The sequence below is a fragment of the Talpa europaea genome (genome assembly GCF_964194135.1).
Source record: "Talpa europaea genome assembly, chromosome: 4".
NCBI lineage: Eukaryota > Metazoa > Chordata > Mammalia > Eulipotyphla > Talpidae > Talpa > Talpa europaea.
In genome coordinates, this window is record NC_140070.1 from 4,938,336 (window position 1) to 5,082,514 (window position 144,179).

The following is a 144,179-nucleotide window of genomic DNA, read 5'->3' on the forward strand; positions in this document are numbered from 1 at the left end:
AAATAAATCATCTATATGCTCATTTTAAAAATGTATCTGGAGATGCATTGTAATAAGCAGAGACAATTATAATTCGGTTCTAACATCAGTGAGTTATTGAATAAAAGAAACCATTAAAACCATTTACCATTAAAACCAATTGACAGTATTGGAAACTTCAAGAAGTGCTCACCCATTACAGAAAGATGATCTAGATACAGGCCGAGGCCTAATCGTTCCTGAAGCTCGTGTCCTGAGTGACCCGAGCAAGTCACTCATGTGCTAGGTCCACCCCGGCAACCTCGGTCTAGACCCAAGACCTCACGGATAATTCCCCATGACCCAGTGACTCAAGAGGAAAACAGTTCAAGCCAGACTGACAGAGGGCTGTGTGCCATATGCCAGCACCAGACCAGGGAGGACGGCTGTGCCTGCCAGCTGCATCGGGGACAGCCTGGGCATGGAGGGAGGGGAGCCCTCCTGCAGGCTGCTTGTCCCTGTGAGGAGATCATCTGGAGTGAGGCCCCCGTTGACCCAGGGTGTGTGCCTAAGGCTGGCCATATGGCCAGGGGCTACGCCATGGTTTAAACACACACACGCATACACGTGCGTACGTATACATGCACACACGTGTATATGTAGTAGTAATCTCATTTGATTAAAATACATACTTTTGTGTGCACACTGTTGTAAAATTGAAACTAGCTATGCCGTAATATTACCATTATGACTGGTCTTTAATTTCTTCTATTTTCCTAGAATTTTTTAAATGGCATATTATTTTCATCAATAGGAGCAACGTTAAGTTTTATTTTAAAAGGACGCCTCCCAAGGCTTGGCATCGGAGGCCACACTGAGCAAGACTCTGGAGCTGATTTTGCTCCAAGTCTACCTCCATCCCCGCCTGGCCAGTCTATGGGCAGCTTGCCCCCGAGCCCGGGGACCGTGGCCTGGCGGGCTCCACCCCAAAGATAGCACATCCTGACCTTCCCAGTCCAGGCCGTCGTGCAACTAGGACACAAAGTGAGAGGCTTTCTGTTGATGGAAAAGCCCAGGCGGCAGCCTGGTGACACCCAGACATGGAGACTTCGGGGTGTGTGGCTGGTGTTTGATGCATAACCCCGCTGTTTATTTTCCACGTGGCTTTGGACCACCGCTGACCTCCAAATCCATATTTCCCCTTCTGGAAAAGGACAGGATGCCCATAGTTGCATGTCCTTAGAGTGTGATCAAAATAATTCAAGTGTGAGTTCAGTGGGACATCAAGACCGGCTCTGGGCAGGCGGCCCTGGGCACTGGCAGGCACACGCACGCGGTAGGGAGCATGGCCAAGCAGGGTTCCGAGAGGCCCCAGGGGAGTCCATGTAGACTCCGCCCTTCTCCCTGGGAAGCCCTGATTCCTCGGTAGGTTACGCCCAGATATGGGTGAGAACAAATCTCCAGTTACCCCTAACACTCCAAAGTGTTTACAGATTTTTTTTTTATTTTATGTATTTTTTACATCATTTTTCATTTCTGCACAATGTATACATTTTCATCTTGGTTATAGTCCCCATACAGTTCCCATCCAGCTTATTTTGACCCTACTCCCTTCTCCCGCCCTCCCCCACTATAAACTCTGGTTTATAGTTGCTTGTTGCTTGTTTTAGGGTCAGGAAGAGCACAGTGCGGGTTTTCTGATCCAGCAGACCGGGTGAAGGAGGAGTCAGAGTCCTGGACCCCTCAGTGGTTTTTGCAGGCTTTTATAGGGGTTTACCAGGTACACAGCAGGCAGGGGGGCAAATCTTCACTCTATCTGGGCTCTCCGGCCTTCTCTGCTTCTCTCTCGGCTTCTGCTGCTGCTTTCTCGGCTTCTCTCTCGGCTTCTGCTGCTGCTTTCTCGGCTTCTCTTTCAGCTTCTACTTGGCGTCCCTGTGATGCTGCCCTTAAAAGCCCAGGTGAATCCCATCTACCTAGGCCCACACCCTACTCCAGATGCCGCCATCAGGCATGCATTCAGGACCGCAGGGTTCCCTCATCTATCCTAATGGTGGGAGGGCAGAAAAGCCAGATACTTTTACCTTACCCACTTGTTGATTCTGATTTTTACTTTATTATAATTAGTCTTTTTCCTGGTCCCTTATTGAGGTTTTCTAGATTCCTGCTATGAGTGAGACCATCCGGTATTTTTCTTTTTCTTTCTGGCTTATTTCGCTGAGCATGATCCCTTCAGCTCCATCGAGGTTGCTGCAGATTGCATGAGTTTCCAGATTGTCAAAATTAGGAAGCAAGCTCCAAGCAAGCTTCCAACGCAGGAAGCGCTCCACGTGCCTCTTGTTTTCCTATTTGGGAAAGGCTTAATTTGAGAAAGATGCATTGGAGCCTGCCCCTGAGGGTGACGCCTGAGGGCAGTGAGAGAGGGGCTTGCATTTATAGAGGGGCTCTTCTTCACCCTGTGGGTCCACCCTCTCCCCCTCATCACAGGGCGGGGACCCCATGGGCAGGGCAGGTAGCCCCACGGTGGCCCTGGGTGGGTGCACATCTCCCCAACGTCTCAGCGTGGGTGAGTCAGGTGCGCTAGGAGTGCTTCCTAGACAGACCAACAGCTGTGTGCTTCACAGGTAGGCAGGTCTGGATTTGTAGTGAGGACTCAATCTTGTTAGCTTTGACCTTGAGTTAGGACAAGGTACTCCCTTGAATCTTAGGTCCGACGTCGATGAAATCAGGGTGATGGATTTCTCTTGAAGGGCATCACCTCTAACCTGGAGCATGCCGAGCACACCACTAGAGGGATAAAGAAAGTTCAAGTATTATGAAGTTCACTTTCCCCAAGGTGTCTTGGAGACTCTGGAATTTTCTAGGGTGTTGTGTAGGCTTTCCGGATGATTTTAAGGCACTGAGGGATAAAGCAAGTAGGAAATAAAATCCACCACAGCTCTTATCTCCAAACTAGAATGGATCACAGGAGGCTCAGGCAGGAGCAAGACAGACATGGCCGCGGCCATTCTCTGCCCATCGGGGTCCCCTCGCATTCCCATGTGACGTCCAGAGTTGTAGCAGCCGGAGTATCTCCAGCCCACCCAAAGCCGTTCTGCCTTCTGCACCAGTTGTGGTTCCTGAAATGTGGGGCCAGTTATTTCATAAAATGAGGTTCACTGGGCAATCTTCACACCCTCTGAGCCCTTTGGAAAAGAAAGGAAAAGATGGGTGTGTGTGTGTGAGGCGGTGTGTGTGAGGGGTATGTGTGTGAGGGAGAGAGGCAGAGGGTGAGGGGCAGGAAAAGGGAGGGAGAACGGAGGGAGAAAGAGGCATGGAAGGAGAGCGAGCCCACGAGCATGATTCTTTCTTGTTGGTTTCCCCGATGTAATCTATTACATCTGGGACTGACAGTCTTACCGAAACATCTGGGACTCATCAGTGCCTTCTGCTGCACCAGCGAAGAGATGATTTCTGGATATTAATCTAACATGGGGGCACTGGCTAAACCTACCAAAGGGAACAGCAGGCTTTTCTTATTTATTGTGCCAGATGAGAGAAGTTAGGGATTTGTGGGTGTGTTTTCATTGTCGTGTCAAGGTGGGCATCCTCGGGGCTCTCCCGATGCAGAGCAGGCCCAGCCCCATCTGTTCCCGGGAAGACTCCTACTGCGGCAAACACGCTTCTGGTCTGGGGCATCCACTCCAGAGAAGAGGTCAGCTTTCAAGGACTTTGGGCACAGGTCAGCTGGAATAAAAACTAAGCTGCATTTTCTAGACTTAGTCACTAACCGTTGGAAAAGAGTCACCTATTGGGCAGGTTGACAATCAGTTAACCTCCAGGAAAACAAGTTGTTTCAGATAGAAAAGCCTGGAAGGGATAACGAATATACCTCCCGTTTGATCGCATCTGTCTCAACAGGTCTTGGAAAATTTTGAAATTATATCAGGGATGCCTTGATTTCCTTTCTAAGGAAGGAAGTTGCACATTCAGAAGGCCTCTAGGGATGTGGCCGATCTCATGCATAAGTAGGTGACGAATAACAAGAAACGACATCAGCATAATTACCAGGAACAATAGTCTTTGTTCCTTGTGTAGCTGGAAAAGATGGTTTTAAGTCAAGAAACAGTTGAAAGATTACATCGGTCTTTTCGATGACTTTAAAAAATGAAATATTTATAGGAGTTTTGAAAAACCATCATTTATTTCTTGCCAAGAATTTCACTTGATGGTTACTTTAAATTCGGAATAAAGATCTCCAGCTTTTATGTGTTAAAAACTGTAACTGTTTATTGGGGGCAAGGGACCAAAACTTTTTATTTTATTGAAGCTTATGACATATACTCACTTATTAGCCTTTAACAGTGAAACCCGAGCATTTCTTTCCAGTTCTACAATTCAGTGAGAATCTAAACATTTTCCCCCAGTATTCTTTTATTACAGACAATTTCTGGTTCAATGGAAGTGCAGGGCATTACAAGACAACACTCAAAATACTGGGGAGAAATATTTTTTAAACTATTTATCATTCTGTGGGGTTTTCATTTTCTGCTGACTGTTATAACTTGAGAACAGAGGGCCTCACTCTGGCTGGGGGGAGTGAGAAGAAAGCTATTTATGAATAGTTTGTGATTTGCAGCAGCTGCTCCTAACTATATATCATCCTTTTTTCTGATAACCACACTTGCACAAAAAGCGCCCATTAATAAGCTGGTGCATTCCAAACTAACTGTAGCAGCACTGTTACCTTGAAAGAAAGACGTCAAATAAAAGGCTCCTCCAGACTTAAGAATCCTTGAGTTTCTTGATTACAGGAGAATAATAAATCTGAAGACCTGTTGCATCTTGGGAATCTTACGTTACCAACAGAGAGAAGACTGTCCAGCAGCTTCTATGCAACTTTCTTTCTGTGCTCAAAGGGAAGACATCGTCTAAGAAAGGTTGCATGCTCTGGGGAATTAGAAATGCTTTCATTCAACACATCCGAAGAGGACCAGGATACCTGAATTGTATTGTAAATGTCTCCCTGTGGCACTGGAGACCAAATTGTACTGGCACTGTGCTTGAGTACTTGAAACTGAGAAAATGGAAACAATTTTGGATTGGAATATGTTGTTGCTGGCCAGCAGATGAAAAAGGTATAAAAGCAACATAGTCACTGTGTCTCAAAATATTTATCCTCCAAAAGAACTAACTCAGTTTCCCCTGGTGTCTTCTAGAGGCACAAAACTCAAGAAACCCTTTATCGTAGTATCGTTTCATAAAACTTAATTCAGAGATGTGCCATAGCTGACCTGCTAAAGCCTCTACAACAGGCAGAATAACTGTAGATCGGAAACTTGAACCCAACCCTGAAATCCAAATGGGAGAAGAATGAACTCAGTTGCAAAAGCTCCCATATGAAAGTGACCTTTAAATAATGTATTAGAAAGTAATTGTATGATAAATGTTGCAGGAAGCTTGCGAAGGGTCAGCTGACAATGTGCTACCAAAGTCTTCAATGTACCTGTAGCTTCTGAGTAGCAATTCTAATTCCAGGAAACATTCAGATTTCTTCAAGGATGTTCATTGTGGCCTGAAAATTCAACAGCAGAAACATGTTTAAGCCAGTGTCCGCGCATGAGGAACAGAGGGGAAGAGATTCAAGGAAAGAACCTCCATCTTGCTATCGAGAGCCATGCACAGAAGGATAGTTAAAGTCCTGAGAAATGATTCTGAACACGATGGGAAAAGCAGGTTACGAAACAGTTCGAACTGTATGGTAGCAATTTTGTTTAAACACATAAAAACGTGAAGAGGAAATAGGACATATTGAAACACTTGGGATCATCTTTGGATGATATGATGAGGCTGATTCTTGGTGATTCTTTTCTACTTTCCTGTAATTTTCTGATTTCCTGTAATAAACATACTTTACTCTTTAATAAAACAATTATCAATGTTAATATCAGTGGGACCTAAAACCAGAGAGTCCAGTGTTTTCCTGTTCCCCACCTATGAACAGCCCCCCTCCTATTTGTCTAAAATGCCCCCCATTGTCTGTAGGTGTGAACACAGGGATGCCTGTTAAATCTCCTGGTACACACAGTAGTCATCAGGATAAGGGGTCAGCAGTTCAAAGACCTGTAGAGATGGTTTCAGATTTCGATTAGTAGTAGAAGGCTATTCTGACTTGACTCAAAATTGTTATTTTTAAAGCTACAGATACATTCCTTTTGCTTTGTTTTAAAAATACTGATAATAACGCTCCCCTGCGATTACTGATAAAAATGCCCAGTTAAAAATACGTCAGTACCGCAGCCATATGATTTCACTTAGATGTGCCTTGAAAGAATGGATCTCTAGTTCCTAGGCCTTTTCTTTAGCTATCCAAACTTTAAAATGAGAGGAAATGAGTGCCAGGTGACTATTGCAGATCTGCCACCCTGTCAAAGAACATCCCACACCACCATCCCCCACCCGGCGCCTGCACCCCCCACCCCTTGGCACATGCACGCGTTCATTTACCGCTCGATAAAACACGAAGTGTGTCCACGGAAAATATACAAAGATGTATTTCCCCTTTTCCTTTTAATGCAGATAAAATTTAAAGATGCACGAGCTGCCTCTCTCAAGAAGCTCACTATCAGCCAATAGGCCAGAAAGACACACAGACCGACAGACAGGGCTTTCCTCAGCCTCCACCACATTGAACCTGGGCGTTGGGACAATTTGCTGGCGAGGCTGATGGCACCGCGCTGTGGGCCAGCCTGTTCTCCTGTTGGGCAGAAACCACAGTGCGAAAACCGCCTTCAACAAGGCCATGGAGCCTTCTTCACCATGTCACCTAAGCGCCAGAGAAGGTCGCTGTGCCATTCAAAACAATTGTCTCCCATATATTTTTGATGAGCGTGAGTGACTGCTGCATCTCTCCCAGACTTATCCTCATCCTGTTCTCGTCTTCCTTTCTGTCTACACTTCTATTGTCCATCCGTCCATCCATCTGTCCAGCCACCCATTTATCACCCACCTGTCTACACATCTCTGTCTGTCTGGGTGTATCATCCGCTATCCGCCCATCATCTATCATCTATTTTACCTAACCTGAGTTTCCTGAAGTTATTTGTGAATAGAACCCCCCGTTTCATTTTCCAGCGTCGCCACAATTCCTGCTACAAAATGAGTTTGTCCGAGTTGGGACACTTTGGGGGAATAGATGAAAAATGTTACCAAGAAAGCAGAATCAAGGACTTGTTTTAAAAGTGTGTGACAGGGCAGGAGGAGAGAAACGAGCACATTAAAATGAAAAATTGGCTTTAGTCAAAATCACAGATGCAGAAAGAGAAGGGACTAGAGTTTGGAGGGAGAAATGACAAGAAACAGAAAGAAAAACATATGGCTGAGATGGGGGAAACCAAAATCAAGCGAGAAAGTAAATTTCTTGTTATACTTATGTGGAAAGTTCGCATAAACAATAGTCTGCTGTCTTTAGATTTAAGATAGGGCTAAAAGGAAACACACTGTGACCGTGTCATAAATACTCCGACCACTTTGGGGAACCCTCCCCCCAAGTCCTGCAGCACACACAGCCTCTCACCTCCCCCACAGAAGGATGCAGCACATCCTGCTGAGCACAGAGGCCTCAGCACACTCACCTGTGGTGTCTCTGCGCCTCACCGGGCCGCCTCCCCGGGGCACCCCACTCTGATGGCTGGGTGTCTCTTGAGATGGGGAAGCCGCACCAGGCGAAGGAGCAGCCACAGCTGGCGAGCGCATCACCAGAAGGCTTCTCAGAGGAGCGAGGACGCAACATTTCTGAAATCCTACTTGGGCATCACAGAGTCCACTCCTTGCAGAGCTGAGGCTACGAAGCTCGCCGGCTCTCACGGGCCATGGAGGAGGAACCACAGGGCAGGGCCCAGCAGAAACCCAGCCCATAGTGAACAGCAGCGTCCATTGTTGGGCTGAGGTCATGCTCTTGGGCAGGGGTCTGGAGGCCTGACTTTCAGGCAGAAAGTGAGAACACGGACCTAGAAACAATGAAGGTTGTCCTGGAAGGGGGCAGAGAGGTCGGGCGGGTGTGGAGCGCAGCCCTTGGGAACAGAAGGCATGTGATCCCGGCCCCACAATAGGGTTATCATTCAGAAGGGCAGGAGTGGAAGCGGGGAAGGAAGCAGGGGCTTAGCAGACATATGGCAAAGGGCCATGAAGCCCACATATCACTCTCCTGCCCGGCACTGACAGCGCGACATAAGGAAAGACGCACAGTAAGTAATATCAAGACTGGCCTCTCCCTCTGAACCTGGAAACAATCTTTAGAACAACCCTATTAGTATGTTTGTGGTCTTCATTGTTCTGCCCATTACTAGTCACCTACTTAGGCTAAGTTCAGAAACATGCATTTTTTCACTTTCATGTCATATGAACATGTCATATGAAACATGACCTATCTATTTAAGATTTGTTGACCTGGCACTATCTTGTCAACAATGACAGGTCATGTGAGGCCATGTGGCAGAGCAGAGACACTGACACTTGCAATCCGGTGGGATGAAAAAAATGGAGACATGTTACATTTGCAGAAGGTATCAAGAATGAGATTTTAATGCTAGAGCCAAATAGCTGTCAACTTTAAAGAAAGTGCCGCTCAGGGGAGAAACTTTTCCCCACAAAATAGGTTATTGTAAAGAAAGATGGTTGCTGGCTTGAAGCACAGATATGAAAAGGCATAAATGTAATTTATCAAGATAAATTCGCAACACATCATTAAAAGGGCCACACCGAAGTCAAACAATAGTCTTGTGCATAACAGCTCCTTTTGTTTCTTTGGCATATGCAGACAAGACTGAGGTCTTTTGTCTGTTGCAATTGCCAGCAATCTGTCTGTCTATCTACCCATCTATCTATACCTGTCATCTGCCTATCATCTATCACTTGTCTATCATTTATCTACCATCTATCTATCTATCTCTTTATCTACCTATTTGAATGTTACTAGTGACTTATGAGAATTCTGATGACTCAACTGGTGGTAGATTTCTATACAAGTATTGGAGAATAAGGGTTCTTAATGCAAAGGTGAGTCCAGTGAGACAGAGGGGAGAGAGTGGATGATTGCCAACAATGACAATCATCACTGTCCGGAGTGACGGGGCCCAAAGATAGAGGGTAAGGCAACAGAAAGACAAAATGTAAACTACTTCCAATCACTTGCAGTATCCATAATAGAGACCAGCATGTGTCTAAACATTAATAGACAAGAAAGCATCGAAACCAACCAAACAACAAAAATTCTTGGTTTTGTGTGGAGAAAAGAATAAAGTAAAAAAACCCAAGGTAACAACAACGACAAAGAAGCAGTGCTAACCCATAAAGAGAAACGAAAGCGATGTGAGGACGGTGGTCTGGGAGGAATGTGTTTGACAGAATTTGGGGGCTCTGACCCATCTGCATGGTCACCCAGACACGCCCATGTTGGCCGGAGGTAAGAACATTCACTGTCATGGAGACCAGCCCCACAGACCTGGCCCTGAATGGCAGGCAGGAAATCATGCTCCCCGGAACTCCAGTGGTTCAGTTTGTCCTTTGAATTTCACCTTTGGCCTGACCCCACTTAGCGCATGTTGCCTCTCCTCCCCGCTCTAACACACACTTCTACTACAATTCTTCTAAGGGGATTCACCGAAGCACCCTACTCAGCCTGTCTGATGCAGATGCCCTGCTTCACCTTGAAATGCCTGCGCATGCTCTGTGAGTGCTCCCCACGCACTGTTCCTCCATGTGTGACATGATTAACTGTTCGCTATGCAGGAAAAGTCTGGAGCGACGGGGCCCGAACAGGGGAAAGAGCTCCAATCTGAGTATTCCCACAGCAGGGTTAGGATTTCACAGTGAAATAAATTATTAAAGTCAGGTGAATAACTTCTTTTTATTCAGTGGCTCTCGGTTTCACAGCTGTAACAGCACAGGAGGCAAATATTGAGGACTTGGCTTGGATTTTCTTTATGGAGGAAAAAAAATCCCGCCATTCTAAACTCTTAAAAATAAGTTGGAACCATATCGTTGCCTTTGGAAGGTAAGGATTTTTATGAACTGTGACCATTCTCTGAAAGGAGCAAGCGTCCTGCTTGCCTTCTGCCTTCGTCTTAAGTCACCTGGTTTCCTCCACAGGCCAAGGTCTAGAGAGTCTTCTGAAAGCAGCAGACAGGTACCTTCCTTTCGTGCTGGAGCTAAAACTCACAATAGGCCTCCAGCATTCTTGTTCTTTCCAGCTTCAAGCTTAAAGAATGAAGTGTCTGCAGATTGAGAGACTTTAAAATGATATCGACAAACTTGAACAAGGAAATTACTTGTCCCCCAGAGACATTCCAGGGCTCTGCATGCTGGTCCCCGTGACACTGTCATTTTCCACACTGGGCATCTGCTCCGGATCAGATGGATCCACACTGGGCATCTGCTCCGGATCATTGCCTGGATCAGAAAAATCAGCCTCCACTCACTATAGCACCGCATTGTTTTTAAATAAAAAAAGTCATTTCCTCTTTTCAATGAAATTATTCGTTGGATAGCAAACCAACCCCTTTCAGTTTAACAAGTGGAATCCAGTCTCCAAGGACAAAGATTTGCCACCATTAAGGAGAGTCAAACAAACACCTGAAAACTACATCTTATAAACCAACGTGACTTCCACCCAAAAAGGGTAAAAGTAACAGATTCTGAAGACTAAGACATGGAGAGACTCTAGACTTGTGCAAGCACCCCATTCTAGACTTGTGCAAGCACCCCACTGCAGTGAGCAGCTTCTGAGCGTTACTGGGGGGAGGAGGGGTCGCATTCCTTTTGGGGAAGAAGTTGTGATATGAATGCTCACAAAACACAACTCCCAAGCCCACATTATTTTATACTTTCATAGAGGAAATTGAACTCTGTCTACCCCTCAGGCTCATTGGGTTTAAATTTGAATAGCTAGCTAAAAATGCGATTTTCCCAGCCTTCCTGGAAGCAGCTTTTGGTGAGAAATTTCCACGTTTAGCTGTTTTATTGCAAAACCTCTAATAACGATTGCACAATAAAAAGTTGTTATGAAATCATGTTAATGGAGGAGAGAAATAAATTGATCTCATGGACTGCCTCTCAAGTACCAAAAAGAAATCCACTTAGACGTATAACCAAATGTTATTTAATATCTTAAAAAGTAACACAATCCAAAATGGATATTTCACACAACACTACATAAACAACATGAACACAATATTACCGTATGGAGGGACTTTCAAATATAGACTTACAAAGATCCCTGTGCTTTTTTCTTTTAAGTTATTTTACTAAGCATGACAAGTAATCATCATTTACAATGTGGTATACTCACACGATAAAAACCATGTTACAAATGTGCTGTTATAAATCAGTAACATTAGGGAAGACATTTCATGAACTGTAATTATTTCATATGAAATACTATACAATATAAACAGAACATCCATCTTGGATGACCTTTACAGCAACCAGAGACCAAGTAATTTAAATTTTTTTTTCAGTGCAAACACATTTTATTCAAGGCAGTCTCGGCTGCAAAACTCCTTTCTAACATACAGTAAATCCCACTTGCACTTCTTAATTCATTTACCCTAATGCAATAGTCACATTCAGTCACTCAGAGAAAGATACCTGCAGAATTATGATCCCTTTAAACTTAACGTTGAGATTTAATTCTCTTCTAGAAAGTAGTGTCTACGCCAACTACTCTAAGGACCTTAATTTGTCGCTGTCGATACTTACAGGAAGGTGACCCTAGGGCACAATACCACACACCGGTTTGTCCTTCCAATGTGGAAAACGTGGCAGTGTACTGGTATCGGGGGGGCACGGGAAGGAGGCGGGCAGGGAGGTCCTCGGAGGAACGTACTTCATGATCAATTTCCCGTGTCTGCGGAGACTGACACTGGAGATCTCGGATCTCAAATTTGGCGCTTCTTTTCAGTGGGAGCATCGAATGGGGGCAGGGGGCAGAGGGTGTGTGCCAAGGTCAGCCTTAAGGACCAGGAGATAGGCAGGGGATGTGGACCAGCCAAGCTTCTAGCCTTCTATTTGCTTCCAGAGTCTTAGCTGCCTCACTTGGGGAACACCCCCCTCCCCGAGTGACAGGGTGCATTCACATTGGGAGCCAACGAGGCTCGATAACAGCCCTGTAACTGATAACAGACAATCGAACGAAGAAGACTAAGTGCCCCTTGAGCCTTACAGAATTCAGAACCTTGCAAATCAGCAACTGTAAGTCATAGGATGAGTGTAAAAAGACAGGATTGTGTTGGAGGAGCAATCACTGGAGAATCTCTCTCTGGGCGGCTGCTGCGAAAGACACAGGGATTAGCTCAGTTAGGGAGCTGCCGATGTGCGATGCGAACACACCAGGAGTTTAATGACGTGCTCCTATATGCGTGTGTGTATATATATATATATATATATATATACACATATATATATATATATATATATATATATATATATATCTCATTGATGAAATGTCTCCTAAATAAAAATCTACAGGCAAATATTGGGTGGCTCCTTAACACCATGAAGACTCCTGGGAGTGTGGAGAGACAGCTGATTCTTCTATCTTGCTTGGCCAAGATCAGCCTGACAGTCATCTCTTTCCTGGTCACATTACACTAACGCAAAGCCAGCCGATGTTTTCTGAGGTGTCTGCATTCAACTTTCCTGTGCTCTAGTTTCCCCGAGCCCCAAACACTTGCAGTAAGTGACTTGGGAAGAGCAGGGGCCTGGGTGTCTGGGCAATGGGTGGGTCCGTAAGCACTGGGGAGGGGTGGGGGGAGCAAAGGGTCATTTCTGCCGGGGTTCCACTGTCTCCTGACAGCAGGGCTGCCGAGCTGGTTCTGGGACTGGCCTGTGGCAACAGAAAAGGTTCCCCTGGAAGCTCTTGCATCTCAAAGTTTGAGACAACATTTAAAGCTAGCTAGCTCCCTGGGAAGTCCAGACTCTTCGAAGTCGGGCTCAACCTATTGTACCTAATTTCTGTGGTGCTAAGGAGCACTATGAAAGGTACTTAAAATTTTTGATTCAGATTTCTGTGTCAGCACCTTTCCACTGCCAGGAGCAGCCATATTCCTGAAAGATGGTGTTTTAGCACAGGAATTCGAGAAGCCCAAGATGGAGCTGTAAACAGGGTGTGTGGGGACCACCTGGGCGGCCATGGCGTCGGGTGGCTGGCTCACCTCCCGTCAGGCAGTCCACGCCTGGAGACGTGCTGAGGTCTGAACTTTTTCAATGAAAATGGACAAAAGTGTCAAGTTGCATTTGTTTTCTTTGACTTTATTAGCACACATCAGAAAAATAGCATTGTATTTCGTGATTTCCATGATGCTCTATCAAACAGATAGAAAATAGATCGATAGCTGCCACTGTTTCTGGGTAACGTGGAGTCGCTCCTCCTGTTTGTTACGGGGCCTGCTTTCGTAACGGGTTGTGAATCTGAGCACTTGGGAAGCACTTTGAGATCCCAAAGGACCTTGCAAAGTCAGTATTGGTAGCAGTTGGGTTTTTGAATCAAGCCCCACTACTGCCCATGTTACCAACGGTGAGATTTTTCCAACCATGGTCACGATGGCATTGTGAGCAAGACGCTTATCACTTACAAGCTTTATTTTTCAAGCACACCTGGTGGTTTACCCTAGGGAGAATTTTACCAAGCCGCGCTTCCGTTTTCATTGAATAGGGTTTTGTGTTTTTTCCCCCTCCCCGGGGTAACGATGAGATAATTGAAATTGACATTTTAGAAATGCTGGTTGGGTGATGAAAAAGGGAGGTTTGGGAACAGCTGGTGTTCAGATCCTCATTACTCCAGATTAACTCTCACTTTCTGCTTCCTGAACTTGGGCTTGGCCACAGCAGAGAAGCAGTCATTTGGTATTTTTATCCAGCTAGTCCCTTTCGGCTCTTCTCTGGAAGGCACCTCCCCTTTTCCTATGCTCATTAAGGTCCCCTGAGAAATGCAAAATCTGTAAAATGCAATACAAGTGATTTAGCAGAAGTTGCAAATACACAGCCCAGCTCTCAATCAAAACGGAGCTGGGGCCACCTCAGCCCCAGCAGCAAGTGCGTGAAGGCAGAGGCCCAGGCGCTTCCAAGCTACAGTCCCAATGTCTGTGTGTCCTCAGCTCCTGAAAACCTAAAATTCAAACCAAGATTTTCATTGGGGTCAACCGCTTGCTAAATTACGTTTACCCACTTTCGGCCAGTGAGAACTTTCAGCGGGAAGGCTGGGAGGGGTAAGAGGGGGGGACATGAAATTTCAGCTTCCTTCCATTCGGAACAAAATCAAGTACGCTTTGGTGGGGACGAGAGGAGAGACAGGTTTACATCAGAACATGAAATCATGCGTCAAAGGAAACTATGGCAATGCAAAAGTCTCGAGTCCGCACAGGCTACCACCGACACACACGCGCGCACGCACACTCACACATACGCACACACAACACAGTGGCCTGATGTTTAAAGGCTTCCACTTTGCTTTTCTGAACAATACACTTGAACGCACTGCTGTGGCTTCATCACATTTATGGAGGTAGTTATATGTAAAAATAAAAATTACCATAAAGTAATATGCTGTATCATAATAATACATACGTGTGCAAAATGCCGACAGATGGGTTGACCCTTTGGAGTTGAAAGCTACACAGAGATTCAACCAGATTCAGTTTTACAAGCCCTTCTGCTGATAAATGGAGACAGGTCTGGAGCCCGGTACCCAGAGCTATCTATCCTCTCCCCGGGAGGAAAGGCGGCTGGGAAGCTTGCAGAGGGCCTGCGCCTTCACCAGGTGTGACCTTCTTAGATCACCTTGGTTCTGCTTCCCGCCACCACGTCTCCCCCTATTCAGGAATCCCCATTCGGTTGAGATGGGGACTCTTCTACCTAGAACTCCGCTCACCAGGAATCCTCCATAAAGTCTACCACTAGGGAGTTATTTATTTTTTCTTATCATCGTGCACCCCGTAGCATCAGGCAGAGTTTACACATTTTATTTGTCTTCTGTAAACCTATGTCTTGTGAACTACTGATAAATTCATATTTTAAAGCTTCTCTTAAAGGTAACGCTTCCCTATCCTGTTCACACAGCATTTGATCATTGTAATGGCTACTTTCAGAGAATCAACTGGGTGGAGGCTGATGGATCGTTTCAAGGGCTATATTATGTATGAACTGATAGAAGGATTAATGCTTGAGAATGGGGCAGGGTGGAGGGGGATTTAGACCGAAAATTTAACTCCCCAAGTAAACGGTCTACATAGATAGTTTACGAGCTGCATGGCCCTTCCTTCTGGACATATTTAAGCAAGAAACAAATAGTGCATTTTGGAGCAGTCGAGGCATGCCTGGGAATTAAGGCATGAGACTGGAAGCCACTGACTAAAGCATTTTCAGGACATGGGGGTTTACCACGTAGAGCGCTTACGTTTCACTGTAAGCACCAAAAAAGGAATCTTCATTACACTTGACGAGTCCAGTTTGACCCAATACAACTTCCAAATATCTGAAAAAGCAGGAGGAAGTATCACAATGTTTGGAGAATTAGGTCAACTATGTAGATGACTGATTGAACCTAAACTGAAGCAGACGTGTTTTTGCACATTTGATGCCAATGGATGAACTCGGAGATGAAAACATTTTGGATTTATTTTGGGATGGACATTCTATGGCATATGGCTCCAAGCATGACACACCACTAAACTAAATAAAATGACATCAGACCTTGGACTGGGGTCGTATGCAACCTTTTTGTAAATAATTGTCCATTTTCTATAGGTTTATTCCACTGTTCTCATTAAAAAAAAAATAATATGGGAACGATGAGATAGCTCTTTCCTGTGAGGTTGAATGGAGCTAATTATTTGTAATCCCTTTGCTGCTGAGAGTTTTCTTTGTATTCAACAGACATTATAAACCAAAGTAAAATGTTAAGAAATCATTTTGAAATCAGTTGGGCTAATAACTATACATCCACCTAAAAATGCCTCCTGAAATTGGTTACAAAGTATCTGTAAACATTACTCTGGCATAGTTCATGTATGCATAATTGTTATTTTGATAAATTTTAGGGGAGTACAAGTTAGGATTATACCATACTTGCTGACTGAGCATATTCTGTTGTTAATTACATGGGCACACATATATTTCTAATCAAAAATTCTTTTAAAGTTTTCTCTATAGATATCTCCCCAGGAATAAAAGGCCTGAAGTTCAACTCTCCCTAAATTTGCTCTTTCCTATAACCACTAAAAATTATTTCCCATAGCCTAATTTAGGCATTCTATTTAAAACTACATAAAATAGATTTATGTCCTTCCATTAGAAAGAATAACATCCGCAGGCCATACTCTTCATTTGTATCACAAAGAACATTTTGCTTTTAAACAAACTAATTATCATATCTATTAGGGTAAGATAGGATCTTCATAAGTATTACAAGGAGGAAACTATCTTCCTTAAATATTTGACTCACACCTTTTCCAAGTCCTCATTACCTCTTCCATCACTTAGGGCCACGGCCGGCCAGGCTGGGTATTCCCTTCTCTGTCCACTTCAGATTCAAAGGCCTATATTCCTGTTTGTGATTATGGGAGGTTAGAAATCAGACAAGCATCTGTTACACTTAAAAGCAAAATCCTGAAAACAAACACTCCCAAGATTTCAATGAGGACCCTTCTGACACACTCCCACGGGCTCCTGCAAAATCACAAAAACTCACAGTGAAAAATGACTGGTGCAAAAACCACGGACACACAAAGGCCTGGGGTCCTTTCTGCTCGGTTTGGCATTGATCTCCCTCAAGGTGGACCCTCGCATTTGACATTTTGGGGTGGCTTAGGTGTTTTTGTTTTCCTTTTGTTTTGTTTTGGGGGGGAAGTGTCAAGGATCAGTTCTGCGGCACCATTTGCCCACAGACTGGGAGCAACACGCATCTGTGGCATTTGAAAATGGAATTGGCAACTGCATGACATTGAAAATGCATATCACACTGACAGTGTCTAGACTTCCCTATGTGTGCTCAGTTACAATTAGTGAAGCACAAGTGTACAGATCACCCTACTGCTAGTCTGTTGCTACAGAGCCATAAATGTGAAAAGCAATACTCTGAACTCAAGATTTTTGTTGTGTTTTTTGTTTTTGTTTTTGTTTTTTTTTTTTTGTTTTGTTTTTGCCCTAGCTTACTTAGCAGCACAGTTTAAGTCAACACAAAAACTGTGATCGAGATGCTTGTCTTTCCAAAGATGTAAACATCAGTCCCAGTGTCGTAAACTTGGCTGTAGCGCGCGAGACAGGAGATCCGAGGCCGCGGGACGTCACACACTAGTCACAGAAGCTTGCAAGCAGCTGGAAGGTTTCTGTGGTTTCTCAGCTTCGTTGGTGGGGGGGTCCGTGCTGGCTCGGAAGTTGAAGGCCGGGCCGGCTCCTCCGTGGGCCGGGCTCAAGGCAGGGTTCTGACGACGGTTACTTTCAACAATGCTTGACGTGTTGGAAGCCAGGCTCTCCCTAGTGCTAAAAGAGTAAAAAGGTTTTGTTTTGTTTCGTTTTGAACATAAATAATTACAGATCGAGCCCCAGAGGAAGAGCAAATGATGTAGTTAATGGATTTCCTCTGTTGGCTCATAATGTCATATATACCATCTTATACTGATTATTCACACATGTTCCTCTGCCGTGCACTCCCCAAAGTGGTCACGAGACATCTCACAAGAGCAGCGAGCTGAAAAAAGGGGTTGTCTACAGCAAAAGGCACTTCCCCTTCCCCTCCTGTTCAAGGAGACTGCTCCGGACTTCGAGATCTATCACATTCATTGGCTAAACGAATTTGCAAATACACATAGGGAATTTCTTCAGTCCAGGCTGGAAATGCATGGGTATAACTGTGTTTGAACAAACTCAATCATTCAATCCTAACATTCTGTTTTTATTCTCGATTAGCAGATTTTGACTTTGGACACGCCACTAGCTGGCATTTGGCACAGTGAGAATAACCTCTATTTAAAAACACATCACACCTCTGCTTCAAATCGTAACACTTTAGTTAATAAACATTATCATTTCAGAGAAGGAATCTTAGTCCCCTCCACCCTGCCTTCATTTGTAAAGTCTACATTTATCTGTTTTCCCTACACATACACTTTGGATAGAAACATTTTACTTTTAAAAGAGTCATATAGAAAGGTGATTTGAATGCATTGGCTTTCACTTTCTATTTCTCTTTCAATTTTGCTAAGTTAGAAATACTTGAATAATAAAAAAAAAAAAACCAAATACTTGAATCTGTTATTGGTCCATGAGGTCTAGATCATTCAACATTTTAAATTGTGTTGGGCGATACCAGAAGTGAGCTTACTCGGCCTGACTGATGGGAGCTGAATGGGTTTCACACACAAGGTCCTTAAAACAGTAATAAGAAATCTATCAGCTTGCAGAGATCGAAGAAATCACAATGGCGCTCAAAACATTCACTTTTCTGGAGACATCCAGGTTTGTAAAATAGTCTCAGAGCTGGTCCTGGGTGACTGACAGAAGCCTGCAAGATGGGCCTGCAGGCCTTCTCTGATGCCTTTTCACTCCACCCCAAGACCTCAGCAGCCCTTTCTAACCTAACCGGTTAGCTCAACCCTGTGGGGCCCTGAGCTGACTTCTCATCATGGGGCCAAGAGTTAATTGTTTAAAAGGAAGTTTGTCCATTGACTGTGAAAGAGTAACCTGATCTTTTTTGAATGCACAGAGCACCTTCAGAAGATTGATAAATTTATAGACATAAGTCAAGTGCTCTCCTCACCAGTGGCCAGCCGGGCAGGCCTCAACATCACCATGAAAAGGATGGAAAGAGCTAGACTTACCGACTTACCTGGCTCACCCTTCCCCTAAGCAAACACATCAGTGGCTTGTCAGCAGGGCAATGGAAGCACACAGCCAGGAGGTGGGAGGAAGCAAGGCAATAAACAGGAGACCCACAGATCTCATGACATGATCCCCAGCGTCATTCTTAATCAAGACAGGGACTTTTTACCAAGTCTGCCTTCCTCATCTCTAAAATGCAGACAGTCAGAAGATTTACCTATTCTCAGAGTGACGGTGAAGAAGAAACAGGCATCACTGAGGAAGCTGTACAGCACAAAAGCTAGGAAAATGTGAATTATTTCTGTTTTACCCTGGCCTATGATGAGCTCAGTAGCTATTGTGGGTTTGTGGGGTGGGGGGCGTGGATTGCTCTATTACTAATGACATTTTTTTCTATGGGAAAATGCATTTTCAGGTCGAAAGGACCCACTTTTAAACCAGCTTTTAAGGTGGAGGCTTAGCATTTCTCAAGCACCTGCTGTAAGCCAGGTACCGTGCAGGAAAGGTCACCACCAGCATGGTCGTGGCATTCCCACGGGCACTGCCTGTGCCCAGGGTCCCTCGCCACGGTGACCACCGCCAACTTGTTACAGTGTTAAACACACACAAAGCGCCAGTGTCTCCAAAGCGTGCATCTCACGATTGTTGTTATAACGAGTACCACGTGCGACACTCGCATCACGGGCTCTGGGCAGCATGATGATAAATGAGTGGGGATGGAGTGTTAGCGGTAGGAAAATCGCCCAAAAGTCAAAGTTCTGACTCCTTTTAAAAGAAAGCTACTAGAGTACAAACTTAAACATGACATTTCCAGGATGGGTACAGGGCAGGGCAGGGGTGACGGATGGGAACTAGACTCTGGGGGTAGACAGGCATCGAATTATAACGCCATATGCCTGGAACTTGTAGAATGGTGTAAATCAATGCTACCTCAATAAAAAGTTAATAAAAATTTAAAAAAGATTCCAGATTTTACAGGCAGAAGACCTGGACCAGGCTGCTCTATGGCCGTCTTCTGCAGAAAGCGCCCCCCGGCGCCACTCACACAGCGCGGGGTCATGTGGTCCACGAGGCCGACCACCCCAGGCAGCCTTGGTCCCTCATGATCATACCGGGTTTATCAACTAGTTTGTGGCCTCAGATCTGTCATGTCAGGTTTGCTCATTTTCAGTGTGGGTCTCCTTGCACAGTGGAGTCTGACTTTTCTCTTTCTCATACTCCTCAGTGCCCAACACCAGGGACGAAGGGATTCTGGAAATGTGGCTGAGCCAGCACTGAAGCCTGAGCTTGGGAGAAGATCACCCTTTTGAGTTTTATTGTTCCTCAGTGAATTGTTTAACATCTGAATAAATAGCCCCAGCCCACTTCAGATACTTGGGTTCACGGGACTGTGGGATTTGGCTAAAATAATTCCTCATGCTGAAGAGTAAAAACTCCCTGTAAAAACTCAAATATTCTCCTCTGTAGACCACCCTCATGCATCAGAAGGCAGCACAGTGAATTTATCGAGGAGTACAGAAACTGGAGTTTAGAAATGCGTATAGAAAGTAAGTCTCTCACCTAGCTCCTAACCAAAGGATATCAGACAGTAACAGGGTAAAATCAGGGATTGTTCCATAGAGTCTATAACTGCATGAAAGTGATGTGTGGCCAGTGAATTACTGCTACAGAGAAAATTCGACCGTAACAACAGTGGGAGTCACCCCCGTAATGCGTGAAGGGTGTCTCCTTCTAACACCTGTCACCTCTACCACGACATTTAAACAATTAAGTACAGGGTTAAAGAAATGCCAATAAACTTATTTCAAGAAATAATCTCATCCCAAATTCTGTATTCTACACCCCAACTTTAGAGATAGTCAATATATTCCACGGAGAGACTGGATCAACTACGTCACAAATATTTTCAGGAATAAAAGTCTTGCAATATTACACAGTGGTAGGTTTTCAGTCAGAACCCATTAAATGACACTGAGTGTCCTCTTTGCCACTGTCTGGGACTACAGCATCCTTGGTGGAGGACAGGTGCCTCAGGGAACAATATGAAGGGCTGGGATCTGTGGTGTGAAGGGCATCAGGCAGGCAGAGTCTATGTGCTAAGAAACAGTAAGGCACAAAGGCAGAGGCAAATACCCACACCTCCTGTAAGTGATGGTTTTAAGTTTCTACCAGGATTCTAGACCTTCAGTTATGCTTATCTGGTATCCACAGCTAGGACTTCAAGAGGGGGAAAAAAAGAGTAGCAGGGGGAAATAGAAAGAAAAGAAAATATAAAATAATTCGCCAATAAATTATGACTTGATTTGGGATAGGAAAATATTAAGCAGAAATTATTTCTTAGAAAAATGACTGTGGGTCAGTTGTTTTCAGACTGAATGGCTCTCTGAGGCCTCTGAGGGCTCCCTCAGAGACAGGCCAAGGAGATCTGGGGCTCCCAGCCTCTCACCCACCGTGACAAGAGTGCCATCTCTGTGGTCGGTTTAGACATAGGACTTGTGCATGTGTTAACTTGGAACAGACATTAAGTGACCACTGTTATCATCAAGAGCCAGTCCTTCACGAAGCAACAGAGGCCTGATATCGGACAAGCAGAGTAACGATTCCCAATTCTGGTTTTGGGATGGTCCGTCCCCAAATCATCCAGAGATACAGTGAAATGATCACGAAAGAATTCATTTTAGATGTAATAATTAAATATACAAAGTACAAAATCACATCTAGGTACTGGTAAAAAAATGATGAATATTGTAAAATGTCAGGAATCACAGCTAATGAGAAATATCAAGTTCTCACGAGTATTTCTGCATCTCAGAGTCACCAATCTGGAGTAGAATTCAGAAGCAGAATTAGGTCCCAAGTTGCTCTTTGAGGAGAAAGAAGAGTTAAGGAGAGGAGAAGGAAGATGCATAGACTGTCTCTGGCTTTCTTAACCCTGACCTCTTGAGGGCTCTGGACATAACCATCAGGTATCATACTGTGTACTGTCAATCCTCTGCTGAGTTACTGGACAAAGCAGCAGCTCCAATGAGAGTGCCTACATGGGCTGTATTAATTCTGCAGGAAGGGAAAGAAAAGAGTTGCTCCAGGCTTTGATGGAGCAGAGCCCGGGCCACAGCTCCTTCTGAGAGAGGAACTAGGTTCCTTTCTCTTTAGACATGAAAGTGGGGAGAGACAGTGTATGAGCCAGGGGGCGGACAGCACAGAAAGTCTGTATTAAGGTGGCTCCAATCTTCTGGTTCCACTGGGAAGGTTTTGCAATCTGCTACAGCATTCTCACTAGAGACACCTGTCTTAGACTCAATTTATTTCCAATCCCTGCCCCCACCCCGCCTCTGACTACTCATTCTACTCAGTCGCTCTTTTTAAAGGGCCTAAAAAACCCTTCCCTGACAGCAGTGTGGCGCTACAAAAACACAGAAGAGAACTGGGCGATGTTGGTCTTAGTTTGATTGGACTGATGCAAGTTTGAGGGAAGGAGCCAACCCACCAGTCCAGATTGGTGATCTCTACAGCTGCAGAAACATTTTTTTCAATTCCTGAAAAAGAAGTCAGAAACAGGTCGTTAACAAAACAACTCATGTGACTTTCAACCCGCATCCACAGAAGTGAGACCGTGAAGTCAGAAGCCTTTCAAATCATTTGCAAAAAGCCCCAGGCCCTGGCAGGTGCATGTGTGTGCCCACAGACGCCTCTCCCTACCGTGGGGAGTTGAATCCACTGTCCACAGTGATGCTGCTGCTGTCCATGCTGTCCAGGCGCGCTGAATGCGTGGCTCTCTGGTTGCTGCTGCTGTCAGTTTCTTTTGGGGCCAGGAGGGTGAGGTTTTTCTCAAATCTCCTCTGCAAGTCTCTTTCCTTTTCCCTCTCCAGGAGCCACTGCATGGTGCCAACATCCTCTCTGTTTTTTTCCTCCTCCGTGTTTTTGTTTGCCCCTTCCTCGGAGTCGTCATCATCAGAGACGTTGTAATAGTCAAAAGAGGCTTCCTGGTTGGCCCCGGACTCCTGCTGACGCTGGGACGCAGGCATGGCCTGAGCCACCGAGGTCCCCAGGGATGGTTCCAACTTCTCGCATCGTCCTGGCAGTGCGTCCGCAGGCGTCTTCGGGTGAGCTTTGAGGAGGGACAGGCTGGATTTGTGATAGCTGTTTACAGACAAGGTGCTGTGGAGAGGTTTGAACAGTGTGTCTTTGCTGAATATCTCTTTCCTCTTGTCCAGGCTGCTGGGCTCAGCGCTGTGGTGCTGGACGAGGCGGCCATTGGCCATCCCTTCGGCCATGGCGCCCGAAGGGGCTGGGATCCCACCCGGCCCTTTGGGGGACTCCTCCTTGTGCCCCGCAGGCTCCCTGGAGGAATGTGGGGTCTGCCTATCACACAGGGGCAGCTTTTTCACCCCTTCCGCCAGGGTCAGCGTGTCGTGGTCCTCCTTATTCTTCCCCAGAGGCGAAGGCGCGGTGAGCACCGTCTCGCTGGAGGTGTTGCACTGGAAATAGTCATCCGTAGCTGCTTTTGTTGGACAGGAGCTGAGTTCCCCGTAAGATGGCAAACTCTCGGGCGGCTTGCCTGGCTCCAAAAGGCTACAGGCGCTGGAAGGTTCCTTGCCGCCACCGACGATTTCCGGAATACACACCTCCTTGTAGCTCGTGGCCGAAATGTGAGCCCTTGGATGCCCGAGCGTCTGTGCAGGCCGTAAAGTGCTGTCGTCGATGTAGGGCTGGCTGGGGGCTTGGTCGTCCTGGCTGCAGCCTTCGGCCAGGTCTTCGGGGGTCCCCAGCGAGGACGCCCCCAGGGGGCCTTTGGAGTTGTCCATGGACCTGGACCTCTCCTTGGCTTTGTTGGACCGCTCATTCCTGGACCGTCGGTCCTGGGTATGGCTGTGGCTTCGGTGCACTTTTGAGTGGGAGCTGCCCCTGGAAGGCTCCGGAAAAGGCATCTCAGTCCTCCTCTTGGCCAGCTCCCCGGACACATCCCACTCCGGCGTCATGGGGAAGTGGGACTCGATCACGCTGGGGTTGCTGTGCATGATGAAGTTGTCCCCCTTGTGCTCGATGATGAAGCAGCCCTCGCGGGGGGCGCGGGTCAGCGGGTCGCAGAAGTCGTACTCCCGCTCCCCGGCCAGCTCCCGGTGCGAGCCGTCGGAGGGCTCGCCCTTGGACACGCGCGTCTTGCTGTGCGAGCGCGACTTCCCGTGGGGCTTGCGGTGCGTCCTGCTCTTCTTGCTCCTGCCACTGTGGTGCGCGGACGAGCCCGCCTTGCTGCGGTGCGCCTTCTCCTCCTCCAGCTTCTTCATCAGCGCCGTGTGCCTCGTGACATTCTCCACCGTGAGGTCCGGGTTGATGCGCCGGATGATCTCCATCTCCACGTCCCGCGGGATGGCCGTGGGGGCGTCCTCGTCCCGCAGGGGCCACTCCTCGGGGGGGAACTGCGCGGAGAAGTTGGCCAGCTGCTTGGTCTTGTCTTTCTTGAAACTCAACCGGAATAACTTGAGCCCGAACTTTTTGGACTGCTTTTCACTGTCTTTAGGCTTGGAGAGAGTTTCTGTCTTGTAGGAAAAGTTGACAGTACTTTTGCTCTTCTCTGTGGGGGGCACCTGGCACAGCGGCGGGGGGCAGTAGGGGTCCTTGCCGTCCTTGGGCTTGCGCTGCAGGGTGGACGCGTGCGTGCTGTGCAGGTCCTCCCGGCAGCAGTGGCAGGAGTCGCAGTGGTTTCTGGGCAAAGTCCTTTCCCTGATGCAGCCTGAGGCGGACGGCGTGATGGTGCCGGGTTGCGGGGAGGCGCACTGGGACCGCTCGGGCACCCTCTCGTCCAGGTGGTACCATTTACTGTTAGTTCTTATGAGGGAAGGCGTGATGAAGTAAGTCTGAGGGGTCACGATGAAGTAGCCGTCCGGGGTGGGGTAGATCTTCCGCTCCCGGACCAGCGTGTTCAGCGTGTGCCGGAGAATTTCTTGGCTGGGTGTGGGAACACCTGAAAGCAAGAGAAACAGCAGGTTCGTGAGGATGAGGAGGGAGCAGGCGGCCCCTTCCCGCTGCTTCTCAACCTGCTACGGACTGCGTGTCCGTGACCCCCCAGATGCTGAGGTCCAAGCCCTGCTCCCCGCGGGAGCTGATTTAGGAGGTGGGGGTCTTTAGGAGGTGGTTTGGATTCCATGCAGTCATGAGGGTGGACCCTCCAGGAGCTGCTTCCTAAAAAGAGGGGGAGACCAGAGCCCCCCTGTCTCCACCCTGGGGGATACCAAGGTCTATAGGCCAGAAGAGGACCCTCACCAGACACCAAATGGGCTGGGGCCTTGATCTTGTCTTCCCAGCCTCCAGCATTGAGGGCGATAAGCACTGCTTACTTAGGCCCCCCAGGTTGTGAATTTTTTTTTAAAGATTTATTTATTTATGCATACAAGAACTGAGGTACAGGCTAGAGGTGCAGGGGGTGAGAAGATTCACCAGAGACAGAGTGGGGAGCCGAACGGGCAGATCTACTGAAATACACTGCTGAGGGGAGCAGCGGGCGAGACAGGAGAGGTCTGCTGCGCCATGTGGGCTGCTCCCTGGCCGGGGATCGAATTCACACTGCAGTGGCTGCGGACCGCTTCATAGGTTGTGTCTTAACCCCTTGTGCCACCAGAGAGGCCCAGATTGTGATATTTTGGACAAAGACAAAGTCCTATTAATTCTGCCAAGCTTCAAAGCATTATCGCATGGCAAGTAAACAGGACTTAAAGGTGCTCATTTAGTTAGCGGGATTCCTAGATTTTTCCGATCACTCTTAGGAATATTGTTACCTATAGAATGGGAAAACTTAAAAGGTAGAAGTTAGACGGCTGCTATGTGACAAAATCTATACTGAGCCAAAAGGACAGGACATTTTTAAGGGGTAGGAAATGAGAAATGTTTTACACGATGGGGTATGAATTGATATAAAAGGAAAAAGAACCCAGGAAATAATCAAAACAGCTACCTTGTTCTTGAAAACCAAACCTACCTCAGACAGAAGCAGGATCCCCTTGGAGCTACTCTGCAATGCTCGCTTTTAAAGATTAAGTTTATTGGTTACACTTAATTTTATAAGTTATATAAAACAGCAGATAGACTTAGTCACTATTTATGATACATCCTCCAATTGTGAACTGTCACCTTTAATCTTAAAAGAGACCTCACCGGGTGAGATTCAGGTGAGAGCTTCCTCCCCGTGGGCAGAAGTCAGCAGAAGGAGGTGGTTTTGCTAATCTGTAACCAGAGGTCTCAGAGCTCAGCCATACATGTCTGGTCATGGAGTCCAAAATTGCCGAATTTGCCAGAACAGAAATTCCATAAGGAAACCAGCGATACTTTATACAGTACCTGCTGGTGTTTGCAAGGGGCTTTGTGTGTGTATGTATGCCTTTTCACCTTGAGAGACTGAACTAAGAAGACTGTGGAAGACCTTAGGAACAGAACATCTTTTCCACACTGAAGAGGCCTGGGTATTCTCCACGACTCTGCAGGCACCGTGAGGGTGATTACACTTATAAGACCGGTCGGAATGACATCATTTGGAAATAGACCAGGTTGACTTGCACTGTCACTATTCAATAGTGTCTGCCCCACAAAAAATGGCAGTTTTAGTGGAGAACAAACACTTGGGCTTCAGGACCAGACTCTGGATTCAAATCCCAGCTCCACTGCTGTTAGCTGCTGTTATTTGGTTGAATTATGCACCACCAACATCTCCTCCACCCCAGCCCCAATTCAAATCTTGAAGTCCTGAGCCCCCACACCTCAGAAGGTGGCCTTATTTGGAAACAGGGTCTTTACGGAGATAATCATGTTAAAAGGAGGTCAGGGGGTGGCCCTTAATCTAGTGTGACGGTGCCTCTCTGGGAAATCTGGGCCTGGAGACACACATGGAGAAAAGATGGTGTGAAGATGGCATCTGCCAGCAGAGAGAGGTTGGAACCAGTTCCCCCCTCCCAGCGCTTACAAGGAACAAACCACTCCTTAGACCTGGGATGCCCAGCCTCCAGAGCTGCAAGACGACACGCTGCTGTTGAGGCCGACTGCTTCCTTAGGGCTGCCCGAGAAAGCTGGCACAGCTATCCCCTTGGGAACTTAACCTCTCTGGGCCTCCGTTTTCGTCAAAACTCGGGTAATGACAGTTCCTACCCGAGCTGTGTGAGTTTAAGTGAGCGTAATGTGTGTGGGCAGTGCCTGATGCATGGTGAGTGCTCAGTAAGTTTTGGCTATCAGGGTCCCAAGTCTGGGTCATGACCCCTGCAAACTCAGATGACCCCCAAGGAACGTTGTGCAGCCACCCAGAGCAGCTGGCTGAGCTGCCCTGTTCTTCTCAAATGACTCGAGAGGGATAGGAAAGCATGAGCAGGGCCTGGAGTGCTCCCGGGGGAGAGTTTCTGAATATGATGTAAGATGCCCCCCACTGTGATGCTGGCTTCAGAGGGCATCCGTGGTCCCCAAAGCGGGAGAGAGATGGCGTTTGCAGAAAATGGGTGGTGTGATAGAATTCATTTTTCAGTCACACGGCTGCCTTCTAGTCTGGTGCCCTCTCTTGAGAAAAGCACATTTTCTATGCAAATGACCCCAAAGCTGGTATACTGACAAAAAATGGTTCTCTTTAACTTTACGATCAATTCTGCATAAAATTTTAGGAGTTTCTGCACAAAATTAGAAATGAACGCCAACTGAGTTAGTCATATAACTCCAAAAATAATCTGCAATTCGCAAGCGCTGCTGTGAAACAAAGGTGCTTGCATCTGAAAGAACTTCCACAGCTTCCATGCCCGTGAGCAACAGGCCCTCCTGCTGAACTGTCAGGCACGAGTCCCAGGGAAGACAAGGCCCAGGGAGACACACTGTGGTCTCGTGAAGGGGCCTCTAGGAGTGAGGTGAGAAGGAGCCAGCCGATGACCCCATCTTAAAAACCACCTGTTTCTTTTACGGGGCCCCCTTTCAGGAGGACTTTTTAAAAAATGGTGAGGCTGATTTACAAGAATTCATGCTTGAGGAGTCTACGATACTGTGGTAATGAAAGACAGCAGAGGCAAACTCATAAAAGTAGCTGTTACTCTAAAACAAAATGTAAGTATTCTAGCATCTGCTGAATGTAGGCCTTCCCGATATGATCACCCTACACCTGCCATACTACAGACCTATGGCTATGATGGCATCGGGGTCACTTGCACCAGTGAAAACAAGCTCTCGGCCCCCAAATGAAGGAACAAGGATTGCACAGAGAACGGACACCTAGTAGTAGCTCGATGTTCTGAATTTTCAAGAATACCCATCCAATAATGTGTGATTTGTTTTTTTAAAAAAAACAAATCCGGGCCTCCCCTGGTGGCGCAGCGGTTGAGCACTGGGTTGCAAGGCTGCCCGCAGCCTCTGCAGTGCCAGTTCGATCCCCGGCCACGGGCGAGGGTCCCACAAAAAAAACAAACAAACAAAAAAACCCCAAAAAACAAATCCTAGCAGTCTCCCCAGTCCGCTTCCCATTCTTCTCCCTGAGAGGTTTCAACGCTTTAACTGAAATCATGCTATTTATCACTGTTATGTTATCATCATGCTCTGGGGTGATGACTGATATTTTCCGCTGTCTCTGGCAGCTGGGGTTCCAACAGGATCTGCCAAGCCAACTTGAAAAAGAGATGATGGTGATGGGCATTGTGAATGTTTGCACACTCCATCACTTCTAGATTCCTCTCCCAAAGTTCATCATAAATTTGGATTTTGAGGACTTCAAAAGCAAAGACAAGCTTGGCACCCAACAGGTCGGGTGGCCCTGGCCTCAAACTTTTGTCTTCCAGAGCAAAACTCGATCTTTCAAGTAGTGCGCGACAATGTGACATTACTGGGCGCATTTTGGCTTTAATCCCGCGATCTAACAATTGTGGGAACAGACAGCACATGTTCTGTATGTTTGAAAAAATAGATGGAAAACGTTTAATGGGCTTCTTTCAACCATTGCTTCTTGTTTGCGAAGAACACTGGCTCAGGGAGAATTCAGCGAGAACTAATGTAAGTGGGTAAGTCGGAGACAGAATACGTAAATGATGTTAACGTTCTCTAGCAAATTCTACAGTTAACTTCAGCCCCATAAGCAGCCTTCTAGGTCTAGCTCTGACCTTTCCTTCCAGAAAGATCCATCAGTAGCCACTTAACAAGCACTAGTTCAATTAAATGATGGTGATGGATGGAAGGAAAAAGGGAAGGAGGGTTGAGTAGTTATTTAGAAACCTGAAAAACGAAAACTTACTTTTAAACCTTTGAAAAATTATTCTTGTTTCTAGAATGGAAACTGAAACAGACTTTCAGCAGAGGATTTTTCACACACACACACACACAAGCACACATACACACAAAGCTTTCATTAGAGTGAGGATATCCAAAATAGGGAGAGATCCCAAAATCTAGACCATTGTTTTTATTTGTAACATAGGCACATTACATATGAGAGTTCAAATGTCTTAGTGATATTCTGTTAGTTTATAGTCTGTTTGGCCAGATGAATGTACTAATAACTCAGTGGGTAAAACAGACATACTCTCTGTAAGTCTCTATGTCCTTAAGTTTAAATTTCTGCCTTTCCTGAAAAGTCTCTGTGCTGTTTCCTGTTTTTAAAAACTGTTGAAAAAACAGTACTAAGAATTTTGAAGATTAAGTAAATCAAAACTATTGCAAGGAGAGCAAACTACCCGGTATCAAAAGAGGTTTACGCATTTGAATGAATGAATGAATGAATAAAAATAATTCTGATTAGCAAAACAAAATCATTTAAACTTCAAAACTTTGGTTTTCAAATAGTAAGATATAAACAATAGACTTTTACCTTCCAGAGTTTGGAATTGTCATGAAAAGTACATTTTTCAGACATAACTCAAGCAGGGCTAAGTTTCTAAAGCCTTGTTCTCACGGGCTGGACAGGCTGGTGCACTGGCCAGCATGGGTCTGGCTCAGCTGTCCCCTGGGGACCCACACACACATGTGAACTAAGATGTGTTGCTGTGTTGTGCTGTGCAAAAGCTAATGGATGCAGCCAAGAGTGTATATTTACTAAGATTTCTCCTAGGTCAAATGAAAATATGCCAACCATTGGTTTTTAAAGCAAGCCTCATGTCAACCTGGGCTGAGTCTAAACCAAGTTGGCAAAACGATGGTTCCAGAGTGTTTTCCTTGATGTTGCTGTCACAGGCATGTGGATTAAAATGTGCACACGCAGATGCCAACATTTATGGAAACAGAGATATCACGTAGAACTGAATTCCAGCATCTCTTGAAAATTTAGAAAATTTGAGCACTCGGGCTAGGTTCTACATGGTTGTTTTTCTAGGGGGGAGGGCAATATACTGGGACTGACTGGTGAGCTGCCTCTCTCGAGATGGGGAATTAATTCTTGGGCTTCTCACCAACCTGCTTCTGGCATTGGAAATATCGAGCTGCAGGCTATGTCTTCTTTTTATAATAAAGAGAAAAGGAAACACTGGTTTGATTTTTCTTTTAAAAAGAGATCTTCACTAATTTATCAACTATCATATTTTTAAAAGCCAACCAGACATGCCACAGCATGCAAGCCAGGGTTAGTCCTGACACGACGCTCTGTCCCTGCTCCCTCGGGACCAACATTCTCCCACAGGCTCCCAGGAATGGTTATGTTGATGGGTTTAAAGAAGGTAGAGCTGCAACGGCTGGATGGCATCTTGGTAGTCTTTGCCAGAATTCTCCATGATCCTGACTGAATTTCTTTTTCTCGGTGCCAATTAAAAAAGTATCACAGCGGAAGAAGGCAAGTTATTTTTGAAGCAACACAGGTGCTTCATTTCTGACCAGAGCACTAAGACAAACTTCTGGTTGGTTCTGGTCAAGAACTGGTTTCTGTCCTATCTTAAGCATGGGAGAACTGTGCATTTGAGCCCCAGTGCCGCGAGCAGCCGGCATTTGGAAAGTTCTAGCTCCGGTTACCTGGGAAACACGTGGTCAGGTGCTCCATCAGCGCCTCCTGGGTGACAGGCTTTCTCGCCGAGTTCATTGCTGAGATGGCCAAGCACAGGATCTCCCCGAGTGGAATAAACTGGGACTGACTGATGGGAGACATACTGATGGGTGATACATCACCTGCCGAAAGACAATTTCCAAGTAAGCAGCTCATTAAAAGACGCAGCCATCGGTCTCACACACCTTCAGGCATGCGCACCCCGCCCCACCCTCACCACATCCCCATGAGGAAGGCAACACCCCGACGTCAGTCACTGTGGGGCCAAGTCCCCTCGGTGGAAAGACGCCCCAGTGATGCCCAAAAGGCTTGTAACCACGCGGCTTTCGAAAATGGTTTCTGTGATTATCAACTTGGCGCTGATTCATGTACTAGCGGCCACGCACCTCTGGTCAAGAGCGTTTGTGGCGGGTGAAGGGTTCCTGCTTGCAAAGGTTGGGGGCCCTTTCTGGAGATGGAAGGTAGGGCCCCTCCCTCCTCAGGCGTGCCCATGTCAGTGGAGGGACAGACGGGCAATGTCCACTCGGCGCAGAGAGCAGCCGGAGCAGGGGGCGCCGCAGCACCTTGGGGTGAAGGGGGCTGAGACAGGGCAGTGAGCCAATTTGGGGGGAGGAATCCCGAATCCAGGGCTAGAGTGGTGGGGGTGCAGTGGCGGGGAAGGGTGACGGGACCTGCTCACCAGCGATTTCTGGGGTGTAGGCAGAGGGGGACAGGTGTGCAGGGGCAGCGCGAGGGAGAGCTGAGCCCAAGCCCCTCCCTCTCCCCCAGCATGAGGCGCAGGTGCTGGAGCCGGAGCAGCAACAGAGTCCGGTGGGTTTTGGAAATAGGGGCGAGGATGCGCTGGGTGCGGGCAGGGGTGGGGACAACTGTGCTGCTGGGATGGCCTCGCCCTGCACCTGCAGGGCACTGGCGGCAGGAAGGGGGGCAGACTCCGCGGTGAGGGGCAGCTGCCCAGCACCCAGGAGGTGTTCCCTGCGCCACCTGCCTTTGCCCTGCGCTCCGGGCGTCCAGGGTGTGGTCACTGGCAAGTTATGGCCCAGGATTCCTAGAATCCCAGGGGAGGTTCCCCGGAAGGCAGGGGTGTCCCCAGCAGAGGAGAGGAAAGTTGGCTGCCGATACCTGGGTCCCCTGTTCCATACTTTGGGGTTCTGTAAGGGTTCACTTTGACAAAGGTCCCACAGAACAAGGGAGAAGCCCCGGCAGCCGAGTAGAAATACCCAGCAGCTTCAGCCTAGTCTCCCCTGGGCTCCGTCAGCCAGGCTTTCTCTCGCGATACGCGGCCACAGCTGGCTTGAACGGGGCACAGGGCAGCCTGTGGCACTCAGCAGAGCCCCCCCAGAAGATGTCTGGGTGCTCTGGGGGGCCCGGCCTCCTCAAGGACGGGGTGCTGTGTCTGGCCCCAACCCCTAATTTGTTTGGGTCTCCAGAGGCTCTGGGGAAGCGCTGGAACCCTGCTCTGGTGGGCTGGGTGAGAAGAGGCTTCATGGATGAAAGTGGGCTTTATGGAAACCACCAGGTGAACTGGGGTAAATCTAACAGGTAAAGCAGTGGGGCCTCGTGCCAAAGGCTCAACCTCTGCCCCCTCAGCCAGGCCCAGCTCAGATTAATGCTCCCCTCTCTCCTGCATCACTGGGGGCTCCGGTCCGCTCCGTGGTGGCTCTGTTCTCTGAAAGATGGGTCAGGGGAGAGTAAGTCACTCTCCAGTGGCAGGGAGGGGTGGGCGCCAGGGGGAAGGACCCACACCCAGAGCAGAAGATGGCTGGTGGAGGTGAACATCACCAGGATCCGGCAGCCAGTCTAACGTACAGCTCTGCGAGGATGAGCTGTGTAACTGACAGAGAAGTTCTCTGAGATTCTGGCTGACATTGGTTAGGGTGGATGTGGGTAGGGGACAAACGTGGATCATGGGGCTGTCAGTGGGATGTGAATTTCCCTCCCCGGCCAGTGACGGTCCATTCATACTGGTGACTCACACTTGACAGCACTTGCTTCTGTTTAGTGGATTTACATCTTAAGAACAAAAAACCTGTTGTGCCCTTAATTTCAACAGCATCTTATCCTAAAGCCTCATGTGTAGAATATGAGCTAGTGGTGGTGGCAGGAAGCAGGAGAGGTGGGAGTTTGAAGTTTCATTGGTTCCACTGTCCCCCTCCATAGTATCCCTGTAGCTCGGCCACAGTCCCGTGTTCCCTCTGTCCCTCTCCTCGACAGCAGAGGACCAAGGGCTTTGAGGCTAGGCTACTCAAGTTGACCTCGAAGTCACCTGGAATGAATTGAAAACTCGGATGGCTAGGAATGTGGAGGGAGCTGGCAGTAGGAGACAAATATTTCAGGGGCTCTGGACTTGGGATCCACTGGGGAGGCTCACACCTTCTAAAATCTGTCTATTGTAATTAAGAATTTACCAGAAGTCTGAAGATACACCAACACTAAATATGAGTCTTTAGAGCTGCAGATGTGACTATTTTCTACCTTTGTACAAGTCACAAGAGGTCATTGGTAAAAAACAAGCGACCATCAGCAAAATTAACTACTTTAGTGTAGGTCACGCCCGTCCTTTTGTTTTCAGCTGAAATTGTTTCGTTTCACTACCATCTACTAAGTTAATTTCTTTCCATTCATTGCAGCTAAGAAAGAAGAGGCAGCAGCTGTAAGTCTGAATTGCATTTGCTTAAAAAGAGAAAAACTCAGTGTCACTGTAATAATGAATCTGTGCAATAACTTTTAACCCAGGATATGGAATGAAATGGAATTCCCACGCGCTAAGTGGCGATCGCCGCATTATCTCATTTTTATATTGCACTGTCATCAATTATTGTCGCCTCCCTGCCACTCCCCGGTCCCATCGGCAATCCAGTCTACTCCACACCCAAGCTTGCTGGATGTTTCCCTCCAGCTCTCCCCTTCTACCAGCCACCATCACGCTCCCGGGCCCCATGGAATGGCTTCATGGTTCTGGGCTTGCCCCGCTGCCCCCCACCACACCCTCACCAGAGCAGGCAGGTTTTCTTAGAAAAACATAAAACATGCCCTTTCCCTGCACAAAGTCCTACTGGGACTACCGACTGCAGCTGGAAGGAGACCCCAGCAATCTCAGGTCTGAGCCCATACACCCACCTCTGGGACTATACCCCTGTAGGGTAGGGAAAAATGTCAGGCTTTTATATAGATGATGGATAGATGATGGATCCTTGCGGTCCTGAATGCATGCCTGATGGCGGGCACCTGGAGTAGGGTGTGGGCATAGGTAGATGGGATTCACCTGGGCTGAGACCGTGCTTTTAAGCGCAGCATCAAGGAGATGCCAGCAAAAGCCAAAAGAGAAGCCGAGAGAGAAGCAAGAGAAGCAGAAGCTGAGAGAAAGCCAGAAAGCCCAGAGTGAAGACCTGCTGGGGGCTGGGAGGCCTGCCAGCCTCCCGGCCCCCCAGCACCCCTGCCTGCCATATGCCCGGTGAACCCCAATAAAAGACCTGCAAAACCCCTGAGGGCTCCAGAACTCCTCCCTTACCCCATCTGCATGGGATCCTAGAAACCCTGCTCAGTGGCCATTCCTGCCCCTATACCCCCCAGCCATCCTCTCCTCCTACATGCCCACAACCTGCTATTCTTTGAATACACCAAGCTTTTTCTCAGCTCAGGGCCTTTGAATTGTCTCACCCTGCCATGATGCTCCCCACACAGGCCTCCATGGGGCAAACTTCTTTTATAGGGTTCCATTTACAGGGAGCCCTTCCCTGACCACCTAATCCAACATGGTTTGGGGAGGCACTCTCTCTCTCTCTCTCACCCCCGGTGCCCAGAACAATGCAGGACTTACCTAGATACCCAACAGATGTGTGCTGAGCAAAAGGACATTCACTTACAACATTAATATCTAAGGAGTTTCTCAAGGTATTTTAAAAGGCTGTGATTTCATTCCTATTTTTTGCTAAGTAATTGCAAAACAAACCAAAAAATTAACGAGACCAAATTTATTTAACCAGGCAATTTCTAAGACTCCCTCTATGAACTTCATGAATGATCCCCCAAACATAGCAGTTATCACAGAAAAATAATTATATATCAAGTGAGGTCTAACGTGTGCATTTAAGATCATTATTAAAGGAGTGCTGTGGGTAGCGCTCAACACTGCATACACGAGTCAAATTTACCATGATTTTCTGTGGCTGTCCTATCAGGGCTGCTTAACAAGCCAACTACTCACTCTTGAAATACGCTGCTCAACATTCTTCCAACAACTGGACCGCATTTATGGTCTAAGAAGAACACTGGGAATGTAAGAACTGCTAAAATACTGCTGGTCACCATAATCTACAGAAACTACCACAGTTTGCACAACTATGATTTGCAACTGTATAATTTGGGGGATGGCATTTTCTGTCTTCAGAATTAGTTGTAAGCACATTCAGAAAGCCCACTCTGCTAAAAGCTCATCGCTACTTTGTGGCCTACAAATTCTCTCTAAACTGCTATAATTCTGTCCCACTGTTCCAAAAAGAAGGGGTAAAGAGATTTTATTTCAGCTTTATCTTCTTACAAACATCTACTGAAGTGCAGTCCTCACAGATTATGGTCAAGCCCGTGGTGATCCAGATAAACCAAGAACAGCGCCTTGTACAGAGTAAGCAGGCAGTAAACTTCTAAGTGCATTTAAAGTGGGAGAACACATGAAAATAATACACGGTATGTAAACTTCTCGATTTTAAGAACATGTGCCATTGTATTTCAAATATTTCTGTGAACATTTGGATATTGTTTTCACCACTGAGAAACATGAGGAGAAAGGTAAATTTGCCTGGTGGTGATGAGGGGAGTGGAGGATGGAGACTCCACGGAAGATGCAGAGAGAGAGAAGTGGAGAGCAGAGAGGCTGAGCCTACGGGGACGGGGCATTCAGCACAGCTGGGGCAGGCTGGTGTGAGGAGGCCAAGACAAGGGAGACGAGGAAGAGATGCATCCTGGTTGACCAGGGGCTCAGATCTCATTCTTGATATTGATTGAGAACCACTGCATGTGTTTGTACAGTCTCACAGGACATTATTTGTGTTAGAAAATCCCTCCTGTGCCATACTCACATCTTTTAGGGAGTTTTACTGTCATCCCTCATAAGCCAAGGCTGGGGAGGACAGAGAACTTTAAAAGTTAAAGACTGAAAATAAATGGCCTTCATATAGGACAGTGCTTTATTACAGTCCTTTTTGGGGGGACCAAGGCAAGTGATGAGGAGGACCCAGAAGGACAGGCAGAAGCCATGGATATATCGACTCTTCCTGTCTACAACACCTTCTTCTCAGAGAGACCTTTATCACACACACACATTTACCATTTAAGTCCTTTATTTGTTTTCCTTCCAACTTTTGGTCAATTCCTTTTGCTGGAATTATTTCTCAAAAATTCTCACATAATTCTCTTTTCAAAAGAAATAGTTGAGGGTCTATTTTATACCCAATAACTTCAAAGGTCTTGAGTTCCCAAATGGTTCCTATCTTGGTTCTATTTGTGGGCCCCCAAAAAGGACTGGGGCCTCCCTGGTGGCGCAGGCAGTTGAGCGCTGCACTGTGAAGCTGTCTGCAGCCTCTGCAGAGCGGGTTCAATCCCAGCTGGCTGGCAAGAAGGCCACATGGCGCAGCAGACCTCTCCTGTCCCACCCGCTGCTCCCCTCAGCAGTGTATTTTGTCAGTCTGCCTGTTCTGTTCCCCACTCTGTCTCTGGTGAATCCTCTCACCCTCCCGCACATCTGGCCTGTACCCCCAGTTCTTGTATAAATAAATAAATCTTTAAAAAAAAATCAAAAGAAATAGTTGAGGGTCTATTTTATACCCAATACCTTCAAGGGTCTTGAATTCCCAAATGGTTCCTATCTTGGTTCTATTTGTGGCCCCCCAAAAAGGAAGGTAATAAAGCACTGTCCTATATGAAGGCCACTGATTTTCAGTCATTAACTTAGGTTCTCTGTCCTCCCCAGCCTTGGCCTACGAGGGACGATGATAAAATTCCCTCAGAAGATGTGACTTTTGTGACAATCTACATTCATCCTTCCCAGATGCCAGCAGGAGCTTTCCAAAGACGCCTGCCAGCAAAACGAACATAAATCTGTTTTCTTTCATCTTAAAGTACCCATTTTCATACAAGTGCCCGAGAAGAGGAAAGCCAGCATGTCCTTTGGCTAAGTCACAGCATCAACTACAACCTTGAAAGTACCCTCAAGCCCTTCTTCTGTCTTCGCCTTCTTTAAATAAGTCTGTGTTTTTCAAACACCACATTCCCCTTGAATGATCCTGTTTGCCCGCTTATTTTCAAATATGACTTTTTACTGTAAATGTCAATTTAATCTGGACTCTGGGTTGAAGAGTTTACCTCTGCCCCTATTTGATTCTGTAACCAAAGCAACCAACTTACAAATGCAGTTCTGAAACTCTACTAATTTGTAATTGGGAAATTTCCAATACAAAAAAAATGTATGCACAAGATATTTTGATAAGTGCTCAGACTCTTATCACAAAATACAATTACCCAAACTGTGTCTGTGTCCTCATCTGTAAAATGAGGGTTTGGATGAAATGGTTTCAAAGATTCCTTCAGGCTCTCAAATTGTATGATTCTACATCAACACAGCAGAATTCTGGCATAAAAGCATGATAAAGGATTCGTGCCTAGCTCCACTTCCAACTTGCTGGAGAAACTACTTTAATTCTCATCTGATCTGAAAGAGCAGACTTTAATTCAAAAAGAATAGCAAAATGTATTGGCTATTAATTTTCTTCCCTGATAATAAAGGCTTCAGAATTTACTCTAATTGAGAGTCTCGCTCAGCTTTGTTACTCAGGACTAAAGTATGCCTATTTTTGTTCTCTGTTCTGCCAAAATTAACACGAATGTTAACATTATAGATGCCAATAAAATTACCACATGCAGTAGATACTGTGACTCATAAAAATGGTTCAACATGCCTGTAAAATGTACAGTGGGCACAGCGACAATACAACCATTCCTTTCAACCAACTAGTCGTGGACCACTCACACGCCAAGTTTTATCTGAAAAGCCCCCAGACTTGGGGAAACCAGAAGGTCTCTGAGGTTAAGGAACTACTACTGCTCTGGTGCAGGGCATCAGGCAAATCTTATGTTTCACAATTTAGTGCAATTTATTAACCTCAATTTTATGTATAAGTGCTGTTTGGTTCTTTCACAGAGAGTTGCTATAATGCTTTTTCAAAAGTTGTTCTTTAGAAAACACAATCCCCTTCCGCTACAGCCTCTTGCAGAGAGCGAAGCCCTTACAGGAGAGTGGAACTTGCAGCTCCGATTAACCCCCACACGGCTACATTTTAAGCAGCTTTCCTTTGAAACCAAATTACTATACTTGACTTTCAAATATTTGCATCTGAAATTTAAAAGAAAACTGGCATTGAAAAAGGCACACTTACCAGTTGACTATATGTTTCGTTTAAATGCCACTGATTTCAGAAAAGCAAGGCTGAGCCCTCGTGACAATAGTTGATGAGAGGAAATTAGATGGAAGAAAAAGGAATTTTACTTTTCAAAATTCTCTAACCACTCTTCTACAGTTTCCTAGTGCTTTATTTCAACAGTTGATGGAGATCTAAAAGAAAGTTCAATTCCTAAGTTATTCGAATAAATTGTTTTTGTTCAAAAGAGAACATAAATAAGAGGCTCCCACTAATAAAGTTGGTGGTGTCCTTCAGCTGTGACTCACTAGAAAGTTTCTACAATGAGAATAGAGTCCAGCAGCAGCCAGGGTGGCCATGGCACACACAATGGGTGACCATCCACCTTACACCCGCATCTTTCTACTGATCAACCTATGTAATATAGAGATGCAGCTGAGTGAAATGATAAACCAATTGGTTCAATGGCTTATACAAAACACTCATCAGCTTCCCTGGTCCTCAAGCTTTCATTAGTCATATGAACCTTCACTCTCGTTACTGAGATGTAACAACTGATGAATAATGGGCATAAAATAAGCCAGAAAGGGTGGAGAACCAGGCAGCAAAGGGCAATCAATGGACAGTGATGAGTGAGCACTCCCTAGCCAGAAGCTGTCTTCACCCTCGCCAACGATGAGCACTGACTGCTTCCCTAATCATGAACAGCCAATACGTTTGGGTCATTCTGCTATTTGCAATACAGATGCAGGAGAAAAGTTAGGTTGGGAAGAATGAGCTATCAGGCCAATTCTGTGCTTCAGTAATTCAAACCATAGCTATGGCTCCACATAATCACCCAAGTGCGATATATGTTTAGCATGATGGAATAAAACCTAGCAGCGAGCTGATCGTAGCGCAGGCATGCCACTGTTTGTTGAATAAACAGACAGCACACATATCGACAAGGCAGGTAGCCAAGTTGTTTCCATTACTAGCTGCCACCTTGCTCTCCAGTTCTTCAACAAGACTAAGCAAAAGTCATTTACCACCAGGGATAAAATAATTATGAAATACCAGTTCTGGTTGACAACAATGAACGAGATCTCTCAGGTGTCATGCAATCTGTAAGACACCTGGGAAGCAGGGTCTGTCCTATGTAATAGTGTCTTCTGTTTCTTTATTTTAAGTGTGTCACACAGGACAGAATCTAAACATGAAGTCATCATGTGCTTATCTTCCATCTCACTCTATCAGAACCCAGCCTAACAGCTGCTGCAATTTCTGTCCATGGTATTTCTCAGCTTTACTTGAATGCATCTATCTCAGATCTCCAGGATCATTCTCTTCCACCCTTCCTGAGTTAGAATCACCAAAGCTGTTTCTCAACCTTTGAATTCTTTGCTTTTATCAGTTTAGGTATCACAGCGCGACTGTGACCGGTTTCTACACAGTACACTGGGAAGAGACCAAGAAGCCCTAATTAAATACAATCCAAATATGCATGTGCTGACAGTCCCCAAATTACAACAAAATCACACCAAAGGGCGGCTCCCAACTCTCCAGCAACAGAACACCGCCGCCCCTTCCAACTTCCACAGAGGCTGCTACGAAAGAATTGCCCAAGACTTTAGAGAGATCGTGAACACAGGGACCAGAATATACCCACAAACTCCCACTCACCATCCCCGATCCCACATTCTCTCCGAGGTTGGGCATGACGTCAAGCTGTAAAGGTCTGGCCTTCATAGTCAGAAATTTAGCTTCAGAGTCTGGTTATGCTCTTCTCTAGTCATGCCATTTGGGGCAAATTATTTAGTTTTTGGAGTCTCCATTTCTTCTTTTTTTAAAAAAAGATTTATTTATTTATGCATACAAGAGCTGGGGTACAGGCTAGAGGTGCGGGGGGTGAGAGGATTCACCAGAGACAGTGGGGAGCAGAACAGGCAAACCTACTGAAATACACTGCTGAGGGGAGCAGCAGGCAAGACAGGAGAGGTCTGCTGCGCCATGTGGGTAGCTCCCTGGCCAAGAATCAAACTCGTGCTACAGAGGCTGCGGATAGCTCCATTGTGCTGACACTTAACCCCTTGTGCCACCAGGGAGGCCCCTCCATTTCTTCTTTTGCACAGCGCACATAGTGATGCTGACCTCGTTGAGACATTGAGGGGATTAAATGTGATAATGGGTGTTGAATGCCTTTGACTGTCTCCGACAGTCAAAATAATAAATATTTAAGAAATACTGTGAAAAAGATCTTCCCCCAAGCAGATGTAAATGTACTCCACTTATTCTTTTTATAATGCTTACATTTCTACCAATAGGAAGATTGTTTGGTCCTGAAGAGAAGACCTTTTAAAAACTAGCAGACACCCGTGGGACAGCTAGGAGGGCCAGGGTCTTCCTTACAAGAGCAGGAAGCAATTCAACTGGATTGTTTTCTTCCTGTTACTTAGTTGGCAATGCACACACTGAGAGTCTGGAATATTCTGGTGGGGGAAGGGCAGCATAGTTAAAATGTATAGTCCCCAAATTACAACATACAGCATTTGGATCCATCAGTGGGCCGGGAGAGAATAGCCTGAAGGTCCATGGGGCTTCGAGGAGAGGGCATGAGCTGGCAAGCAGCATGCAGACAGACGCCAAAGAAAACGGGCCCATTTCACACTTCCGCCAGTCTTTTACCTAAGAAAGGGATGGTAAACCTCTCGCTTAACTAAGGACTCTTAGCACTAAATGGCAGCGATACCAGGAATGTACGAATTCCCTTTGGAACCTGGGATGGATCTCTTAAGGAAAATGTCCTATAGGAGTGGAGAAAGTAAATGCCGCACAAACTCACAGAGTTTAGCCTCCTCCTTACTTAAGGATGGCTTGTCCGGGGGTGTCACTCTTCCTCATCAAGAAAGCCATAACCACAGCCTTAGTTAAGGGCTTCACTGTCACTTTGTCCTTAACAACCCTCTGCAGGCAGAGCAAGGCATGGCCTATAACCCCAAGGTCAAGACAACCATTCTAAAGATCATCGTGTAACTCCTGCCTCACCCAGCATTCACTACCCTGGGGAGACTCCCCAGACAGATCATTCTCACCCTTTATGACAAATGAACACTCTCATAAATTGTCTCTGTATTTCTTTTTCCTTCATGAGACATCTTCCTAGATATTTTTTCTTTTTTTTAATCCTTTACTCTTTATCATTTTATTTATAGATGTTTTACATTATGGGGACTACACCTGTTGGGGGGGATTGTCTCTCTTTTTAATTAACTATCTGGCAAGTAGTTTCCATATATAGGGAAATGCGTGGCATAAATCTTGATTCCCGCCTTCAGTGAGCTAATAATTCAGGTGGGGAAATATGATATAAATGTGTGAAAATATAAGCAATTATAAAATATTCAAATTACTCCTTAAAATATCCTTGAAGAGACAGAACAATACCTAAGTGAGTAACAAATTCACTCCATAAGAGGAATTTATGAATTTATAATCTCTCTATATCCACATAAGTATGTACGTATGTGTCTAAGTAGAGAGGTATAGATAATAGATAAATGATGGATAAATATAGATAGATAACAGCTAGATAGATAGATAGATAGATAGATAGATAGATAGATAGATAGATAATAGAGAGCTAGATAGGTGAGCAGACCTCTCCTGTCACACCCACTGCTCCCCTCAGCAGTGTATTTTGTCAGTCTGCCTGTTCTGTTCCCTGCTTGGTCTCTGGTGAATCCTCTCACCCTTCCACACCTCTGGCCTGTACCCTGGTTCTTGTATAAATAAATAAATAAATCTTTTTAAAAAATAGATTGCTAGATAGACAGACAGACAGAGACAGGTTTTTTAACAGAACTAAGAAATGACCTGTTGGAAGAACCAGAGAAAATTTTGAGACTTTGAAGAGGGTCTTTAAGGATGAGAAGACTTGTGGGGGTGAGGGGGGCATTATATAATTGTAGTCTCAGAACACTATGCTTGTGCTTTCCCGGACCAAACATCATTTAAAATGGACTCAACACCCTCAAATTTGCATTACAGATGCACAAAGGAAAGACATCTTTTTGATCATGACAAAAAGAAACAAACTTTTTTTTCCTTTGGTGGAGAGTGAGCTAGGGGGATGGAGATGAGAGCAGAGCGGGGCGTCTAGCAGAGTCTACACTATTTCAAAATGGTCTAATTATTATTACAAATGACATGTGGGATTTAACACTCTCCAAAATATCTTTAGTAAAATGGTACTTGAGTTATCAATTTGATGAGGTGGTAAATCCATGCTTTCAGATTTGCCAAGTTTCACTTCGGAAATGCAGCATGTAATGGGCTTTGGAGGACCAAATTTTACCATCTCACTATTTAAAAAAAAAAAAACCATCAGCGTTTGTGTGAGCAGCCCACGGATGTTGTAAGAAAACAGCCTTGTAATGATGCGCGTCCTCCAGCAGAGTATGATAAATACGCCTGCTTCCTCCGTACTCTATAGCAGCCTCAACACGACGCTAGTGTTGGAAATGGCCCCTGAGCATATAAGTCAGGCTTTCTTGGATTTCAGGACACTCACGTAGGTTAACATGGCAACGAACACACAAAATTTCAGGGACTGTATCAATTGAGAAGGAAATATTTCAAATGCTTCCATCAGAGGAGTGAAAGCTGCTGGAAGTCTGGAGCAGTTGAATTATTTCTCTCGTGAATCCTAAGCTGTGGGAGGTTTCAGCGCTGATGTGACACTCTGGGGTGACCGAGGCTGGCAGGTCTCCAGGTGGGCACCAGCTAGGTCTCTTGGGCTGCCTACGGCTGAGGCTGCGGGAGGATCCGAACACGATCACCTTCACAGGACAGCGCCCCCTTCCCGACAGGGTGGCAGACATTTGAGCATATTTCTTTGCATATAACAAGTCTTGAAAGAAAAGCAGGGGAACCTACCTGACCCTTTCTGGACTGGCTCCATCCCCCACGCAGCTTTGATGCTAAAACCTGGTGCATGCTAGGGGGCTGCATCCAGGCGCAAGAAGGAGCCAGTAACAGAAATGGACGTCCTAGAATCTGGAATAAGAAGAAAGAGTAAACTTTCGAGTCATCATCCAGAATGAGCATTTCAGACTGGCTACTGAGGGCACGTGGCACCCAACAGGCATCTGGTACGTTACCTGGGCAGATCTACCTAAAAAAAAAAAAAATCAGTTCAGACCTCTCAGCTCTTCTGACAATTCAGGGCTTGAGGTCCTGGTACAAGTTCGATTCAAAGGCTGCCAAAATCACCTTAAAAAGGCTCTTTCAATGTACTTGCTGGTAATGACTTGGTGGGGGTGGGGGATCTTTATATCCTATTTGCATGGAACAGCTGGACCCCTGTCCCCCTGTCCCACGCCTGTCCCCTCCATCACGGCCACTAGCACTGAGCCAGCATCCCGCTGCAGTGCCTTGGGAATCTGCAGTGTCACCGGCTTCTGCCTTGTTCTCTGCAAAGTGAAGTCATAGGGACGGATCAGCCAACCTGACTTCTCACTCCCTGCCCAGAATCCTTTGTGAGCTGAAATGAGTCATCGCGCCAGGAAAAGCTACAGCCTCCGTCTGTCTGTGCAGCTCCTTTGTCTGTGCAGTGTGGAGATGCACCCCGATCCCCGGGGCTACCGACACAGCCCTCTCTCGGGGAGCCCCAGTCCCCTGGGCATGCATTAGCACCGACTCCTATTTTTTTTCAGCCATTAAAACAGGAAAAAGGGCACATACCTCCAGCCGCTTGAAGGAAGAGAAACACACACTGAAATGGACCTCACGTCATATACTCACCGTCATTATCAACCTGACACATTCTCTCTCTGCTTTTTGTTTTTGTTTTTGTTTTTAAGGCTGGCTTTTCATTGTGATGAAGGACGAAGCTCCCTCCTGTGTAACAGGCGGCTCTACTGCACACTGGATCAAAGTTTAGCTGCAGTGAGCAATTTGTCATAAATTCCCGGTGCCCGGCAAGTCGCGGCAAGCCTGGGGCTCATCCCGGACACATCCCCGGCAGGCTTGCAGCAAAGGCAAGCGCCCGCCCATCCATCCGCCAGCGCAGCTTCTGCTGCTGGTGATTAAGGCGGCGTCAGGAATGAGGTCACTGTGTCAGGAACTCACCCTCAGCGTGACAGCTCCTGAGCTGCTGCCGCTGCCTCTTTAGCTTTTTTTTTTTTTTTCCTTTTCATTTCTGCATCTGAGATCGGTAAGGCAAAAAAAATCAATGACATAGCTGGGTAAACATGTCCCTTTCTCCGCACCGTCTGCCCTGGGTCTCACACTCACCCCCAGGCTGCAGAACTCATGCACACATGTGTGCACCTCTTGATGTCCATGCACATGCATGTGCACACGCGCACACCCCAGGGAGCTTGTTTCAGCTGAGCCATCAGCCCGTGATGCGTCTCTATTTCCAGTACAAGCAGCAACACGTCAACCTCTCACAAGGCCAAAGGCTGGGAACAGCGCGATCACGTTAAACCAGTGAAAGATGGAGTCCGAGACGACAGGATGGAGCAAGAAATAAGGGCGCTGCATGAGTGGCAACACTGCCCACACCCCCAGCTCAGAGGCGCTCCAAGACAGGCTCCTCCCGCTGTCTCCACTGAGGAGTATCCCCCACTCAGACGGCATGGGCTGGGGAGCAGGGCGGTCTGCACAGCCAGCGCTCCCACGCCTCTCCTCGAATGCAGAGGTGAAGACAGTGGCACTCAGAGCGGGCAGCACCCAGGGCTGGGAAAAAGCACAGGAATGTAACGGAGCCCTCGGTGAGACCATCCGAGAGGCTGAGTCAGGGGACCCCAGGGCTCAAACACCTTCCTCCCTCACCTGGCTGGAATCACATCCTTTCTTGACTCAGTGATGTAGCCTCTTGGAGTGCCACAGGCCTCAGCCAAGCAGGGGTGCTCCCCTGAGCAAAGGCGTTCCCTCCCCCAGTTTCACCCAATTGGTATCTTCTGTTACCCCATATACAGTGATTCCCCTTCTGCCCCCGGGAACCTGAGAAAGAAGTAAAACTCATCCAATATCAACACATAATCACCCAGCTTTACCTTCCAAGCCATTTCCTCCCTAGCCACCCGCAGTGGTGAGCACACTCAGACATTTAGATGGTGAAAGATCCATACCTCGTTCGTGCATTGCTAAGGAGAACTTCTTCAGCTCCTTCAACCACCTGACACTCTCCCCATCTTGCACCCTCTGATTCTGCTCCTTGGTGCCTACTTGGGACACCCCCGGCTGGGGGCTCCCTACAGCCCAGCCCATCTCCCTAGTTCCGCTTCTAATTTACATGGTTTAAGATCAAGGTGAGTTTCTGGCTATTGTGTCACACTGTCGACCCCCAGAGAATGTTCTCACATGGCTGCCATTTAGTCAAGTCACATGCACCTGTAAGAAAAATCTCAACTTGCAGAGAAACGGTACAGCCTCAACCTTCCCTCCAGCGTGGTGCCTGAGCTCCTGTTCGCTAACCCTTGCAGGGTGATGCCCGTCCCCTAGAACTGGGCCCGTGGCCGCTGCAAGGTCTCCTACCCGAGCTGCTCACCTCTCACCAGCCACAAACCCACCTAAGTCCACCCAAGTCAGCCGATCCTGCTGGGTTCAGTTAGGGCCAGCAAGAATGAGTCTCTGAATGCAGACATCTAACTAATAAGTGTGTGAAAAAGTAAGAGGTGAATAGAGATTTCTCAGAGATTTCTCAGAAATTAAGGAGGCTCCGTGGAAGCTTTGGGTCACTGGACCGCCCTCGACAGCTAAAAAATCAGGTTTCTTCCATGAGAGAGAAAAAGTTAAAGAAGTGAATTTTCAAAAATATGGAAAGAAAAAGGATAGAAAACTAGAAATAAAAATATATTCCAGTTTCCTTATACCCAGTCATGCTTGTTTCCATTTACATGGCAGCTTATTAGGCCCACATAGAGAAACTCATCTAAGCACTGTAAGGACCAGTGCGGTAAGACTTTATTTTCTCTGTTTTAAAAAGAGATCAATGGCAGAGACAGGATTTGAACCTGGAGCAAGAGGCTCCAGCCTCTGCGCTTTCCATGACCACAGACACTGCTTCTCAGTTTTTATAATAAAACCACCACTGGAAACAAAATTTTACCCCAAAATCCAATACCTTAGTGTCTTTGGGTTTTTTTTTAAGATTTATTTTTATTTATGTATGCCTACAAGAACTGGGGTGTAGGCCAGAGATGTGGGGGGAGGGAGAGTGAGAAGGTTGACCAGAGACAGAGTGGGGAGCAGAACAGGCGGATCTACTGAAACACACTGCTGAGGGGAGCAGCAGGCAAGGCAGGAGAGGTCTGCGCCATGTGGACAGCTCCCTGGCCGGGGATCGAACTCGTGCTACAGTGGCTGGTGATCGCTTGATAGCGTTGACTTAACCGCTGTGCAACCAGGGAGGCCCTATACCTTAATTCTTACATTAAATGGGAGCTAATTAATTTCTTCAGCACACGAGGCCAGTGAGGCCAAGTCACAGGTTAGGTAACTTTCCTAAGAGCTGTCTTGGCCCGGCCCTTAAGTGCTAATACACGGCCTTGGCCTCCACCTGCAGACTCTTACTAATAGCCACGCAGAGTGTAATGGGCCCAAACCCATTACATTATGGGCAGCTCGCTCTGCTGCCCTGCGCTGCTAGGTGAGCGTGATGGTGGACGCCCACGAGCTCCAGCAGGAACCAAGGTGCGGGCCCTCTGCTGTTGTAGGGGCCAGTCTCTGGGGGCAAAAGGAGCTTAGGAAGCAGCGCAGACGTCATCGGCAGCCCCTCTCCTCCCCCATGCCTCTTGCTCCTTTTAAATACCAGCTTTGGTGTTACAGGAAAGATTTACAAACATCATACAGAACATCACGGAGGTGATCTGCTCAGCTGACGCAGTGTGGGCAGCGGCTGTGCCTGGCACTCGACTGAGTCCTTGGCAGGAGATGAAACAGTCACGCTGCACAAGGTGGTAGAACAGGCGTCGATGACTAAGGGTGTACAGGCTCGAGCTCCTGCACCGGATTGAGCAGAGAAGGACAAATAACTTGAATTCTATTGAAAGTAGCTATTGGGTGCCTGCCGCGACGTCCTGCAGGGAGGGCGGGAAGGGGGACATGAATACAACAGTCCACAGAGCGCGGGCTGTCCTGTGCTGTGTCGCTCAGGGGTGGGGACACTTCTGAAATTGGCAGCATGTAGGACACACACCAAGATGACAGGGCCTATGCCACACCTGGGGCCAGGTGACAGTCCTGCTGGGAGCGCATCGGACCCATGCCCTGTCGAGCACCTGACGTCGCTAGGCAACACAGGACTCACATCTGTCCATGGACTCTCTCACGGATACGCGGCATGGTCGCCATCCTCAAGAAGGTCAGAATGCCCTCGAGGAGATGAGAAATCCGCACGTGAAAGCTCCAGCAGGACAAGACGGTCTCTGTCAGCGGGAAGAGCAGGCAGCGGGTGCCCCTAAGAATCCAGGAGAAAAGAACCTGGGCTGAAGCAGCCAGGCGGCTGGAGAAACGCCGCCGGGTCCCAGAATCAGGGCGGGAGAGCAGAGCGGGCAGGACACACGTTAGAGCATAAACTCCACAAGTTTGCACACCTGTTCACACATGTGCTCCCTGAGAGCACCAGTGCCTGACCCGGAAAGAGGAAGAAAGCCAAGGTGGGAGGGAAGTGGGGGACCACAGGGGTTGGGGGCAGGTCAGATTAAGAAAAGTCTTCAGTGGATGAGATGGTCCAGCTTACATCTGCAATGAATCTCACCTGGCACTTGGCAGAGCCACTGGCAGGTCACCCCGCACACACAAGCCATGACCCCTCCACCAACCTCACTGCCCAATCAAGGATTTATAAGCTCATGAGCCAGAAGTTATGCAGATATCATCAGATGTTGCTTCTCCCGGGGAGCTCTGCCCTCCCGGCCCCATGCAGACGTCTGTGATGCCAGGACTCACCCCTTTGCAAGACTGGCCCATGGTGGAGGGGACAGTCCCGGGGCGCAGCAGTCCTGCACTGGCGCTACCCTGATCTGGTCAGCCCAGCCGAGTCACCCCACAGGCCCGGGGGCCGCCCGCGTGCAGCGGACGTCTGCATGAAGAGGGAGATGTTACAGCTCCGCTCTCGACTGTGCGTCCACGCCTGAGTCACTCCAGACAGAGAGGGACGGAAAACCATAAACACAAAGATGCCAAGAAGGCATGGCAATCCCCGGGCAGCCCCCGGAGCGGCAGGCGGGTGACCCCCAATGAAGGCAGCGGAGACAATGAAGGCAGCGGAGAAGCGTGATGTCTTCCCAGGCTGCAAAGCAGGGGCCAGAGGCCACGTGTACTGCAGAAGGGCCGGCGGCCTGCTCGGGCCGGCAGGAGCTGAGTCGGGCAGAGATAAGACTTTGAAGGGCGACAGATCGCAGGGGCAAGGCCCTGGCGTTTTTACAGAGGAGGGGGTGCCCCGAAGCCAAATGTGCAGGCGGGCGATGGAGCGTGGGGGCATCCAACAAGAAGCCGGCGCCGAGAGCAGGGAGAGGCCTTCTGGGAGAGCCTGGACAGACCCGCAGAGAACAGGCGCAGAGGGCAGCGCAGGGACGCGAGGGAGGCTCTCCCTTCCACCCGGGGCCTGGCGGGTTCCCAGCGTGGACGTGAGGGAGCCACGGGAAAGGCATCCCTCGGAGCATCACGCCCGGCCGACGCCGCTGCCCAGAATCTCTCCCAAGACCGTGTTTTGGTGACGGCTTGGCGCTGGCAACAGTGAGTGTCCAGGGTAGGGTATGAAACCAAGAAACAAAGGGAAGAGGAGAAAGCCTCAAAACAGAAATCCCTGAGCACCATTAACAGATCGGACTTTCCTGGTGGCGTGAAAGCAAGTAAAAAGGCACAAATTAAAAATTTAAGGGAAGTGGTTTCAAATCAGTGAGTTCTGAAGTCTCCGATGCCTGGAGAGCCCAGGTTTACCGAGTTAAGTGAATTTTTGATAGGATAGAAGAAACTACTCCATTTAATGTTCATCAGATGCAATACAGGCGAGGCTAGGCAACCAAGCATTTGAAAAGCAAGTACACTTGGTAGCCGCCAGTGCTGGAGAAGAGGGCCTGAACACAGAGTGGGGGCTGCAGCTATGCGTGTCACTTGCTAAAATTCTCAGAAGGGGCCTCCCTGGTGGCACAAAGACGCAACTTATGACGCAATCCGCAGCTGCTGCATCACGAGTTCGATCCCCGGCCGGCCAGGGAGCTACCCACATGGCACAGCAGCCCTCTCCTGTCTCGCCCGCTGCTCCCCTCAGCAGTGCACTTCAGTCTCTCTGCCTGTTCTGCTCCCCACTCTGTCTCTGGTGAATCCTCTCACCCCCCCCCAACACCTCTGGCCTGTACCCCAGTTCATGTATGCATAAATAAATACATCTTAAAAAAATAAAATTCTCAAAATCCCTTGGATCAGATCAATTCTCACAGGATTAAGAACAGAAAAAATGGCATTTTAGAATGAAGGGAGAAGCTGAAAGTCATCATCAGTATGGTATGTTTGACGGAAGATAATCCTGGGCTCTCGGTGGAGGAGGTGACTTGGGCAACATTACGAAGAGCTAACAGCAGAGCAGAAGTCCACGCGCCCCCCCCTGATTCTCAGAGCGGACACCTGTTACTCCCTGATAATGCAGGTCAAGAAGATTAAACTCAAAGGCATCCCCAGGTGCACTATGGGTAAGATATTGTAAGGGTAAGATATCATAAATTAACTAGGGAGGAATCCAATTTTCTATACTATAAACGACTTTGCTGCTCTCAGTTCCTTTGATCTATGTGCAAAGAAGACAAGGGAGGAGAAGGTGAAAATAAAGTGAGAAAAACTGTGAGTTTTCAGTTAAAAAGACAGAGTCTAAATTCGATGTTTTAATATTAAACAGCAAGACAACCCTGGGAGAACGTGAAGAAGTGAAATGTTACCCTTATCCATCATAATTTTATTCCAATAGAATTTGAACTTGTTGACAGTTCGTTTCCAGCCACTGGATGAAAACAGACCCAGGTATATTTCAGACGTTTCTGCTTAGTGTTTCCCACTGCAGAGGGTCGTGATGGTGCAGTGACAGCGCTGCCGGATAAAAAGCCTAAAAATCCCGCAACAGGCAGGAAAAAAAGATTCTGTTTTAGAGTTACCCCGAAGTTCACGCAAGCTGTGTACTATACTCAAACATATTGCTTTTTGTGTTAGCAGTAAAAAAAAGCCTTTGTTTACATGGACCGCCATTTGACATTACTTTCCAGAATTTACATGTGAACGACCCTCTGGGAAGAGAATCAAGACAGTCACCCTGAGGTTAGGCACATCTGCAGCAGGGGCCCAACCCCCGCAGGCAAACCCCCCACAGGCCCAACCCCCCACAGTTGAGAAGCAATAACTAGATGTGCAAATACACCTGAAAGTGGAATTTCCCAATTAGTTTTCGAACTTCTCAGTATTTCTGTGGCTTTAAAGATATCCCATATTGAGTCCTGCAGCTCTTTGAGCTGGAATTAGTCAGAAGGTCAAGGCGCTGAGAAACTGAATTAATTTATCACTGGCTTATTTTATTATGGCCACGCTACCCTCTTTGTGGGCTGTGTTCCTCCTCTGTAAGATTGAATCAGGAAAAAAAAAAAATAATAGGAAAGTTGCACAGGCTGCCATATTTTCAAAAAGGAGACCTAACTATAGAACTAACCTCTGACCTCGACGTGCTGCCAATGAACTAGGGAATGAAACGTAAACACGCATGAAAAGAAGGTCTCACCACACTCCCCCGAATGATGAACAGGAGGGAAAAATTACTGCAAACTAAGCCCAGACGGAATGTAACGTAAAGAAATACCAAACATTTCCATCACGAAGCTGAACTTGGCTGGTCTGGGCTGCCCTTGAATTTCTTACAAGCCCCAGTAGGACCCAGGAGAAGGGCAAAGCCACTAGGCCTTCAGGAAGTTCAGAGGGACCTCCAAGGTGCCACTAAGCTGACATCTTGATATACTCCCTACGGGCCCCTAAATCCCCTCTAGCTCTGCTCCTGCTGACCAGAATTCGAACATATTTAGTAGTGGTCTGAGCACCAAAAACAGTCCAATGTCTGTTGACGTAACACATACCACCAACCATGATGTGGGCTTTTCTCTCCCCTACACGTTCGTCATTACAAACTTCTCCTTAGCCACGGACGCCTTCAGTGTCACCTCTGCACATCAGTTCACAGCCAGATTCATACAGCTTCATTAATCAAGCATGTATAGAACTAGAAAAAATCATAAAAACATGATTCTGTCTCTCCATCATGAGTGGGAGAAAGAAGTAGAATTTTTTTTCGCTATCTGGGATTATATGATTGTCGATATTCGTTCTGTCCGAGGTAGTAGCTACTGGCTACTTGTTTCAAGTGCTCCGGAGTTCATGGGCCCAGTATTCCCGCATGGGGTGAGTATATTTAGACCCTTGTCTTTGGCTCAGGGAATTCTACTGTCTGGTCTGATTAATCAATAAGCCATCACGAGAACATCAGGTACCAATCTTGCCATAATACCTAACTTACTGATCCTCATTTCAAAAGTTTACATGTAGAAAATTAGAGGTTTTTTGATGCACAAGTTCTATGAATTTTAACACATATGAAGACTTGAGTCACCACCATTCCAGCAGATATAGAACATTCTTCACCCCCAAAACCCCCTGATGCTGCCCCTTACACACCCCTACTCCCCAGAACCAACGATATGCCTTTGTCCCTATCATTTTGTCTTTTCCAGAATGTCATACAATGGAATCACGGAGAAGGGAACCTTTTGAGACTGGCTTCTTTCACAGAGCATAAAGCTACTGAAATCCCTCTATGTTGCTGCATGTCCTAGGAGTGGGGTTTCCGGGGCACGTGAAATGGGGGTATTTATTTATCTTTATAAGAAATTAACAATCCACCAGCAAAGTAGTTTCAGGAGCACTTTAATTTTTTTTTTTTTAATTTTCTACATGGTTAATCATGTCCACAAATAGTTTTACTATCCTTGTAGGCGGCTGCTTAGTTCTTTCTCTCTTGCCTTATGCCAGTGGCTGGAATCCCAGTATGATGTTGAACAGCAACGGCCAAAGTAGACATATTGCCTGTTCCCTACCTTCAGGAGAAAAAATTCAGTCTTTCTCTAATAAGTGTGATGCAGAGTTTTCTAGATGTTCCTCATCAGGTTAAGAAAGTTACTTTTTATTCCTAGATTAAAAGCTTTTATCATGAGATACATGTTGGATTTTGACAATTTTTTTTTTCTGAAAAGTCCATTGATGCGTGATTTTTCTTCCTCAGTCTTAATGGGGTGAATTACATTGATTGATTTTTAACTCTGAATTAGCCTTACATTCCAAGCCCACCTCCTGTGCCTGTCACGGCAAGCTATTCTTTTTATACATTGGTGGATTCAATTTGCTAATATTTTGTGGAGGATTTTTGCATTCGTGTTTTTAAGAGACATTGATTTGTAGTTTTCTTTTATTGTATTGTCGTCCGATTTTGGCACAAAGATAATTCTGGTTTCATAAAATGAGTTTGGAAATGTTTTCTATTTTCTGGAAAAGATCACATAGAATTGATAGTATTTCTTTCATACATGTTTGGTAGAATTATTTAGTGAAACTACTGGACCCAGAAATTTTGCTTTTGTAAAGTTTTAGCTATATATTAAATTTATTTAAAGGATATAGACTAGTCACATAATCGATTTCTTCGTGAATTTTGATGATTTTTCTCTGGGATTTGGTCCATTTAATCTAAATTATTGAATTTAGGTGCACAGAACTGCTTGTGATCTTCATTTATTATACTTCCAATGTCTGTGAGGATTGTCGTGATATGCCTAATTTCACTCCTAATATTGATGTTTGCCTGCCCTTTTCCTTGTCAATCTGGCTACACGTTTATCAATTCTATTGCTATAAGCTTTTGACTTCATTGGTTTTCTCATTAATTTTGTTTTCTTTTTTTTTTTATTTTCAGGCATTAGGTGACAGTTACTTATTTTTCATGCATTTCTTTTTTCCTTAAAATGTTTGAATGAAATGTCATTGTTTCACATCCTTGTTAATTGTTTTTTTGACAGTACAGAATCTCGCCCCACAGGAGTGCTCACCACAGCTCTCCCACTAAATCCATTGGTATCTACTCTTTGTATCTTCTTTGCCATGATCTTCTGTTTGATGTGGATTTATTTCATTTATTTTGCTCTTCTTTTTCTAATTCCTTTAAGTAGAAATTTACATTGTTCATTACCGATCTTTTTTTTGTTTTCTAATATGAGCATTTGCTCTTTAAGCTTTGCTTTGTGTCTGCTTCATATGAATTGTGAAGTTACATTTTCATTTTTGTTTACCTCAAAATACTTTCTACTTCCCTTGTTACTTCCTCTTTGATCCATGCGTTGCTTAGAAGTATGTTGTTTGACTTCCTAGTATTTAGAGATTTGTATCTTTCTGTTACTGACTTCTAGTTATAATCCTTTATGGTAAAAGAACACACTTTGAATGACTTCAACTCTTTTAACTGCTTTTAGATTCATTTTTCACCCTAGGATATCACGTATCTTTATGAATGTTCTCTGACGATTTGAAATGAATGTGTCTTCTGCTATTTTAAAGAGGAATGTTTTATAAACGTCAATTAAATCTAGCTGGTTGATGTTATATTATTGAGGGTTCCATGTTGAAGTACCCAATTGTAACCACCACCCATTTCTCTTTCACTTCTATTTTGTCTGACATTACTGTGAAGCTCTGTGACTAGATAATACACTCTTAATAAGCTCTTTAAAAAGTTTTGGGTTTTTAAATTTTTTTTTTTTTTTAGTAAGAACACTTAACTTGAGACCAAGTCACTAAAGAGATCTGTATTTTACAGTATGGTTAGCTATAGGCACAATGCTGTAATTCAGACCTCTAGAATTTATTCATTTGTGTAACTGAAATTTTATACATATTGATTAACAACTCCCTAGTTCCCCCTCTCCCTAGCCTCTGGAAACACTATTCTATTTACTGCCTCTGCGGGTTTCACTGCTTTTTATATCTGAGATAAATGATCTCATGCAGTATCTGTCCTCCTGTGGCTTGAGGATATTAGCATAATATGCTGTAGCATACTGCAGGGTTTCTTTTTACAAGGGTAAATAGTATTCCATTGTATGCACATACCACATTATTTTCTTGATCCATTCACCTGTCAACAGACATATAGATTGTTTCCACCTCTTGCCTATTATGAAAATCTCTGCGGGAAACAACAGCGTGCCACCATCTCCACCCAGAGGTGAGACCACTAGTTCTATTGTGAAGAACACTCATATTGTTTTCCACAGCAGCCGCACCATTTTGCATTCGCATCAGCAGTCTCCTGTCTCCACATGCTGGCCAATACCTGTGGTGCTTTTGTTTTTCATAACAGTGACCCTAACAGTGTGAAGTGATATCCTGTGGTTTTGATTTGCATTTTCCCTGATCATTAGTGATGCTGAGTACCTTTTCATATATATGTTGGCCATTTGTGCATCTTCTTCGGAAAAATGTCTATTCACAAGTTTGGCCCATTTTAAAATCAGGTTATTAGCTCTTTTACTATTGAGTTATAGGAGTTCCTTATATATTAACCTTTTATAGATATATAGTTTATAGATATTTTCTCTGTAGGTCACCCTTCTATTCTGCTGAGTGTGTTTTTGTTTGTTTGCTGTGCAGAAACTTTTTAGTTTGATTAGACCTACTTGTCTAATTTTGCTTTTGTTGCTGTGTTGCTGGTGTCATATGCACAAAATCATTGCCAGGTTCAATGTCATTTAGTTTTCCCCTGTTTTCTTCTAGATTTTATAATTTTAGGTCTTCCATTTAAGGTTTCAATCCATTTTGAGCTGATGTTGTGTAAGCGCTCCATACACTTTTGTATGATTGTTACGTCTTGTTGGTGAATTTCCCCATTAGTTTTATGTAATGTTCTTCTTTACCCTCAGTAATTTTCCTTGCTCCAAGGTCTATTTGTTCTGATAATGATATGGCCACTCTAGCTTTCTTTTGATTAGTGTTTGCATAGTATCTTCTTACCTCTATTTTTTCACTACTCACACCATTGTAATTCAAAGGTATTGCCTATAGACAATATCTCTTTTGACAGTAAAAAAAAAAATTACCTGGTATTTGGTTACATTTAAATCGTTTATATTTAATGTAATTATTTACATGTCAAGATTTGGATCTACCATTTTATTATTTTAATATCTTCCCTCATTTTATTCTTCTTGTTTTTTCCTACTTTCATTTGAATTACTTGAATAATTTTAGTATTCTATTTTAATTCATGTATTGAATTTTTATTATATTTCTTTGTATAGTATTTTTGTAGTTGTTCTAGACACTTCAGTAAATATACTTCACTTGTCATACTCTACTCAGAATTAATATTCCAGTACTTCAAGGGGTAAACTCTATCTCCATACTGATCCCTTCACCTGCCTTCCTCTATGTTAGAGTTGCCATAAGCATCACATCTGCATACACTGAAAACTCCATCAATATCACAATATTCTCCATCATTACACATATCTTAAAGAACGTAAGAGAAGAATGATTAATTATATTTTCCCAAATATTAGCCATTTTTGCTCTTCCTTTATGCCTGATGGTCCAAGTTTTCTTCGGGTATCATTTTTTGTCCATCAGCATTTCTTTTCCAGTAGGTCTCCTGGCAGTGAATTACTTCAGTTATCTTTTATCTGAAAATGTCATTATTTCACCATCATATCTGAAGGATATGTTCACTGGATACTTTAAAAATATTGTTCCACTTCATTCTGACCTTCGTGGTCACTGATGAAAAATCTCTAATTAATAGAATTTACTTTTCTATTATTACTTTTCTCTAGTTGCTTTCAAGATTTTCTCACTTTAATTTCCATTAGTTTATGGTATCTCTGGACATGGATTTCCTTTGAGTTTATGTCTGCTGAGCTTCTTGAATCTTAAAGATTATGACTTTCAACAAATTTAGGAAATTTTCAACCACATTTCTTCAAATATTTTTAAACCACACCAGAACTGTAATGGCACAATGTTAGACATTTTTATCTTGTCCCACATACCCTGAAACTGCTTTATTTACAATCAATCCCTTTGTTGTTGAGACTGAATAATTTCTAGTTATCTCTAGACAGTTCATTGACTCCTGTTATCTCCATTCTGTTAAGTTCATCCATAAAGTTTTAATTTTGGGTATTTTACATTTCACTTCTAAAATCTCCAGTTGGTTCTACATTATGTCTTCTAATCCTTTCTCTGCAGTCTTTTCAAGGCCTTAGATCATGATTATAGAAGCCAATTTAAAGTATTTGTTTGATAACTCCAACAGGCAACACCTCCTTATTGGCAACTGCCGACTGTCCTCTCCCATACAAATTGAGACTTTCCCGGTCCTTCCTATGTTGAATAATTTTGAGAAATTGTGTTCTGGATTCTGAGTCTTTAAATCCCAAGGGAACTTGACTTTATTTTTCATCAGGCGCTCAACTTGAAGTCCAGGCTGCAATTTCCAAACCGCCTTCTGTCGGGTGTGATTTGAATGTCAGGGGTTCAAAGCCTTGGCAATACAATCTGGACCTGTCCCCCCTGCATGTACACTCAGTGGTCAACCTGAGACCTGTGTGCGGGCTTCATATTTCAGGTCTCACAGCATCTGGCATGTTCTGAGGGTCAGATCTACAAGGCCCAGCTCAGAAGTGAGGCCGGAGTGCACACAGCATTTGATGTGATGGCTCTGAGCTCCACCCCTTTGTGATCTCCCCAGACCTCCCAGTTCCCTGGGGCACTTTCATGGCTCTCCCGCCAGAGACCAGGGCTTTAGTTTCCTTGCTCAACTGGGTTCCTCCAGCAACTGTGGCTCAGTCTGGTGCCAAGTGACGGAGGACAGAGAGGGAGCTCAAAGGCCACAGGAATGCACCCCATGCTGTTGATACCACACTTGCTCTCACTAGGGCGAAGCTCAGATGACTGCCCAGCCTCTGCTGTGCTGTGCCTCCAGAGGCTGACATGGGCAGGGGTGTCAGGAGAGGTCAATGGAACAGGAAACCTAAGCAGAGCCCCCTGTCCCCAAATCACTCTGAACACAGGAGTCTCCCTTCCTGCCCCTCGGGCCAGAGGGCCAGAGGGTGGGGGCCCACCTGCCAGTCTACACCAGGTGATACCAGGTGGGGAAGCCCAGGAAGCTCACAGCCAGGCTGAGGTACTTCCCCCTCTGGTCTCCTCCAGCCTATTTTCACCACTTACTCTTCAGCGACCTCAGAGCGCTGCGTCTGCTCTGTCTAGTTTGCAGCCCTCAGTGGGGGAGACAAGAAGGAGGAGGCAAAAAAAATCTTCTTTTCTTTTCTTTTCTTTTCTTTTCTATCTATTTTACATCATTCTTCATTTTTGTACAATGCATGCTTTCTCCTCTCAGGGACAGTCCCTGTGAAATTCCCACCAGTTCACCCGTGCACCATCACCATAGTCCCTTGTGCTCTTCCAGCCTCTCTTTTGACCCTTCTTCCTCCTCCTCCCCTGCAGAATGCCTCTGATTGAGAGTTGCCAGAATCTTCTTTTTTTTTTAAATTACTTTTTATTGTCCAAATAAACATAACAGTAAATAACAAATAAGCCCTGTCAATTATAAAAGCAAATTTGTTGACTGTGGTCTTTGTTTTCCCTTTATGGGCTTATTTTTCTTTCAGGAAGGATTTAATTGAGATGGGGGATACTCTGATTCAGTTTGAACAACATAGAAAAACTTAAATCATAAACTATTAAAAATGCATTTAAAATATCTGAAAGCCTCAGAAAGACACCACTTCAGCTCATCCACTCCCCCTCGGTGATAACGGCCGACACGCTTGGGTAACAAGAACTTACTCCCTTTGTCACGGTTCTGGCCTCTGTGGCACAACACGTCCTCTAGAGCTAGCAATGGGAAGCTGAAGGGGTCGGCAGGAGCGCCTCCTTCCCACATCCACCCCCTGGCACCACCAGGACGAGCAAGCTTTGTCCTCAGCACTAGCAGGACCAGAACACGTGGCCTCACACGGCCCACAGAGCAGATCGTTAGCATCAAATGCAATTACTGAGTTCACGCTCCTCCTCGGAGCCCCTAGCTTTCATCTGCACCGCACGAGGAGGAGCCGGGGGCCCCTCCAAGGCCCCCGCCTCAGTCTGGCCGGCGCCCTCTGCAGCTGCGCGGGGAAGGGTGGCCGCGACGTCCACGCACAGGGTCCGGGCTCCTCCTTGCTCGGACTGCGGCGCTGTCGGCCCCAGAGCAGTGCCACTCGCAGGCACGGCGGCACGGGCAGGACTGGTTTCTACTCTACCAGCTCGAAAACTCCACCAGAAGCAAATCCCTCGTGACCACCCAACAGCTACACGCTCACCCACAAGCCACTGGAGCCAGGAAATAAAAGGGCCTTCTTGCGGCCACGGCCACATCAGCAAGACCTCCGTGAGGACGACATTCCTGGCGTGGACGCCAGTGGGCACAAGCAGCGGGGCCGTCGAGTCTGGCAGGACGAGCCCTCTGTGGGACGGGTGAGGGCCTGGGCAGCAGCGACACCCGTCTGTGACCCACAAGTGGCGCCTGCGGCACGAGCACGTGCTACCCGCACGGTTCAGGGCCAGGGCTAAAGGCCTCTGCTCAGTGCAGACGAGGCTTTTCACTCTGACTACTGGGCAGGCACTTTGGGGCGAGTGTGCAGGGAGAAGCCACTGAGCTCAGCCAGCGCGGGTGGGCACCCCACAGGCAGTGGGGCGCCACCGTGCACTGTCCTCTCCTTGCATCTGCTCCGCTCTTCCTTCTGCTCGGCTACCCCAGACACCTGAAGGTAGCACAGGCGCGGGGCTGGAGGTAGCTGGGGTGGGGGAGGCTAAGCTGGGTGAGGGGACAGGTCCCTTGGTGAGTGACAAGCTGCGTGGGTCTGCGCCTCCGGCGGACTCTGCGGAACACCACACTCCACGGAGAAAACACATCTCGTGTGGGCCAACCCGAGGCTGAGGAATCCTCCAAAGGGCATCATGGGGCCGGGGCCTCCGAGGGGCTGAGCCACTCCATGCACAGCACTGTCTGCTGAGATGGGCATTCTAAAGTGAGTAAATCTGATTCCTAATGCAAACTCGGGACAGAAAACTCAGGTGAAAACACACACACACACACACACACGATTACAGAAAGAGCAGGAGAGAGATGACAAGGTGGAATAAAGTATTTCCCAAGAGGGACGAGTTATGGGAAGATGAGCTAAATGGACAGGAAATGCGGGACCTGCTCCTTTACACATGGGTTTGTTCAAATCCGTGCACCGACATCGACAGCTTCTGCAACGCCAGTTACGTAATTCTAACATCTGAAACTCAAACCCTGCAAATTATAACCCAAGTTACTATGTCAGGAATTAGCACAAATCAAACTAATTTTTAAAAGCAAATGTTTCTGAATGTATGGAAGTTATCTGTCAGCTCCTTCATAATAAAAGAATCCTGGTGTATTTTTTCCTTCCACATTTTAACTTTTATCTTTTTCTTTGATGGTAAATCGCAGCCAAACCCAGTTTTGAGACTTTATTCTTTCCTTCCCTTTTTGGGTTATTTTTTTGCTCATGACTTTGTCAACTAAGACACACAGTAATGAGGACCACAAGATCTGCTCAGCTTAGTAAATTCTTCTGTTAATGTCAAAAACATCTGCTTGTCTACCACGTTCCTGTTTTGAAATAACAGATTCGATTCTCACAGAAATCACAAAACTTGAGTTGCACACCCCACAAAATGTTCATTTTAAATCCAACCAACCGAGGAAGAAAGACATAATTCCCATCATGACTCCATGGTACACTCTAACACAGCCTGGCCTACCAGCTTACGGTCCCAAGCACTTAATCATTGCATGTATTTAACATTTCAGCTTCTTGGATTATACTATTTACCTTTGATCTCTTTACCCTCACCCCTGCCCCAAGCCAAATTAGTCTCAAAAATGAAGGAAAAAAATCCCCTGGCAACAAAGATCCTTTTTATAAATCGCTTTGGGGCACAAAATGGTCCAGGAAAAGTGTGAGTTCTCTCAGCACTGGGTTATAAAAGTGGGGGTCTCTGAAAAGGAGTCTCCCCAGCCCCTGAGCTGCTCCACCCCCGCCCCCAGAAGGAGAGGCACAGCAGGGCCAGCACTTTGCAAATTCTGGCCCACAGATCTGTGCTTTTGCAGACAATTATTTTGCCAGTCTACAATGCAAAGAGTGAAAACTGAGGACAACATAGATTTTTTTCATTAAGACAACTCTTTGATTGAAATACTCTTTGTAGTTTAGGTATATCCGTGTGTGTGTGTGCGTGCGCGCGCGTGCACACTGTGTTTTAAAGCTAAATGTCCCCTCTTCTAGGGTGACAATATTTTTCAAAAAGTTCTTACTTCCAGCACTGCAAGTTGCTGATCTTATGTGGGTCCACATCCATTCTATTGATATGCTTTTAGTCTGAGAACCCTCAGATGAGATTTCAGGCCGGCGGGGTGAGGCGGTGAGAGGGCATGGGGATTCACCATCCAAATAACATCCTGAAACCTCCCCTTGCCCTACTAGTGGTGTCCACAGCTCTGAAAGCAAAACACTACTGGGCCCCACCTTCTTGACAACTGAAAGGCAGTGTTTCCAACTACTCAATCGGCACGTAGCAGAGTTTAACTGCACTTCCTCGTGTGTTCCCTTGAACTTTGTCATCCTTATTTTGTCTTCTCCTGTTTGGGGGGAAAAAATGGACTTTCACTTTTCAGTTTCCAAGATTCACTTTCTGCATCACTGGCTGACTCATCTGAAAGGCCCATACTTGTTTAGCACTGATCGTCCACGATCCAAAGTCAATGATCTCTAATCCAATATGGAGCTCCACTCTCCATTTCATTACGCCCTACAGACATCTGTGTCTCATTTCACAAAACTCAAACAACTAAAATACAAAGCAGCCCATGTGAGCCTGGAAGCCCCAACATCAGGTGTAGATACCCCCTCGGGGGCCAGTGTAGGCTCCAGTTACCATCAGGCTCCCCGTTCTTTCTCTGGCACCAATAACACCACGATAAGCATTTCCACCATGTGCCCCAACCCCATCATCTTTAACCACTTTCCATTAGTGTCTAATACCTGCCCAGCACGTCAGAATATTTCTCCCTTCCCTGCTCCTGTCATAATAATAACCACGGTTCTGAGCATGGCTATGCAGGAAGCTTATCGCAGGACCTTTGCACATGCTGTTCCACTTACTGATGGAATAAACGCTACTGTCTCCAACTTATGGGTGAAACCCAGTTGAGTTAATAACTTTCACAAGGTCATGGGAAGTCAACAGATCTAACGACAAATAATCATAATAATTATGACCTTAACATGGTTACTTTGAGGGGAAGAAAAAGGTTTCAAAGCAAAATTTGACAAAGTGAAGAACAATGCATTGGTTTCAACAGCTCTCGAAAGGCCTCAGATGAGTCACAATTTCCACAAGTGCCAGGTCATTCCTGCTCATTCTAAACTTATTTATGCATTTGCACCGAAGGTGGAGGAGAAACTATTTTTTATTCCACGTGTCTGTTCTGCTGTTTTGTTCTACTTCCCACAGCCATGTGCAGGACTTTCAGCTCATGAAAGTGAATTGTGTGGTTTGGTCTGAATAGAGAACCGCCACACAGTGCAGCTTCCGGAGACACGTGTGTGGGAGGGGCGCTGGGGTGCAACGGGAAGGTCCCCATCCACTCTGGAGACCTCGCGGTCTGGCCATCCAACGCAGAAGAACTGAATTACACAACCGTAGTTCTTTCCAGTTTCGGCTTCTCTGTTACTAATAGTTGACTTCTCCATTTCTTTGGGAATACTGGGCATGCGTAAGTCATTAAAAGGAAACTGGGATTCCACATTCACATCCAGGATCTGAGTTTCTTCTTCTGTTGTTTTCTCTGGCTGCCTCCAGAAAGGAGGACATCAACCATCGCCCTGTTCTCTTCTCCAGCTGCACCCCCAACAGAAGCTCTCCCAGCGGGGCGCTCAGCTAGATTCAGCTGATGCAGCCAAACCAACCTCTCTCTGCCCTGGAAACTCTCCGCTGCCTCCCAGGCCCGCTCGTCTCATCACTCTCCTGGTCAGACACCCCATCAGCTGTCCCCAGAGCCTCACATCAGTAAGTCCCACCAGTCCTGCTCTCCTGCACCTGCTGCTGGAGACGGCCACTCCCCCAGACACGCCGCATGGGCCAGGGAAACGCGCCTCCCTCTTCCCTTCACCAGCCACTCCCTCTTCGCCATAAACTAAGCCAGTCGGTCCACTCACCGGCCGAACGGCTCTCAACCCGACCCTTCTCTTCTGCTTGGCTGGTGGCCAGGCGTCCGCCCCTCTGATTTTCACCTGGACCCCTAGAAATGCCTCTGGCTGGTCCCCTCCACCGTCCTGAGCATGACCACGGAGAGCATGGTCTGCCGACTGCTCCGGCGTTTATGGAGCAGCCTCGGTTTCATCAACCCGAACGCCGGGATGTGCTCAACATCAAACACTCCGAACACATGGCGATCAACCACATCCCTGTTTTCAAGCTGAGACTATCAAGCTCGCTATATAAATACAGGTGACACACTTTTCTTCTGTCAGAAAGATGTTCTTGTAAAATCACTTATCAGAGTTGGAAAAAAATCATTTTCCTCCTGTCCCAGCAGGAAAGATTTCCAACTCAGGCTGAAAGGGTTTGGTCATTTCAGCAATGAAGTAAAAAAGGAGAAAAAGAATACTAAAATAAAGGCATAATATTTCAATTACCTAGACGTTGTGAGGCATCGTGATAAGAAGTACAAGTGAGCACATCACCTGCGATACAGGTGTGCCTCACCTGCGATACAGGTGCTACAGAGCAGGCACCAGAGGCAGGTCACCTAGTCAGTGCCACTCTGTGGTGCTGGGACAATCCTCATGTCAAAGGCTAAGATGACAGAAGGTGTCCTATGCCTTCCTGAAGCAAGTGGGACATGGGGCATTCAACTGCCTGTGCTCAGCACCCAGCCCCAGCCCCTGTGCCGCATCCCTCTCACCGAGGAAGCGCTGACACGCAGGTGCCAGCAGTTAAAAGATTCCTGCACGCAGCACCATGCTTGACTATATTCAACCACAACATTTCCACTTTTATTTTCAAAGCAAAAACAAAAGAGCATGAAACAAAAAAACCCACCACCACCCCTTCCACCTTGCTCCCACCTCCCACCTCTCACCTCTGGGGATATCATTTCAAGTTTCAATGCCATTTTTATTTTGTTTTGTCCGCTCAGACCCTTGATTTCCACACAGAGGGGAAATCATTCAATATTTGTCTTCATCTTTCTGACTAATTTCATTTTGCATAATCCCCTCCAGTTCCCTCCATTTTGCTGCAAAGACAAAATTCTCTTTCCTTATGGCTGAGCATTCACTGAGTGTCTACACAGCACACCTTCTCTGCCCAACCACCTGTCAGCGGGCACTTGGGGCATAATAACTCCCTTTTGTTGAAATTTCAAATTGCAAGACTAAGAGACTTTTATATTGACCGAAAAAGAACAGGGTCAAGAGGAGACACACTATTTGATGCTAGGAAAAATCCAACAGGCACCATCGCTCACGTTTCATAGAACCTCCGTATTTCCTGTGCCTGAGGTCAAGAGTAACTTTTCATAACTTTTCCACATAAAAACCCATCGATTTTCTAACAACTAGATAAGACATACACAACAGCCAGATCAAATAAATGCAACCACTAGATAAAATATGTGTGCACTTTACATTCTGCCCCGGGCTGGGCTGGGCAGGTAAAATCAGGACAGAAGGAAGACAAAGACACCAACAGACCACCAGCAGACCAGCTACCGGCGTCGGTCAAGATCAACCTGCAGTAACAGGGATGTGCCTGGTCCAGCACGAGGCCACCCCACATAGGAACAACCTCACCATCTACTCTACAGCCAGATCAAACAATCATCACCCTATAAAGACAGGACTCGACACATTAAAACCATACACAGTGTAAATGACAACATACTTCACAAAGCTCCGGAAAATAGGCCTCTGTAAACATAATTTTGAATCTTAACTAATAACTCAAAATGAAGAACAGAAAAGACTTGGAAGTTTGCTCTCCACAGCAGACCCTCCCCTTGCGCATTGTCCAGGACTATTCATTCAACGAGAAAACCCTTTTTCTTACGGCTGGAAGAAAGCACATTTCATACTAGGCCCTCCTTCAATTCTTAAATTCTGAATGAGCACGCTGTCCACTTGCAAATCTTTATTTTTATCTTATTAGAAATAACATAGCATTTTAATGGGAGAAATCAACACTCAACATGGAGTTCCCTACTACAGTAAGTTGTCCTGTTTCCAAAGTTTACTGGCACTTTATCCATGACATTACATGTTAGACAAATGCAAGTCTTTTGTAGATCATGTATTCCTCAATTGAGGGTAAAAGTTACTCCCTCGCCTCCTGATTTCCTGCAAAGGAAGGTCCCTTATACCAAATCCAGGGGTGTACAGACGCCCACCCATTCCTGGGAGGAGCTGACTTCTGGGAAGTGAATATAGAACAATTAGGATTTTATCTAATTCCAAAGCCTTGATACTTTTGATAATCTATCTTCCAGAGCTCATAATTGCATTCTCCTCTTCTAAGTTTACTTTTCCCACCACATCTACTATTCAGTAAAGCACAGTTTATCAATGCAGTGGGCTTGTGATTTATTCACAAAGGGTTACTATTGATGGAAAAATGTTTTTTAATTTCTTAACTCCCTCATATTATCTAAAAGCATTTTTTTTTCTCTAGGTTTCTCCAAAGGGTCCTATTTCTGAAAACCTGACCCACATAGGCATGAGGAAGCATGTGTTATTTCAGAGCAGAGCCCCAAGCTGGCTGCTGGTTTAAATTTGAGGATGTTGGTGACGAGAGCCCCAGGGCTGGCCTGGCCTCCCCTCACAGCACCAGGACCTCAGAGCAGTCAGAGTCACCTACTGTGGGCGTGTCACAGGCCGGCTCACGCACGTGTGACTTGCGATGTCCCCTCTTCATGGGGGCTTGTGAGCCCATAGAGAGCTGGTCAAACAGCAAATGAAACAAACTGTCTTGAACTTCCATTTTACTTAATCTTTAACGTGTTATTTCGGGGGGTGTTCAACGCCCTCGATTGACTTCATAATGGAGATTTTGCAATATCATGACCTGGCCGCAGAGACAGACTAAATCACCTCCGGAAAAAAGACGCGAATTTTGTCACTAGATGAGGAGAAAGGGGTTAGCGCGAGTGACACAAAATAAACAGTCCTTCCTGGAAGAATTAATAAACGTGATTTCTAAATTTGAAAGGAAGGAACTTTTTACAGCTTGCAGGACAACAAAGGGAATAATCCTGCCAGGATCGATGAGGCCGTGGTACAGAGTAGCCAATCTTATGAAAACTCTGACTCATTAATGAACCTGAAAAGGGTTTAAATTGGAAACGACACAATTAGCTTAGCCCCAGAGAAATGAAGGCAACAGACATCAGATTTTTCATGGAGAAAAAGTGCCTGTCTTAGCCACAGGTGGATTTTTCTTGTACTTTTCACAGGGGTCACCCCCAGGACCTCCCCAGCAGAGAGGCACAGGCTGGCTGGTCCCAGCAAATGGGTCACTAAATAGAATCAACATGTGGGTAAAAAGTCACACCCCAAGATCCTATTGTGCCGCCAGTATTTTGAATTGATCGTTTAAAACCTGGATAGACAATGACATTTATTTCTCCTTGGCAAGGTCTTCCATCACAAACATTTATAAACACAAACCATATGGACTAGAGTAAAATTAAAGCAGGCTCTCAATTCCTTCAGGGAACAAGAAGGTGCAGCTTGCGACGAGACCACTGCGGACTGACTCCCGCCCTGTGGCCTTGCCTTTCATGAACCGAGATGACCCGGCTGGTCATCATCCGGTTCCAACCACATGCCTGTGACCTGACCTCAAATAAAGCCAGGTCGCTGGCAGAGCACACTGTCCAATGCAACAGCAACCATTCATGATTGTTCGGGGTGTGTTTATTCTTTGTTTGTCCATTTAAAGGCTTGTAAATTTTTATGAACTCTTTGCAGAATAAATACAACGGGGTGGCGATATGACAGCTCAGCCGGTTCTGTCCCAAAGCCAGCTCCCACGCTCCCCATAAGTAACACGAGGCACCAGGTCCTCACTCGGCTCCTCCCCACACGTCTCAGACCCACAGCACTTAGAGACGCTGCCCTAACCCTGCAGGGCACTAGGAGACTGGTTATGCATTGGATAAAAATTCTCTAAGCAGCCCAGGAAACCCTGGAGAGGACCCAAGTCACTGGATCGGCGACTGGTGCTGAGGCTTGAGCTCAGGCACCCCATCACATCAGCACCCTAATGATCTGTTTCACCCACCCCTCAAAACCTGCTCCAGATCTTTGCATCTGTAAACACACCCTCCCTTTCAAGCTTTAAGTTTAAACTGTCAAACCATTATTCAGCAGATCATTTTGGAGCAGTCAGACATTATGTGCAATTAATGAAAAAACATAAAAGGTAAATACTAGGACATAAACCGGCCAATTTCAAGGAATCTAAAATGAACTAAACCTCCTGACCAAGCAATTCTGACATTCTTTACAATCCCATTTATACCCGTTAGACTCACAAATAAAATACTTTAAAAACTAATCAATGCCAAAATATGCTCTAGAAATGAACAGGTTTGCTTACCCAACATAAACGCACTTTATTATGTCACTTATCCATCAATAGATAGTGTCACTGCTGCCAGCATTCAAAAGGGATGCTGACTCTAAGCGGAATGACTAATATGGAGGGATCTCTCTCTCTCTCTTTCTCTCTCTTTTTTTCAACAACGCTGGAGATTCTATAGGCAACATACACACGTGTTAAGTTATCTATAACACACACATGCCCGTATAAAGGAATGAAAACCAGCAGCTGTAGAACTTCTTAACATGGTATGGTCGGTAATTAACGCAAACAGGAATGAAAACACTCTAGACTGCAGTCTTCTGGAGGCAGGAGCTCATAATCCCCAAAGATTCAGACGCATTACCTCATTGCAGCCTTGAGACAAGCTGAGCATTCACTCCAGGTCTTACCCAGCATCCACCGGTCCACACAAAGACAACAGAGGCGTAACCAATCACACTGGGGCTCGCAGGCACGGTTTCAAAGCCCTCTCCCAATATTACCCATTGACATGCTCGCTGGCAGCCTGCTGAACTTGTCGTCATGGCAACACCTCCCAGCTGCTCACCGAGGCTTGTTCTATTACTTTTCCTTTCACCACTCACTTAGCTAATTAAAAATTTAGGACGATGTTGTACATGCCGGACGCAGATTGAAACAATGCAGGGTCCTTTTTCCCTTCTCTGTCTGGCTCGCCTTTTTTTTTTTTCAATGGAGCTTTTAAAAATGCTGGGAAAAGCGATTTGAAGGACACTCCCATGAAGTCCCAATATAACCAATCAATAGCAAGACTGCATGGAGCTCCAGCCAGATGGAATTTGTCGCTAAACCTAAAATGCAGCAAAGCAAAACCAAGCCATGAACATGGGGAAAGATGTGCTTCCTCTTCGGAGCTACCCAAGCCAGTTCTGCCTGGATGATTGAGGGTGAAATATTCACAACATTCTCGGTCCAAAAGGTGGCTTAAATATTCCTATTTACCCTGATTCAGATTTAAAGCAGTTTTACCCATAATCCCTCAATGCCAGCACAGTAAATAAATAAATAAGCCCAGAGAAAAAGCTTCTGCACAAACAGCCAAGGTGGCCAAGTGCTGAATAAAAGAGCTTCCCAGCCACGAGCAGGTCCTATGTTTGATCTGATGCCAAAATGTGCCACCACTGGGGCAGGAGGGACACAGCAGCTCTGCAGTAGATAACCCAGGGAGAGAAAACGCCAGTGTTTGTTCCCCAAAACACAGAGGGAGAAAGCAACCCCCCCCCAACTGTTTCAGAGGCCACCTCGCAGCGCCCTGAAAACTCCTCCTGCTCCTCCCCGACTCACACCTGGTTGCTGGGGCTGCTACCAAGGGCATTCTTAGAAGCCTAAGGTAAAAACCGCTCATAGCTTTTCTGCTTTCCACTTAACATACTTAATTGAGTGGAGAGAAAATTGAAATTTGAAACTCATTCGTTGCGAATAAACAGAGATAACAAACATCAAAGTGGCTTGGAAAATCCAAGGACTACAGTTTATGGGAAACGTCTGCACTCGTTTCAATTAAATGAGAAAACCCAGATATCAAAACCAGGCTTGGAGAGGCGGCTCGCCCTGGGCCTCCCAGGGAGGGCTACTCTTTTCTCGTCTGAGGCTGCCCGGGCCCCCTGACTTGGGGCATGGAGTCCCAACCCCACACAGAAGGCCATATTCTCTGCAGTGCTCAGAGCCAGCTTAGGGCCACCTGCAAATGCCATGAGAAGAAGTCCCACCCGCTGCAACAGAGAGAAAGAAACAGAACCATCTAGAAAGTCACAGAGGGAACTATGTAGCTTGTGGGTGAGGGATATTGGAGGAATGCCAGCCTGGGAAAGTCAGGGAGACGTGATTGGCAGAGTTATTTTAGGCATTAAAGGTAAATTGTTTATTTCCTGTCTTCTCACTTCAAGCAACACACAGATGGGAGGAAATCTACGATGAGGCTCTCCATTGAATATGGCAGACGGTAAAAACTACCTCGCGACTCCCACTAACATGACAGTAAGAGGAAGAAAAAGGAAGCAAACGAGAGAAGATGAAAGCAGACGAAACCATCAGCATCGTCTGGAAGCAGGAAAGCAGATGGATGGGAGGCAGCTGCACTCAGAGAGTGAAGAGGGTTTAAATATACATCCAAGAGGAAAAGCCAGCCACGCCTGGTGGTGTAGGTGTAGGTTCTGGAGTGATTCTGTGTGGATGGTGAGACTGAGAAAATTAGTAAACAGAATGTAGGAGAAGGGAGGTTCAAACACGCCTTGGGGAAAGAATAAGAAGAGCCCTGTGATCTCAGTATGAACTCCTGATTTGAAATTTAAACACAGAAGCATAAATACAGATTCCCGCCCCCCCCCCCATGGCACCTTGGAAATCTCTAGAAGCGATGCTACTCCAGTAGCAATGAGCCTGCATAGTACCCATGATCTTCTCTTGTGAATACTATTCCCCACTGAAAGAAAAAAAGGGTTCCCCAAAGAGACCCGATTCCAGGTCACCAGCAGGAAACGCCTAAGTGAAGACAGAACATGTTTTTGTACCAGAAAGCAAGAAATAGCTAAAAAAAAAAAAAAAAAAAAAAAAAAAAAAAAAAAAACTGATAGGGACACCTCAAAAGATTCAAGGACCAGATTGAAGGGATTTCCATGGCCAAACTGGGACAAGTTGAAGATCAAATGGCATGTATGCAAAAGAATATCACACATTAAATGAAAGAGAATTCCTCAATCTATTGTGATGCAAAAACAAAAAAAATCACAGCATCTGCAGAAAAAGACAGTGGTCATTTTCCCCCACAAATGAACACAAATTTCTAACTTTAGAAGAAATTACAGAACTAGAATTCACATTATACCCACCAGTGTAATAAAAGTGATGTGAGCAAGGAATATTAATGCATGATGAAACCACAGGTGAAGAAGGTTGGCGAATCAGCTGCTCCTGCAGTCTCAAAATACCAACAAGAGAATTATAAAGGGAAAAGACAAAGAGGCACCAGGCAGATGCCACAGTAAGAAAGTGATCAAATTTAACATCACCAACGAGACATAGAGCTTGAACACATCTAATGTCACACACCAGAAAGAACACAACACACAACCTGTGTCGTAGTCTTGCCAAAAAAAAAAAAAAAAGCGCAATCTAAATCTAATGAAGAAATAATCAGGCAAACTCCAGATGGAGAAACATTCTGCAAAACAACCCTAAAGTGTTCAGAAAGGTTAAGGTTACAAAAGACAAAAGGGGAAGCATGTTCTAGCTTGAAGGAGACTGAAGATGTGCAACGCCATGTGTGGTTCTTGATTAAAGCTTGGAACTAAAAGATAAGAATTTATAAAAACAGTTTTAGAGGACATTTTGGGGATAATAGGAAAAAATCAAATATGAACTGTACTCTAGGTAATAGTAATATTTCAACGTTCAGCTTTCTGAATTTGGGTAATCCGAGTTTCATTATGTGAGAGCTGATCCTTGTTCATGGGGAATGGACCTTTAAAGCATTCACAGGTGAACTGACATGATGTTTGCATCTGCTTTCTAATGTACATAAAATAGAAACATGATGGATGGATGGACAGATTTAGAACAAATGTGTCAAAATGTTCACAAATAGTAAACCTAGGTCAACAGTATACTGGTACTCAATTCATTTAATTTGTCACTTTTGTCACTTTTACATTACAAGAAGGAAACTAAAAACTGGCAGGGAAAGAAAGCCGGACAGTTTCTAGAAAGCAGGTGCTGTTAAAGGTGAGGTAAGAAACAGACTGACAGTAGCAGGTCTACTGTCTACTGTAAGGAGCATTTAGTCGTTCAGTCCCACACCCTATCTAATTTAGCTGCCTCTCAACCTGGAGAGAAGACAGAAACACTAGGTTTTAACTTAGGGATCTCAAATTGAGGAGGAGGAGGGAATCAGATATTGCATAAAATCGGATCTTGTAAAACACAGCATACTTCACTCAGCTTCCAGACCTGTGGCAGACACTGTGGAGATCAGGAGATTATTTGGGGGAAACTTGACAGTGCAAAAAAAAAGACCCACTGAAGCCCCTCTCTGAAGGAAGAAACAAGAGTGGACAAGGCCCTGATGCCCCACCCTCAGGATTTCCAAGCAGCATTTTATTGCCCCTCAAAATCAAAACAAAAACTAGAAAGGGAAGTTTAAAGGAACAGAGGCAATGCATAGAGCAGAGAGTTCTCCCCTAAAAGTAATATTCTCAAGAAGCTACTGAACATGTGACCCAACAAAATAAGGAAGCAAAGGAATCGGAAGGCATGGAACCCAGAAAACAGTAGATATAATGTAGAAGCAGTGTGAAGAAAACTTCCAGATAATACTATTAGTCACCCTAGAAAGCAATAAGTTCAGAGAGGAAGAAAAGAGCAGCATTTAATTACTATAGCACTTCGAGAAATAATGGTGAGTGTATATGTTTGAAACACTTGGAATGAAAATTAAAGACTAATAAAAATGTATGTAATTTAAAAAAACGCAATCATTAACTCCAGGCAAAACAAATGGCTATAGGAGAAAGCAAATGTACTCAGCACAATTCTTAGTCCTTCAAAGAAAAAATGCTACAGGAGTCATCATAACATGAACCCCATCTTTAAATATCTTTAAATTCTTGTATATCTACTTTGAGAAGATAAGAGGAGGGCAAGTGAGTCTATAAGGAAGATCAATTTTCATTTACCCTATCAGGAGGACAAAAGAGAAAATCTAAAACTAGCAAACAGAGATACAGCATTACAAGTACATCATTAAAAATCAAGCAAATACCAAAGATACAAGTAAAAGAGTCTAAAGGAACCACCCCAGTAAATCAAGATCAGGAATGTGGGGGCAGCATGGAGGATGAAAGGGGATCAGTAGATCTTCTTCACATCCAGTTTTCTTTTCCCACCAGCTTTTGATTTATTCTTTGTAATGTAAGTTACAAAAGCAATGAAACCAGCACCACGGAATTGGCAGTCTTCTGCAGTACAGTATAATTCAGACAGGAGGAAGAGTGTGCATGTGTGTTTTTACTATAATAGTTGTAATATTTGACTATTTTACTTTGTAAAGTGAATATTAAATTTTAGGAACAAAATTGCAATGAACAGCATCGGTTCCATAGAGCAGAAATCAATTCATTCTACCCATTCATCAGCTTTATTAAATACCTCCAATGGAGCCAGCTCCGGGAAAAAAACATTCCACAGTGTTATGGTGGGTGTTCTTTGACTTTCTATCTTTTTCTTGTTATCTAAAAAAAATAAATGTGAACTATGAAACTCGTTTTAATTAAGATCCATTAAAATTTCTACCTTCAGGGTTACGAAGGGGTATTTGTGAACATGAAACTACCCTTAAATATCACTTATAAAAATAGGAAGGCTTAGAATCCTAGTTATACAAGAGCAAACAGATTTCCATTATTCATTTAGCAAACATTTATTGCGGACTGCTCTTCTGGCTCCTTCACTTATATTGGGCAAATGTTTACACTCTGAGTGTCTTAGTTTCCTCCTTTGTAGAATCGGTGGCACCATGATCATCACCTCATTAATAGCATGGCATGGCACAGAAAAAATAGTCAGGTAAACTATGACTCATACTGTCATGAGACCATGAGCAGAGCCTGGGTTTGTCACTAGAGAACAAAATGATCAAGAGAAAAAAGTTTTGTGGTCACAAAAACACTAGTTAGAAAGGAAACCTGCCCTCCTATGTTCATTGCAGCACTACTTATAATAGCTAAGATATGGAAACAACCCAAAAGCCCCAATTAAAAGTTTGGCCTATATACACAATGGACTACTACTCTACAATCAAAAATGATAAACTCATGCCATTTGCAGCAACATGGATAGAAGGGATTATGCTCAGTGAAATAAGTCAGAAGGAAAAAGATAAATATCAGATGTGGATATGTGGAATATAGAGAAATATATGTGGAATATAGAGAAACAAAACAAAAGACAAAACTTGCAGGCTGACCAGGGAGAGGGGTCAAAACAGGGGAGTGAAGAACATAAGGGACTACTGGGGTGGTTCACGGGTGGAGCTGTGGTGGTGGAGTACAGAGGGGCTACACCTGAGGGGAGAAACCAAATACTGTAAAAAATGAGCAATGATGTAAATAAATAAAATAAATAAAAAATGAAAATAATTACATTTTGTGATCAAATGAGTGAGGGAAACAGGACATGCTTCTACTCCGATGGGGTGAGTCCACCCTCATGTTAGCATGTCGAGACGCCACACAACCCGTCAGTATAGAAAACTCACTTCAACGTTGCTTAATCCGGCATTTACCGAACTCATTTGGCCATGAAACTCTTTTCTATTCAAAAGGACCAATTGTCACAAAATTGACACATTCTGTGAGTTGAAGACAGTCAAGAAGAAGAAACTTTTATTCTTCCCTAATATTTCATAGCCATTTAAATTCCGTTTTTGTTTACTCCAATTGTTTTGGCCCTTTTGGAAGCCTCCAAATTTTTATGGCATGAAGACACTGTTTAACAGAAAAACCTCCTTAAATTATTTTTACTAAAAACGCTATTAATTTTTGTGAAAAGGAATATAACGTGTCTTTTGAAGACGACTGTGCTCTGGAACCAAGAAAACACTCCAATAGAGTTTTCAGAGCAAAAGTAAAATCCAGAGTAGATTCTCAACTCTTCGGTTTAGAAGAACACAGTGAGTCTGAGTAGCCTGGAGACGGGCACAGGTCGTGAGGTGAGGGTCTGCGTGACAGGCGACATCCTGAGCCTCATCGGGACGCCCTGTAAGCACGAGAGGCAGCACGCGCGTCTGCAGAGTCTCCCGGTAGAGGCTCGCGTTCTCCATTCACCTGCCTTTTGAAAAGCTCATGAACAACTTCCAAGGTTTCTGAGACTGCTGTGGATTTCGCAGGAAGCAGAACTACATGCATGTGTCCAAACTAGAAAAGGTTCTAGGAAAGCACTGGGCGGAGAAAGCAGCCCTCACCTACTTGCAATAACTGCCTGAGAGACTCCGGTCCTCCCCACGTTGGCAAGCGTCCTGGAAGAGGCGGCCAGGGCGAGTCCCTGCCCGCACCCCGCTCCTGCCCTACTGAACCGAAAGGCCCCACGTGGCTGTCACCTCCCTAAATAAGGCCTTTCCACGCTTGCACCCCTTTACCCCTCTTCCTAAAGGGAGAAAGTGTCTCCCAGGGGTGGGGGGTTCTCTGCCAGGAGATCCCCTTCTCCTCCCAGCTGTGTTTCTGCAGACTCGGCGCTCCTCTGGGTTTTCTAGATTACTCTCCCTGCACCCTGGACACCACCAGTTTCCTTGTCCCGGTGGGCTCCCTGGGTCTTAGGTCTTACTCCCGGCATGGTGATCATGCGCCAACCCAGCCGGTCAGCACGGCCCGGTCCTCACCCTTTCTGGGTGCCCTCCTTTCTGGGGCAGCACCCCTCCTGCCGGCCTCCCCCTACTTTCTGGGGCCCACACTCCTACACCAGGTCCCGCCGCAGGTCCCCTTCATCGGGCCAGGCCACCTGGTTTCCTTCCTGCGGACTTCTGCTCTCTCTCCTCCCCGAAGGACCTGGGCTCACCTCGCAAGACCTCCTCAGAGAAGCCCCCGCACCGAGGCCACTGCCAGGTCCACAGGGAGTCCCCAAAGACATGCTGCGTACATGCACGAGTGAGCGAATGAATGACGTGTTCATCTATCTGGAGAGAAGAAACTGAAAAGAATGGCAGCTTTAGCCACGCTTTCTACGAAACAGCCCTGCACCTGAGGAAGCGCGGCGCAGTAGGCACGTCACCAAGTGTGAGAAAAGTGCTGCTGCCTGGTGAGAGCGGCCGAACGTGACCACTTCATGGTTCAAGGGAACAACTATCTTTGGGAGACCTCAAACCCCTTAGAGGTCTGCTAAGTGGGGCAAGGGCCGGGGGGCATGCCTGGGGGGACATAAATATTGACTAAAAGGAAGCCCCCCCAAGGGAAAGCACAAAGAGTGAAGTAGAATTTGGCTAAATGTCCAGGCCCCTCAGCCTGAAACAAGAACCTAGCACAGAAATATGATTTAAATATAAAAAAAGTTTGTGAAAATCTGAAATGTACTGACATCAAAATTAAGAAAGTACAGCAAATCGCAGATCCAAAATATTGGGACTGCAGTGGCAGGTTCTCGAAATAAAAGGCAAAGGAGAAGAGCAGGAAAACAACCCCTTTGGGTTCCCACATGTAAAGAATTTATTGTGATTCTCTCAAAATTTGACGGGGGGCGGGGGAGGGGGCCATTTGTTCAGTAATTGGTTTCTGAGGTTTTTTTTTTTTTTTTTAAAGAGGCATGTATTTTTATTTATGTATTTATTTATTTATTTGTTTGTTTGTTTGTTTATACAAGCACTGGGTACAGTCAGAAGCGCGGGAGGGTGAGAGAATTCACCAGAGCCAGAGCGGGGAGCAGAGCAGGCAGAAGGACCGAAGTACACTGCTGAGGGGAGCAGCGGGCGGCAGGAGAGGTCTGCGCGCCACGTGGGACCCTCCTCTGGTGACCAGGGAGCAGCCGGGGATCGAACCGGCGCCGCACAGGCCGCGGGCAGCTTCGCAACCCAGCGCTCAACCGCTGAGCCACCAGGGAGGCCCGGTTTCTGAGGTTTTGCCATCATCTTCTGCCTTCTCCCTCGGTGCCCGGCCCTGAGCTCTGGTTGGTGGTGGCAAACACTGCTTCCTCCACCTGTCACACCTCAGGAGGACATTTAAAAAACGACCAATAATGATGTCCAATTGCAAACAAGAACGCCACCGGCTGCCCTCCCCATCTGGAGAGGCAGCTGCCACCCGACTGGACCTTGTGTTGCTTCAGTCTTGAACTTTCTCTTCTGTTCCCATAGAAATGCCCCTTGTGGCTCGCCCAAGGCAGGCTGACCTGTGGCCCCGCCCACCAGAAGGCCTCCAGAAATTGGACACACTGTGGAACAGGAAGGATCTACTCTCAGGACAGAGAGGCTCTAAGAAATGATGGGATGGGGCCTCCCGGGTGGCGCAGCGGTTGAGCGCTGGGTTGCGAAGCTGCCCGCAGCCTCTGCAGTGCTGGTTCGATCCCAGGCCGCCAGGGGAGGGTCCCACATGGCGCGCAGACCTCTCCTGCCGCCCGCTGCTCCCCTCAGCAGTGCATTTCGTCAGTCTGCCTGCTCTGCTCCCCGCTCTGGCTCTGGTGAATCCTCTCACCCTCCCACACCTCTGACTATACCCAGTGCTTGTATAAATAAACAAATAAATCTTTATAAAAAAAAAAGAAGAAAGAAAAGAAATGATGGGATGACTCAACTTCTGAACCGGGGAGCAGCTTGGGCCATTCTCATGGCGGGGCTGGGGGGAGAAAAATCCACCACACACGACATGTCTTTGGCAAGAGGAGGTTCTGAAGGCTGGGCGGAGGTTGCTCTTGATGTTTCTGTCTAAACATCTCTTTATCTCTAATCCCTTTATCTCTTTTCCAGGGAGAAGGCAGAAGTACCTTTGACCCAATAAATGCCTTAACTGGATTTCCCCTTCCTTCCTCAACGCTCCTTATCCTAGCTGCGTAATTGAAGATGATATCTTAGAAACAAACCCGTGAAAGCTGCTCACAGGACTAAGGCCTTGGGGGTGGGGGGAGCAGCAGGTGGATGTGGTGGTGGCCTATGGGTACTTTGGTGGTGGGCGCACCATGGAGACTGCACCTTGTGGGGGCAGGGGGAGAGAATCCTATACTTACAATACACTAACAATCATGTAAACCAACGGTCCTTCGGTCATTTTAAAAAAGATGATGCCTGAAGCTACGTGGGCACGTTTGTCATGCAGGGTCTCCCTTTGTAGGCAGCAGGTATAGGTGCTATTATTAAATTTCTATATGTTTTTTTCTCCTAAAAAGTTAGCAAACAATTACCAGCACCATAATGCCACTCTTTGATGGGAATCCGATTAGCAGACATCACTTATTTTTCTCCTGATCTCTAAGAATTTGTATCCTCAGGCCTCCCCTGGTGGCGCAGGCAGTTGAGCACCGTGCTGTGAAGCTGTCCGCAGCCTCTTCAGCGCCGGTTCAATCCCAGCCGGCCGGCGAGGGTCCCACATGGCGTGGCAGACCTCTCCTGTCTCGCCCACTGCTCCCCTCAGCAGTGTATTTCATTGGTCTGCCTGTTCTGTTCCCCGCTCTGTCTCTGGTGAAACCTCTCACCCTCCCACGCATCTGGCCTGTACCCCAGTTCTTGTATAAATAGGTGAATAAATCTTTAAAAAATAATTAAAAAAAGAAAAGAATTTGCATCCTCATTCCGGCACTGGATAAGCTGGGAAGAAGAAAGAGCTAAGGGTCACTGACCATCACCCAAGTACCAGGGACAGCACTTCACATGTTCTCCCAACAGCAACCCAGTAGCTGGGTCTCATTCTCTCCATGTCGAGAATAAAGCATCACTAAGTGAATCCCTTGTCCAGAGGCCACACAGACCCTAGAGAAAGAGCCCAAAACCACCTAGTGCCTGCTGGGTAACTGCTCCCCCAGGGTGTGCTGATCTCACTCACAGTGACATGAAGCTGGACCGGAACACACTGCCCCTGGGCACTGTGACAGGCTACAGGTCTGTGTAAGGGCCAATAATAAGTGAGCCACCTAGAAACAGTCCACCTATTGGCTTCTGCTCTTGAAAGAAAATAATTCTTCACATATGTGTCAAGCTTTGCTCTCATCCTTCAAGGGAAGCTTGTGGATAACAACTTGGGCTAACACAGAATCAAGTCAGAAGCCGGCTAATTGGAACACAACACACAACAACTGCTGCCTTCATATGTTCACAGGTGGTGCTAGAACACGGAGGAGGGATCGCTGCTTGGAAGAAGCCCCAAAAATGCAACAGAGAAGGTGACAACTAAGGCCTCAGGAAAGAGTAGGAAGAGAAGCACTTGATGCAAAAACCAGAGCGCGTTCACTACAAGAACAGATTGAAGGTTTGCAGGGTACCAAAGGGCAAAGCAACCATCACTCTATGTCATCCTCACATCAACCCAGTGAGATACAACTACTATTATCTACAGATAGGGAAACAGAAGCACAAAGAAACTGAATAATGTACACAGTTAGTGGAAGAGTGGAGGTCTGTGTGTTACCAAACAGCCAAGACAACAGGGCATATTGGGCAGGGGTTTGGGGGGGGTGTATTGTATGAGAAACAAAAGACAGGTCTGTGCCACAAACACACCTAACAAACCACTAATACTGAGACTAACTGCCAAGATTACTTATCAAATTCTTGCGATGCGCTTAGCACTTTTCACATATATAGTCTCACTGAGTCCTCATACATCTCCATGAAAGGGAGAGGTGCATCACACTGCAATAAATGGGCACCATCTTCCCAGCTGCCACTTACATGCAGTCACGTTGGACTACAATTGCCAGCATGCCATGCTTGAATGGGGGTAGCTGGAAGGCACACGGTGAATATAGATATATATATCTATACAGAAGGTGGAAGAAAGGAAGAAAGAGAGACACTTGGAGGAGACACATGGAAGAGAGACTCGTGTTGAGGCACATGGGGAGGCTGCTCCTGGTCCTTGGCAGAGACAAGGCAGCCATTATCTTGAAATCATGGTGGATTATAAGGTACATTTTTGAATTGTGGGTTTCTCCTTCTGTCCCAGCTCTCGACCTACCTATGCCCTGGCTGGTGGCTCCCTACTGGTAGGTACCTTAGACTTGGGGCCAGTTTTCCAGGCTCAGATGGCGCCTTCAGGCTCAGCCTGTTTGGCATTTGCCCACCAGGGGGTGGGAGTTTTACTGGGAAACTGTTATTTGAAATCCCCTTTTCTCTCTTTCTCACTAAACAATTAAAAATCATTCCCACTAATAGTCTGCTTTCTTTGCCTCTATGCATGCAGATGGCCATACCCTTTTAGAATGAGCTCCTGAACAGTTTGGGGGGTCCCTGGACACCTATCAGTCCCTAACTTACATTCACAACAACAACCATCTCTGAAGCAGTTATTCTTCCAATAGCCATTTTATAATCAAGGACAGGAAGGTTAAGAAAAGGTTTGACATTTGCTGAGGTCACATAGCAAACATATGCTAGACTCAGGCCTTGAAATCAAGTCCGTGACTAGACAGCCCACGCCTTGAACACTGTGCTATACATGGCAGGTCATCTGAAACCGCTCAAAAGCATCTGTTACCTGGGGTTCAGCTAATACATTATATTTATTTGTTTTAGAACAGCAGTTCTTGGGCCTCCCTGGTGGTGCAGCGGGTTGAGCGCAGTGCTGTGAAGCTGTCTGCAGTCTCTGCAGCACGGGTTCTATCCCGGCCGGCCGGCCGGCAAGGGTCCCACATGGTGTGGCAGACCTCTCCTGCTACGCCCGCTGCTCCCCTCAGCAGTGTGTTTCGTCAGTCTGCCTGTTCTGTTCCCCACTCTGTCTCTGCTGAATCCTCTCACCCCACACCTCTAACCTGTACCCCAGCTCTTGTATAAATAAATAAATCTTCTAAAAAATAGCAGTTCTGCCAGGGAAACACTACTGTATCCTTTCCCAAATCATTTACCCTGCGTGCCCATTTACATAGAAAATATTTTAAATTGTTCCATTTAAAAAACTGTAATCCTAAGGGGGCAATGCAGCTACATTCAAAATGCATTATTCAGATTTAGAACATTAAGCGTGTCCTGACTGAATTTTTTTTTAAGAACTTAAAGAAATATATTCTAAAAGTAGGAGAAGATGGCGATGAGGAGAGGGGAATCGATGTGCCTTTGCAAAATAAACCAAAGAGAAAAGCACATCCTGGAGGAGGACGAGAGAGCATGTCCAAAAGTCTTACGTCAGAACCTAAATTACAGGCTCCTTTATTCTTCCCTAAAATGATGTGCTTGGACTTGAGGGATATGAAACAACTTTGCTGAACCCTGCCAGCCAGTTTCCCTCAACCCTCTGCAACATTCTTAATCTCTCCCCACCACAAAAAAAAAAAAAAAAAAAAAAACTGAACCTTCTTGTGTGCACAAAACTCCCAAGAAATGCCACGGGTTCCATTTTTAATTGCAGGTCTACAGGTCCTCCGAGAAACTGGCCCACATCCCAAGCCACTTGTACACAACTAATTTTTGCTCAAAATACAGAAGCAATCTGGAGGTGAGCTATAAAATCTAAAGGACAAAATTACGATTCTGAACAAAGAAACCATTGTCATAAAAAAAAAAAATCAATCAGTAGCTTTGCTTTTGCTGTCTCCCCACCTGCAGGAGTCTCGCCAGCATTGTCACATCCTCTCCTCACCATCAACTCATGCTCACATGAGCTCTGTCTCCCCGACCCCATGCCCCCAAATTCTGCAACTGGGATTCTCCTATAGCTTCCCTTTCTGGAGAAACTTTCAAAACACAAAAGGTCTCAGAGACGTAATTGACAAACACCTGTGCAGCCACCCTCCCAAAGGGACGATTGGTGAAGACTGTACGATCTTTTTCACAGAAGCAATAAAATCTTTCTGGAAGAGTCGATACATTCCTTGTCTCCAAACCAGTACATTTGCAGCACTTTACCCATGTCAACGCACACACAAATGACGTCCGGTATTCTCAGGTGCGTCATGAAAGACTGAATGAAAGAGTATCCTACTGAGCGTTCTTCTGGGCATGCATTCACCTCCTCTGCTGATAGGCCCAGTGTCTAGCACAGGTCTGGGCATGGAAGCTGGTAGGTAAATATTTGTTAAATGAATCACAGATAGGGTGACAACAGGGCAGGGCCATAATTTGCTGAATAAATAAATTCTTCCAAATACTCCTTACTAGTAGATATCTTGGTGTGCAAATGCAAATGGGGAGTTTATACTTAAATGACTTCTTCACCCGTGCATTTTAAATGCATGTTCAATAAATACCTGATGAGTAATGAGATCATCCAAAGGTAGTATTTGAGAATTCACATATCAGTACCGTGCGGACTCTTCCGGCTATGCATGGATGCTCGCAGAAAGGCTTCCTTTCCAGGACGTGGTGGGCAGCTCCTGTCTCATTATGCACAACCCGGCCAAGATACTCGCTTTGCAAAAGGGCGAAGTCAATAAACAGTTGCTACTTCTTTCTGATTTAGTACTGTCAACTATATTCTGTGATGGAGTCTCTTACTTCTTGGGAAGGTTTTGCTCTCTGCTCTCTATGTACATGTCTGTCTGTCCGTGTGTCTATCTATCGATCGACCAATCAATCTATTATCTATCTATCATCTATGTGCTGTGGAGCATTTATGACATCACTGTAATTCTGGGGCTTTCCATGTCTGTCTTCTTCACACATAATAAAGGACAGCACTGTTTATACTGTTTATGTAGCTTGGAGTCCACCTAGCTCATTGTTCAGTTGTAGCTACAATGGAGTGGGTCTCCTGGGTAGATTTTTTTAAGTTCATAAAACCCAAAGAATGCTTTTGTGTTCCCATTTTGCCTCAGATATTTCTAATTCTTGATCACTTTATTTATGCTTTCATTGGGGAAAAAAAATACCCTAACACAAAAAATTCCTAACGCTCTTAAGCTGACAGATTAGTATACTGACACCCAAGTATCTATCAACCAGCTCTGGTAACTAACTCATTTTCATCCCTCTTCACAGGAACTGAAACTGGATATCACAGATGACATATTATAGGCAGGATTTAGTCAAGAAAAACTATGCAACAGTTGTTGGCCTGACATCAAAAAGGTGTTTTCAGTTCAAATAAAATATTTTGCATTTTTAAACAATGACTCCCTGCTTTAAGTTTACAAACCATTGAACAACTAGTTACTGGTCCTGTTCATGAAGAGAATATTCTGGGCTGTCAAACATCACAAACACAAGGTCTTTCATTGTCCTATAATATCCTATACAATTAGTGCCAGTTAGATGATGAAATAATGTCAAAATGAAAGATCAGTGTTTCTTCCAGCCTAAACTTTCATGTGGAATAATGAATCTTACAAATTTGAAAGCTCTCAGTTTTTTTGTAGGCCACTCTCAAAACTGACCACTACCCAGGTTTACATATTTTCCTAGAAATTTTAACTGACTTTTGCCAGAATTGGAATTAAAGCCCCAACAATTAGAAGAACTGATAGGTTATGTTAATGGAGCCATCAAAGACAGAGCCTATTTCTTTATGAAATGAAAATATTTTAACAGGATAGTAAAAAGTGACTAATTTCAGATCCGCAAGAACTGCTTTCGAGAGAAAAGCACTAAAAATGAGAATTTTCTTTTAAGAAACAATTTCATGATAGAGAAAATCCTTGCAAACTTTACCTGTGCCCTCACTCAGACCTGTGCCAGTCTTAGGTTTCTACAAGGGGGCTGTCATTTATTTCCTCAAGCTGAAACAGTAGTTGACTCATTTTACAAACAAGCAATTACCCCATCTTTTTGGAAGACCTAAAATGTCATTTTACAAATGTAAATTGTGCAATATGGAATTGCCAGTTTGTTTTTTTTTTTTTTTAAGAAAATGAAGACTATAATTGAAAAGGAGTCAGAAAACTAGAGAGCTTTGCATATAGGTTACGAAAATGAAGGCGGAAGAGTACGTGTCTCATCGATGAGTTCAGAAGAACTTGATGCCTCTCGGTGACTCTCCAGCAAGTGCAGGAGGCGAAGTCTAATCTGATGCAGTTGAGTCTTTCACAATTATCTAAGTTTTCTATTTTGTGGTTTCTTTTTCCAGCAAAATGTTTTGCACATATGTCATAGGTAGGTAGAAAAGTATTTTACAAATAGCTAACTAAAAGGAAATTAACAGGTTGATTGATCAATAGTAAATTAGATTGTGCCTTTGTTGACATGTCTACTCTCAGTGCCAAAGTTTATTTAACTGCTGGCTGCTGACCTGTTAACATCAAAATTACATAGATTGAGTCAAAATCAAAGATTCCTCTGCTGTTTACACATTAGGCATGAAGGCTAATTACTCACTAATCCTTGAGGGTTTTAAATGCTTTTGATGTACTAAATACCCCCGAGGACCATACATATTTTTTAATGGGTTGAGGACAGATCCTTCAACACACACGCAATCTAATAACGGAAGAGCAATATTATATCGCCAGGCGTGACGAAGTGACAACTGTCAACCAGGGACTCATTATGTCTCTTGTCAGAGAGAAATGTCTAATTCTCTCTCCAGCCATAGTTTATAATAAGAAATTCACAATCTATTGATTTATATTTCATTTCTGTGTACTGTCTGGAGGAGGGGCTTTTAATGCATAATATAGAAACATAATAGTATTAATTCCATGTACCACTTGCTCGTGAGTTATTATGTTATGTGGGAATCAGAAAGCAAAATTTTAAAACATTTTTTATGGGGTAGAAATTCATAAAAAGGAATACGTTTAGAATAAAGTATAAGATAAAAATTAGTGTTGTGAAGACTGGGAAATCCTTAAAGAAAACTAAAGGTTTTTCCCATTGCTGATTAGAGAGCCAACTCACTGTAACCAACTCAGAAAATGATACATGACCTCTCTCAGGCATCGTGCCCACAACCAGTTGGGTTGTCTTAGAGTTTCAAATCAGCAACATCTCTGAGAAGCTGGCTTTGGGGTGGCTGTGGTGATATAAAGCAGTATTGTGCAAAAATCAGTGTGGAGCATAAATAAGGGGACCCAACCTAGCTCCCACATTTGAGGGGCTGTGCAGTACCCAGCATGTACACACTTCCCCTTAGTAATTGGGTGATTTAAGAATAAGACAGTATTTTTTAAATTGCTACCATGTTGTTAAAATATCACTTAATATTTAGCCACTTAAACCTATTTAATAAGTAAACAGAACAAGGGGATTTCTTTTCCCTCCAGTATCTCATGAAACATCACTGAGGCATGAGTACCATATATCCACAAAGTCAAGGAATCAGGGGTTGATCTCAAGAAATGATAAAAATACACATCTTCAAATAAGGGAGCAGGATAATTATGATTACAACTGACATATCTAACAGACTGTTCAGAATTTTCAGGAATATCCCATCTCTTCCCCACATCATCTGCAGATGAGGAAGGATGCAGAGAAATTAAGAAACATGGTTCAGGACACAAGACAAGGGGAATACAGGACCTTGAACTCCAATCCAGAACTGTGTACCCCAAAGTCTACCCTAGCTCACATCCCTCCAGCAACCTCGACAGCAGGTTAGAGATAACACTCAAGAGATGCTCAGCAACTATGAAAAAAATCTGTTACCATCTGCAGTGGATTGGGTGGTGGCCCCCAAAAGGCGATATATAACTCCCACCCCCCAGAACCAGTAAATGTGTCCTTATTTAGAAAAAAAAGTCTTTGTAGATGAGATTAAGCTAAGGACCTTGAGATGAGAAGATGACCCTGGATTCCCTGGGTGGATCCTAAGTCCAGTGACAAGGAGACAGAAGACAGAAGTGGAGAAGACACAGAGAAGAAAGTCATGTAGTGACAGAGGCAGAGATGGGAGGGATATGGCCACAAGCAAGGGACACCTGGGAGTGACAAGAAGCCAGAAGAGGCATTGACAGATCTCCCCTAGAGTCTGGAGGGAGAGAGGCCCTGCCAATACCCTGATCTCAGACTTCAGGTCTCCAGAACCATGAGACAATAAATTTCCATGGTTGTAGGCTACCTAATTTATGGGACTTTGCTATAACAGCCCTTGGAAGCGAATATTCCATCCTTAGGTCCAAGTTACCAAATAATTAGAAATCCAAAATTACCTGGTTAACTAGCTTTGACAAGTCCAAAATCTGAAAATAATCTTGCATCCAGTAAGATGACTCTCTTGATCTATGTTATCACACTGCTCTCATTTTTAAAATAATTTACCAAAGCTAAAAAGTGTTTATAATCAGTTGGCATTTTAAAGACAGGCATTTGTAAGGAGAGCTGATATAAATAAGTGATATTTCAAGTTCAAGAATAGAAAATGTATTTCCAAACAATCGTCCTAAAAATAATTGGCCAAGATAAGGTTGCATTATGGAAACCAAATCTATCCCACACCAAAGTTTGAAAGAATGAACTTTGAGAATAAATTCGATTCTTAATATAAAACTAAGGATGGGAAAAGGACTTGAAAGAAAATGCTGTGTATTTCTTTATAAAGAACAGGAAGAAAATGGTCGGGACCCTAAATGTCACAGGGAAATCACGAGATACAAGCATTCATTAAAACTCCTAAAAGACAGGCTTATGAGTCAAACAGTTGCTTGTTTCCTCAGCTTCACTTGCCAGTGCTTCTCAGATGACCCACAGCAAAGAAAACTTTTATAAAATAAAAAAAAAAATGGATTCCTGGGGGTAGGATAAACAAAAGCGCAAACCCCAATTCCCCAATTCTTTTTTTTTCCAAATATTTTTATTGCCAGTAGATACAAAATTACATTTCAATAAATATAATCAGGATATACAGGGAAATAAAAAATAAATAAAATTTGGGAAAAAAGAAATAAAAATTGGGAAGTAAAAAATAAAAATTGGGGGAAAAGAAGACTCCATACCACATGTTGCTCATTGAAAGTGCCTTTTTGACATCAAGTTAGAGAAATTCGATCCATTTCCATTCGATCCAAATTTGTAATTTTTGTCTTTTTGTAATTGTGATGAAACAGCTTTTATGAGAGAAATGCCTGGATGCAAACTTGAACAAACTAAAGATATCAATAAAGTTTTAATTGGGCAAATGGGCTGGCTTCTCGCATGATCATTAACCTGCTCATTTATCCTGGCTGGAAGGCAAGGCCACTGGCAGGGATAATGCCTATCCAAGGGCTTCTGTATTTGTTTTGGTAATGGTCAGTCATGGTAGAAAAACCAGTCTCCCAAAAAAAAAAAAAAAAACATGTTAAAAGGAATAGAAGAAGATTTTAAAACAATTTCAGCAAGCGTGGAGTTTCTTTCAACTTTTACTCAAAATAAAGTCAGGGAGACTGTATTTTCAAAATTCACATCTTTAATCCTTCACCAGTCATCATTGTAAAGTCAGCTAAGTTTAAAGCATTGGAGATTGAGTCAACCTAAAGTTGATACTGTTGATATAGCTGAAGACATAATTGGGAATGGCTTTGCTTAAGCACATGTAATCTTATTGCAATTCAAGTGATGACTTAAAAATATCTGCAAAAAAAAAAAAAAGGCAGGGGGTGTTTTTCAGATTTCCAGATTTTACAACAGAAACTTATCTTTAAATGGGGGTGTGTGGTGGTGAGGGCCTAGCCTGCAGCCCATGGGAGGGCTGGGCCCAGGTAGACAGTCCAGGACTCACAAGCCTGCCCCTTGCTGAGATGCTGGGTGCCATCTGCTTTTAAATGCTTCCTCTTAATTTGTTATAAATATCTCAAACTTGAGTATGTATTATGGACAATCAAAAATCGATACACAATGAATATACACATCTCCATGATTCAAGAGATGAGTACATGGGGGAACAAGATCTGTAGTGAACAACACTGCTGTATACTTAAAAATACGCCAGGAAAATGAATATAAGAAAGTGAAAATCAAAATCAACAAAAAACTATGAACCAGAGACACTTTTAGGGGGGCGGGGGCGGGAGGGGAGGGATTGGGGTCAGAATGGGGGGGCTACAATTGTATGGGGAATATAACAATAAAATTTATAAAAAAATAAATAAATAAATAAAAGAAAAAAAAATACGCCACAAGGGCAGGCCCTAAGTTAGCAATCTTATCGCACACACAATAAAAGAGGGCAGGAGGAAACGTGGAGTGATGATATTTTCCCAACTTAGATTTCAAATCCAATAGGCACATAACTCACAAACCATGGAGTAAAATCTACACGGCGGTAAGAGACGAGACCAAGTATGGGGCAGCCGCGACGAACACCATCTTCAGTTCTGCCCTCAAAAGATTTGCTTGTATCTCAGTTTTTGGGGGGTATAATTGACTTGCCTCTCAGTTTCTTAGGGCAAGCCTTCATGGTCTGTGCACCAGTTGCCTCAACCTAGGCCACCATTCCTAAGCAGGAACCGCAGGAAAAGGCAGCCAGAAGGTTCAGCGCACACAGCTTCCTCTGTGCCGGGAGGCAGGCAGGAAGGCCTGTTCTCCAAACAGAAACTTCTTCACGTCTGATGAAAAATTTATTACAGCCTTTCAAGAAAGCCACATCTAAATGGGGAATTGAAATTCACTAGGAAAATACGGGATGAAGCATTTTTTAGAATGACAGGTTTTTATCTCGTGGATGTCTATATGAGATAAGCATCATGTATGTTAAATAGTTTCAATGTGTTTGGGATTTCTCCTTGCATGTTGCTAAGCTGTCTCTCAGACGGCGTGTGACATGGGGAAGGAAAGACCCCGGGAATGTCCGAGAGGCGGGATGGAGGGTCCTGCCCCCTGCCGGGGAGGCTTCGCTGTGGGTCAAGGTAGCCGCACACGGCTCTGCAGGCACAAGAAGATCGGCCCTGTGAGCCCAAGCTACCTCTGACTCCTTCCCACCTCACTTACCACGTCTGTTTCAAAGTCTGTGAAAATCAGTGAGAATGCCTTTGGGAAGAAAACCCATCATTCTCAAAGGTAGCGCTCCTCTGGCCACCCAATTGCATCAGCAAATGTTTCAGGAGTTGTTCATTTGCACAAAACTCTTCTCAATCACGAGTTGCACGTGGAGCTACGGGGACGGAGCATTGGCAAGTGGTTACAACGGATAACGTCGCATGAAGTTATGGAATCACTGAGACCACAGCTCTAGGAACGCGGCAGGCTGGCGATTCTAAATATTTGAGAATTTCATGCATCTAGAGTCCTTTTTCAAATACATAAATTTTGTTTAGGGCGCGATGAACTCGGGAGCATTCTGAGCATCTCATTATCTACTTTTTTCATGCATTTCCCACTTTTAAATCACCTTTCTTACACAAAGGAAGAAAAAGAAAAACACAAAATATGAAAAGACTCAGAATAAAATGAAAGCTACTCTATTCAATCAACTCATGATTCACTGGGGAGGGGCAAACAGACAGAGAGAGCATGAAGAATCCCTACAGGAGAGAGAGCAGCGGAGCGAATCCATCACAGGGGCAGACAAAGCGGAGCAGCACCCCAGGATCAGACTGACGAGAAGCAGGCGGCCCCCAGCGGGATGGATGAAAAGTCCCATGGGGTCGGCGCTGAAGGTCTCCAGGGGGGAGGACAGTAGTTGCCCAGGTAGGAGGAAGACTCGGAAGCCCCCCCCCCCCTCCCGTTTAAATTTTATTAGCAGCCGGCCGCCCTAAGGGAGTGGGATTAGGAGTGGTGAGGGTTTCAAGAATTTTAGTCCCATGTGCATTGTTTTAAGTTCCCACCGCAAAGGATTTCTTATGTAATTTGACCAAAACAAACAAAAAAAAACCCACCAAAGAATGTTTTTGAATTATAAAATCTCAAGCTGAAATGCAGAGGGTTTGTTTCAACAAAAATCAGGGTGCTTCAGTGTATATAATGTACCATACACTGCTTTTCTTTCTTAAAAATTAAGGGCAATTTTTTCCACCTAATTATTCCTCTTACAGCCCCCTTCCTTGCAATGCAAAGGGATGCATTCTAAATCTCTGCAGGAGAAACTAGCTGTTACGAAGGGCATCCCGGGTCCCAGGCGCAACGTCAGTTACTTTAATATATTATTGTCCTATTAATTCCCATAATAACCCTCCACATGGAAATAAGTCATGGTGTTTACATGTGGAGGAACACACTGAGAGTTGCAAAGGATTTTTCCAGATCGCACAGCTCCCAAGTGCCACAGCTGAGTTTGCTCTGCCTTCCCTGCAGCACCAAACAGCGGTGCCCTTCCGAGCCTGCTTCGGACCATTCACCCCGCCTTCTGCGCCTCTCTGTCCCTCAGTTTCCCTTCCATTTTTTCTGTACAGGGAGACAGATTTCTTCACCAATTTAATTCTCTAGGGAGCTTGTTCCAAATGCTGCTTTTGCCCCAAGGGAACGGACCCTAGACAAAACTTCCGACGGCTGTTTTGCATCTTCACACTGGTCTGCAGAGTGAGGAGACCCCGTCTTAGAGGAGTTTCCCACACTGGGAGCTGACTGTTTTGCCACCACTTGAGAGGCCACCACTAGTCAAGGCTCCAGGGCCACTGGAGGTCCTGGGGACACCAGCAGATCCCCAGGGCAAGGCATCCCTATGGGTTCCTGCACATATAATAATTATTTATAATTATTGACTCTACATAGAAAGCTACAGCTATTCCGCTCGGTTTCAACAAATGCTGAATTTTCTAGGATCCACACTGAACATCGAAGAAACTTTGCTATGTTTGAAATGGGGCCTGAGTCACTCCTCACTTCAGAAATCTATGCCCTCAGGCCCACATGGTGGTTGTTTGAGCCACCCCAGTAGATGGTTGGATCAGCCAGGGAAGGTGCAGGTGTCCAGCAACTTCAAGAATCTTCCATCCAGCTGTTTACATACTAAAATACACATTATTCTATCATACATTACATTCGTCTTGCCCTTACAGTCAGGTGACAGTGACTTTTTTGAAATGATGGATGTAGATATATTTCTGGGGAGAAAAAGTAGCATCACCAAGTGGCTATAGAAAGGGAGGTCTAAGAAAGCTAAGAAGGCTGAGAACTGCTTCTCTAAATCAAGGAATGGCGGAATAAAAGGCTAAGGCTATTTGTTTTCATTAGCTCTGTCACTAACTACGAGCTAACTGGATACTTCAGTAAAGGAGACAGAAATGGAAGTTAGACTATATAAAAAGAAAGATGAAATACAGACAGACTGAGTAAAAGAGGCCTATGTGCTTAATTAAATCCAGGAGCTGAATTAAGTCACTTTCTGATTTGAGATAAAGAGGGTTGAGCAGAGCATTCGGGAGAGAGGCCAGAAATCAGTCAGTTAAATATCATCTTTATATTTATATTTGAATCTTTAACTAGGTAGGAATCAGATTTGCATTTCTTGTTGTATCCAGCACTACCTCTTTTCTGTCAATTCTGAAACACCCTAACTTTTCTGCTTCGATTCTTTCTCCATTTTTTCCTTTATTTCATTTTTAAAATCATGTTCTACGTAAACATCTCCCTGAGGCATGGCAAATCCTTTGTGGGGAGGGCAGGGATAGGGGATAAGGGCAAGTATAAATAATAAATGCTTTTCAAAACATCAGACACTACAATGTTAACTACCACATTGGAAACTGAAAGAGTAATAACTAAGTCAGACACCGTGTACTTTCATACAAACCTCCTCTGCATTTTTGCACAGATTTTTATGTAATCACTTTAATTTCAGTAAGATTAAACACGCTCCAGAAAAGTAAACATCCCCAATTATGTCTTTGCCACATCTACAGTACCAAATCTCAACCTTCTCAATCTCCAATAAAATACATGGGAGAAAGGAACGATATCTGTATCTGCCCACAAATTCAGATAAATGGTGGCTGTAACCCCGGCTATCTGCTTCTGAAAATACCCAGGAGCTTAAGGAGAAATCTTGATATGGATGCACATGAAAAGTGTAAATATTAGGATTTCATAAACACAAAGCATTCATAAACACAAAGCATTCATGAACATGACTACATGTTCGTAGTCATTTAGGATGCAAACCTGCCTCTTGCCAACTTCATATGTATATTTGAAAGATAAATGGAAAAATATAGGCCGTCTCTTTAGAACAAGTGCTTTATAAATACGAGGTATTTTTGAAGTAGTATCTGCACGAGGCTATAAATACCGCTCACGGAGGAGCTCTCCATGCGGGACATTTCTTTAGTTCTAAAGCTGCAGAAACGCCCACACCTTCCCCGGTGCTGACAGGCACTCCGGCAACACTGTGGGGAGCTGGGTTCCCCATTTCAGAGCCAAATCTGAGTTGCTTCAAGAGAACAGGCGTCCTACTTGTCATAGAACTCAGAAGAGGAACTAGATGATTCCAGATTGAGATGCCATCCCTGGAGTGAAAGGAGGCAAACCCATGTGTTCAAGACCTTCATGGGAAATTAGATCAGGAAGGACATAAGTACACAGCAGCTGGTCTCGGCCAGCATGGGTGACAGAGCAGCTGTGTGAGCACAGCCACCTTCTCAGGCCGGGGTCCTGGACTGAGCCTCGCCTTTTGGCTTCCACAATGCAAATGCTGATTACATCTTCCCAGATCAGAAATCTTCCATGACTCCGTGATGACTGCCTCTTGAGTAACATGCAAATTCCTCAACCCTGGAGTTAGGTAGACATGTGTCTCTGTGGGGCTGGAGGCTTGCAGCTATGCCTGCTCTTCTGGCGTATTTACTGACAACGCCCCTCTGCCTGGCCTGGTGTTCCAGCTTTGGTGATACAATCCATGGTTACCCTAGCTGCAAAGTCCCTCCTGATCTGCCTCTGCTCCAGCTTCTCCTTCCCCTGCACATTATCATCCAGACTCGGAGGATTCCTTCTAGCGCCTTTCTTACCCAACAGTTTGTGGACTCGGAAAGAACAGGAGGCTGTGTCAGCCTCCCCAGCCACCTTGCACCTAATCCACACAGACACCAGATATCACTGCAGAAACCTACAGAAGAGAGTCCTGCGTAGGCAGGCGCATGATGGTGAGCACCCTGGAGATGACCCATGAAGATCTTCCAAGAAATTAAAAGCAAAGTCATTCAGCAAGGTCTTGGGTTTCACACAATCATTTCAACAACAAACTCTGATTTCTAGAGGAGTTTTTTTAAGGGCTACTTTGTTTTTTTTTTTTTTTTTTTTTTTTTATTTTATTTTATTTTATTTTTTTTAAATAAATTTTATTGTTATATTCCCCATACAATTGCAGCCCCCCCATTCTGACCCCAATCCCTCCCCTCCCGCCCCCCTAAAAGTGTCTCTGGTTCATAGTTTTTTGTTGATTTTGATTTTCACTATCTTATAGTTATTCATTTTCCTGGTCCCTTATTTAAGTTTTCTAGATTCCTGCTATGAGTGAGACCATCCGGTATTTTTCTTTTTCTTTTTGGCTTATTTCGCTGAGCATGATCCCTTCCAGCGCCATCCATGTTGCTGCAAATTGCATGTGTTTATCTTTTTTGAATGCTGAGTAATATTCCATGGTATATATGTACCACATCTTCTTGATCCAGTCATCTATTTTTGGGCATTTGGGTTGTTTCCAAAGCTTAGCTATTGTAAACAGTGCTGCTATAAACATAGGGGTGCAGGTGTTCTTTGGAATTGATGTTTCTGTGTCCTTTGGGTAAATACCTAGGAGTGGAATTGCTGGATCATATGGAAGCTCTATGTTTAGTAGGTCCAGAAATCTCCACACAGCTTTCCACAGTGGTTGGACCAGTTTGCACTCCCATTAAGGGCTACTTTGATACTAACAGACACTTTCATGATTCCTCCTCCCCCAAGAAATGTCTATGATGGCCTAGGTGCTTCCTCTTTGATCTGAAGACATCTGTGGAAGCTGCACTGGTGCCCGCGACATCACGCAAGGATAAGAAACCTGCTGTCACCTGGATCCGTAGCTGCATCAGGTACTCACAAGTACCAATCAGTACCATTTTAAAAATGGCTTCTTCCTCAAAAAAAAAAAAAAAATGAACTATAGCTTCGTATTATTCCATTAAGCTTTAAAAATTAATATGGAAAAACCAATTTCCTTCTTTAAAACAAGTTATGCAACTAGGAGAGTGAGTAGTGATTTTTCTAGATGCACAAAAACAATCCAGGAGCAGCGAACAGAACGCCAACCAGATACATTAACTGCGACCTCATCCATGCCAAGGCCCTGCCCCAGAGTTACAAATGGTCTTTTTGGGGGCGTACATGTGGGAGTAGCTGTAAGAGGGGACAGTGATGAATCCTTAGCAGGAGTTTCTTCATTCAATTGACTTTAATGCCTACAAAAGAAGAACCTGGTGTGATCACCAGCCAGAGATTCCATCACTTTCTCAGTTCCAATTAGTAAACTTGAAATACGCTCAACAATCAATTGGTTGATGATATAAATGACACCTCGGAATTACCTGGAGGCATGCCAATGAGCCGACACGTGTGCACGCACAGAGTATAGACACCTACGACTTCAAAAGCATCCAACCAAGATCACTCTCTTCCTTGAATTCCTAAACACATGTACCTAAATATGGACTAGATGGCTAATGTCACCACAGCATGGGAAAGTAGCATTTGGCTTAATTATAGCTCATCCCTGAGGTCAGAGAAGGGCACCACATTCCTGTGGCCTCATGTGTCAACATGGTCACCAGGAACGCAAGACGTGAACACAGCGCTACATTTTCAAAGTTTGAAGTGACCTCCTTTCATCTTGAGCGCGTGTGCGCAGGAAACGTCAGGCAGCAGTGACAGGGATGCACCTGTTCTCAAGAAGGCTGCAGAGGCTCAAGCCACATCTGGTATTTTTCGCTATTTCTTCTCTGGATGGGCAAGTGCTGTCCCAGACATCATTTCCTTTCCATTCTGATCAGCAAAAGGAGTGGCTGCTGCTCTTTTCAGAGAGCACCCACGCTTTCAACCCCTCCCCCCTCAGAGACATTGAGAATAGACCCCCGGAGGCGCCGGGCTGGGCGCTGGGGACAGGCAGGACACCGATCAGGACGGGCACCTCGGCAAGATGACCACTTTGTTCCCGCCCTCCCTTCTGATCACCCATTAGTAACTAAAATCCCTGGTGGATCTCTGAGCCTCCAGCGCGCCACGACATCCTCTCCATTTTATTCCCCCCTAAAGTACAAATTTCTCAAGAATCTTGAGCCTCACCTTCATCCTCTCTTTCCTGTGTGTGTTTTATTATTGTTTCCCATTGCCCAGGAGCTTAGCTTCTGCAAAGCCATGCCACAGGGAGGGGGCTCTGAGCTCTGAATGCAGCACAAACAGGGGGGCCACCCAGATGCAAAAACACCCCACGGTGGGCACTGCACCCCTTCCGAGCCCAGGGAAAAGAAGCAAATGCTCTTAACGCGGAGGCGCCAACTACAGAGGAATCTGCTGGAGCGACGCTGTCACAAAGCTGAGAAGCCAATGATGAGCAAACAAAGCAAAGGAGAACCAGGACCAGGACCAGAACGCGCGGTGGCCCCGGAGTAAACCCTCAATGGCAGCGGCAGAGAATCAGACCTGGGCGCACGGGCCCATCCCAGCCTCGCAAGACGACCCGTCACGTGGAGAGCAAGGAGCCAGCCAGGCTCGCCTGGACCCCGGGTGGGAGGCCTGTGCCCCACAGAGCTGCCGGCTCACTTACCTGCAGGAGGCAGGGTGTCTGCTCCGGAGAGCCGAGAACAGCTGATGCAGCTCCTCGCAGATGCGGAGCCGGGTAAGTCCCAGAAAGGGCAGGACAAGGCAGTAATTAGGATGTCACCCCAGCACACACGCACACTCCTACCTCCTATCAAAATCATCCGCTGGCACCCTCATGCCTATTAAGTCCTAATTGCTACTTCCAGATCAGTAGCACGTGCCCTGGAAAAGCGTCACGTCAATCCCGCAAAGCCAATCTATTTTAAACACACTATTTAAAACTGCTCCCTATAGGTCAGGGGCATTAAAATCACTGACAGATGAATTTTTCCTCACTCTAAAAAAAAGAAAAAAAAGGAAAAAGTTGAAAAAGTTGTGTAAAATAAAGCAAGGGTCACTTTTAGAGACCCAACACTGCTGACTGCTGGACTGAGATCATACGTTTATTCTTCACAGTAACTACTGACAGCTACTGAGCACAAACTACGTGCCAGACACTATTCTTACAGAACCATGAGAATAGTGCCTGGCACATAGTTTCTTAATATCTTAATAAAGATATTGAATACCCAGAAAGCCCTCATGAAGTGCATTAGGATCCCATTTACACATGGGACACAGAGCGGCCAGGCACTTGGGCCAGGTTGAACAGTTGGTTACGTGCAGAAAGGGCATGTAAAAGGCACCCATTTTCCAAATCTGGGCCTGCTGGCTCTAGCTGGCGCTGGCTCTGCTTTCAGAAAAGCAACCGAAAATTCAGTTGCTGTGTGTGTGAAGAATGCAGAGCTGAACAGGAAAATGTCAGGGTCCATGAAAGCACAGCAATTGGTCTGGACGCCCATGAGGAGCCGCCATCTTGGTGCACTAACTACTTTCTTTTTCGTGAAGAGCACATGGATACTTTACTCTGCCTTTTACAAATCTGGTTAAAAACACCACTTGCTGAGACAGTAACCAAAACGCAGAGACATCCTACTGAATGGGAGAAAATATCTGCACACCACACAACTGCTAAGGGGCTGATATCAAAGATCTACAAAGAGCTTACAAAACTCAACAAAAACAACAACAGAAAGCAAATAACCCAGTCAAAAAATGGGCAGAAAAGCTAAAAAGACACTTCTCCAAAGAAGAAATGCAAATGGCCAACAGGTATATGAAAAAATGCTCAGCATGACCTATAATCAGGGAAATGCAAATCAAAACAGATACGATACCACCTCACACCTGTGAGATTGGCCCATATTAAAGAAAAAAAAAACTGGCAACAACCAATGCTGGCAAGGATATGGAGAAAAGGAACCCTCTTACACTGCTGGTGGGGATGCACACTGGTCCAGCCACCACAGAAAGCTGTGTAGAGGATCCTCAAAATACTAAAAATGGAACTACCATAAGATCCAGTGATTCTACTCCTAGGAGGCTGCCAAAGGACACAAGAACATTAACCCAAAAGGAAACCTGAACATCTATGTTTATTGCACCTGCCAAGATATCGAAACAGCCTAAAAGCCCCAAAGCAGATGAATGGATCAAGCAGTGGTCTACATACACAGTGGAATACTACTCTCGGGTCAAAAAAAGATAAACTCATGGCATTTTCAGCAACACAGATGGAGCTGGGAGGGATTATGCTAAGCAAAATGAGCCAGAAAGAAAAAGAAAAATATCGGATGATCTCACTTATAGGTGGCATATAGGGACACCCAACAAAGGGTCAGGAAAAAGACAAAACTTGCAGGCTGACCCTAGACCTGAGGCTCACAGCAGGGAAGGGGCAGGGAGAGCATTGAAAGAGAAGAGACTGTGGTGGCGGGTCACGGATGCTGTGGTGGTGGGAAAACTATGGGGTCTACACCTGAGGGGAGAAATCAAATATTATACAAAACTGAACAATGATGTAAGAAAAGAAAAACTTACATTAAATTTTAAAAAAATAAAAAACACCACCACTACTTGCTGGCTTCTCATTCTAAGCTGGAAGAAGCAGCACGAAAGACTCCCCTAAGGAATCTCCGGTCTGGACTTGAACCCCAGCTCTGCATTCATCGGCCAGGTGCGAGTCACCCTCAGATTCCTTATCAGTCAATTGAGATAATAACAGCACAGACCTCCCAGGATTGATGGTTGTGCTAAGGAATCGGCACCAACAGGTCCTCAGTTAATGAGGAGCCCTCAGTTAATGAGGGGCATTATCTTCACGGATTCTCAAACAGTGTTTGGGGGATACTTGTTTATCATTGTGAAGGTTCACCTTGAAGTTTTTACTTATCTTTAAACTTCTATTACTTATTTCTTTTTTATTTTGAATATCTTAAATTTCAAGCAATTTTTGCTTCTTGACTATTTTATTATCTTAAATATTTATTGTTTTATTTAAAGAAAAAGATCTGAAACATTTTTAAGAACACAGATTCATCCTCCCACATATTAAAATATCACTTTCACTTGAAATCTACCAATTTGAAGTTTGGGGATTATGGCATAGAACCAGGTCGAAGGTCATCTTTATTTTAGCTAATACAAAAAAGTGTCCTAAATAGGGTTTTGGGGGGCCATATCAATTACGGAAGAAAGAAAAAAAAACCTGTTTTTAAATACAAAAGGAGTAATCTTACACGGTAACAATTGATATGCTAATTATAAATAATTTATCCATTCATTAGAGAGCCTGAAGACATGAAAGTAATGACTCCATTTCATTAAACATTCTATAAAATTTAAATCTTTCACTTATTTAGACAAGCCTTCCTCCTAATTATCCCAAATTAGTGCAATTCTAGTTATATTTATTACATTGTCTAGTGGAACATTATATACACAGCAAGCCCCATCTGACAATGGCCTAATTACATGATCAATTTTTCTTGACTAGAGAGCTAGAAAAGAGCACGATAGTCCTTAAGAAAATTCTTACTGATAATACTCATATTTGAGTTCTTCTTCAGCCAACTGTAAAAGTGATTCTGTTTCTGGGTACCCAGTGGAAGGATGAGTCATCAACTCCAGAGTGACATGCACCTCAGTGCTGACTGTAGCATCGTTCACAATAGCTAAGTCAAGGAAGCAACCTAAGTGCCCACTGACAGAGGCTGGATCAAGCGGAGACCGTGTCTATATACAGTGGGGGGGGCCTATTCCGCTGCACTTCAGATTAAAAACGTTGCCATGTGCAGCAAAATGGAAGGCACTCGGGATGATGCGAAGTGAAATTAGAAAGATCAGGATAAATAGTGGATGATCTCACCTACATGTGCAATATAAGGGCACTAAGTGGATAAATGGACACAAACAAAATAAAAATAAACTGATGGACACTGAGAACTGACATAAGGTCACCAAAGGTGGACAGGATGGAAGCAGGGAGTTGGTGCCAAGGTAGAGAGGGCATCATGGAAGGCGGTGGTTATTTTATGTTGTTCTACATCTGAAAAGGTGTAAACCGCGACCCCTAGGTCATACGCAGTATTGTAAACCAATGCTACCTCAATTAAAAGTGATCTACCAAAAACAAAAGAAATTAATAAAAAACAAAAATTTTTAAATAAGTTTTAGATGGCTTAGTTTAAGAACAACACTCAAAATTCTGCCTGTAGTAGTTCTAATTTGGATGCATTTTTTTGAGTGTTTGGATTACCATCATCTGAGAACTCTCCAGAACATTAAGCAGAAAAGCAATGGCTTGCTTTCTCCTACACCACTCCTGCCCTTCCAGCAAAACCAAACCCCCAAATGAGAGGTCCAAGTCCAGCTTCCCATGTGGGAGAGAAGGGGCCACAACCACCTCCTCACCTGTGATCCTGCTTGGCCAAGGACCAATCGTACAAAAATCCAAATATCTGGTTTTTCCACTTCTGCACTTCAGACTAAAGAGCACTATTTGTGAAATGCAATCAGACAACTTAAATGCCAACAGATATTCATGGAATTTGGCCTCAGCTGGACTCTCCAAGCTGCTCCCCAGTCCAGCTGCAATCCCCGTTACCCACGCAGCTCTATTTACTCTTCCCACCTTGCCTGTCACCTCTTCCCTCACATGAGGGGCTCGACATCGGCTCCAAGGAAATGGACACCGCGGCTGGCGACTCCTCGACAGCCTGGCCTCTGGGGCCCTGACAAGTGTATCTGTGTCCAATCTCCTCCCATCAGTTCCTCCTTGTAGGTCCTCCGGATGGCCTCTCCTCATGCAAATCCCGCACATCACACCCCAGCTAAAATCCTTGGGTGACTCATACCTTCACAATAAAACAACAGCTCCTCAGCTTGACATTTAAGATCCTGCTAGATGTTGTTCAGTCTCTGTCCTCCAGGCCTCCTCCGTGAGCCTCCCTGCCAGGCTGACCCCCTGGAGTCTCCGGACCCCTGGGGCAGGGCCTCTGCTGAGGGCCTTCCCCACCTCCCCGGCCCAGACCCTGACTCAGCTCCACCATCACTCACACTTCTTGCTTCCCGTGTGTCTCAGGGAACTGTGGGATTCTTGAAGGCAAGAAGGAATCTTAATCCTCTAACCAGATGCCCGCGTTGAGGCGCAGGAACCTTCCATGTGGCTTGTTGATGTGAGAGGAAGAGAGTGACTCAATGAACAATGCGCTGAGAGGCTTGTGGTCTTGGGCCGGAGACTCAAATTCAGTGTCGAATAAACCAAACGGGACGTCAGGATCGCCTGGGGAGTTTTTAAAAACACAAAAATCTGGGCCTTGTTCCAAACCAAGAATCAGCATACTCGAGGCCATGATGTGTGTCTGCTTAACAATCTGGGTGATTCTGCAGGAAGAGCCAACCCGACGCCCGTCTGCAGTGCCGTGGAGGGAGCTTTGTCGCCACAGAACATCCCGTCGGGGTGCTGGGGCTGACGCACCAGGACAACCACTCAGCCACCGTGCGCAAAGCCTGGGCATCAGGCCCCGGGCTCCCCACAAGCCCACGTTTAGCTTTCTCCAGCTCACCTGGCACACCTTCCAGACTCTCCATTAGGGCTCAAACAACCTACTAGTAAGGGCTCATTTCTTTACCTCTCACGGCACCGCCTCAACAGGCCGACGCAAACAGAAGCAGCATTCGAGTCATCAGAAGTTGCTTCTCCCTGTCCTGAAGTAAGCGGTACTCAAATAAAAACACAAAGTACAAGGGGGCTAGGTGGCCTCGTCTCCACCTTTACATGCTACTAACCAAGACACTGCGGTCTTCTCAGAAGGAAAGTTTTCAACACGTAGCCTGTTTCTCTGGGCAGCAATGACCATACAGAGATAACTTCCCTGCAGCTTCCCACAGACAGATGATCCAGGGCAGAGAGGTGCTTTGACTATCTGCCCTTCCTGAAACACGTGACTCGCACCCCTGAGGGGCTAGTATCAAGATAAGGAAGGAAAGAGCTAGTGTTGGTGAGGTACAGAGAATGTGCAACTCTATGCACTGTTGGTGAGAACGTGAAGGCCACAAGAGCCGTGGAAGACGGTACGGAGGTTCCTCAAAAAAGTAAGCCTACATTTACCAGGCCACCCAGCAAGTCACTTCTGGGTAAATATCTGAAGGAATGGGAAGCAGGGGCTCAAACTGCTATTATTTGCACTGCTGTATTCCTAGCAGTATTATTCACAACAGTGAAAAGGTGGAAACACTCCAAGTGTCCATCAGTAAGTGAATGGACAAGCAAAAAGCGGGATACATCTACAGTGGAATATTATACAGCCTTAAAAAGTAATGAGATCCTGATGTGCTCCCACATGGTGAACCTTGAAAACGTCGTGCCAAGTGAAAGAAGCCAGTCTCCAAAAGATAAATATTACATGACTCCACTTATATGGGGCCCCAAGAGTAAGCAGTCAAATTCACAGAGATGGAAAGCAGGAGAGAGGCCGCCCAGGGTTGAAGGAGGGGAAAGTGGGGAGCTAGAGCTTAATGGGAACCAAGATTCAGTTTTGCAGGATGAAAGGGCATGTGGATAGTTGTCAGTGAGGGCAGCACAGGAACAGGAATGCATTTAATGGCACTGAACTGTACAATTAAAAATGATTGGGACAGTCAACTTTGTTATGTGTCTCATACCACAATTATCTTTAAAAGGTAAAAAAAAAAAAAAAAAACCTAAGAATGAGTCTATATAGTTAAATATATTTACACCCAAGGAGCAAACTATTCATCTTTCAAAACAATAGGATGGTGAATTTGTGGAATGTCTTCTACTTCCAAAGAAGGTAATTTCTGTAGGTTTAATTTACCGCATATTGCTAAACTCTTTTCTTTAAAAATGTAGTTTACTAATCAGATCTCTCTCAGCAAATCATTTGAAAGAGGAACGCAACAAGAAGTTAATACAACAGATATGCAAATATTAAGAAATTCTAATCTTAGGAAACTGAATACAAGTGAATTTGACCTTTTTTCATTCTGGGAGCTCATCTATTTTAGTGCACTGGTCCTGAAGTTAAAAATACAGACAAACTCTAAATCACATTTTGTAATTTAAGAGCTGACAACTTTGTGTTATATTTATTTAGGATATTTAAATCTAGTATATAGAAAACTCAAGTGTTCGTTAGCGAGTCATAAAACAGAGGAAGAGGCTGAGAAGAGATATAATTTTAAACTATTATATATGGTCTCAAAGCTATTTAAGTGTTTTTGAAAATACACTGCAAATCATAGAGCTTTGGGACGATTCTTAAATAATTCTGAAGAACACGAGTTTGTTTTGTCTGTGGTACATGAATGTTCTACATGCCAAGAAGTCTACGCTGTTAGATTTTGCAAGCCCTTCTGCTGGCAGAAGGACGAAGTGAAGATGATGCTTTCCTGTCACTCACAGTCAGGATGTTGCCATGGGTAACTGAACCCATCCTCCGTGACCACTGAAAAACTTGGAGAAACCATGAAGGATTTTCTCAGAGATCCTCCTGCGGAGAATCGCAAGGACATTTTCTTCTTTCTTCCCCCAGATGGAGGTTTTATAATACAAATCTGACGTACTGGAAACCAGTGGACTGTTTTTTATCAAAGATACAGCCCTTTTACCAACTTTTACCATCTGTACTTTTTCTAATTACATTCACCAAGCTTCGTACTTGATGAATTTCTTGATTACCTAAAACTCAATCCTATCTCATGCCATTCAGACCTTCGTAACTTCTCCTCTTTGCCCTGATCCCGTTGTTTTCTATGACTGTGCCAGTACTGTCACATTATTCCATTATTTGGATCCAGGCTTACTGTTATCCTCAGAATAATATTCAGTCTAAACTCTTACAACAACAGATGGCGACCGCTAGAAGACACGAAAGCTAGAATTTCCTCAGCGATCTTACAGAACGAAGAAAATAAAGAACAGGAGAAAATGAGATGCAGAAGAAAAACATTTACAAATGAGTGAAATTATATTCATGGGGGGGGATTCTTTCATTGGAAGTTTCATATTTTCTTGTCAGACACTTTGGTGCCCCTCAAATTAAAACCTACGAATGGTGGAACCCCATGCTTCCTCTCCTTCGAGCAGGAGGGATGCTCCCTGTGGGAAGGACATTTCATGCCAACAGAGGAACACGAAATAGAAGGATGAAGAAATCCAGTCCAAGGTGTCTGGCAAGAGGAAAGTGAAAACAGCAGTAGCCCCTCCCTCCCACAATTTTAGGAGACTCCGCTGTCCTTTGGGGGAGGTAAGGTAACTCTTAGAAGAGCTCCGGCTGGCAGAGGGGAGGTTATTTTCTGATGGCATACACAAATATTTGAGGTTAGACTCATTCACAGACGCAGAGAACTCTGAAGTCTGTCCTCAGTATAGCACAGGCCTCTCCAGCAGGGTCCCTGGAGTAAATGCAAGATGAACCCCTGGGGAGGTGAAAGGAAACACAAAGAAGTCCTTCATGCACAGGGAACACAAGACTAAGGTTGAATATATACAGGAGTTAAAGCCCATGTAGGACTATGGCCTGTATGTGTATAAAGCCTCAATTTTATCATCGGTGCTGCTGACAGTGGGAATTAGTGGCTGCCTCCCAGGACTAACAAGGCCATTCTGAGGCACTGGCTGGTACTAAGCACGTGACCAATAAATGGGGTCCCCTTTCTTGGAGGGAGAGGGAATTGTCTCTTATTGTCTACATTTCAGGGTGCGCAGGAATGATGAAAAGTAAGTACCTCAGGAACTCTGTTATCTTTTTAGGAAGCAAGTTCTCCGACAGAGAGGAAGCCCGAGCTGGTGTCCCAGGCCCTCTGACCTCTGACGCCCCGTGAGAAGCTGGCCCTAAACCTTCCAGGCCCTGACAATACAGCGTTGATAACCACTAACCACACCCGCATGGACCCAGCCCACGGACATTAGCCCCTGGAGAGAAAGCACTTTCACATCTCTGGCCGTGGTGACAACAGAAACTTCCGTTTCCGACTCCCAGACCCAGGATGCCGCACCGCTACTTGTTTTGCCTTTGGCATCTCAAACAAATGTTCTTTGAATTTCTCCATGTGTTAAAATCACCCACATTAAACAAGGTACGACATATGGGAACACAAGATCTATACTCTTCAAAAACGACGCTTTGACCCACAAAAGCCAACGTTTTTGTTATATTTAGAGTCATAATTAGAGGTTTCTGAAGTTCATCTGCTCGGCCAGCGCCTATAAAGTCAGCCGCCAAATACCCTTTAGGTTCTCCTTAAAGGAAGAGAGCACTGGGGGGGAAGGCGAAGAGATGCAAAAGAATAGCTAGATAGGAAGCTCAGAAGCAGACACAGCAAAAGCAGGAGGCTTTGAACTCCCAGATCCTGGCTGGCCAAGCTCACTTGCCTGCCTGGAGAGTGAGCTGAGGCGGAGCTGGTGGCAGCTTTGAAAGCTGCGGAGGACGGGAAACCCTTTCTCCTCCCCCATCCCAGGCTGTCAACTCAGGGCCCAAATCTTGCTGCCGAACCATCTGCTCTTAGGAATGCTGCTGAAATATTAACACGTGCAAAAAGTGGACCCCAAATGATGCCACCCCCTCTACCTCCTACACAATCCTCTGGACTGTCTCTCCGGCAATCCATGGGACCCTGACTACTTTTTGAAGGTCAGCAAAGGAGGTAATGCACTTGGTTTGGAGGAGAGAGGTCCCTGCGTTTCACCATCCTTGACCTTGAAGGATTACCTTCGCCCCTAGTATTCCTTTCCCAAGTGGGGTGTCTCTGATACTCATATTTACCGCAGATACAAACAGGTACACACAGCTCAAACCTCAGCTCCAGAGAGGGTTTTCTTTGCCTTCAGATGAAAAGTTAAAATAAGTACTAAGATGAAATTGCGTCTGATTATATGCGGCACCATAGCCCTCATTTTGGGGAAAACCAAATTCTCCTAGATTTACCAGAATATCAACTCTACAACCATGCTGGGCCATTTTTCCCAAGACAAAAATTCTAGGACAAGTGAGCTCGCTTAAGTAAATGAATAATTATGTAGATTTCCTAGAAGATCACACACCAAAATCAATCAGAAATGGAATATCAGATTTCTAATTAAATGAGTACCCTGTATAAAAATCAGGTGTGAAGCTATTTTTAATTCTACTTGACCCCTGCACAAGTCATCTGTGGTCTCCCTTCCTGCCTCCTGGGGAATAAAACATTTCAGAGTGTGTCAATTCCATATAGGTATGTCCCAAAAGAAGTAATAATCCAGTAACAAAAATGTATTTTTTCTTAGATTCAGACACTATGGTAATTATTTGGCATGTATATGCTCATGTATTCCACACGACAACTACAAAGTACTATTTTATCCTCATTTTACAGATGAGAAACAGGAGATAAACTGGTCATATAAATTGCCAACCAAGCAGGCCAGCAGTGACGGCCAGAAGGCCAACACAAGACTAAGCCACAGCGCGCTGCTGTTAAATAAAGGCATTCTGTGACCCGAGCCTGTGGCCGCTCTTACGAATGTGGAAAAAGTCATCTGACACTCACCATCCCATCATCCGGCTCTTTGGGACAAGCTCTCCCAGCCCAATTCAACATTTTAAAAGCATTTTCTAAAGTTTATCAACAGCTGCCCATTATCCACATAATAAATAACCAGTTTGCAAGAGTAGAGGGAAAATATCCGAATATTTCTCTCAACTAATTAAAGCCAATCAAAATGAAACTTCAAATGATTCACTAAGTTAAGGGGAAGCCCCACTCTATTTACAAAGTCCAGCACCTGATAGCAAATTATATTTTAAATCTGAGGAGTTGGATGGCTTAAAAAAAATATATTGTTTTATGATTTCACCAGAGATCTATGCTGGAATTTTTTAAAAAATCCAACAAGGCTTATTTATGGTTGACCCAGCCTGCTCTTGTGGGAGCAAGTGATCGAAGTTATGGGGGGCGGGGGCAGTGGGTGATGGTTCCAGATCACTGATACACCATAATCACCTCCAGAAGCCTCTTATCACCCACCTCTGGGGCAGCCACCTGAATGTGGCTAAAGAAAGATGTGAATCACAAGGGTCAGAGACTTTGCTGGAGCTCTCGGGAATGTCAGCAAGACAAGGGAACCCCGAGCTAAGCATTTCAGCTCCCACTGCAAACCCACTTCATACCTGGCACTTGCATACGCCATGTTCTCAAAGCAGTCTAGGAGGATCAGACAAGAAAATGTGCAGATAATTTCTGAGGTGTACAAAGGAGCAGCTCCAGCAGCTCACCCTCTGCCAGAGGCTTTCCTCCAGCAGCTAACCTCAGCTGGATGCTAACTATTAAGGGGTAGCTGGATGCAAGATGGGAGAATTTGGATGCTACTAGGAAGAGGAACCAAAGGACCTTGGAAACTTGTTGCAAAGCAAAATTCAACCAAGCTTCTTTGGGTCATTTACATGCAATTTACCCTTCACACCAGTATACCTGGAAGTGATAGTGTAAGAGAAACCAAGCTGGCTCTTTTAGTAATACTAGTGACATGTTACATACTTCCTACATGCCAAACCCGGTTCTGCTCATTAATTCACATAATTCACCCAAAACCCAAAACTTAATGTTCCTCTAGCTACTATTAGAGGAACAACTCTCTCCTGACTCCAGCGACATCTCCATGATGAAGTGCCGCAGGCACTAAGTATGCAGCTCCCAGCATGCCATGAACCTGACTTCCTGTGTGGGGTTCGCTAGGCACAAGGGGTGGAGTGAAGCAACCATGACTAGCTTGTAACTGAGCACATATATGCTCACATATGTAACTGAGCACATATGTGCTTTTCTGGCTTCAACTTGTACCCTGGCATTGCTGGAAGGAGACACAGGGAGGAGAGACGTGTGTGGAAGATGCTCCTGGTCTTTGGCAGAGACAATGGCAGCCATTATTGTGAAGTGGTATTTTTTTTTCATCTTGAGCCCCTCTCTCTATCCTGACTCTCTGGGACCTGCCTGATCCCTTAAGGTGCCTTGCCAGAAGGTATCAGACTTGTGATAAGCTGTCAGGCTTCAGCAGCCCTGCTTCAGAAAGACCCTTGTGTGACTGGGCATTTGCCCATGAGGAGATGGGTCATTTTTGAAATTTTACAGGGAAACTATTATTTGAAGCCCCTTCTCTCTCTCCAGACCAATTCTATTAAAAATCTACCACAATAAGAATGCTTCCTTTGCCTTTGTGCTCACAGATGGTTAAAATCCTTATTAGAGCATGCACCTTTTAACAGATTGGGGCCTCTGGGGACCCCTCAGTCACCTGCTAGCAGGACTATTATTATGCCCATTTGCAGGGAAGGAAACTGAGAAAACGTAGTTTATCCGAGTTTATCGAACTAGTGATGGGTCGACCCCACTGCCCCTGAGTGCCATCTTGCTACCCCACCACCACCATCCCAGGGGGAAAGCCTCACCGCCTCCCCCCACTACTTGGCCCTAGGAGCCCCAGATTCAAAGTCTGGGGGTGTGTGCAATTGGTGAATGTTAGGTCACATGCCCAGCTCTGGATGTCAGGCAAGCCAGGAAAGAAATTCCATGACAAGGTCGGGGTCTACAAAGAGAAACAAGAGCTCTGCTCCCGCCACGCTTCATAATGCAAAAGTGTCAGTTCCCAGTTCCCAGCACTGCTGAGACAAGCACCAAAAGGGCCGGCTTAAAAGAAGAGCCAATTTGCATGAAAAAATGCTCATCATCACTTATCAGGAAAATGCAAATCAAAACCACACTGAGCGATCACCTCACACCTGTGAGAACAGGGCAGTCTGGAAAAAAAAAAAAAAAAAAAGAGCCAGAAACAACAAGTGTTGGTGAAGATGTGGAGAAAAGGAACCAACAGGAACACTGTTGGTGGTGGACGCGGGGCTATGGCATTCACCTGAAGGGATGTGAACCTGCACCCCCTTAAACCACGTATCGTGTTGGAAACCAATGTTACAATACAGTCAACTGACCAACCAGTCAGTCAGCAAAGACAAGAGCCATTTATTCTCTCACAGGTCTGGAGCCAGAAGTCTCACACCCAGGTGTGAGTAGGATTGTTTACCTCTGGAGGGTCTGAGAGAGAACCCACTTCTGCCTTTCTCCTGCCTCCTGACGGTCACCAGGAACCCTTGGCCTTCTTTGGCTCATAGACACATGAGTCTCTGTCTCTGTCTTCACACGGCCTGACCCCTGTGTGTCTGCGTCCCTTCTCTTCTTAGAAGGACATCAGCCATATTGGATTTAGAACCCACCATACTCCACCTGACCCCATTTTAACGTAAAGACCCCATCTCCAATGAGGGCGTATTTGCAGGTGACAGGAGTGAGGGCATGCACAGATCTCCTTGGGGAGACATTCATCCCCTAACAGTGGGGAATAACAGACCTGGGAGGGGAAGCAAGACAGCCAAAAACTTCACCAAGATCCATGGTACCTCTCTCACTATGGGGGCCTCCATTTCATTTAATAATGAAATCATTTCAAAGCAAAAGCTGGAGATGCCAAAAGCAGTCTAGCAGTTCTCTTAGGGGCATCAAGCAGACAGGCACGTGCAGAAAGGGTGAGGGGGTATGTTAGTCGCAAAGTAAGACGGTTCCTCCCTCTAAAACCATGGCCATCAGGAAAACAGGGCCAGGCACAAGGCTGCCACCCTGGTGCCCACAGTCATCTGCCAAATAGCTCTCTTTTCATCTTCAAAAAGAGAAAACTTGGCCTAGAGGGGCCATTGTGGATTTAAGTAAGAAGATAAATGGAAATTTTTAACTGCGTGTGTGAGTTACCTAAGCTGTAATTTTTCAACTGAATGGGTATATGACAGGCGTTTGAAGTGCACGTTATTTACATCACTGCTCTGGCCTTTTGTGCTGCCACTTGCATGTTTTCTTTTCAAACCTAACTCTCGATCTCGAAAGCATGTCCATCCCCTTCATGAACCACCAACATCCTCGCTTCTGAATAAATGAAAACACGAATGAGTCAAACCCAAGAATTGAAAAAGCACGTTACTGTAAGGAACAGGAGAGCAGATGATCTCCCAGCAGTCCCAACTCTGATTCAGAAACCCAAGGAGGAGTCAAAGTTAAGGGCATCAAGTCACCCTCCATCTGCTGGAAATGAAAATAGACGTTTCTGGTGCCCTCCAGAGAGCAGAGCATAAAACCTAAGAAGCTAAGCTACTGTCGTGTCTGAAACTGCCAAGTGGGTGAGCTCCAGACTGTGTCCACTGCCCCTGTTGTCCGCGAGTGTGTGCACAGAGCGCTGCTGGGACAGCGACCGTGATGTGCAAACGGCCCTCGCAGACGCTCCGCGCCCTGGCTCCCGGCCACACACCTGCGTCCTCCCAATGACATCCCTGACCCACCTTTTCTCTCCTGTGTGGTCAGTCCTAAGGAACCTCTGTTCTCACAAGCTCCTCGGTTGTCACGGAGAACAGAGACTCCTGTCCTCACTCCTTCCCGGGCTGCACAGAATTTCCAGCCAGTGTCATAAACACCCCCAGCTACCCGGGTTCATTTCAGATGGTACCTACTTGAGTACTTTTATTGAAAGAGTTAATATTCACTCTAAGGGGATTAGAAAAATACAAATATCAAGTGAAAATTTCACAGGTTAAGAAAATAAAATTTTCTTTTGAATTCCTTCAAATAAAAAAGGTCAAAGTGAAAAATCTGGTTGAATAAATAACAGCCCAGGTGGTTTACGAGTCTGTGCTAGGAAGTGCTAGGAAGTCATGAGGGTGGGTTGTGAACCCCTACTCGAGGGGTCCCTCCTCATGTTCTGGGTCGCCCTGTCACCCATCCGACCTCCTCCCCGCCAGTTCCCCAGCCCGGACCTCAGCCCTTCCTCTCGCTGCAAACTGCTGCCAGACAGGTCTTCCTAAAATGCTCCTTTCACCATTTTACCCCCACACTCACCAGCCTACTACCTGCACCATCAACTCTAAATTCCACCGACATTTCAAGATCTCACCTGGCTGAGCCACACAGCTGCTAGGTACACCCCAAAGTGACAGCGAGGCCAACATCACACAGATTCAGAGCTGATGCTTCAGCTTCCATCCTCTCCCTCACTCCCCTCAGATGCCAGCCAGCCCTTCCAGGCCCAAGCGCATCCCCTTCCAGTGGCCTTCTCTACTTGACATGCTTCTTCCCTCTGAGCTCCTAGCGACTTATTCCAAGCCCGTCCACCCCCACATGGCCAGAATGCGCCCTGTTATTTCCTGCGCTCTGAGGGTCAGCTCGCGGTCCTGGACGAGCAGAAAGTTCCTTTTCCCGTAGATGCAGACAACCAGACCATAGAGACAGCCCAGAGCTGAAACAGGACAACTCACACAAGAGGCCAAGACATCGCTTCATCCAAACTTTTTATGAGAAGTCCTCTTTTCCTCATGCACGCAATAAACACGGCTGCATACTTGACAGGGGCCAAGTTCTGTGGCTGTTGCCAAAATGGAGATGGGAACAAAACAGGGCCCAGGGCCTCCCTGGTGGCGCAAGGGGTTAAGCACCACACTATGAAGCAACCCGCAGCCTCTGCAGCACGAGTTTGATCCCGGGCCAGGGAGCAACCCAGGCACAGCAGACCTCTATGACTCGCCCGCTGCCCCCTCAGCAGTGTGTTTCAGTCAGTCTGCCTGTTCTGCTCCCCACTCTGTCTCTGGTGAATCCTCTCACCCCCCACATCTCTGGCCTGTACCCCAGCTCTTGTATGCATAAATAAATAGATCTTCAAAAAAAAAAACAGGGCCCACCACTGAGGAAGGGCCTTGGGGGACAGGAGACACACATGCAGGTCACGACACGCCGCGGGGCTGGGACTGTCGCACATGTGCACAACATCAGCGGGGAGGATTCGCTCTAGAAAGGACCTGGAGGAAGACGGAAAAGGTAGCGTGAGGGTGGGCTCTGGAAGGCTTCCTGGGTCCCTCTGCTCTACAGAGGCCAAGCACATTGTCAGCGGTGTGATGAAAGCTGCAGAAGGCTCGGAACAGGGACCAGGCAGTGCTGCAGGGGAGCATCTAGGATGGGGGCACAGGGTGGTGGGGGGGGGGGGGAAGGCCAGGGCGGTGGGGAGAAGGGGAGGGCGCCCAGGAAGTCTCGGCCTTCACCCACAGGCAGGAGAGACACTGGAGAGAGAAGCCACATGACCGGTTTTGCTTTAGAAGAGATTAAAAAACAAGACAAACCCAGCGCCCGCACCCCTCGTGGGGCCACGCAGACGATGAGCTGGACCGGTCGGGAGGTCCCTGCAGAAATCACTGTCAAGGAAGAGAAAAAAGTACAAACAATGGGGGGGGGGTGCAGATTTTAGAAGTATTTAGGGGGTAGAAATTAATAGTATTTTCTGACCAACTGGCTTACACATTCCAATGTCAAATGAAAATAGTTTAGGGATTAACGAGTCATGGAAAAGTTTATTATCTGCTTAAAAAATTACCCATGTCATTTCTTTGTTGTGGGGCGGTCGCCAGGGTCGGCGTGGCGCCGGGCACGGACTATGTTCGCACGAACCCCCAGACCCTCTGCTTCACACCCGCTGGGCGGGCATCACGCCGTTGCTATGACGCGCTCCAAGCGCCTCTCCTGTCTGCAGGCCAGGACGGCACCCCGCGCGCCAAGCTCCGGCCAGCCCTGGCTCCCCGCCGCCCCGCACGCGGCACCGGCAGCCTCCGATCAAGGACAGGCCGGGGTCTAAACTGTCCGAGGCCTCCGGGATTCCCAGTTTAAGTCAGAATAGCTCTGAGGGTGCAAAGACGCTCAGGTTTTTAGACAACACGCTCATGTTCCTTCTTTGCCAAATAAAAACGTTCACAAGAGTGGGAAAGAGATTGAAATACCAAGAGAGGCGACCTTTCATAAGCACATTCGTGTTCTCCCGGGAAATAAAGAATAAAGTCATTCACCACCCAGTGCAATATCCCGCACTTCCCCTTGCGTGATGAAAGGTGTCCACACAGGTAGTTTCAAATTAAAACACGTTGGCGCCGCCAAGCAGGACACCGGTCTCTGCAAAGAGGGGAGAGGAGGCAACAGGGTGCTGTGTATTAAAACTTGCATGATTAAAACTTGTCAGGCCTCATCTGTCAGCTCCTCCACCTGTGACTCTGGTGGCGAGAGCCTTCACCTGGGGCGCAGACTTCCGAGCTCATGTCACAGATGACAGGACACAGCACTGCCACGCGAGCCCTCTTCCCACGGCCTGAGTGCACGGGCACGAAGCCAATAAGCTGAGAGGGCAAGGGCTTTTCTCTAACAATTTCTGCTCAGAGATCCTGAGATCACTCGTTACAAAGCTGCTATGGTGCCCGGATCTGTCATGGAAGCACCAACCACAGCCCACAGACCAGCCCACAGACCAGCCCACAGACCAGCCCACAGACCAGCTACAGACCAGCCCACAGACCAGCTACAGACCAGCCTACAGACCAGATTACAGACCAGCCTACAGACCAGCCTACAGACCAGCCTACAGACCAGCTTTACAGACCAGCTACAGACCAGCCCACAGACCAGCCTACAGACCAGATTACAGACCAGCCTACAGACCAGCCCACAGACCAGCCCACAGACCAGCCCACAGACCAGCTACAGACCAGCCCACAGACCAGCTACAGACCAGCCCACAGACCAGCCCACAGACCAGCTACTGACCAGGCCACAGACCAGCCCACAGACCAGCCCACAGACCAGTCCACAGACCAGCTACAGACCAGCCCACACACCAGCCCACACACCAGCCCACACACCAACCTTATAGACCAGCTACAAACAAGCCTACAGACCAGCCCACAGACCAGCCCAAAGACCAGCCTTACAGACCAGCCTTACAGACCGGCCCACAGACCAGCCTTACAGACCAGCCCACAGACCAGCCCACAGACCAGCCCACAGACCAGCCCACAGACCAGCCTTACAGACCAGCCCACAGACCAGCCCCCAGACCAGCCCACAGACCAGCCTACAGACAGGAAGGGTCATGTTACTTACCAGAAACACAGCTGGTTTCTGGCCGACCCAGATTAGAACCTCGAGTGTCCACCCCGCACTCCCAGAAAACTCTCAAGTTTCTTAAAATAACAGAACACAGGGAACTGGGACACATAATCAACTGTGGCCCAGAATCAGTTTCTATGAAATGAAAACTAATAAACCAATCAAGGCAGCGTGCTGGGCATTCCTTCCCGCTGACTCTATTAGGCCCATCACCTGACAAAACTGACGGAAATTTTCTTCAGCTGTCACTTGGGGGCTGTGTGATCTTTCTTTGCACATCCTGTAAAGCGGTAGTATTGAAAATGTCTGTGTCATGGTCCTTTAGGATGACAAGCGTCCAATCAAAAGTACGGTGACTTTAGGGGTGTCTCCTTTGCAAGCAACACCTTTTAGGAACCTGCCCGATGGAACCTTGACAGTGAAAAAGTGACTTTCGGATGGTGCTGAACCGAACGCCCCAGGCTTGGTGGCGTTCCATGAGGAACATGACTCGGCCCCGGGACAGAGAGAGAGGAGAGGGAGGGAAACGAAGAGATGGCAGCTGCAACGGAGAAGGCTCCAAGAGCTTCGTCAGCTTAGGGTCATGGGGCCTTGAAAGTCGCTGCATGGAGGCCTGGTGTCCTAAGCAAAGCCCATGCAGGCGCTTTGCCTCCGTGGCGAGCTCCCCTTTTATCTTCAGTTAATTCATATCATCATTCCTAGTTTTAGAAAATGGGGAAGAAGGAAGCTACATCCATCCGACCTCACCTCTTTCCCTCTTCAGATGATGCATGCACATTTTATGATTCACTCTGATTTGTACAAAAGGCAAGATGTTACCCCGGGAAATTAATATTCAAGATGAACCAATGAACTCGCGGCCCATACATGTGTGCCGGTGGCCAGGAGGGGGTGAGACTGAGGATTATTTTAGTGGTGGTAGCTCGGGGGGTGGGGGGGCTTCACCAGTCACATCAGGGGCGACTGGTGGATATAAAGTGCAGACCTGACCTCTGTGTGCCTGGAGGAGGGACCCCCCCAGCTAAATGCCAAGCCTGTGGCTGTTTCAGTGTGTCTATGACTTCTCAGTGGAGCACAGACAGCCTGAGGTGCCATCTCTGTATAAAGTCAGCAGGGAAAGCTACCGCTCTGCCTGAACAACCAGAGTTAAACGTGTAAGACAGACGCCGGCGTGGGAGGTAAGCAAGGCCAGAAGGACAGCTGTTAAGATTCCAACGTGCTCTCCTGTCCCAAAGTTTTTTGAAAAAGTGATTTCACCCCATATTTTTAGGACTGTTTCTTGGGGATGGATTTCTAAAAAGTTTCAACTGAAGATACTTGAAGCCCCTAGAAGGCTTTCTTGTCCTTTGAACCAACAGCAAAATCTCTGGACTGACAATGACATCTAACAACACGTCACGGTGCTAGATGCCCAACAACCAAATGTGGGCCGTCTCCTGTGCTTCTAGATTGTTTTTCTTTCTGTTCCACTTAATGTGACAAAAGCTGTTTGTCTCCAGTGACTAACTTGATGTAAGGGGATTTCCTTTATTTTTCTTAAGAGGAAGAGAACTTCTTGTCAATGATCTCCAAGTTTCCATAGACTATTCCTATCCATACTCATATTTGGAAAGGAAATAGGTAAGATAGCCCCAACGCCCCCAAATGAGAGTCTACCTTCTCCCAATGTCCACTGCACTTGTTTCAATATTTGCTATTTCCTTCCATTTGCACTAACACCTTTGTTTTGCACGCAGGAGCTAACATTTGAATTAAAGAACTAACAGCCCTTCTTCCCTGGACAGACCCTTACCACATGTCCCATGAGCATCTAGAGAAGCACTTTGCTCTGACTCTTCTTCCCACACCTTGTGGGTTTCTTTTCTCAATAGGAACCTAACATCTAATCTGTTTGAGAAAACTACCACCCAGAAACAGGTTACCCATAACTGTGGTCCTTACCATTTGCAGGTCAAGAAGCAAAATAAAAGATTCAAATTAAATAAAAGCTTCTTCTCCAAGCCCTTAAAAGTGCCTGCAGCACTGGCAAGAGCAGAGAAGTTTTTTGTTTGGTTTGGGTTTTTTTGTTTTTGTTTTTTTTTTTTTTGCAAAGAATGAAAATGTGACTGTAATGAAGCTGTGTCAAGGCAGATAAAAATAGATTCATGGGTATGTGTCTGAAATTATTAAAGAGCCTTGCAGGTTTGTGGAAGAACTGTAGTTGCCAGCTCTCCTATAGATACTCACACTTGTTATCAGGACTGGTTGCTTAAGGGGGGACAGGGGGTGCAGACAACAGGGGATCTACTCAGAGAGGAAGGAAGACATTCAACCCCTGTGCTCTATGAACCCTGGGATTATCTGAACACCCGTGCAGACAGGGGTTTATGCACATATGTGTTTTGAGGTTAGGTTGTGTTTTCCGTGTATTTCCAAATACACTGTCACGGGTCTGAAGAGTCCAGCAACCACAGCTGTGAGTGGCTTGACTCAAGTATAAACTGAACTTGGTACTTCCTTGACAAATTTGGCTTTCCACGAAAGAGAAAAGCAAGGGAGCCTTCCTGCCAAAACAGTCAAACATCCTTATGTCACCAGATTTTGCAATAAAAAGATGGTTATTTTATTTCGGTTTTACATTCGTGGAAATGTGGTCACGAGACATTCTCAAAGCCTGAGACACTGGCCCCGGTTTGAAAAAATACTTGTTGTTTTTGGAGAAAGATAGCAAGGCTGCAAAATATGAAGTAGCAACCGCAAGCTCAAAGCAATCTTCCCAGTTAAGACGGGGCTTAGAATGATCTAAGTCTGATGTGTGGTTTCAAATAGAATCAGTTCTTCCATCACCTGGAGTGGAGCAGAGAATTCATTCTTGCAGAATGAAAAGCCAGTAAACAAACGCTGGTGCCCGCACACCACTCCAGGCAAGTGGTCACTAACAGAGGAGGAGGGAGCCAGCCCCGGGATCTTCCTCCTCTGGCATTTCCTCCAGGATTTCATCCTGGAGTCACCGCCCGGGCCACCCCGGCCTATTTCCAGAGGGACCCGGCTCCTTTGGAAACGCTTTCTGCAGCCTGCATCCGGACAGGCAGCCTTCTCCAAGCCTTCCCTTCACCGTTCTGTGTGTCCTTCCTGTCCGACATGCACACACGCCCTGCAGCCTCGTTCTTTCCATACCACCTAATTCAAAGCAACGTATGTGGAGCCCACGCCGGATCATGTGAGCCCTCGCGCCGCAGACTCACCATCAGCCCACAGAGCGCATTCAATGCGCGCCAGCACAGCTCGGGGCTCCCCAGGCGAGCCGGCCGGAGGCAGAGCTGCTCCCACACTCCAGCCATGCAGAACCGGGCTTGGAACCTGTTCCCTCTCAGAACAGGGGGGGGGGGGGGCAGTTTAAATACCCACTAGGCGAACTGGGGCCCGCCAGCCAAGCCGGGGCTGCAGGCGAGCAGGGCGCAGCTCTCCACCCGGCTGCTGCAGCCGCTGCGCCCAGCTTGCAGCCTCCACCTCCCGCAGCCCCGGCGCCCGGCTGGTCCCGGCCCGGATTTCACCTCCCCGATCGCGCTCCAACCCCATATTGGGAGGGCCTGCTGTGGATCCTGCGGAGGTACAAAATGGTGGCTGGGAGCGAATTCCCCCCATGCTCTCCCCCTGAGTCCCCGCATCCATCCCCGCCCGGCCTCCCCGCGCCGCGCCCGGCCGCGCCGCCGGCCCGGGGGCGCACCCAGCGCGGGGACCCACCTGATGTCATGTAGCCCCGCGAGGCCGGGGGCGCGAAGGCCGCGGGGAAGCGCTTGTGCAGGCGGTAGTCCTTCTCGCTGCGGGACCGCATGCGGTCCGAGGCCCGGTCCGAGAAATCCGAGCTAGGCCAGGCGCGCCGCAAGGTTGTGCTCCGGGTCTTCTTCATGGTGGGGAGGGCGACCCGCGCCCCGATCCGGGGGCCTCAGCGCCGGGGCGCAGCGCGCGGCTTCATCCGTCTACGGCGGGCACGACCCGGGCGGGCGCGGCGCGCATTTTCCCAGCCCCTCCTCGTCGGCGTCTACACCGCCAGCGGCGGGTCCGGCCCTCCCCACGCCCCCACACCCCCCCACGGCGAAGGCTCCGATTTTACACACGTCCCACAATGCATTACACTTCATTTGCAATCCGCCGGCTTATAGCTTCCAGATTCCTGGGGGGAAAGGCACGTTCGGAGGCTCCCCGGCCGGGAGGAGGCGGGTCGGGGGCGGGCGGGCGGGGGCGCCGAGCCTCGCGGCGCGCAGGCAATGGGAGCGCAGACAATGGCCCGATTCAGCGCAGGAGCGCTTGGCCGGCTGTGCGCCCCGGCACAAAAGACCCAAACAAACGCGGCCTCCGGGGCCGACCCGGCTCGCGCGCCCGGGAAGCCGAGGGCGGCGCCGGCCCCGCGCAGCCGGCGGCTCGGGCTCGGGCTCAGGGCGCGGCGCGGGGATGACAGGGTCCAGGTCGCGTCCCCCCGGGCCTCTCCGCCGCGCGGCGCGCCGTCCCCGACGCGGCCCGGCCCGGCCTCCCCGGCGGTCCCCGGGAGGCGGTCTTCATCCCCGAGGCGCGGGCGGGGGCGCGGGGCGCGGCGGTCCGGGCGGGCGGCTCCCGCGGGTCCCGGGAGCGCCGAGGCGGGCTGGCGACTGCAGCGCCTCGTCAACCTTCCTCCTCCCGAGGCCGGGGCGCTGCGCGTGTGTGCGCGTGTGTGCGTGTGCGCGCGCGCGCCTGCACGCATGTGCCCCCCTGCACATGCAGGCTCTACTCCGTGGCCGCGGCCGGAGCCATGGCTGCCGGGGCGCCGGGGCCGCGATCCAGCCGCCCCCGAGCGCGCCAGTGGCCGCCGGCGCGCGGGACGCAGCGCAGGCGCCCGGCCTCGGGCTCCCGGCCAGGCGGCCCGACTCAGGGCTCCGGCGCTGTCAGGCTTCGCATTTTCATGCAAAGCGCCCTGCGGCCGCGGGGGGACCCGGGCTGGGGCCCCGGCCTGGAGGCTGCGCTTGGAGAGTTACATCATTGTAGGCGCGTCCCTCCCCCTGGCAGAGAGGGGGAGACCCCCTCGGGGGGAGTCCGAGGGCGGCCGGGGCCGGCTCGTCCACCTGCGCCAAGGCCAAGTCGGCTGCAGCCCGGGGAGGGGGCGCCCGGGGGGCTCCTCCGACCGCCGCGAGCGCGGGCGCACCCGGCTCAGGCCGCCTGCCAAGCGCCCTGCTAGCGGCCCGCGGCGCCTCCTCGCCTCCCCGCGGCCCGGGTGCCGGTCGGTACCAGCCGCCGGTCCGCTTTCGGCCCACGGCCCTTTACCCAGCTCCGCGCGCGCAGCTGCTTCTGGCCCAGCCACCAGCCGCCAGCCACAGCCGGGCGCGCGCGCAGGGGCGCGGGCGGGGGCCGGGGCGCGGGCCCCCCACGCCGGGGTCACGGCGAGTTAAGGCGCGCGGCCCCCACCCCGACGACGCTGCGCCGCTGCCCCTGTTTCCTTTCTCCCCAGAACGCTTCTCTCTCCCCATCTGGGTGCCCCCAATAGCTTGGGTGTTATAAACAACCCAAATAAACCTGAGGTTTCTCAACACTGTATTTTATTTTACATTTTTGTGCTTTTTGATTTGTGACGATGCAACGCACCAAGTCGCTGGGACTCGTTCACAGGTGCCAAGGTGCAGGGACAGGGCGAGGAAACCTCGGCGGGGTCGTGGTGATCTCAGACTGCGCAAAAGCCGTGGGGTTCTAGCTCAGGTCTGTGCTATTCCAAGATTCCGAGGCTTTGAGGGGTGAGGGAGGGGGAACCCACGCAAGGTTCTTGGGGAACTGGGCAGAGGGGGGGCAGGGTCTATGCCACGGGCCCTATACAATCTAGAACTACAGTTTTCATTCAACAGCTCATGCTGCCCTCTGGAACTGGGGGGCTGTAATGATTATCACTTGGGATACCCCAGTGAACAAACAAAATTAGCAAGTAGCACGTCAAACTTATATTTGCACTAATCAAAATTTATTGCTAACTGTAAACCAATTAGCTAATGTTCAGTGACGTTTTTTAAAGTTACGATAGTCCCCCAAAAGGCACATTTATCTATAAATTGTGTTCTTCAGTGTAAGAGGATTGCTCAGAACAGAAAGGCTAGAGCTTTAGAAGCCACAGAGGCTAAATGTGCAAAGAACTGTAGAGGTGATAAAGGTAATTGTACTAAGGAATGCGTGAGATACTGACATTTGGCTTTCTCGATTCAATTCAACAAGCAATTATTCAGTCCCTCCCATGGGGTCCCAAGGGGTGATATGAGGGGTTGTCACAGTTATGACTTAAGGCTAAGGGTGCCTGCTGTGGCAACTGTGACATTCATTCATTTCGCCAATAATTACAGAGTGTCTAGGCTAGAGCAACACCGGATGGTTGTTGGCAAACAGAACATCACACAGAGCTCCACGCAGCTTATGGTCTCGGGAGGAAGCAAATAAGCACATAAATCATGGTAAGTCCTACAAAGAAGAAAAACCTTCATGAGGGACTGACAGGTCAGCTGAGACAGACAGAATGAGGACACATCCAAGCAAAGAGTGGGGAAACCCTGTTTTAAGAAGCACGTGCAAAGGCCCTGAGGAAGGCAAGACTCTTGACTTCTGTTGGCCAAAGGGATGGGCCAGTGTGGTTGGAACTGGAGCAGAAGAGAAAGGTGTGTGATGATGTCATGGAGGAAGGTCAGCACGGGGTCACCCGAGGACTTGCAGACAGGGTGTTTGTATTCTAGTCCAAGTGCCATGTGAACCACTGAAAGTTGTGAGCAAAGCAGCCACAACAGTTTCAGAATTTCCACTTAGAGGGGACTCGGCTTGAAGGGAGGGATCCGTCAGGAATTTCTGGAAAGGAAGCTTGAATTGCATTTCACTTAGAATATATTCATTCATTGTTCATATGAAAGAATGGGGGTGAGTTGATGGCTATGTGGGGAAGAGGACTCTAGCTCCGCCAGCCCCGTTATCCTGCCCAAATACGCCTTTGTTATAGTAAGAGGCCTAAACATGCAGGGAGGAAATCAGTGTTTATCTATCGATGTATGTGTGTGATAGACACACTGAACTTTGTGATGAAAATATTTATTAAGGCCTTCCTGGTGGCGCAAGGGGTTAAGACACAACCTATGCAGGTATCTGCAGCCACTGCAGCATGAGTTCAATCCCCGGCCAGGGAACTGACCCACATGGCACTGCTGCTCACCTCCACATTGTATTTCAGTCGATCTTCCTGTTCTGTTCCCCACTCTGTCTCTGGTGAATCCTCTCACCGCCCCACCCCGCCCCACACACACACCTCTGGCCTGTATCCCAGTTCTTATATGCATAAATAAATAAATCTTTTTTAAAAATATTTATTAAGAGCCTCCCTGGTGGCGTAGCGGGTTGAGCACCGCACTGTGAAGCTGTCCGCAGCCTCTGCAGTGCGGGTTCAATTCCTGTCCAGCCAGGGAGAAACCCACATGGCGTAGCAGACCTCTCCTGTCTCGCCTGCTGCTCCCCTCAGCAGTATATTTCAGTGGATCTGCCTGTTCTGCTCCCCACTCTGTCTCTGGTGAATTCTCTCACCCTCCTGTGCCTCTGGCCTGTATCCCAGTTCTTGTATAAATAAATTTTTTAAAAATATATTTATTAAATAAAAATAACAGTTTCTGAGCATAGTAGCAATTTATCTTTCTGTTTCTTCCTGAAACATGATTTACAAAAGATATTAACAGTTTAATTTGACAAATGTGCTGATTAGTAAATAATAATAGTAATACTACTACTACTAATAGACGTACACATCATGAGGTCAGGTGGTTGGGTGGCCCAGGTTATGAAACCACATCTGCATTCATATGTTCATCTGTAGACACATAAGCACATCTATGTGGCCTGGGAGATTTAGGCCACCCGGAGCAGCTGGTCAAGAATGGCTGACCAAGGTTTTGTCCCCAGGGTATTTTTCGGAAGGCACATTTTGTCTTCCTTAACTCAGGTTCTAAACTGCTGGTTTCCATTCTTTCAGAAAGCTCCAGCATCTTTCTTAGAAGATACTCTCTCCTTCCTGCAGACCTCCACGTATCTGCCGTCTGGCATTTAGATCTGCAGCTCCCAGTAATGTTCTGGGGATACGTGTGCAAGACAGACTAACAGATGTGACTTAAAAAGAGGATTCCATAGTGATAAGTTTAGCAAATGTATTAAAGAGGCCTGCTGGACCTCAATGCCTTTAACATGCTAGTGCACCCAGTAAATATACAAAGGGGAAAAAAAACCACTAATCAAGCTCCATTCACAGGACACCTTTGACAAAGAGATCCGGGCACATGGGCTGAATTATAGCATTGGCTGTACAACTGTATAAATTGATTAAAACATATCGAACACTTAAAAATGGATGAATTTGATGGTATACAACCAACATGGATGCCCCCACCCAGGAAAAATTAACGCTGTTAAGACCGGTTAGGAGCTAGATGACCCGTCAGGAGCACTTACTACAGCAGGGCGATCGGGATGATGAACGTCGGAACCTGAGTCCAGCAGAAAGGACAGAAAGAGTGGACAGGAAGCACTGGCAGGCCAGGACCTGTGGCTCTTGTCACTGACCTTAGGAGACAGGACGCAGAAGGCGGATAAAGTGGGGGGTCACCGACACCTCCAATGTGTATTGACAGGTGATTCCACACACAGAAACTGGGAAGAGGTTTGAATTTTGGATCCTGCCCTTACGTGAACTTTGCAGTACGTATTATTTATGCTACTTAGTTTGGTCCTTATTTTCCTATTTTTTCAAAATGAAATGATCCCGCAATATCGCGCGCACACACACATCTTTCTTCTTGCTAATGCAACTGACCATGCTTGTTGCAGCGTCAACAGATGAGCTCGTCCTCCTCGGGTTTCAGCCCTGCTCTGCTCTCCTGCCCACCTGCTGCTCTTCCCTGTGCCTTTCCTTTGTCCTTTAATTGTCCCTCCTCTGGGCTCTCCTCCTACCTCACTCATGAATCCCTGGGTCCCTGGGTGTTCTCTGGATTCCATCCTTAATCACCCTTTCTTCACACCCACAGTCTCACTGGCTGAAGTCACCAGCATCCACTGCTCTGTGGTAACCAGATATGCGAGCGCTTTCACTGTGGAAAAGCTATTATTTTAAACTTAAGTTTGGAAAATTTATTTAATTTTTTTATGCTCCCAACCATCTCCTCTATCCCCCTCCCTCTTAACCACAGAAACTTTAGTTTACAAGTGTTCTTCAGTTTTTACGAGCATCTTGCTTTGTCCGAGCGTCAGCTGTGGAAATGTCCAATATTTGTCTTTGTCACTGTGACTTGCTCTACTGCGTGTCATTGCCGCAATCTCCTCCATGTTGCTGCCAGTGACAACATTTCACCTTTTCTTTAGTCTGAAGAGTATCCACAGTGCGGACAGACCTCGTGTTCCTGACCCCGCCCTCCACCTCTGGGCACACAGCCTGGCACCGTGTCCTGGCTTTTGCGGAGTGAAGGCATCACCTGAGACATCACCGGCTCCCTCACACCCTTCCAAGCGCAGACAGGCCCTGGAGAAGCTCCACAGCGAGCTCACCGCAGTCCTCTTCAGGGCGCTGCTCCCGGCAGACGGGCAGCAAATGCCCACGGATTTAGAAAGTGGATTTAAGATCGTAAAGGAATATATATTATATCCACTTCGTTTTGCCTCAGATCCCCTTCTCGCTCTGGAGGAATAAATTATGCCTGGTGTTTGCATAGGACTTTAGAGTTTATGAAGCCTCATAAGGTCGGAGGTAAGCAAGGCGGGAGTTAATATCACAATGAAAGATGAAAATATCGAGGCCCGAAGTGGTGAATGATTCACCCGAAGTCACACGGGGAGTGGGGAGCTGAAGTTGCTGCCCAGGACTGTTTTCGGCCCCCCATGCTGGGTGGTCTCTGGAATCCCTGAAGAACAGTGACGAGATTTAGGGTCAACTGTCCATTGTTTTTGTGTCATCTGAATGAAGTTCATATAACTCTCTACATTGCTGGAATGCTTCCCCGCCCCCCCCCCAACCCAGCGTTCAAGCTACCTGATGAGTTAAGTTACCTTATGAACATATGTGCATAAAGTAGAAGACAAATGTCTCCAGACACCTCAAATGGCTCCCTCAGCTGGTTTCTGCAGCGGGTGCATGAGATTTAGAGTGAAATCCACACGCCTCCTTCAGACTAATCAATCTTGAAAGTTTTCTTTTCTCAATTCTGTTTGCAGGTCACCACAAAGCTGTGTCTCAAGCCAGTAAAAACCCACACTATGACACAGATGGATTTTAAAGGATGCCTCTTTTTTCCAACATGTGGCTTCCTGTCATTTAAGGAAATGTTATACATGAACAATTAAAATCATATATCAAAAAAGAAGCAAAACTCCCCTGGTTTCCTGTTCTATCAAATTACAGCAATTATTTAAAGGCTCCAGATATTTCAATTCCAGACTCCATTTAAGAAGAACTAAAATAATTTAAATAAATTCTAGATATTTTTACAAATTATAGCCATCTTAAAAAAGAATAACTACTTTAACTTCCAGCAAATTATAGGACTTTTATATGATATCATTTAATAATTACTAACAGCATTTTTAACTTTAATGAAGTGTGAAATATACAGAGAAGTTATTTGATCATTTCTGCTTTGTCCATTGAAAGATTTTTAAAACATTCAATCTTTAGGAGTTTTAGTAATTAGGTGTGTGGATAAAAATCTTAAATCTTCCTGTTATTATTTATTCTATTTTCAAACACAAAGTGTTAGCTATAATCTGGTAATTCCATGCAGTAGCTTCCACTAAGGAAGCTACTTATTTATTTATTATTCATCTTATTTATTATTCATCTAGGGTCCTTTTTATTTATTTTCTCATCTGAAAAGTCTTTCCTATTTTATTTTTCAAAGAAAAGCAAAACATCCACCGCCCTCCAATATACCCTGTTTACCTTCGCTCCCACCCCCAACCTTCTTCACACTGGTGACCTCATTTCAGTTCTCAATGTAGGGTTCTTTCCAAAGTTAAAAATGCCACTAATGATATTAGGTCAAAATACTTCAACCAGTACCCTCCCAGGCAAATGGGGATACACAGTCATACCACTTATAGTTTAAAAAAAGTAATGATAATAATAATAATAATAATAATAATAATAATGTCTTGCTTTATAAGAACAAATAAATAAAGGTGGAGACAAAAAAAATGACCAGAAATCTTTAAATCTAAAATAATATAGAGTGTGTGTGTGTGTGTGTGTGTGTGTGTGTTTGGGGGGGGGGGGTGTTGGCAGGGTGATGCGGGTATCTGTTCTTCGCTCTCCCCTGACCAGCAGAATGAAGAGTCTAAGATTTGTGGCATAAGGTGATCTTGGGTAAGACACAGATTGATGGATCCACTAGGACCCATCTCCCAAAAGACCGACTTAGATAATTGCCCTTGACCCCAGTATGAGCCCGGCTTCACGGGCTGTGCCACATGCCGCGGGGAAGGGGTGCCGGGGAGGCACCCTCCACCCAGCATGCTGAGGACAGCGCAGGAAAATGACAAGTCCAAATCCTAACATGTGCCATGCAGGACTCACTCGAGGACCCACATGGACGTACCTTGCTCCATCCCCCAGCGCCCATGTCCTGCTACAGGCGGGGTGAAAGCAAGCTCGCCTCTGCGCACCCCAGACGCCACTGTCTAGCCACAGCGCAGCTTCTCAGAAGGCGGGTTCTGGTCCAGAAATGGGAAAAGACTAAGCTGAACAAAAGCGATGAGCAGTAGAGTGAAGAAAAAGAAAAGCTCAATGGAGAGAGAAGGTGGGGACACCATGTTGCCACAGTTTTCTGCCAAAATCTTAGACGTCTCCAGGCACTGTATGTTTAAACATCTCCAAGTTCCTGGAGGCAAGCTTTCTGGAGAATTTTCCAGAGTCATTCTATGTTCTAAAGCCTAAAGTACTAAATTTGCTGGCGCAGGGAAATCCAGCCATGTTTGGTATCAGATGACCAGGCCTCACTGCCAATCTGTGATTGCACAGGAAGCAAATTCAAGTGCCATGTCTTTAGTTTAGATCCTGTAACAGGTGGAATGTAACTGCCTTATATGAAGGCTAAGAATGCCCAAGTATGCACCGAGGATGAGAAGACCCAGTTTGCTTTCACATGTCTTTACAGACTTGTAATCACCACCACCACCTTAGCAACTAACACATAAACGTGTAAGAAGTGGTCTCAGCACTGTCAGGTCAGGAATGATGGGCTCTAGAAGTGCAGGATGGAGGGGGCATGAGAATCTTGCCCATCTGCCTTCCAGAATTTTGCTCAGGCAAGAATTTCCCTGCTAGGATTTTGCTAGGAGTGAACATTCTGGAATGTTCCCAGTCCCAGCATCGCCACCTCCCACTGGGATGACCGGGACAAATCCTATAAACTCTCTCTTCCCTGGAGCTCAGGGAACCAAAGGTACCAATCCGATGGGCTTGCTCAGGGGATTAGATGAAGCATGTACCTGGCAACTAGCTCAGTAAATGTTTATTTAGTTCCTTTTAATGAATAAATACCCTGTATCTGGTCCACCCCTGAACGCACAGTTCGAAAAGTTCATTATGCCACAGTAAATAATTTAATTGCTCTCTCTCTCTCTTAATTCCATCTCTTTCACTCTGGTCTTTGAGTGATTCACTGATACTCTTAAAAAATAAACAAACAAACAAAGAAAAACCACCTGAACTGAATCACTATCTCCACACTCTCCCAAACAACACGAAGACCCTTGAGTCATCCTACTCTGCGCAGACACACATTGGCCCCCAAGTTGGTGTTGCCAGCATTTTATTTCCTGTCCTTCTTTCTTCCTCCTTCTCTCACTGCTGCTCCTCCCTCCTCCTCCTCCCTACCTGTTCTGAACAGCCGACCTTGCTGAGATTTACCTGTTGCCCAGTTCCCTCCCTTAGCAGCAGAAGCAGGCCAGTTCCTCCGGGCCTGAGCTGCTCTCTTAATGGTGGACTGAGGGAGCTGGTTTGCATTTTATGATACGGAAGAGCCAAGAAATACTATGAAATGTTTCACCTGGAAATTTATGGATTTTTAATTTAATCTGGGGACTCTTCAGGATATCTAGGTTGCTGTATTGCGAGGAATGAAGGCCAGCAGCAAACTTTCTCCTTTTTTTTGGCCTATAAGTAAGATTTCCTTAGCAATCAATTACAAATTCAGTTCTTTCACCAGGAAAAAAAAAAGAGAACATTAAAAGCATAAGTGAAATCACACACACACACACACACACACACACACACACACGGCACAAAAATTCCCAGCCACCACCCATTCATCCTTTTATATATATTTTTAAATGCCAGATAATGAACGATTTATTACAAAAAGTTACAACTTGGCCAGATACTGTCCGCTGCCTTGCAAATCTTATGCCAAAAGCCTTGATGAGCGATACACTCTTTGGATCTAGCTGCATAAACACAAATAAAATATAATGGTGGCCACAGAGGAAGGAAAATAACCATCCCCCTCCCACCCCATCTTCCCTGGCACTTTCAAGCTTGACACTGGTCTATTCTCATTGTCAGAGGTGACAGGATTTTCTCACTTTGCATCCCGCCCTCCCTGGTGGGGTAAGGCAATATGGCCTGTCCGTGACCTACAGACAGTGCCGGCCAGCAGGCACAGCCTGGCCAGGCTTGGGGGTTCAGGGGGCCACAGAAGGCATGCCAAGCCCGTAGTCCGGGTTCTTAAACCCACGACTTCCTTCTGCATCTACTGCCTCTGGCGCCTGCCACTTCTTCCATCACTCACTTCAGGACCCTTCCGGAGGGCTGAGGGCTCTGGGGCAGGAGCGCTCGCTGTGGGGGAGGCACCAAGGGTGGCAGTAGGGGGCTGACCTCTGTCAGGCTCTGCGCAGAAACTCCCGCTGTCTCGGGCTTGCCTTAGACAGCGGCTCCGTCTCTTTCCTTGCTCAGATTCAACATTATTATCAAGAGATAATAAATACAAACACACTTGACGTCTACGCAAGGCGCCGTATCTCACTGTTAAATAGCAACGTTGATAAGGGCCAGAGTAGCAAAGAAAGAGGTAAATCCTTTTCTGTTTCCTTGTGGTTTTGAGAGCGTGGAGTCGTAAGTCATGGCCGAATGCTACTTGGGGACCACAGGAAGAGTAACAGACGCCAGGGGAACCCAGAATGTCTAAGTGAGACACTACCGGCCACGTCACTTCTACACTCAACACAGAATTAGAAGTCAGATCTCGGCTCTGCCTCTCGTTCCCTGTGTCCCTCCAAAGTGACTTCATCTCCATAAGCTCAGTCTCTCCTCTTTAAAATGAGACCAATATAGGGGCCTCCCTGGTGGCACAAGTGGTTAAGATGCAGCCTATGAAGCTGTCCGCAGCCTCTGCAGCACGAGTTCGATCCCCTGCCAGGGAGCTACCCATATGGTGCGGCAGACCTCCCCTGTCTTGCCCGGTGCTCCCCTCAGCAGTGTATCTAAGTCTGCCTGTTCTGCTCCCCACTCTGTCTCTGGTGAATCCTTTCACTCTCCCACACCTCTGGCCTGTACCCCAGTTCTTGTATGCATAAATAAATAAATATTTTTTTAAAAAGAAAATAAAAATAAAGTGAGACCAATATGCTTGGTGGTGGGAAAACTATGGCGACCTCACCTGAGGGGAGAAATCCTATGCTGTGAAAAAATAAACATGGATGTTTAAAAATAAATGTTTTTTTAATAAAAATAATAAAATGAAATGAGACCAAGACCATATTAGCATTTTAAACAGGACACGTTTAAATAATACACGTAAAACTCCTGCTCGGTCTCATACCCAGGAAGTCCCTGCCATGGAAGATGAGCAGATGGGCTAAAACTTAGTAAAATCAAGAATTTTCACTAAGTATTTACCTAATAACTTGAGCTACGCTTACTTTGGGAGAAATGCTTGTTTTATTTTCCTGAGAGCAAAGAAACTATATAGAAGTAGCAAACTGGCTTTACTGCCATGCTGCTGGGAGGTCTGGCTGGGAGGATCACAGCTCGTGTAGACCACACCCCAAAAGCAATGCTCTGGCGTCTCCCCGGCTGTACCCCCAGACTGCTCCCCATGCATGCGCACTAACCTGCAGGTGCTGCATCCCCTCAGTTGTGCCAACGCCAGCAACTCCGACCCCCTGGGGGCTCCTGAGGAGCCGCACGCCCTTCTCCATGCCCTGGGCTCTGAGCCATCCTCCACTGTAGAGCAGATTAGGAAACCCTGAGGACTCCAAAGGGAAAACGAGCAAAAAATTTGAAAGAACTGTTGCTGTCGGCACAGCACCCTGTTGCAGAAGGCACCGGAGGCTGCAGGGACTTTAATCCGACATGACACAGCTGCACGGTCTCCAGGTCCCCGGCTCTGCGCCTCCAAGGAGCTAGGCCCCCCCACCATTCCGAGTCCCACTTAATGCCCCATGCGCCCACACCTCAGCCGTGGAGACCGTCTGCCCTGGCCCCAAGCCCGCCCCAATTCTCTGTCCTCCTGGGACTCTGACTCCACTCAGACCCTTGGCCTTGGCGTCTCCCTGGGGTGGATTGCTGTGGCTAACCGAGTTCCTCTCCCCCACACCTCCTACCTCAGCCTCCACTACATGCTTCCCCCACCTCACTTCCAAATTTACAGTGTGAGGCAAGAGCCAGCCAGGCCCGAGACCTCAATCTCTGGTGTCCAGATCCACAGGCAGAGGGTAAGCGGGCTGGAGCAAGACCTAGAACAGGCTTTCTCTCAGCAGGTGCAGGCCCCACCATCAGCCCAGGCAGCTGCACAGGACGAGGGAGCTGGCGGGGGCAGCCTTCCCAGGAGGGACACAGACGATTGAAGAACACGTCAGTATATCCACCATCTTTTATTTTCTGTATTCTATATTTTTCGATAGTGGGGTGCAGCACCCCCAGGCCGGAAGCCCTCCCGGGGAAGGCTAATTCCTAAAGATCAGCCAACAACTTACCTGCAAGTGTGTGTTTGATTCAACAGTTTGAGTCCACACCCTCAGCCTGCCTCTCCCTGTGGGGCTCCTGCAGGCCCAGCACTCGCCCAGAGTCTAAATCATTGCATGGCCAACAGACAACTAGGGGTCACCCCTCTATCTCAGAAGCTGCCCCAAATTTCAGACTATCTGATCCTCACCCTACTCAGCTGCCTACCTGCCTCTCCCGTTCCTTCTACTCTGCCCCCAAATCACACACCGTGTTGTAACTCATTGCTGCCTCGATAAAAATAGCACAATAAAAACAAATAAATAAAATTAGGTTTTTCTTCGGAAAGAGAGGGGGTGGGGATTTCGCTTCCAGGCTGGGAAGGCTGCAGGAAAGCAGTCAGCATATTTTTATCAAACCAGGAAGATTCAAAGGAAGGCGTGGGAGGAGTGAGGGAAACCAGCAGGCTGAGGGGACAAGCCCGGCCCTGGGACAGGTGCTTGTGGAAAAGCCTAGTGGCCAGCACAGGCGGGAAGAGGCCGGTGGGGAAGAGCTGAGTGGCCAGTGGGCCAGGCCTTGGCCAGGCCCTGCAGCTGCCCCGGCAAGTTCGCGGCCGGTGCCCTCTCTGGACGAGGTCTCTGATAGGCAGTGGCTGAGATGTTGGAAAAAGGAAAGTCTACCTTTTTGCCCTGCTTTGCTTCTACCGTTTGTCTATTTGTTGACGGTGCATGGGGTTGCCAGGAAGGGCTACCGTCGCAAAACATCACAACTCGAGTGGCTTAAGCAACGGAGTCTTGTCCCTTGTCCTGGAGGCTGGATGTCCAAGCTTGAGGCCCCAGGGGGTCAGCGCCCCCCGAGGCTGTGAGGGAGGGTCGGCACCAAGCCTCTGTCTGAGCTTCAGGGGCTTCCGGCCACCTGAGATGATGCTCGGCCTCGGTGCTGTCACCCTATCTTCTCAGGGGGGATCCCCCACATATGGTTCCGTGTCCAAAGCTCTCCTTCTTATGACACCCATTCATTGGATTCAGGGCCACCCAGCCTGGGCAGGATTTCATGTTAACTAGTGATGTCAGCCACGACCTTCTTTCCAAATACGGACCTGTCCTGCGTAAGGGAGTTAGGACTTCAGCTTATGAATTGGGGGGCACACAACTCAGCCCCCCACACAGTGCTGTTGCTGACTCCTTCAGGCTCTCAAGCCAGAGCTGGATTCATTAAGAAAATAATAAACCAGCAAGATGGTCCAAGGAGGCTCCAGAACATCCCTGGCAGCGGCTGAAAGCGAAACTTCCCTCTGGGGTAAACCTGTGCCTGTAACTCACACAAGGAAGAGCCAACCTGTTTTCCACGCTCTAGAGAAAGGGAGCGTTTGTCCCTTTCACTTGCACAAAACCAAATTAACGCACAAAACATGCTGTGGATCCATCGGCTCTGCCCTTGGGGAAGGGGCGGAGGGGAGCGCTGGATCTTTAACCTCATTAGCAGGAACAGGGATCTGTCTGCTGCAGGCTGCTCCCCGTCAAGCCCAGGGCCGTCGAGGAGCAAGTCGGGATAAGAAGGAAGCACGGGGCTGGCAACGCAGGCAAGAGGACACACCCAGAGCCCAGCCTGGCGCGGCCTCCACTGCACTCTGCTCAGCAGCCAGCTCCCAAGGCCTGGGGACCTCTTTCTGGCACCCCCAAGGCCAGGAGACACCCCGGACAGGCCTCCACAGCACCTGGGGTCCAGGTGCACACCCAGGCGGCCAGGTGCACACCCAGGTGGGTGCAGAATCCAGAGCTTCCCTGCCCAGGGACACGGGAGGCCGCTGAGCATCTGTGTGATCCTCTCCTTTCCCTCCACTTAAAACACGGATAAGAACAAGAATTCGTGAAGACGGTGCCCAGAGCAATAAGGGAAGCCCCCACCGCTCCCCCACCGGGGCCAGAGCCAACGCCGTCAAGGCCAGGGAAGCCGCACTGGAAGGCTGAGCAGCCACAAAAAGAGAGGATCCGGGTCACCCGCCTTTGATCCACACAAGCAGCCGAATAACCCCGGGGGAGTGCCCCCAGGGGACACAAGGTGGCAGGAGCCATCAAGTCCCCACCTGCTCCCACCCCCTGCGGAGTCAGCCAGGCAGGAGCAAGGACACGCACCTGTGCTCCCGGTGGCCGTCGAGGCCGACAAGCAGCGGTCAGACAGGTGTGCAGAGGCTCCCGGCGCTGACGGACCGAGATCAACGCCCTGCCCGGCCCAAGGAGGGCGGAGGGCACCGCTCCCTGCTCGTGACCTGCCACCCTGGGCGTCGCCACAAAAGCGGATCATCTAAACCGAGCCCGCCGGCTCCTTCTAAATACACATTTTTCATCATTAAAAAAATAGACGAATCGAGCTCTCAGGGCAGCGCAAGGCGCAGGTGAATGGATGCACGAGGGCCGCCGAGGACAGTGGCTGGCACAGAGCAGGTGCGGCAAATGCAGGCTTCTGTTATTATGGGGGTGGGGTGCTGGACCAAGGGGGAGAGGAGCCCCCCTTAGCCTTGAATCCCTGTCCTCTGAAAAATGAAGTTGTCCCAGCAAGAAAAACAAAAAGAAAGTCTCGATATTTTTCTCCCCTGGGGTAGGCAGCTAGTTGGCCTAAGATATCTGCTTTCCACCCTAAGCTAGTCAGCAAAGCACGGCTCTCGAGTGTGGAGCTAACATTTATTAAATGTGCAACCTCGAGCAATGTCCAAAATCGCTGCTAGGCCGTTATTTCCTGCAAGGTCAAACGGGAAAGGGGCGCTTTCCTGAGGCCACGTGGGGAACAGACAGGAAAGCGCGGGCCAGCGCTCAGCGGGGGCTGCTAGCAGCAGCCGGGGGAGTGTTCCATCATGGGGGCACCACATGCGATTAGAGAGGAGGGAGGCAGGGAGACTCAGGGCCTCTAAGTTTCTACCTTGCTTTGTGACAAGGGGGAGGAGGCGGCTCCTTTCCTTTCCACATCACTTCCTCTCCCCCGGAATTGTTGCAACAGCTACATAAGCTGCGGCTGTGGAGGCCGCTGGCCTCGGGGTCTGCACCTGAGCAGGACAGGCCAGCAGAGCTCCCGAGTGCCTGGGCCGCGGGAAAGGGCCTGGAACTGGACAGGAACGGGTTCCTGGGTACCTAGCACTGCTCTTTGTACACTGCAGGTATTTAACCAACAATGCAGGAGGAAGTGGGGGAACAGAAGAGAGAGATGGCTGGGGGGCTGCTATCAAAAACTGCTCTGGGGCCTCCCCGGTGGCGCAGCGCGTTGAGCACAGCACTGTGAAGCTGTCTGCAGCATAGGTTCGATTCCTGGCCAGCCAGGGAGCTACCCACATGGCACGGCAGACCTCTCCTGTCTCGCCCGCTGCTCCCCTCAGCAGTGCTTTCTGTTCTGATCCCGTTCTGCCTGTTCTGATCCCGGCTCTGTCTCTCGTGAATCCTCTCACCCTCCCGTGTCTCTGGCCCGTACCCCAGCTCTTGTATAAATAAATAAAAAAATCTTTTAAAAAAAACTGCTCTGTATTCAGTTCAGAGAAGTCAGCACTTGGGGCTGCTCAGAGGGGAAGCGGATGCGAGAGGAATTGTGCAGAAGACCAAGACTTAGTGGAGCTCCTGCTTTTCTGTCTCTGGCCCTGCTGATGTCGTCTCCTTCCCTTCTTTGGAAAAGTGATGGGGGTATGGAGACCTGGGAGGGAAATCTTAAACAAATCATAGGGTGAGTACATGGCCCCATGAGCACCTGGCACCAGCTCTTGTTGTGCCCGATCCAGTGTCATCAGCCCCTCTCCCTCCCTCCACTGGCAGGACGGGGTTGGGAGAGGCAGGGGGAGAACCCAGTGCTCAGTGTGCTGCTTCGCCAGCACCCACTGGGGTGTTGCCTTGCAGATGGCTGCTTCTCACCCCAGCTCCCAACTCTTACGACTTTCCTCTAAGGAAGAAAGCGTGTCCCAGAGCATTTCTGGGTCCAGCCAGCGGGGCATCCAGCGCTTTCTGCTCCCAGAGCCAGGCCCAGGGACACTCCCGTTCTGTGCTGCCCGCAAACCCCATGCCTGCCGAATGCATCAGGGACCTGGTCATGTCATTTGGAACCTGCTTTTGGCTCTAACACCAAAGGAATGTCAAAGGAGACACTGAAGAAATGAGAAATGCATTGGCAACCATGCCCGCCAAAGAGCACCCCAACTCCCTTGAAAGGCTTCCCCCAGACATGACTGCCAGTGGGGTAGTGAAGAGAATGAGTCTCTAACCATAAACTACTTATATCTCAGTGTGAGTGAAGGGACTGCAGAGTTCGTGGCGTTCAGACCGGCTCACACACAACCAGTCAGTGGGAAAATCAGCTAGGGATCATCTCCAAAGGAACCCCAGTGTTCTCCTCTCTTGGTGACATGTTTCTGGAATATTCTGGAATATTAAATGACTCACAGGAATGCAAAAGAATAGCTGTGCTATTTTTGGATAACATTATATTGAAATTGACTAGAGAGGAGAGTGAAGAGACTCCAAAATCAGGTGACTATCTAGGAAACTCTTCAGTGATGTGAAGTCTCCCCTCCTTCATGGTCCCCTGTATGATCCCCTCTCCTCGTTGACCTGAAACATCCACCATTCTTAACAGAATGTGTTTCTCCTTTGAAAGGAAAAACATCTTTGAAAATAAAATGGTTATATAGTATTTATAATTGACTTTTCAAAGACTACAGGATACTTGAAAACATGATAGAATTATTGCTGATTTATTTAGGTTAAAAGCAGTTCCGTTGTTATAGGTGTTTAAAATGCCAGTCTTTGGAGGCTGCATACTGAAATATTTATGGGTGCATAATACGGTGTTTGAGATTGCACTAAAGTTGTCTGGGGTGGGGATGCAGGTAGGTTTATCTGGAAAATATGGTGAACCAATAAAATTGTTGAAGCTGGTCCTTGGATTGCTGTTTCTGTTTTCTTCACTTTCATGTACATGAGAAATTGTGCAGAATAAAAAGGGGGGGAAGAACAGGTGCATAAGATGGTCTAAATTTCAAGTTTTCAATAACAACGTGCATTCCTGGGGGAATATGCCTCCTGAGTCTGGACAGAGGTGAAACGATCACTAGGTCCTGTTCAGAAATAAGTGACCGACCAGATAAGGCTGCAAAGAGAAGTAGGGAACGGGGGTGGGGACCCTGGCTTTGTCACTTTCTAGCTTTGTGACCTTGAACAAGTCCTTGATCTCCATTTCTAAAACAAAGAGGTCACCCCAGAAGTTTTCCAAGGTCTCTTCCAGCTAGAAGATGCCATGAAATTTGAGGCCTGTTTAAAAGTAAGCAGCAAAATATATCAATCAAGCAGTTAAAAGTGCAACCCCGGCAGAGTAAATCCTCACAGCTGCTAAAACTCCCCAGTACACATGTTCGACCACGAAACAGAAGCCTTTAACCTAAATGTCGGAAAGAAAGATCTTTTTCTGACATTGACCAAAGTCTTGTCTTGGCTTCGTGTCTCTGTCTGCTGCCAGAGGTGGACTCCAGAATTGGGAGAGGATGAAGTAAGGGAATTTTATTGAATTAGGGTTCCCTAAATGCTTTCAATACCCCAGGATTAACCAACCCCCTTGGACAGGAGAGTCTGTCTGGGAAATGCCCTGCTTTCTCTTTTATAATTGCTTTAAAAAGGTGGGATCCTGGCACTCGGGCACCCATAAAGGTGGATGTGTGTGCAGAATAAGGGTTAATGAACAAAAGCAAAGAAGGGCCTAACTCAAGTCAAGAAAGACACTGCATCTCAGGGGTGCTGCTCCCCAAATTTCATCCTGGGAAACTTTATAATGAGAGAACAGGCTGGACTCTGCTGGACAGCAAACCTTTCCACTGTGGTGTTTCACAACAGTGAGGAGGGTCTGATGGACCTCAGACCTGAAGCCCTAACACTCTTCTCCAACCCACCCTTTGTGTGGCCCTGGGGACAGAGGGCATGTTCCACGGGGGCCCTCGCCACAGGTCACTCCTTCCATCTCAGGTCAGTTCATGTTGGTGAAACCCGTTGAAATGTCCTGTTGTTGAGTTGTGAGTTCAAGTTAGGTTCACGCGCAGAAACAAGGATACCCACGATGTCTCCACCTGTGATAGTAATTCGGGTTGTTGTTTGTTGGGGTGATGACGCTGTGGGCCTGAGGGACGCCAGCCCCACAGAGAATGGAATCATGAAAAATTTAAATCGTGTTATTAAACAGCCCGAGAGGAAAATAACAATTAAGCAGAGAAATGACTCTTTCTGCACATGTCTGCCCCAGCATCATCTCCAACATTTCAGTATTATCGGGCTCTCTCTGTGTGACCTGGGTCATAACGCACGTTGTGAACGTTATTATTCAAAACCCTATTTAAATGTGGTGACGAGGCCATGGAGAGGGAGCCCCATGTGCACAGGTCAGCAACGACAGGCCCCAGAGCCTTGCATCTCAGAGCGGTGACACTGTTTCCCCTTCCAGCTGCTTCCTGGGAGGTTCTCCCCAGGCTATTTGAGGGAGCTGTGAGCTTTGGATTTGGGGTCGTGCACAGGGGCCCCTCCAAGGACAGACTCTCCAATCTGCCATTCTGTTTTGTTTCCATATAAACCTACTTGTCGTTGGAATAATGGATGACTCTTGTCTGAGGTCAATAAACTTCAATTTTAGGTTTTTTTTAAAAAAAAACTTTTTCACTTATTTAACAAATACGTGAGAGTTTAAAGGTGCCAGAGTGACATCCTTTCAAATCATTGACCAAGACTTTTCTCTTGTTCTCCGTGATTAGGCCACGATTTCCTCTCCCTCTTTATGCCGGACGTTGTACTTCCTTCCCAAACAATCTCAGAGCATATGAGTAACTTAAACAGCCTCTGGAGCTCAGGCAAGCAATTGACTTTGGTTCCATGGAAGGCAGGAAGGATCACGAAGGAGCCTGAACTGAGACGGCCTAAATGAGCTAAATCTCCAGCCAGTAGGATCACAGCTGTCCCGTGACCTGTTTGAACAGGTCAGGGGCCCTGCAAGTGCAGTTAGTGAAAAATCCTAACCAAGAGTGGCCGCAGACTCATGTCAAATGCCCACTGCTGGGTGGGGACTTAGATGCTACTAAGGCACGTGATGAAGGAAGCAGCAGCAGCCACGTGTGCACACTCCGGTGCGGCCCAACCCAGAACCCACTGACACTGAGCCCCTCCCCGCCCTGATGGACCCGCCCCCTGAAGGCCCCCTCCCGGCTGCCCATGAGGAGCTAGCTGGGACATTTCCAGTCCTGCCTCCCTTGGGCTCAAGCATAAGCTCAATAAACCTTGTCCAGATGCTTGATCTCCAGCCTCTGTTGAATTCTTTCTCCAAGATGACAAAGAACCACGAGTTGGGTCGTAGCCCCACCCTACAGCATCGTTCCTTATACTTAGGGAATGTTTTCCCTCCCTCTTCCACTTGGCACCTTCATAACCCAATCCATGAGGCAAAACTAACTGCTCTACAGGAAACGATCAAAAATTTAAATATCCAACGATAACGTGCATTCCCTGGGAAAATTTCCTCCTGAGACTCTACACAGGTGAGAAAAAAAAAAATCACTAAATCCTATTTATTTATTTTTTTTAAAGATTTATTTATTTATGCAAAGCATTGGGTACAGTCAGAAGCGCGGGAGGGTGAGAGAATTCACCAGAGCCAGAGCGGGGAGTGCTGCACCCCCCCCTGCAGTGACCCTCAGGGCTAATGGCTGTTGCCATGGTCCCTGAGGTCCGGCGTGGGCAAGGAACCATGCGCGCAGGGGGAGAACAGCAAACTCCCTAAGATGCAGAGAAGCCGAATGCCTGCCAATAAATAATGACCACCAGAAGCTGCCACAAAGATGATTAAAAGAAATGCTGACCACCTGGAACCTTATCTCGCTTTCTCAAGGCCCACAAACTTTATTCTGCTACAACTGTCTTTCTAAAATCTTTCCTTTTTCTGGTCATTGATTGCTAATTAAAAAACATACATAATTTAATAATTAGGCTAATGCAAATGAAACATTACTAAACACTGTGTTATAATAGAATTGTTAGTTTAATAATCTTTCTATTATGTGCTTAACTTTAGTACCTTTGATATTAACTGCATTATAAAATAAATTCACCCATGACAATTAATTATGAGTAAAAATGATAGTTAGTGCAACTAGAAAATAATTATATAAAACAGTAGAAAGAATTTATAGCCTGTCCAATTAGGAATGAGGCTAGGTCCAGATATAACTTCGGACATAAATCACTGCCCTGTCAATTAAGCTAAGCCTATGAGCAAACTGATCTCTTTGATGTTCACTGTTCCTATGCTTTTAGAAAAACATATATATACTGACCACTAGCTTAATAAAGACGCACTCAGATTTTCACTCTCTTGAAGTGTGTCTGTGTGTCATTTATTCATCGAATCCCTGACCACCCTGCGCAGTCTCTCAACCCTGAGACGGCCTCATCGTCCATCGCTGTGCTGGTCCGCGGCAGGGGAGCAGAGCAGGCAGAAGGACCGAAGCACACTGCTGAGGGGAGCAGCGGGCGGCAGGAGAGGTCTGCACGCCATGCGGGACCCTCCTCCAGTGGCTGGGGAGCAGCCTGGGATCGAACCGGCGCTGCAGAGGCTGCGGGCAGCTTCGCAACCCAGTGCTCAACCGCTGCACCACCGGGGAGGCCCCACTAAATCCTATTTAAAAGTAAGTTCCCAGCCAAAGTTATCACCCTATCATGGTCTTTATCTGTCTGAGGTGAGACGTTAAAATTTCACTTTTTGGTTACTCCATTTTAAAATGAGAGGAAAATAAAAAACAGAAATTCTGTCAAGTCTCCTGTCCCTTTCATAATTTTTCCTGGGTCTCCACCTCTCAGTTCTGGCCGGCACAGACCCCACGTTCATTCTAACTGAAACACGTTCGTCCTGTCTTTCTCATTTTCTGGCATCCAAGTATCTTTTCTGTGGCCATACATAATGCAGATGACAAAATTGCCTTTGTGCCTGATTTGGATGTAACCTTTTCAAAAATTCGAGCAGTATCTTTCCATTGCTCTGCAAAATGAGCACGTTTTCTCGTCCACATCAAGACTGTGGGCTTGTTTGATTGGTTGGTGGGTTTATGCCTTTGGATACTTCAGATCAGAGTCAGAGAGTTTGACAGCTAAAAAGAAGACTTTTAAGGCCACACCGGTGTGTGCTCCCACACCGGCAATGTATGGTGAAGAAACTGAGGCACAGAAGACTTTCTCAAGGTTCTATGGCTAACGGGACAAGTCCACAACGTGGCCGTGGCCCCAGCCTCTGACTTCCGATTCCAGGCTCTTGGCGTTTCACGCTGCCGAGTTCCCACAGCCCTCACTTCCATCCTTCGCAAGCGGGGCTGATCTTGTCTTTTCACCCCCGCCAAGCCTCCTGTGAAGCCCCTGATAAACCTAAAACAGTTCCCCCCCACCCCCCGCCTCAAGCAACAATGCTACTTGGAATTCTGTAAATTGTGCACCAGATTTCTCAGAAGACAATCTATGCAGCTGTGCATTTAAAAAAAAAAAAATGGGAAAAGGACCCCACAAATGGAAGACATCCCACGTCACCAGCGATGACTGAGGTAACTGAGATGTGCCTCATCTTAACTTACAGCCACGCACACTCCGAGGGGAACCCAGGGACCCGACACTTGCACACTCCACACGGGCCCAGCCATCCCAGCGCACCATCAAAGCGCTCATAGTGTGAAAGATCTTTAATAGAAGTAACATGTCGAGAGAGAGACAGAGACAGAGAGAGAAGCTTTCTGATAAGCATTTCCCAATAAAATACCCCAAATTACCCATCCGTTCCAGGCAAATGCCCAGCCCTACAGCATGGCCACCGGAGCCTGAAAGCTTGCAATACGTCTCAGGTGCCTTCTGGCGGGACCCCAGAGGCAAGGGTTCTCCAACAGGCTGCAAAGAGCTGGAAAAGGAGCGAACTCAAAGTGCAAAGCAAGATAACGCTGCTGCTGTCCGCCTCCCACATGACTCTCACCCACGTCTCTTCCAAGTGTCTGGGCCTGTCTCTCCACCACGCGCTCCTTCCATCCTCCTGCCCCACAGGACCGGGGCACAAGTCTGACGGCAGAGACAAGAGCACGCTCCCTTCTGCCCACCGGCCTTCCACATCGCTTGACCTGGCTGCTCAACGCCACCCTTAGTTCCCACAAGCCAGTCCACGGGGGCTGCCTGGAAGTGGGGGCAGGGTACATGGTCTCTCCCCTAACAACCAGAAGAGGAAGCCACTGACTGGGTCCCACTGTCCAGCACCATTCTGAGCTCAGGCTAGATGAACAAGCACATGTGAAGCCAGCACGCACTGGCCTGTGCCTCTGGGGGCTGTGACTCAGGGGGTCAGGGGAGGGTGGGGGATACATCCATGCAAACACAGATGCAGGATGCACTGGCTGAGTAAGACCATGTGGGGGTGGGGGGGAAGGGGAGATGGGGAGAGGGAGCAGGGGCTGGCAGTTGTCCTGGGGGGGGGGGCGGGGGGGTTTGCTCATTGGGCAAAGGAGCCCTGGAGACTGGGGAGGCCACTGCAGCTAATTTACCCCACCCCACCCCCAACATACATATGCCCTTCAAACACTAAAATAATCATACATAAAAATAAATTAAACAGCACACATAAAATAGCTTGAGAGATTCATGGCTCTTTATCTTTTATGGAAACAGGCTGTGGGCACATAAGTTGATCTGGAAGCACCAAATCCTCTCATCACTCTGCCTATTGTTTTTTTAAGGCCCGACACTACTGTGAAGATTTTGCCAAAGTTTAGAGTTCAAAAAAAAAAAAATCTATCAATGAGCAGAGAAGCTGCAGAGAGGGGAACTTTCATTGTAATTCTTTGGGGAAAAGAAAAACAAAGCAAAACAAAACAAAAACTTGAGCTTGCCCCTCCCCAGCTATCTCTCCTTTGTGTTCCTAATCTCAATACAAAGGTTAGGATGAAAAGCAAGGCATTAAAAGCGCCTGCAGTTTCTGCTTTGAAGTCTAATGATGACAATAGCTAAAATCTTTGGCAACTTTTGAGAAGGCAGAGTCCTTCAAAATCCTTTGAAATGTTAAATACTAAATTGCAGAGGTCATTATAGAGGAAAATTTTTCATAAAAGGTGCACAATGAATATGCTTTTTAAATTCACACTCATTCCATTTTCTTTCAGCATCAAGCCGAGTATTTTTCCAGTGTGCTATTGTCTGCAATTCTAATTCAAAATCAGAATCAGAACCTGCCTTCCTGGATTAAGCCCCAGAACAACTGTTGAAACTGAGTGATGGGTCCTTGTGAAGAGTTGCTCTCCCTTTCCAAGGGGCAATCCCTGGAAGGCCTAAGAAATGGTCTTGCCCACCACCCACACCTTACCCCCAGTAATTAAAACAATTAATTTGCAGCAACATGGATGGCGCTGGAAGGGATCATGCTCAGCGAAATAAGCCAGAAAGAAAAAGAAAAATACCGGATGGTCTCACTCATAGCAGGAATCTAGAAAACTTAAATAAGGGACCAGGAAAGTGAATAACTATAAGAAAGTGAAAATCAAAATCAACAAAAAACTATGAACCAGAGACACTCTATGGGGGGGTAGGGGGCGGGAGGGGAGGGATTGGGGTCAAAATAAGGGGGTTGCAATTGTATGGGGAATAGAAAAATAAAATTCATTATAAAAAAATAAAAATAAATAAAACAATCAAAACAAATGATGATGTTGACAGAGCATCCTGGGCTTACATTTTAGTCCTTCTGTAACAGGGTGGTCCCCAGGAAAGGGGGAGGTTCCCTGCCCCACCCAAGGGAGGGTGGAGCTGAGCAGGAAGAGGAGAAGCTGAAGAAGAGACTGAGGAAGGAAGCAGGATGGAGCCAGGAGACCTGGAGGAGGCGCATGGAGCCTAGAGACACGTGAAGAAACTGCATTTGTCTTTTGGTCGTGGACTGGGTGACACAGATGTGGGTGAGACCCGTGGGGAGGTGACCATGGCAGCTTTTATCTGGATGTTGATTTTGCTCTTTTCCTTCCGGGCTTGTCTGGTTGTTTGTGACCCTTTTCTGTGGGTCCCCACTGGAAGATGCTTTAGACTTGTGGCAGGCTTTGGGGCCTTGTTCTGGGCCGATCCCATTTGGATGGAGTTTTACCCACGAGGGGACGGGTCACTTTGGGTGCTTCATTTAGAAACTAGACTCTTTGCCTTACCTGGATTGTTTCCTAGTTTTATTAAAGTTCCTTCCCATTAAAGTCTCCTATGTTTTGTGTTGATGCGGCGGATGGCAGAACCCATTTAGAATAGGCAGGTTTGCGGGGTTTGGGCTGCCCCTCTCCCTGTCCTATAACACTTCTTCCTTCTGGAAATCCCACAAATGGCTCCTGGAGCAGACTCTGAATATGTCTGCAGCCAGGCCAGGCCCAGTGAAGGCAGATAAACCAGCTGGAAAGTTCTTCCCGGAGCTCCTTGCTGGGGTGCCCCTCTCTGCTCTCCTCCTAGCAACCTGTACCCCACCTGGGGTGGTTCCCTGAGCTTTCTGTTTCCCCCTAAAAAATTCAGGTTGAGTCATGTGTAACTTTCTTCTTATGACATAATATTTCTGGTACTTTCATGTTCCTCACTCAGAGCCACACAAAAGCAACATAGATATTTATTATTACCCACAGGAAGAAAAACAAATCTTTTCGCTGGGGGAGTATCTAGCTTTTCAGAAGAAAGACTGCAAGCAAACGCTGATGCCCACGCTGATGCCCACACGTTCACCCTCTCGCACATCCTCTTCATGGAGAGCTGGCCACTCAGTGCAGCCTCCTCTGTGCGTGCGTGAAGGGTTCCCGAGTTCCTTCTTCCCGGTCACTGCACAGCATCACATGGCATTGCTTCCTACGGGGTTTTGCTTCTTTTGTTGGTTTATTCTCATAACCACATTGGCCCCTTTCTTGCCCTCAAAAATCAAGCCGTCTGATGAGACTGGTGTCACCCCCATGTCACAGTGCTACTGAGGCCACAGGGACCCACAAACAACAGAGACAGTGTCCACCAGGTGCAGGCGGCTCATCCGTGTCACCTGCCTGGCAGCCCCGGAGGCAGCCCATTCACTCTACAGGCAAGAAAGTGGGGGGCAATGGTTCAGTCACTTGGTTCAGGCCCCAGTTGCTCCGCAGAGAGAAGGGGAGGGCCGCAGTCCCCCCTGGACTGTGAGAACTACAGCCAGCTCAGCAGGGGATCCTAGGGGGTGCCTATGAGCAGGTGGCACCTTTTAGCACCTCTCAAATCACCTCACCTGAACAGCTCCCTGCCTCATCCGGGCCTGATATAACTGCTTTTAATTTTCAAAAAGTTCTCCCTTTTGGAGCTCCATTTACAATTATGAACATCGTAAACAAGGAACACCAGGTTGCCTATTTGTCATCCATCTGTGGTCTGAGCCAGCCAGATAGGTGGCTGGTGTCCTCCCCAAAGGCAAGCAGTCGGCTCCCCAGCCACTGCAGGCTCTCTGGAAGGCCATCGTCACAGCTCCCAGCTGCGCTTGGGAGGCCACCAGAGCAGGGCCCAGCCAAGTCAGGGGTGATGACTGGGACAGCTTGGAGTCCCCCTTAAGCTCAAATTATAGAAACAATCTCTGTCAAAGAAGTGTGTATAGAATCAGGGTTCAGAACACCCCCAAGAACTTAGCTCAACAGAGCTGCACCTCTTGAAGAGCATGTGAGGTTCAAGGTGAGCAGGTGATCCTGTAAAGATGCCAGCTACTTTGGGGTCTCTGGTTCAACAGCTCTCCAGGATGCCTGCAAAGCTACAATAAGCAAGACTTCAGCCCACTCAGAGGCAGGTTTTAAGTTGACCCTCCTCTTCATCCTTGTCTTGACAAAGGCACCCTATCACCCAAGTTTCCCAGAGGGCTTGGAGGAGGGGAAAACACAGGAAGAACGGAAGGGTGTGGGTGCTGGAAGCTGACTTCCCAGGGCAAACGCCCCCTCAGCATGTGGGAGAGGCCCAGTCCCACAGGCCCCAGCCCCAGCTCATCCCCTCAGAGCCAACACAGAAACACCCCGAGAAAAATGCCTGGACCTCAGGCATGCTATCAACAAGGAGAAAGCAGAAACACAGGCCTCTTCTCCTGCCCTGCCACTAACAGCTGGTCATGGAACCCGCCTGATCCAAGGTGAAGCCTGGAGGAAGCAGAGGGAAGAGAAAGAACCTTCTGTGTGGCAAAGACAGAGAAAAGTAACAGAAGAATTAGTGTTCATTTCCCCACAATTCCTGGCACCTCAAGACCTTAATAAAAGGGCTTGTTATCTGGCCGCTGCCTTGGCAGAATTTTGGCCAAAGAAAGGCCACAGGGAGTCACCCAAAGCCCAAGGAATGGGGGGTTCCTGAATCGTCTGTGACTCTGTTCTTGAGGATGCACAGAAACCAGAGCTCTTCCACCACATGCAAATGTAATTCATACCACAAAACCGAGGTCGACGCAGAGTGTCTGCATAATTGTGTGCTCAAATCAGGATAAAATGCTCTTAGAAAGAGCTGGACAGCGGCCTCAGAGAATCGTCACATATTCAAACACTCGACGAAGCTATAAAAAAGCTCATTCATAATCTTGGGTCCTCCTGAGACTCCCTCAGCTTTCCAGGAGTTCACATGAAATAGCAGCTGCTTCAGGAGAATTCTGGACATCGAAGCTCTAGCCACACGTGTGACACTCGTCCTTCTGTAAGCTACAAAACGGCTTTCTCATTCAGCTATGACTGCAGGGAGAGCAGGGTGGAAGAGAGTAGAATACGCAGACACCTACAGAAAAATGACTTCTGAAACATTAATTCCAAAGAGCACCTGCACCCCTGTGTTTATAGCAGCACTATTTACAATAGCTAAGCTTTGGAAACAACCCAAATGCCCAAAAACAGATGACTGGATCAAGAAGATGTGGTGCATATACACAGTGGAATATTACTCAGCAATCAAAAAGATAAACTCATGCCATTTGCAGCAACGTGGATGGAGCTGGAAGGGATCATGCTCTGCGAAATAAGCCAGAAAGAAAAAGAAAAATACCGGATGGTCTCACTCATAGCAGGAATCTAGAAAACCTAAATAAGGGACCAGGAAAAAGAATATAAGAAAGAAAAAATCAAAATCAACAAACAACTATGTACCAGAGACACACTATGGGGGTGGGGGCGCGTGGGGAAAGTAGAGATTGGGGTCAAAATAAGGGGGTTGCAATTGTATGGGGAATATAAAAATAAAATGAAAAAAAAATGACTTTGAAAGAAGAGGAAGACGGCCCCCAGAGCCATGATAAGAAAATCTACCCTACAGAGGTAGAGCTGCAAACAAGGTGGGATGCACCCGGCCATGCTCCCCGCCCCAAGTCTCTGCCATTTGTTTCTTGCCATCTGTGAGGATGTGGCTGCAGCCACGTCTGAGTCAGAACACCCCTTCTCTGGGAAGGTTGGGATGACTGTCCACTCACCGGGGCCCCGAGCTAAACTGTCTCTAAGAGCCCGTCTGCATGGGAGAAAGGGTGCCACCCTGCACCACCAGAGGAAGTGCCTGGCCTTGAATTGGAGGGGGTGCGGGTGAGCTGGAGCAAGTGTCACTGCCCACATCTCAAGCAGTGGAGTCACGACCGTGGGGACACGGTATCATTTCCATGCAGCTTCATGCTCATAGGAAGACAGCACAAGTACAGAGCGAGACTGGACAACCTTTAGGAGAAGCATAAATAATAATGTGCAAAACTAATTATGGGCCTGACGTAAATAACTCCCTTCCAAAGAACTCACTACCTGTTCACCTATCGATGCATTGTCTCACCTGTCCTCCTGAGGTGATGATGCTGTGACTTGATGAAAACGCCCCTCCCCCCACCCAAGCACATTTCAGAAGAAAGATGGCACAGTCACGGTGTAATGGTTGCTAGGACAGTCTTCAACACCCCCCAGGCCTCTAGAACAGAACACCCGAGGACATAAACCAATCCTCCAAGTTTTTATGCCTATAGACAGATCTGAACCCGCCAACAGGATGTAACATGTCGGGGAAAGGCTGAGATTAAAAATAAAGAGACAGCTTCTGAAAAAACTAAGCAACACTTTACAAATCCGAGAAGTAACAGTCATAGCTTATAGACAAGTCTCAGGACGTGACTTTCCGAAAATTTTACATCGTATGGGTTGATTCCAGCGTTTTCGTGGTTCTTCAAACTTTCCCTGAAAAGCAAACAGCAGAACCACAAAGGCGACTGACTAATCTCATCAGAGCAGATCTGAATTCCTGAGTGTCAGATCCAGAGATATTGTAGGGTGAGAAAACACAGGATTTTTTAAAAAATAAGCAGATGGCCAATGAGTTATGAGGACCAAAACCATCCATTTATGTGGGTTTATCTTGTTTATTTACTGAGCTTTTGGCAAAAGCAGCGCCCTTCCCTAGCAACAGCTACCTCATATGCTTCTTGGGTTACAACATAGCCGCTTCTAATTTTAAAAGCCACCACTTCACAATCTGCAAGAAGCCCCTTTGGGCAGCAATGTTAAATGTGCTATTTCAACTCCCTTAGATTGATATGTCTTCACGTACTCGTGTTTTTTAGAGCACGCACAAAGCATATACATATTCTAGAATCCACTAGAAGCTTCCTTTAGAGTATATGCTACACACA

At 46.7% G+C, this 144,179-nt stretch overlaps 1 protein-coding gene across 1 annotated transcript; it reads right to left on the bottom strand.

The window, feature by feature from the left end:
* Positions 1-16,970: 16,970 nt before the first annotated feature.
* On the bottom strand, positions 16,971-115,495 carry STOX2 (storkhead box 2). Its single transcript, XM_084231532.1, has 4 exons — positions 115,301-115,495; positions 30,748-30,900; positions 22,507-24,769; positions 16,971-17,469 (listed from the first exon to the last, which is right to left on the bottom strand). Exons 1-4 carry the CDS (start codon positions 115,464-115,466, stop codon positions 17,274-17,276), a joined length of 2,778 nt encoding a protein of 925 aa, XP_084087658.1. The 5' UTR covers positions 115,467-115,495; the 3' UTR covers positions 16,971-17,273.
* Positions 115,496-144,179: the final 28,684 nt, after the last annotated feature.

Bases quoted from the DNA above. Each gene is read 5' to 3' on its own strand.
- STOX2 (XM_084231532.1), bottom strand. From the start codon at position 115,466: ATGAAGAAGACCCGGAGCACAACCTTGCGGCGCGCCTGGCCTAGCTCG. The intron at 30,901-115,300 runs GTGGGTCCCCGC...GTCTTTCGGCAG, and splicing joins GCGGGGCTACATGACATCAG to GTGATGTATCACCCATCAGT. The intron at 24,770-30,747 runs GTAACCGGAGCT...TCTTGCTTTCAG, and splicing joins CCTGACCACGTGTTTCCCAG to GTGTTCCCACACCCAGCCAA.